This window comes from Gossypium raimondii, chromosome 5, assembly GCF_025698545.1.
Source record: "Gossypium raimondii isolate GPD5lz chromosome 5, ASM2569854v1, whole genome shotgun sequence".
NCBI classification, from domain to species: Eukaryota; Viridiplantae; Streptophyta; class Magnoliopsida; order Malvales; family Malvaceae; genus Gossypium; species Gossypium raimondii.
This window is the reverse complement of record NC_068569.1, coordinates 1,950,299-2,085,939: the sequence shown is the minus strand read 5'-3', so window position 1 is coordinate 2,085,939 and position 135,641 is coordinate 1,950,299. Positions and strand designations below refer to the sequence as shown.

General features: G+C 33.2%; 21 protein-coding genes and 1 pseudogene across 33 annotated transcripts in view; 15 read left to right on the top strand and 7 right to left on the bottom strand.

Annotated features, from left to right (window-relative positions):
* LOC105769378 (ninja-family protein mc410) overlaps positions 1 to 380 on the top strand; it is a 3,236-nt gene extending 2,856 nt beyond the window's left edge. Inside the window, exon 4 of the mRNA XM_052631333.1 lies at positions 1 to 380. This exon is cut by the window's left edge and continues 498 nt beyond it. Coding sequence (XP_052487293.1) covers positions 1 to 2 — 2 coding nt within the window. The 3' untranslated portion in view covers positions 3 to 380.
* Positions 381 to 1,758: 1,378 nt separating this feature from the next.
* Positions 1,759 to 5,514, top strand: LOC105770749 (probable lactoylglutathione lyase, chloroplastic). The gene is made up of 9 exons (XM_012592080.2): positions 1,759 to 2,064; positions 2,356 to 2,560; positions 2,695 to 2,819; positions 2,987 to 3,051; positions 3,172 to 3,384; positions 3,537 to 3,584; positions 4,228 to 4,335; positions 4,491 to 4,631; positions 5,107 to 5,514. Exons 1-9 carry the CDS (start codon positions 1,914 to 1,916, stop codon positions 5,146 to 5,148), a joined length of 1,098 nt encoding a protein of 365 aa, XP_012447534.1. The 5' UTR covers positions 1,759 to 1,913; the 3' UTR covers positions 5,149 to 5,514.
* Positions 5,515 to 6,891: 1,377 nt separating this feature from the next.
* On the bottom strand, positions 6,892 to 8,729 carry LOC105767499 (protein SPEAR3). Of its 4 annotated transcripts, none has more exons than XM_052631737.1 (6): positions 8,612 to 8,729; positions 8,269 to 8,545; positions 8,074 to 8,175; positions 7,616 to 7,686; positions 7,344 to 7,449; positions 6,892 to 7,232 (listed from the first exon to the last, which is right to left on the bottom strand). In XM_052631737.1, the coding sequence occupies exons 2-6, from the start codon at positions 8,509 to 8,511 to the stop codon at positions 7,122 to 7,124; spliced, it is 633 nt and encodes a 210-aa protein (XP_052487697.1). In that variant the 5' UTR covers positions 8,512 to 8,545; positions 8,612 to 8,729; the 3' UTR covers positions 6,892 to 7,121. The 4 variants fall into 4 exon arrangements, with proteins under 4 accessions (XP_052487697.1, XP_012442506.1, XP_012442505.1 ...); XM_012587052.2 differs by having other exon boundaries at positions 8,269 to 8,527; positions 8,612 to 8,723; XM_012587051.2 differs by having other exon boundaries at positions 8,269 to 8,712.
* Positions 8,730 to 15,099: 6,370 nt separating this feature from the next.
* Positions 15,100 to 17,370, bottom strand: LOC105770098 (auxin-responsive protein IAA27). Of its 2 annotated transcripts, none has more exons than XM_012591151.2 (5): positions 16,747 to 17,370; positions 16,136 to 16,374; positions 15,791 to 15,932; positions 15,641 to 15,702; positions 15,100 to 15,533 (listed from the first exon to the last, which is right to left on the bottom strand). In XM_012591151.2, exons 1-5 carry the CDS (start codon positions 17,196 to 17,198, stop codon positions 15,502 to 15,504), a joined length of 927 nt encoding a protein of 308 aa, XP_012446605.1. In that variant the 5' UTR covers positions 17,199 to 17,370; the 3' UTR covers positions 15,100 to 15,501. The 2 variants fall into 2 exon arrangements, with proteins under 2 accessions (XP_012446605.1, XP_012446604.1); XM_012591150.2 differs by having other exon boundaries at positions 15,100 to 15,479; positions 16,747 to 17,368.
* Positions 17,371 to 37,099: 19,729 nt separating this feature from the next.
* On the top strand, positions 37,100 to 39,912 carry LOC105770611 (transcription factor bHLH68). The gene is made up of 7 exons (XM_012591887.2): positions 37,100 to 37,630; positions 37,736 to 38,042; positions 38,272 to 38,346; positions 38,427 to 38,492; positions 38,752 to 38,817; positions 38,948 to 39,007; positions 39,313 to 39,912. The coding sequence occupies exons 1-7, from the start codon at positions 37,353 to 37,355 to the stop codon at positions 39,457 to 39,459; spliced, it is 999 nt and encodes a 332-aa protein (XP_012447341.1). The 5' UTR covers positions 37,100 to 37,352; the 3' UTR covers positions 39,460 to 39,912.
* A 2,769-nt stretch (positions 39,913 to 42,681) lies between these two features.
* LOC105769623 (putative E3 ubiquitin-protein ligase LIN) lies at positions 42,682 to 49,293 on the top strand. The gene is made up of 15 exons (XM_012590381.2): positions 42,682 to 43,843; positions 44,621 to 44,845; positions 44,954 to 45,039; positions 45,125 to 46,297; positions 46,375 to 46,519; positions 46,607 to 46,864; positions 46,967 to 47,273; positions 47,359 to 47,483; positions 47,581 to 47,697; positions 47,784 to 47,915; positions 47,993 to 48,115; positions 48,206 to 48,316; positions 48,398 to 48,544; positions 48,645 to 48,890; positions 48,990 to 49,293. The coding sequence occupies exons 1-15, from the start codon at positions 43,040 to 43,042 to the stop codon at positions 49,005 to 49,007; spliced, it is 4,017 nt and encodes a 1,338-aa protein (XP_012445835.1). The 5' UTR covers positions 42,682 to 43,039; the 3' UTR covers positions 49,008 to 49,293.
* Positions 49,294 to 49,418: 125 nt separating this feature from the next.
* LOC105769624 (uncharacterized) lies at positions 49,419 to 51,259 on the top strand. The gene is made up of 3 exons (XM_012590382.2): positions 49,419 to 49,617; positions 49,735 to 50,205; positions 50,443 to 51,259. Exons 1-3 carry the CDS (start codon positions 49,528 to 49,530, stop codon positions 51,109 to 51,111), a joined length of 1,230 nt encoding a protein of 409 aa, XP_012445836.1. The 5' UTR covers positions 49,419 to 49,527; the 3' UTR covers positions 51,112 to 51,259.
* A 1,418-nt stretch (positions 51,260 to 52,677) lies between these two features.
* On the top strand, positions 52,678 to 55,136 carry LOC105769625 (peroxiredoxin-2). Its single transcript, XM_012590383.2, has 3 exons — positions 52,678 to 53,061; positions 53,316 to 53,395; positions 54,717 to 55,136. The coding sequence occupies exons 1-3, from the start codon at positions 52,907 to 52,909 to the stop codon at positions 54,971 to 54,973; spliced, it is 492 nt and encodes a 163-aa protein (XP_012445837.1). The 5' UTR covers positions 52,678 to 52,906; the 3' UTR covers positions 54,974 to 55,136.
* Positions 55,137 to 57,468: 2,332 nt separating this feature from the next.
* On the top strand, positions 57,469 to 59,511 carry LOC105771177 (rac-like GTP-binding protein ARAC7). Its single transcript, XM_012592590.2, has 8 exons — positions 57,469 to 57,751; positions 57,873 to 57,960; positions 58,130 to 58,239; positions 58,463 to 58,526; positions 58,637 to 58,701; positions 58,800 to 58,865; positions 58,951 to 59,057; positions 59,278 to 59,511. Exons 1-8 carry the CDS (start codon positions 57,653 to 57,655, stop codon positions 59,306 to 59,308), a joined length of 630 nt encoding a protein of 209 aa, XP_012448044.1. The 5' UTR covers positions 57,469 to 57,652; the 3' UTR covers positions 59,309 to 59,511.
* Positions 59,512 to 60,399: 888 nt separating this feature from the next.
* On the top strand, positions 60,400 to 63,381 carry LOC105769774 (cyclin-dependent kinase F-1-like; annotated as a pseudogene).
* Positions 63,382 to 63,595: 214 nt separating this feature from the next.
* On the bottom strand, positions 63,596 to 69,529 carry LOC105769772 (probable plastidic glucose transporter 2). 2 transcript variants are annotated; one of them, XM_052631596.1, is made up of 15 exons: positions 69,238 to 69,529; positions 68,426 to 68,585; positions 67,924 to 68,035; positions 67,712 to 67,779; positions 67,500 to 67,632; positions 66,894 to 66,993; positions 66,670 to 66,782; positions 66,501 to 66,594; positions 66,020 to 66,173; positions 65,745 to 65,888; positions 65,581 to 65,654; positions 65,054 to 65,142; positions 64,547 to 64,661; positions 64,177 to 64,364; positions 63,596 to 64,001 (listed from the first exon to the last, which is right to left on the bottom strand). In XM_052631596.1, the coding sequence occupies exons 2-14, from the start codon at positions 68,517 to 68,519 to the stop codon at positions 64,182 to 64,184; spliced, it is 1,473 nt and encodes a 490-aa protein (XP_052487556.1). In that variant the 5' UTR covers positions 68,520 to 68,585; positions 69,238 to 69,529; the 3' UTR covers positions 63,596 to 64,001; positions 64,177 to 64,181. The 2 variants fall into 2 exon arrangements, with proteins under 2 accessions (XP_052487556.1, XP_012446086.1); XM_012590632.2 differs by lacking the exons at positions 63,596 to 64,001; positions 69,238 to 69,529 and having other exon boundaries at positions 64,008 to 64,364; positions 67,924 to 68,024; positions 68,426 to 68,566.
* A 2,185-nt stretch (positions 69,530 to 71,714) lies between these two features.
* LOC105769119 (protein tesmin/TSO1-like CXC 5) lies at positions 71,715 to 79,783 on the top strand. Of its 4 annotated transcripts, XR_008196078.1 has the most exons (10): positions 71,715 to 72,305; positions 72,972 to 73,076; positions 73,794 to 73,971; positions 74,428 to 74,784; positions 75,022 to 75,119; positions 75,196 to 75,290; positions 75,879 to 76,256; positions 76,814 to 77,079; positions 77,936 to 77,992; positions 79,296 to 79,783. XR_008196078.1 is itself a non-coding variant. In XM_052631103.1 (9 exons), the coding sequence occupies exons 1-8, from the start codon at positions 72,166 to 72,168 to the stop codon at positions 77,056 to 77,058; spliced, it is 1,596 nt and encodes a 531-aa protein (XP_052487063.1). In that variant the 5' UTR covers positions 71,715 to 72,165; the 3' UTR covers positions 77,059 to 77,079; positions 77,936 to 78,433. The 4 variants fall into 4 exon arrangements, 3 of the variants coding, with proteins under 3 accessions (XP_052487063.1, XP_052487062.1, XP_012445008.1); XM_052631103.1 differs by lacking the exon at positions 79,296 to 79,783 and having other exon boundaries at positions 77,936 to 78,433; XM_052631102.1 differs by lacking the exons at positions 77,936 to 77,992; positions 79,296 to 79,783 and having other exon boundaries at positions 76,814 to 77,559.
* Positions 79,637 to 81,557, top strand: LOC105769122 (probable protein ABIL5). The gene is made up of 8 exons (XM_012589561.2): positions 79,637 to 79,786; positions 79,891 to 79,973; positions 80,231 to 80,378; positions 80,478 to 80,577; positions 80,685 to 80,724; positions 80,813 to 80,973; positions 81,086 to 81,147; positions 81,269 to 81,557. Exons 1-8 carry the CDS (start codon positions 79,703 to 79,705, stop codon positions 81,368 to 81,370), a joined length of 780 nt encoding a protein of 259 aa, XP_012445015.1. The 5' UTR covers positions 79,637 to 79,702; the 3' UTR covers positions 81,371 to 81,557.
* Positions 81,558 to 82,847: 1,290 nt separating this feature from the next.
* On the top strand, positions 82,848 to 87,032 carry LOC105769120 (protein CONTINUOUS VASCULAR RING 1). The gene is made up of 7 exons (XM_012589558.2): positions 82,848 to 83,096; positions 83,706 to 83,758; positions 85,467 to 85,576; positions 85,897 to 86,064; positions 86,153 to 86,250; positions 86,397 to 86,523; positions 86,770 to 87,032. Exons 1-7 carry the CDS (start codon positions 82,962 to 82,964, stop codon positions 86,865 to 86,867), a joined length of 789 nt encoding a protein of 262 aa, XP_012445012.1. The 5' UTR covers positions 82,848 to 82,961; the 3' UTR covers positions 86,868 to 87,032.
* Positions 87,033 to 88,263: 1,231 nt separating this feature from the next.
* LOC105769399 (uncharacterized) lies at positions 88,264 to 89,967 on the top strand. The gene is made up of 3 exons (XM_012590008.2): positions 88,264 to 88,889; positions 89,108 to 89,293; positions 89,390 to 89,967. The coding sequence occupies exons 1-3, from the start codon at positions 88,440 to 88,442 to the stop codon at positions 89,666 to 89,668; spliced, it is 915 nt and encodes a 304-aa protein (XP_012445462.1). The 5' UTR covers positions 88,264 to 88,439; the 3' UTR covers positions 89,669 to 89,967.
* Positions 89,968 to 90,121: 154 nt separating this feature from the next.
* Positions 90,122 to 92,617, bottom strand: LOC105769398 (chloroplast processing peptidase). The gene is made up of 5 exons (XM_012590007.2): positions 91,922 to 92,617; positions 91,351 to 91,488; positions 90,794 to 90,880; positions 90,611 to 90,678; positions 90,122 to 90,499 (listed from the first exon to the last, which is right to left on the bottom strand). The coding sequence occupies exons 1-5, from the start codon at positions 92,501 to 92,503 to the stop codon at positions 90,364 to 90,366; spliced, it is 1,011 nt and encodes a 336-aa protein (XP_012445461.1). The 5' UTR covers positions 92,504 to 92,617; the 3' UTR covers positions 90,122 to 90,363.
* A 1,652-nt stretch (positions 92,618 to 94,269) lies between these two features.
* LOC105770388 (protein SYM1) lies at positions 94,270 to 96,520 on the top strand. The gene is made up of 3 exons (XM_012591566.2): positions 94,270 to 94,676; positions 95,582 to 95,673; positions 95,957 to 96,520. Exons 1-3 carry the CDS (start codon positions 94,527 to 94,529, stop codon positions 96,366 to 96,368), a joined length of 654 nt encoding a protein of 217 aa, XP_012447020.1. The 5' UTR covers positions 94,270 to 94,526; the 3' UTR covers positions 96,369 to 96,520.
* LOC105770387 (uncharacterized) lies at positions 96,436 to 100,348 on the bottom strand. 4 transcript variants are annotated; one of them, XM_012591563.2, is made up of 11 exons: positions 100,036 to 100,348; positions 99,648 to 99,842; positions 99,489 to 99,573; positions 99,244 to 99,319; positions 98,817 to 98,993; positions 98,592 to 98,694; positions 98,240 to 98,349; positions 98,051 to 98,140; positions 97,885 to 97,965; positions 96,936 to 97,757; positions 96,436 to 96,791 (listed from the first exon to the last, which is right to left on the bottom strand). In XM_012591563.2, exons 1-11 carry the CDS (start codon positions 100,289 to 100,291, stop codon positions 96,699 to 96,701), a joined length of 2,088 nt encoding a protein of 695 aa, XP_012447017.1. In that variant the 5' UTR covers positions 100,292 to 100,348; the 3' UTR covers positions 96,436 to 96,698. The 4 variants fall into 4 exon arrangements, with proteins under 4 accessions (XP_012447017.1, XP_052487710.1, XP_052487711.1 ...); XM_052631750.1 differs by lacking the exon at positions 98,051 to 98,140; XM_052631751.1 differs by lacking the exon at positions 100,036 to 100,348 and having other exon boundaries at positions 99,489 to 99,566; positions 99,648 to 99,785.
* A 961-nt stretch (positions 100,349 to 101,309) lies between these two features.
* LOC105768164 (subtilisin-like protease SBT6.1) lies at positions 101,310 to 106,683 on the top strand. 2 transcript variants are annotated; one of them, XM_012587935.2, is made up of 10 exons: positions 101,310 to 102,160; positions 102,261 to 102,389; positions 102,518 to 102,670; positions 102,962 to 103,078; positions 103,480 to 103,664; positions 104,059 to 104,322; positions 104,480 to 105,551; positions 105,650 to 106,147; positions 106,234 to 106,294; positions 106,371 to 106,683. In XM_012587935.2, the coding sequence occupies exons 1-10, from the start codon at positions 101,612 to 101,614 to the stop codon at positions 106,457 to 106,459; spliced, it is 3,117 nt and encodes a 1,038-aa protein (XP_012443389.1). In that variant the 5' UTR covers positions 101,310 to 101,611; the 3' UTR covers positions 106,460 to 106,683. The 2 variants fall into 2 exon arrangements, with proteins under 2 accessions (XP_012443389.1, XP_052487842.1); XM_052631882.1 differs by lacking the exons at positions 101,310 to 102,160; positions 102,261 to 102,389 and having other exon boundaries at positions 102,655 to 102,670; positions 102,952 to 103,078.
* Positions 106,684 to 108,365: 1,682 nt separating this feature from the next.
* LOC105768165 (proline-rich receptor-like protein kinase PERK1) lies at positions 108,366 to 111,600 on the bottom strand. Its single transcript, XM_012587938.2, has 8 exons — positions 110,853 to 111,600; positions 110,024 to 110,575; positions 109,850 to 109,936; positions 109,690 to 109,760; positions 109,504 to 109,580; positions 109,266 to 109,407; positions 109,010 to 109,168; positions 108,366 to 108,922 (listed from the first exon to the last, which is right to left on the bottom strand). The coding sequence occupies exons 1-8, from the start codon at positions 111,370 to 111,372 to the stop codon at positions 108,608 to 108,610; spliced, it is 1,923 nt and encodes a 640-aa protein (XP_012443392.1). The 5' UTR covers positions 111,373 to 111,600; the 3' UTR covers positions 108,366 to 108,607.
* Positions 111,601 to 116,079: 4,479 nt separating this feature from the next.
* LOC105768166 (probable chlorophyll(ide) b reductase NYC1, chloroplastic) lies at positions 116,080 to 119,719 on the bottom strand. The gene is made up of 10 exons (XM_012587939.2): positions 119,174 to 119,719; positions 118,983 to 119,061; positions 118,777 to 118,912; positions 118,581 to 118,655; positions 118,278 to 118,470; positions 117,832 to 117,900; positions 117,368 to 117,507; positions 117,109 to 117,231; positions 116,752 to 116,944; positions 116,080 to 116,618 (listed from the first exon to the last, which is right to left on the bottom strand). Exons 1-10 carry the CDS (start codon positions 119,531 to 119,533, stop codon positions 116,433 to 116,435), a joined length of 1,554 nt encoding a protein of 517 aa, XP_012443393.1. The 5' UTR covers positions 119,534 to 119,719; the 3' UTR covers positions 116,080 to 116,432.
* Positions 119,720 to 124,030: 4,311 nt separating this feature from the next.
* LOC105771232 (transcription repressor OFP8) lies at positions 124,031 to 125,190 on the top strand. Its single transcript, XM_012592642.2, has one exon. It carries the CDS (start codon positions 124,083 to 124,085, stop codon positions 124,977 to 124,979), a length of 897 nt encoding a protein of 298 aa, XP_012448096.1. The 5' UTR covers positions 124,031 to 124,082; the 3' UTR covers positions 124,980 to 125,190.
* Positions 125,191 to 135,641: the final 10,451 nt, after the last annotated feature.

The following is a 135,641-nucleotide window of genomic DNA, read 5'->3' as shown; positions in this document are numbered from 1 at the left end:
GAAATGACATACATTTACTTCCAATCAAGTATGACATTGGTATGGCCTTGAGAATACACTGATGAGGGGCCTTGCTTTTCTTGCGGAGTTTAGCTCTCTGTACCCTTTTCCGGTTGTATTAGCTCCCGGAGTTGAATACTTCATTTGTATGTAAGAATTTCTAGCATCCTTTTCTTGTCAAATAGTAATGTTAAGCATTTTATTTCTGTAGTAACAGTTAAGAGAATCATTTTCCTTTTGTTGTATTTTATTTTCCAGCCTTTTAAGCTTCAGATTCTGTTAGTATCTGCAGTTTTGTGAACCACTTTGGTATACAATGATTGTTCTTAGGTCTTTATGATACTACTTTGGAATGCGATACTCGTATTCTTTGTGGTTTTGATTTTCGGATTGGTTATGTTCAAGCAGGTCTACAATCTGCTTAGCTTCAACATTCATCAATTGCATCATATCATTTCCGACTTAATCTTTGTGTAGTCATTATATGTTAACAAGCAGTGAATGAAAATTTGATGAATTAGGATTTTGAAAGTTCTCACATAGCGACCAAGTTTATAGCATGATTTGTTTGTGTGACAATTTAATAGCAGCATACAGCCTTTATGGTTGGAGCCTACTTCCTCCATTCTTAAGCTTGCGATGAGACGAGATTTTATGAAATTTTGGACCTTTATCTCTGCGAGATAGGACTCTGTAAAAACAGTTCAACATGATAGCTTAAACTGTTTCATGGAAGTTCACAGTTGGAGAAGCAGATGATTTCTTGGAGGTTTCCTCACAGCTGTTATGGGTCTAGCACACTGATTCAATGTCGGAGAATAGCATTGAACCGGTTAGACTAGGAATCGGTATGGATGGGTTGAATTGAAATTTCTTTTAATATTTTTTAATCAAATTAGCCGAACCAGTGATTTAATTGGCTTAATCATCAATTGGACTTTTAAAATACTGATATTTTATATTTTAAATTATATTATTAGTATACAATTGAAAATTCCTAGATCCGGAAGATGGTATTTGAATTTTTTTTTAAAGAAAGCAACTATTTGACCTTTTGTTGGTTGATTAACAAATTTATGTATTTTATAGGAGTTTACTATTCTATGGTTGATATGTTAATCGAGGACTTGATTTACTCGATTGATACAAGCAATAAATTTATATGTTTTCTTTTAGAATATTATATGTATTAGATTATGACGGAGTGGGTAAAATATTTATTAAAAGTGTATATATGAATCAAATAATTTTTATTAAAATATTTTATTATAAATTAATTGAAAGTTAAAATTGAAGATTTAAAAATTATAATACCTGTTCATTGAGTCTTAGCTCGATTAGTATGGGATGTTGTCAATGCATGAGGACGTGAGTTCAAATATGTTGAAGCGTATACTATACTCTTATTTATACCTTGAGAGGATTATGTCTAATTTTATATAATATTAAAAATAAAATATTCATATAAATAACTTAATTAAAAGTGATATATTTATATTTATATTTAAAAATAATATTATAAAAATTTTATGTGAGGACTTAATGAATAAGATGCTTACCATATAGGTTGATTTAAGTTTAAATTATATTTGTTATTGGAGTTTTGTCAAGATATTATGATAATTCTTTTTCTAGAAGGAAAATTATATAATTGCCTCTTAATAGATATATATATTATTATTATTATTATTTGAGATTAGATATTTATTATTAAATATACATATAAATGCGAATATTTGAAAAAATTAAAAAGTCTGATAACATCGGACTGAAGAAAAGATGGAACATTTGTTACAGAGAGAGGGATCTCTTCTCGTAAAGGACGTCCGATAATACGGCAATTTGGAATCAAAAGTTTTAAAAATGAATAAAATAATTACCATTTAAATATATAGAGTCAAAAGTGCACCGAGATGGTGAGGAGGATAATTCCCATGGCGTCATCAATACGACCTTCGATCTCGTCGTTTATCTTCTCCGATGGTGTTGCTACGACGCGTTCTGGTCTATCTTTTCCTCCGCTTCACCTTCCTCGACGCCTCCTTTTCTCTCAGCTCGGCAGTGGTAAGCACTGTTCCCTTTATTATTACCATTTTAAAAATCAATTTTATACTGTGCTAGCATTTTTCAGTTAATTAGGAATTTAATTACTGATTGAAGAATTAGATGGAATCGACATTGTGGTTGAACTTCTAAAGTCCATTTTAGAGTGTTAAGGAATTTACTCATTTAGCGGCATCAGATTATAATGCAGTTATGTTACAAGGTTGAAAGAACCAGTAATTTGTTAAAAGAATGCATTTTAGTAACAGTATCTAGAGATTCTGCTGAATTTTTATGGTAAATTTTATCCAGCTATTCCACAATTGCGATTCTTCGGTTTTAAAGCTTCCGAGCTGTTGAATGCTGAAAGAAGCAGGGTAGGGATGCCTCTTATAAGAAATGGGGTACAGGCAAGAACGGTTGCCGCACAGGAAACTGCCGTAGAGTTTGTTAAAAAGGATAAAAGAAGAATGCTCCATGTTGTTTATCGAGTTGGGGATTTAGAGCGGACCATCAAGTATGTCATATATTGTTGTTTTTGTTTCCTTTGTTAAACTCATGCCTGATTGTGTATACATCTATTCTTTTTAGCCAATCTTGTGGCTGGAATCTTTTAACTGAACTGGAATTCATTATTCATGGTGGTTGTAGATTTTATACTGGATGCTTGGGAATGAAGCTGTTGAGGAAACGAGACATACCAGAGGAGAGATACACAAATGCCTTTCTTGGATATGGGCCTGAAGATTCTCACTTTGTTGTTGAACTTACTTACAGTAAGCTTTTAGACTTCTCTTATGCTTTTCTAAACTATGATAAATCTGTATAATCTTATTTAATTGGATATTGATGAAACATTTCTTTCCCATGCGTGAATATTAGAGTAGTCACTGTACATGAACTCAGTTGTGGATATTTCATTTTTCTTGAATGGCATTACCAGATTACGGAGTTGACAAGTATGACATTGGAACTGCATTTGGTCATTTTGGGATAGGTGTTGAGGATGTAAGCTTGAACATTGGCCTCCATGAATTGTGTTAGGTTTTCCATTTTTAACAAAATGATTGTTCTTGTATTTTGGAAGTGCTGGGTAAATCTGAATGCTTATTTATTTTCGCTGATTAGGTTGCCAAGACTGTGGAACTTATAAAGATCAAGGGTGGAAAAGTAACCAGGGAACCTGGTCCAGTGAAAGGAGGTACTACTGTAATTGCATTTGTTGAGGATCCTGACGGTTACAAGTTTGAACTAATTGAAAGGTGGCCTGCTCCTGAACCTTTGTGCAAAGTAATGCTCCATGTTGATGATCTTGATCGTTCCATAAAATTTTATGAGAAGGTGAGAGTTGCTGCAGAACATTGGCAAATGATATATGACGCTATTTACAGGCTTTTACATGAACATGCCATTTTCTTTTGTGGGGGTGGGTGTGGAGGTGCTATGTTTTATGTCATGCTCTAGGTCTTAGTCTCCATCTCCTTTTCTTGCAGGCCTTTGGCATGGAGCTTCTTCACACACAAGATAATCCAGAGTACAAGGTAAATACTATCGTCTTGATACAGAACCCTAATAAGCTAATTGAGGGACTGGCTTACTTAAGATTTATTTTATTACTCTTGCTATATTTATGGTTCATTATTTTAGTTTTCTTTTCTCCCTCATTCTTCTCTCAAAAGTTTTCCCTTAAAGTCCTACATAGGATAAGAATTCTAGCTTTTTTAAGGATTAAAGTTGGTACTTGCTAGTAGGCTAGTAGCATATAGAAATAACAATGTACTCTTTCTGCTAAAATGCAGATTATGATTAAATGATTATGAGAAATTTTTAGTGTTATTGCTATCAGATTGCCTGATGCAATCAACCTTGGGTTGGCAAATAGAACCAGTTAAAATTTGCATTCTGGGGAGAGAAGTGAAAAGAGAGAAACAAAATGTAGAAGCAGAACAAAGAAAGAGAGAAAGGGGTTGGTGGGAGCTATTAAAGGGTTGAAAAGAAGGATTCACTTGTATATACTGTGTGTTTATATGCAGGGATTTCTTGTGTGTCCTGAATTGTTGTCTTCATGGTTATGTGTTTCTCCTTCTTGCTGAGTTTGATTGATAAAAGTATTCATGTCAACCTTTTTAGTAATTGGCATGTTAGATGTATGCGCTGACATATGTTTATGAATTTTCCTTTTAGTATACAATAGCCATGATGGGCTATGGGCCTGAAGAAAAAAATGCTGTGCTTGAGTTAGCATACAACTACGGGGTCACCAACTACAAGAAAGGAAATGGCTATGCTCAGGTAGATATATTTCTGCTTTTGTTTCACTTTAATGTGTAAAAGATGTTCTTCTTTTGTTTGCTAAATGTAACTGCTTGTGGTATGCATCATGATTCTGCTTTGTTATTTTGGAACTATAAAGTTCTTACATATGGGAACAACTTGCATCTCTGCAGATTGCAATCGGCACAGATGATGTTTACAACACTGCAGAGGCTGTTAGACTTTTTGGTGGAATAGTTACTCAGGAACCTGGACCTTTACCTGGTATTAACACCAAGATCACTGCATGCTTAGATCCTGATGGTTGGAAGACGGTATGCCTTTCAAAGCTTTTATACACAGCTTATTTTAAGTTGTTTATCATTCAACTATATCGCCAATATATCAAATAGAAAAACAAATATATATCAAGAATGTTTTCTCATTCTTGTGCATTTCACCAACACTAAGTTTTATTAGCTTTACAGAGTGAACTTTCTTTTTCTTTTTCTTTTTTTTTTAATTAATGCATGATGGAAATGAACAAGCAACTCAGACAGAGGTCTGAATGTCAGATACGGGTATGTATCCAACACAAGTATGTTCCATTTTATTCCAAGATTTCATGTATTTGGTAGTCTTTGGAGGATTATATTTCCATAGCAATATCCATATATACACTGCATACACGTGTCAGATGTGGATACTTCAAAAGATATGAAGAGTAGAGCATCATGGATTAGATAACAAAATTGTGTTGCTCTTTTTTCTTTTTTCATAATTGACTCATTTTACTGTTTAAATTTGCAGGTTTTTGTTGATAATATTGATTTCCTCAAGGAAATGGAGTGAGTTTTAGGTACATTTCTCACACTTTTCCTTTTTGAAATCCAACTCCGAGCTGAAAGGATTTGCGGCAGAAATTAAATTCGCCTTGAGCACACGGCCAATTTGGTTTTGTAGATAAATCTTCTCCAGTGAAAAAATTTCGAGATGCCAGTTTTTTTTTTTTTTTTTGAGAAGCACAGTTAATTTTAGCGGTACCTTTTTGAGAAAAAATTGTTGCTATTTTTTTAGAGGGGTTAAAAAGTTCGTAGATACTTTCGGTGAAGTTAGAGACTAAAGAAAAATTAACGGTATTTAATTATTTATAAGCTTCGCTGAGTGTTAAAAAAACGAATCTATTTAACTTCTTTGGAAAAAATCTATTTTGGTGCAGTGACTCTCTCCTGGTTGTATATTATTATTATTATAACCAAATCAACTGTGCACATTGCCATCTCAAATGCCTTGTGCGTGTAGATTGTCAATAGTCCCAAACCCTTTTGAAGGTTATTGGAATGCTTCTGTCTTTTAGGGTGGGTTTGGATGGGCGATTAGGTGCGGTGCGGTGCGTTTAGTTTACTTTTTTGTCTCACACTACAATATTGCTACAATGTTTAATCTCACCGTCACTGCTGTTTTTATATTAACCGCAGGTAAACGCATCGTCCATCCAAACTCACCCTTAATTTAAGGTAAATTCAGCGGACAATTTTTTTTCCTTTAGAAATAGATCATAATTTTAGGAATTAAAAAAACATGAATTGTAAAGTATTGGGATTCAAATTTCAATCCAATTAAATGCCACTTACAATTTTTTTTAATCTAAATTCTCAAATGTCACTTAGACTAAATCTGAAGTTTATTTATAAGAAGAAATTTTTTAAATCATTTGTATCTCAATAATATGTGTTTAATCGTTTTAGCAATAAATGATTATTGGATTTAAAAAACATCACACCCCCATATATGATCAAGTGAAAAAGACTAGTGAAACAGAAAAAAAATCATCATAAAATTGAAAAAAAAATAGTTGAGGATTTGTTTGTAGATATATTGGCTTTGAAAATGAAATCAGGTCCTTCTTTGGTTCACTTTGAGGGGACACAAATTCCTATTTACAACTTCCTGTTTGGGAAGGTTTCCAGTAAACAAGATGTACTGTGCTCTTGTAAGGGAAATGTTTCATTTAGCATTAACCTATCGTGTTTCCTTTGAAGTAAAGAAGTGTAATTGGCTTGATAAAGTCGTCATTTTATGTGTAGCATATGTAAGCAATAAGATTTTGTATGTTTGGAAGTTATATTTTACTCATAATTGAGTCAAAAGGTAATTTCTCTCAACATTATTATAAAAAATTAAATTTCTTATCATTCAACCTATTAATTATTTTTCTTCATATATGTGAAAAATTTATTATTTTCAGAGCAGTTGCTCCTGTAAGTGCTGATTGATTACATATGAATACATAGAAACACATTTTCTATCATCCAAAAAGATTAGGGTTTATAAATGACCAAGTATAGCACATGAAACATATATACAAAAAAGCATCTAAACTTTGCAACTTTTAAGACTAGATACCTATTTATACTAGTGCTTAATTAAATTGCCCAAATTAACAATCGAATCTTAACCAAAAACTGGGAAATCTAACTGGGTTTTGATGCTTGCTTGATCTCAATATGTCTATCTAACTAAAAATAAGGAGCAAATAGATAATTGAAAATTTTGAGAATTAATTATGACTTTAATCCTAATTTCTTTGAAAAATTTATGAACAAAGAGAAGATCAAATTTTCATTATATCTCATGCAATAAGTCAATCTACCTCTCATTACACAAGAAAGATTCCTTTCAAATCAAATTTAAAGCAAATCATCAACATGCTCAACCTGTATAAGTGAACTGCAAGTCCAAGTACTGCTTAATTATCTTCAACTTGCAATGCTAAAAGTGGGAACCATAATACTCAGTCTCCAAGCATTTATAATATATATTGATTACAATGACAGTCTGAGCTCCAAATCAAGCTCTTGTGTGGATTCACAATTCTGACTGCTGGATCCCAATGAATTGCTCCCTTGTTTCTTGCTCTTTTTTGGTGGTGAATCCTATAAAATACATAGAGGCCGGGTGAAAAAACAGAAGAAATAAAGTATATATACATATATATATATATATATAAGCTACATAGAGGCATTCATTAATTTCAAAAATTTTACATGATAAGGATGTGAATTGTCAACCTCCACATGATGTAAGTTTAGAAGTTGTCTGGTCAGGTTTGGTTGTGCAAAATGTTGAGTGCTGCCATTGTCGGGGTTCCAACTGTTCCAAATGACCCCAAACATTAATTATAAAGCCAAAAAAAAAAGGCCTAAAAAACAAACTTCTAATAGGAAACAATGATAATAGATGTGCTTCAAAAGGACATTCTTTAAAGGGGAAAAGAAAACAGAAAAAGAGACAGACTGGAAAGTTAAATATGATGTACCTTGTTGTCGTACAAGATTGGAAATCACCATATCTGGTGTTCGGTCTTTTATCATATTCCCCAAGCCCCTTCTGTAAACATATATAACTCTATAAGGTAAATTTTACTATATGATAAATAGCGGTAGTTCATATGCAATCAAATTTGGTTTACTTTCTTCTTGCCCTCATTAGTATTATGATGAAATATAGGAATGAAAATTTTGTATCTAGGGTTAGCAATATCAAAACTTGGATGCTGTGATGTTCATGACGACGACGACGTGGAGAACATATAATATGTATTCCAATATATCCACCAAAATTCTTCTGCCATGTCTGTTATACCTCATCATTTATTAGGGATACAGCAAGTTGTGAATGGGTGACACACAAAATCATGTCAAATATGCACTCAATTAAGCCATCCATTAAAAGGAATTGTATGGTATCTCTAAGAGGGCACAGGGTTTCACCTACCATCATGGTGGGGTGGAAACCATAAGAAGCTGAGGTAGTTGATGACGATGAGGAAGGTGATGACGCCATTGATGAATAAAGTGTCTGCACTCTCATGTCTTCCTGCATGTAAAATCAAACAATTCTTTTGATCAGGTTCCTCCCACAAACTCAAATAATTAATTTAAAAAAACCCAGAAAAAGGGTTTGGGTTACCTGGTTGAAATTTGAAGGGAAAGGTCGACCATGAAGAGAAGGATGGTGGTGGTAAGTACAACCCACTGGACCTTGTAATCTGATCTTCTCCAGCTGAGCAACACCAAGCCCTCTTTGGGGTTGCTTTGGCTTCTCTGAATTACTACCCTTCTTCCCTTTTCTTGAAGAAGAAGACGAGGATGACGAAGACGACGCTCCCCTTTCGTTTCCCACGTTTGGTTCTCCAAAATAGCTGCTACCCATCTTCCCTTGTAATTTACTGATGATGATGATGATGCTAAAAACTATATATTAGGTCAAATAAAAAGATGAAAAAAAACAACAAAGAGATTAAAAGCTATACAGTTTAGTTTAGGTTTGCAAATCCCAATAGCTGCAAACTTTCTGGCAATAGAGAGAGAAGTGTTGAGGAATCAAAGATCTTCTTCACTGCCCCCTTTTTAAGCTGATTGCACCTTTTGTAATTATTGCATCGCTGGATCAGATTTATATGTATCTTTTTTATATATACATAGATTTTATATTCCTTTTTTTCTTTCCACTACATACTTCTCTATTCTTTTATTACTACAAATATTAGAAAAATATCTATTAACTATTATTCACTTTAATTACTCTTAAACCTACTTTCAAGTTATCTTTTATTTTTAGATAAATGAAAAACACAATTGGCATATAAAAATAAAATTTTGTTTCTAATAACAAATACACATTCAATCAATTTGATTTAAAAAATATTTTGTGTTTATATAACGTAAATCAAAATTAATTCATTTACGATGTTCTCAATTATTAAAAACCATTTTTAGTAGATACATAAATGAAAACAATTATTTACTATTTTCTAATTATATATCTTTTTAATTTTAGTTGACAAAAGATATTTTTAAGAGTTTTTGCTAAGCACACGTCTTCTGAAATCAAATACTTGATAACTTCAACAGCTTCAGTACTATACGTATGTGCTACAAAAGTGCTTGTCACGCTCCTTAGTAAATATTATGAAAAGAAATTGATACCATTTTCGATTAATTTAAAAGGTATGATTATACATCACAGGATTAGGTGAGATGGTAAAGATTTTTTTAATTTTAATTAATGATCAAGGGTTCGATTCTTGTCTTAGTTATGAAGCCACTTTAAAATTTGGAAGTAGCATTTACTTCTTAATAAACCTATAAAACTTGAAATATTAGTTATTGAACTCTCTTGTGAGAAATTTAAAAAAATTATATGTTTATTGTTAAGGTGAGAAATTTTGTTTTGATTTTTTCTAAAATTCAAATTAATTTCCCCAAGGATAGTTTTTCCTTGTTGAAAAAGAGGAATTTATATAAGTGGGATAATATGTGGCAGGGAATTGTAATTATAGTCTATTGTAATAATTAGTTAATTTAAGTTTTTCAACCTTGGATTAAATGATATTCCCGTCAAAGGGTAATTCAATTAAAACCCCATTGATCCATTCCCCTTACAAAAATTATGGAGGAGTAATTTGTGGGTGATGTATTTTTATATTGTGAGGTGTGCGTGGTGTCATAAATCCCGCCCGAAGACTATCTATGACACTTGTTACGTATGTGGATAAGTATATACATATAAATTATTGAACTCAAGGTTGAGGTGTCGATTTCTAGAATGATTAAAAAATGGAGCGTCTCTCCAATCAATTAATTTCATAAGATATGTTTCAAAGATGTGAGCATTTAGAGGTTACCATCCTAAAAAAATTGCCCCCAAAACAAACATGTAACCCCAAATTCCAACACTTGGGTTTTATTTGAATTTGTTATTATGGTGGCCTAGGCACATATTGTTTTCGTAATGAGGGAGGGGCTTAATATTGTAAACCACGTTGCAATAATAATGATAAAAAAAAAAGGGACAAAGACAAAGTTTAGTGGAGATGGGGAGATATTGTAGAGAGGGAGTTGGGGGGCACATGTAAGAGCCTTACAGGTTGCATGCAATATTAGTTAGAGAGGATTCGCCAACCAAATGCAATCCCTAGGAATTTGTTATGTCTAATTAAAGATGATGCCTTTTAAGCCTAATGAAGGAGACCATATATATCTCCCACCAACCAAATTGCTGGGTTTTTTTCTGTAATTATCATGTCTATTTTTTTTTTTTTTTCAAATTTAGGGTTCATAAGGTAAAGAAATGTGAGAGCTGATATGCATAATCTTTAGTATCTCAGCTTTTAGGGTATAAAATTATGCAGAAAATAAAATGCTAAGATTTTTGTAATACATAAACTTGAAGTCTGTTTTTTCCAAAGAACAAAAAAAGGAAAGAAAGTATAATACTACATGTTGATGTGTTTTGAATAGTGATGCAAAGGTGGAAGGTAACATGCAAAAAAGGAGTAGGAAATGTGATAGAGGTACAGAGAATCTGATTTCTAGGGCATGCTCCAATGGTATAAATTTAAGAAAATTTCAAAGACAATGAATATTAAAAAAAATATCTTGTGTATATCATCTCTTGTTTCCATTACTGGCTAATTATGAGCAATTCTAATGGAACTATTTCATAAATATTCCTTTTGTCATTATAAATTTGAGAAGAAGACGTGATTTTGAACTTTGATTTTTGGAGTTAATTCAACTTGTCTATAAGTTGGATGACTTGTACAGTTTGAAAAAGTTGAGCATGAAAATCGGGTCATATTCCCTTTCAAAATACCCCATCAATGAATTTGACGACTGAATCATAGAAAATAGCAGCCATGGGGATGAGCATAAATAAAAAACCAGCATCCCCATTGCTGTTATGATCTATTTTGGATATGGTATTCTGATGCTGTGTATGATTTTAGAAATCCACGAATGATTACCCAAATCTTTTGTTTTATTATTCCCAAAAATATCGTCAGTAAATTCAATAATCAGAAAAAAGACATGTAAGTGAGTATATTATACTTGAAGCCATAGCCTTTGTTCTAATTAATCACATTTTGAAGTCAATAAAAGGCATGTTCCATTTCGCACGTCAAGATCTAAATCCAGATTATGTAGGGAATCAGATTTTAATTATGACTTTTTACTTATTTAATTAATTACAAAGCCTTAGTAAGAAACATTATTTTTTTTAAAATTTTAATAAAGTTGATATTTCTTTTGAGAATATTTTAGAGAATGATTAAATAAAATAAGAATGTCCGGTGATTAATTAATTAAAGTTGTTGCCTTTGTGTCGTGTCAACTGTATCATTATGGCTTAGATTGAAAGCTAATTACAATTAATCTTCTTTTGCTTGCCCCTGTTTCTGCTATGAAGTTGCAAAGCTAGTGTCTGTTGTTTTACGAAAGAGGAGGAGGGGGTTGATTTTAGATTACTCCCGTTCCAGATTTATCGTGTGTTCTTTTTTTGTTTTGTTTTAATTATCACGTATGCGTTTGATCTGTTGGTGTATCGATATTATGCGTGGGCCTAGTTTAGTGGGTGGATTTCGTCCCCATTTTTTTTTTTTTTTTTGGTTTATTTCTGTATTGTAATCAAGGTAATCATTATCTCAGTATTAATATATATTGATATCAAATATGTTTTAGTGTATTGTTTCGAGTTTATTAATATTTTTAAATATTTTTTAAATGTATATACTCATTTTTAGTTCTTTATAAATTATATATCCATTTAAATTTTTTTCATATTTGTATATATTTATAGTTTTTTATTTCTCAATAAATTATATATTATTTTTTATAAGGAAACGATATTGACCAAAACAAGCTGAAACAATTGAAATAGACAAAACACATATAAATTTTGATAAGGAATATAGACTACTTATTGCTAGTTTAGGACCGAAACGGTACGTACCAACCGACACGATCAATATCGGTACCATACCAACTATCATGGTTGTAATGGTTTGATTTTACTTTATAAGTGTTCGAATATGTATTTGTATTTTTTATTTTGCAATTATATCATACTTGTAAACTCTAAAAATATTTGTGTTAGATACTATGCAAAATGTATGAACAAAAGATAAACTACAGAGTAATTCTTTAATCAATATTCCTTATCTTTTGAGTGAATATATTGACGATGTTTATATATACTCATATGAGAGTAACTGTTCCTAACCAACTTCATATCAAACTAATTACAGATTTGATAATGAGACTAACAATCTTAACAATCCATATACTAATATTTAACAATCTGAAATTTATAAATACATAAATAAATAATTAAAAGTCTAGACATAATATCAAATTCAATCCTCAATATTTACATATTTTGTTAATTCGGTTATCCTATTTTTAAGATAAATTTGATCATTATCCTTTTAAAATAGTCAACTTATTTTTTAACGAAAATGTTGACTAAAACATTAATTTTAACAATGTTGGTGTGGCATACATATGTACTTCATGCTAACATAATAGTTATTTGTTTAATATGCCTCATCAACAAATAAATTAAAAATTATAAAATATTCAAAATAGAAATTAAAAATTTAATAAAATTCATGTTAAAAAAATACAATAATTTGACTTTGCTTGAAAGGTCGATGGTAAAATTCAACTTGTTTTTAAAAGGTTAAGGATCAAATTTAACTAAAAGAAAATAAGGAACAAATTTGATAAAAATAAAAACATTGAGGACTAAAGTTTTAATTAATGTCCCTGTTGTTTTCAATATATTAATGGGATCCATTATTATAAGAGGATGGATTCTTAATAAAATTAAACGTGGTAGTGGTAGTCTTAAGAAATGTCAAAACAGTATTGTTGGTATTATTCATACCAGCAGACACTATTTTATTTTAAAATATTCATTAAAAAAATCATGAAGACAATCTGATTTTATGCATAAATAAATTCAACATCAAAACAAAACAAAGTTTAAAAAAACAATTACCACCAATCTCTTCGCTTAATGATAACAAAGCAAAGTATGTGAAACTCAATTATAGGCCCAATTCAGTCTCTCATAAAAACGAACATTTTTGGGTTTTGTCTAAGCCATGCGTTGTAATCTCTAACCTGTACTTAAACTTGATATTTTTTCTTAATTTGATACTTAAATTTAATATATTTTTTTAAATTAGTACTTAAATTTTTTGGGTCTAATTTGGTACTTAAAATTGACTCTTTTTCCTAATTTGGTACCTAATCTTTTTTTTGTTTGATTTGATACTTGTCAAACGTTTATAAATTACTCCGATATATTAACAATGTTTATTTTTTATGAAGTAGCAAAAATAATCAATGTATGACCAGATATGTGATAGATGATATGATATATATATTTTTTTATATGTTCAATTATTTTTTTATTTTTATTTTATTAATTGAAAATAATGAATTTATTTTAATTTGGAGTTTTAAAAAATATCTTTTTCTTATTTAATATTAATTCATTAAGCATAGCTCAATAACTATTTTTTTAACATGAATTCCTCTAATATTAGCAATATTTTTATAGCATAACAAAAAAAACTAACACTGTTAGTGTTTTGTGTAATTTGTATAACATTTATAAATTTAGATACCAAAATGAACCTAAAAAAAAGGTTAGGTACTAAATTAGGAAAAAATGCCAAGTTGACGTACAAAATTGGGCCAAAAAAATGGTTTAGGTGCCAAATTAGAAAAAAGTGTCAAGTTCAAGTACCAAATTGGGCTAAAAAAAGTTTAGATACCAAATTAGGAAAAAGTGTCAAGTTCAGGTAGAAAATGTTATATTAAGCCTAATATTTATATTATTATTTAAATTTTTAATTAAGTTGGATTAGTAAAACCTTAAATCTACCACTAAACTAAAGTTTTATTTTAATGTGTTTTACACATCTTTATTTTAATATGCACAATTAATTATCTTCATCAATTGTATATATTAATCTTGTATTATTATTAATTAGTTTCAAGTTATACATTTCATTATTTATTGTATGTTTTTTACATACACATTTTTGTTCTATATTTGTGGTTTCCACTTTCCACACACATATAAGATTTCTAATATAGTATATACACATTTTATCATCGGTGAAAAATAATATAGCACTTCATCATTAAATAAAGGGATAAATATAAAATTTATACATAAATTTTTTCTAATATGAGATTTGATATATCAACTTTAATTTGGTGTTTTAATTATACACGTGAAACATGAATTATGGTTTATCTGTATACATAAAACTTTGGATTTAATTCAGATATACACATTTAAATAAATGAATACACACGTTTATTTTCAAATTGGATTAATATAATTGTTAGGATATACAATATATCAATATAAAATAGTGTCAATTTAATCATGTTATTACTAATTTGTGAAAATTGAATTGAATCGAAATTGCATATATTTTATATTTATCTCTTAAATAAATTTATAAATACATGTTAGTAACATTATTTAAATATAATTTAATATTAATTATTATTATAATTTTTACATCTTAAATTCTCTAACCTAACGTTTAAGAAACGTAACTTCAAACCCTTAAATAATTATATTTAGCGATTCAACCTTAATTCAACTTAATGTTTAAGAAATATGACTTTAAAACTTTAAATAATTATTTTGCCGATTCAACCTTAATTCAATACAACAATTAAGAGGATATTTGTCGATTTAACCTTAATTCAATTGATATGGTTATTATTACAAAAATTAAGAGGATATAAATAATACATATTCTTTCGATTTAAAGATTAGAACGGATGGTAATAAAAATAGTAGTATAAAAAAAATATTGTTGCGTCTAAGGAAGTCCCACGTGCACCTCCATCTTTTCAATCTTGCTAAACCAATTATCATATTTCATGCGATCTTTAGCTTGAATATATAATATGAAAGGAAGAATTATCATAAAAATGCCCTTTATTTTATTGAAAGATGGAGATTATAGACAGTTAGCAAACCATTTAGCCTTAAGCAGAGAGATAATAAAACACATAACCATACAACAACAAATCTATATAAACCTGGAAATTAATGTCTTAAAATACTTTTCTTTTTTTTTTATCTTGCCCTACTAACAATAGCAAAGCCTTCAGTGCTTAGAAACATACTTTAGAAGCAAATAGAAGACCCCGATTTTGATAAATAGTCAAAGGCTTTTGACATTCACATATATATATATAAATATATATAGTAGCAAACTTCCATCTTCTGCTTTCAGTAGTTACAGTGACATTGAATCGTCTAGGTACGGTTTTTGCACTTCTCCATAGCCCTCGGAGCTGAAAAAACATGTCTCAGTGATTACTTGTTCGGAAGTAAACACTGTCGTGTAACTAAAGGAACAGGGTTTTCGAACATGTCACAAAGATGACCATTTTGCATTCGTAATGAACAGGCAGTCAAAAACTAACAAGAAATGAAAATTCCTACTATAGCATACCTAGGCCGATAGCCTCTGTACTCTTCATGATCCTCAATCTCTTACACGAGTCGGTAAACATCCTGCGAACGGAACCAGGCGCTTAAACAAGTGCTAACTAAAGAATAATGATGTTGAAAATCAACCCAATAATGTTGAAAATTAACTTACTCCCAAGGAACATCGCCCACCAGCATCCAGTCACCGTCCTTATCTTCATAGGTGAGTACATACTCAGAACCGTGCAGGAGATCGACTAACCGGCTCTCAGTCAATCCATCACCGCTAGAAACTCCATGAGAACCACACTGACCTGAACCAGTCAATTACAAAACCACAAATAAATCCTTTTCAAAGGCTATTCTGGCTAGTATGCACACATACCACTTCATTTTAATGCATAGATCATTAACATCACAGGCAGATCCTTTCGGTTTACACATGTAACTAAGACAAAATTGTTCATTCTATGTGATCTGCTACTGAAAAACACATCAGATTTTCGAGTAAAATTACCGATTGTGAAGCAACTGAACATCTTTTCGAGTGCCGAGGAGAGTTCTTTGTAGCTGCCATAGATTTTGAGATCAACTTTCCTCAGGTATGGAGCACCATCCATACTAACTTTGACATACAGGCATCCTGATCCTAACTTGGCCTCTGCATTACCATCACCGTCATCATTCTTCGGAGGGTGAGCAGCCATCGTATTCTTTCGGAAAGACCGAATTGGTGGCCATCCAACTACCTGTGCCCTGTTAAAAACATCAACCAGAAGATAAAAGACTATATTTCTTGCATTGAAAGCCAAAGAGTAAATAATTTTGTAATTATGAGACCAAAACCAAAGACAACATGGTAGCTACAGAGAAGACAAGTTTAAACACTAACCAACCTGAACAAGTTCAATTTGCACTATCAAAAGTTTCACACTTGTTATAAACATGTAGATCATGGAAGAACAAATTCATCAGAATTTACGTAATTTTTGTGCCTAATTCCACTGCTTATAGCCATAGAAAATGTTGTTATCAAACTTTTTTTTTTATTAAATAAACTGAATTAAAGGGTGAAAAAAGGTAAAAAATTTAAAAAGAACAAATAAAGGAAATGAAGCAATAATTTACTTTGAAGCTGGAGCAATATTCCCATTTCCATGGCTACTGGTAGCAGCTACCTGAAGCTTCTTCTCTTGAACCACCGATGGCTTCTGAGCTGCTCCATCTTTCAAAACCGAACCCGAATCCGACCCAGAAAGATCTTTTCCTCCATTATTTTTACCGCCACGTCTAGGAGAAAACAACCCTTCAGTTCCTCCACCACTGCCGCCGGAGAAAACCCAATTACCGCCACCGTCGAGTGCGTCAGAAAAACCTCTTTTTGCCCCTGACACAAAACTCTTCAGTGAAAGCACGTTTTGGTCATGATCCTCCCTCTCCGGTGACTCGGACCCGGGCAAACCGAGTCTCAACTCAGTATCTTTCAAGTGTAAACCATCCTTTTTATCAGAGCTTTTCTCCATTGAAGGGAGCTGCTGCTCTGATAAACCTATGTAATCATGCTCTATGGGCTTAGACATGAAAATGAGAACATGAAGAAGCAAAAGAAGAGATCAACCACCAAACAAAAGCAAAGCAAAAAAAAAGAAAAAAAAGTGTTCTTTCTTTTTAAGAACCAAACTGAGAAAAATATTGCAACTTTGATGATGAACTAAAGAGAGAAGCTCTTTTAAGCTTTCGACGTTGGGGTATACTCTCTTTTGTTTCTATATTTTCTGGTTTTATCCACAACCGAATTTAGTGACTAATTACTCCGTACTCATTAAAAAGTAAATACTGATTGCGAGTTTTAAATTACTACTCTCTTTTGTTTCTATTCAACAGAAATCTCTATTAACTCTCAACACTGTAATAATAATTAATATGATAATAATAATTCAACTTAATTGTACTTTTAAAACAGAAAAGACTTTCATTTTTCTTGTTTTTTTTTTTAAGTAAAGTTTTTTTATATATATATAAAACTATTTTGTGGGGAACCACTTCCGACGAAGTCACATAAAGTCGTTTTCCCGGCAAACTTTCCGATTAATCTTTTTTTTTTTTAAATGCAAAAGTTAATAAAAATACGTCGGGTGCACTAACCTACACCGTCTTTCATCTGACGTGTCAATGGATTTAACTAAACTGCGCCTTATTCCAGACAGTGTTTGGACGACACGAGGGAAAACGAAAGAGAAAAAAAAATGCAGGGAATCTCAAAGAAAAGGAAAGGACGAGAGATGTTTGCTTTTGTTGCCTTTTTACTCTTTAAACGGCCAAAACTGCTCACATTTTAAGTTATTATATAAAATAAATATTAAAAACTGGGTTTCGTTTTACATAAATTTTGGCTGATTTCTTGTTTGGATTGCAGGAAAAAGGAAAAAAGGCTGGTAAGTGAAAGGGAAAAACGGCAGTTTGAGGGGGGGGTGGGGTGGGGTAGTGAAAGAGAAATGACTCTGTTCAATAATATTTTGTGTTTGTTATGTTCTGTTTTTTGTTTGATTGTCCGTAACTCTTAATTTGGATATAAATTTAAAATTTACAAAAAAATGCAGAAACAAAAAGTTTTATTCTCTAAACATATGTAAAATTGTTTAAATTAAATAATAATTGCAAGTTTCAAATGATTGATTCGTTGCAATTAAATTAGTCGATAGTTGAATAGTTTATTCGTATAGTGTAGACTGTAGTCCATTGTCGTCTCTTTTTTCTTTCTACAGCAAAAGCCCATTCTTTTCTTCTTTTCTTCTCGTATTGAATTATTATTCTCCAAAGCACTAAGGTGGTATATTGTATTTGTTTTAATTATGTGCTAACCACCATGGATTAACTAAACATTGTTTAAGTGATTAATAAGGCCGTCGGGAGTTAATTGCCTTAATGGACACGAACAAGCACACAGCCAACCGTGAAATCAATTTTTAATTTCTTTTTTAGTCGAAAAATGGAACTAAATTAGATTGATAACATGAAAAAGAAGTAAGGGTTAAGCTCAATACATAGTACACTTTTGCTTATCAGTTAGCAAACTAGGAAACATGAAAACATCTTCCTGAACTGAGTTAAGGCATCCGTACATTGATTCCTTTCATTAAAAGTGTGATTTAAAAAATTAAAAGTTAATGACTGGCCTGGCAAAGCATCCTGCACTTATCAGTTAAAGGCGTAAGAATGAGGTTTAAATCATTGACATTAGATACAATGGTAATATCAACTTTAATCTCAAAATTAACATGTTTAGCAAGTTCTAAATCATCTCTATCGATAGGAATGTTATGCTTTATCTGGGTCTCCCAAGAAAATCCATCTGTATTGAGTTTGTAAAAATCTGCAGGTGGGTTCCAGGAGACTGAGGTAAAAGAGGGTAAAAGGGCAATGAATGCCCATGCTTCGGATTCATTAGTTTTGAAGGTAAATACACCTAACATCATACGCTTAGCATAATTAATATACGTTAAAATTCTAATAGATCTAATATTCATACTAATGACAATTTTCGAAAAGTACAGATTGTTTTATGTTATGGACTCTCTCTGATATTTTACCTTACTCACTCTTTTTTTATTGTTATTTGTATATTGGGTTGTAATTTCTTGAAATTCACCCAATGTCTCAGAATTCGTCAACATCTTAGAACTTGAATTACTCAGACAGCCAAAGATTTTATGACAGTTGAGAAAGATCTTTTGAAAAATAAAATAAAATTTGCCTACTTCGAATCTAGATTTATATTTTGGTACTGTCTTCGAATCTGTACATGTCTGATTTTTTTATATGTTCATTTTAAGACAAAGTTTAAAAAAAAAACCAAAAAAGAGAGAAAACTACCAATAATTTTTTTAACAAATCTGAAGATGTCATGTCCGAAAGCAATGCAGACCAGAAACACAATAAAGACAAAATTACTTTAGAGCTGTTCAGCAATATCAAACATCAAACGCTTAAAGATGTCTACCTTCACTGTCTAACACTTAACTACATCGTCTAATTAACTATAACTTTATTAAGTAATTAATTAATTACGGAAATGGTAAAAAAGTACAGCTTTGTTACCATTAGAGTAAAAAATTCGATTTAGGATAATGAAATTTTGATAATAATTCGTGTGTTTCCGACCAAAAAATAATAATCATAATAACAAAACTAAAAATTGTTTTTCACTTACTAACATATGTTTATGGTACGGTTTGAAAATATTCTATAATTATTCAAACTTATCTTACCATAACGACGACAAGGAAGAGATAAAAAGATCAAACAGAATCTCTCAACACCAACATCAACATGCCCCACTCGTGTCAGAGAAAAAAAAAAAAAAGAGCTCCCATGCCAAAATTCTCTATTTCTTTAGGAATATACCTCAAAATTAAAATATGATACAATTCAGAAAAAATATATGATATAAAAGAAAAGCTTTATCTGGCCAAGAAAAAAACAGGATCCAATTGTGTATATAAGGATTAGTAGTATCAGTATAGTCCTCAGTCCTTGGCTTGCACTATTTTCTGTTACACGTGGTTAACAAGATAATAATCTTCCCAACTAAATTACATTGATTTGTAAGAATATTACCAAGAGAAAAGCATCAACTTCTAATATAGTGATGACAGTCGTAGTCGAGATCATGACCTTACTGCGACCCTACTCTACTCTAGCCCTGCTAAATTTAGGAATAGGTTATTTTATACATCTTTTAACTCAACCATCGTAGTTCTGTGTTGTGTGTGTGCTTTTTTCTTATTTGTTATTAAAATAGATATAATAATATTTTTAATTTTTAAAAGAATCAAACTTAATAAGTAACTATTTAAAAGTGGTCGAATTATTATTTAATATTGATTTAAATGTACTTTGAATTTTAATTTTTAATATTTTATAAAATTTTAATTATTTATTTACATGTTATATAAAATAAATATCATCACGCCTGAATAAAGTATATATTAATTGTCATATTAAAATTATTAATAATTAATGTTTTAGTTAATGTTTTTGTTAGAGTTGTGTGACCCTAATTCTAAGAGATTACTTGCAAGTCAAGTTAAACAAAAATATATTTTTTTCTAAAAGATTTAGTATTAATTAGTATAATATATTTAGCATTTATTAGTATAGTTTATTTGACCTACTAATTTAGCCTATAAATAAGCTCTTTTACAATCTTAGAAATAATACCAATTAGATTAGAACTCATAACACATTAAGAGAATTTTATGTTTACATTTTGAGGGTTCTTTGTTTTTCAGGTTTTCGGGTTTAGTTTTTATCTTCATCTTTTGTACTCTTCATTCTTTTGCCATTATAGTAAAATTATCTTTGCCCGTGATTTTTTATCCTCTTTGGAGGAGTTTTTCCACGTTAAATTTGTGTGTTCATCTTCTCAATTTCTTCTGCAATTTTTACTTGTTTGTTGCTTAATCGATCCTAACAAGTGGTATCAGAGCTAGTTCAATTTTCATAGATCAACCCGTTCAGATATGGCAGCAACAAGGTTTGAAATTGAGAAGTTCGATGGTGAGACAAGTTTCAATTTGTGGCAAGTTCGGATGATGGCAATTCTAGTTCAAAACGGCTTGAAAAAGGTTGTTACATGGAAAAAGCCTGAGAATCTAAATCAAACAGAATGGGAAAAGCTTGATGAAAAGGTCTTGTCTGCAATCTAGTTGTGCCTCGCGAATACAGTATTGCAGGACGTATTGATGGAGAAGACCTCCTTCGCATTGTGGAAAAGGTTAGAAACTCTTTATGCGACTAAGTCTCTGGCTAACCGTTTAGTGTTGAAACAACGTCTATTTACGTTTCGCATGAACGAATGTGAGCTTCTTAAAGATCACATCAGTCAATTTATTACTCTTTTAAATGATTTAAAGAACGTTGAGGTTCATATTGACGATGAAGATCAAGTTATGCTATTATTGTGCTCTTTACCCTCTTCATACAAGTATTTCAGGGAGAAGAGACAAACTCGACAATGAGTTTGGTTTGAATAGCAAGGCAGATAGGTAAGCTTCCGTTTTGGTAGCATCAAAGAAACGAGACAAAATGTGTCGCTATTGTAAAAAGTTAGGTCACGTCAAAGCAGATTGTTTTAAACTGCAAAATAAAAGAGCTGCTGAGAGTAACGAGGAAGATGTAGTTGGTGCTAATTTGGTCGATGAAGGTGGTGATGATTTCTTGTTAGTGTCAACGAGCGACAACTCCTAGCTTAAGTCTGAGTGGATCCTAGATTCAGGATGTTCTTTCTACATGTGTCCCAATAGAGAATGGTTCTCCACATACAGTTCAGTTGAAGGTGGAGTTGTGCACATGGGAAACGATTCATCTAGTAAGATAATCGGTATTGGTACTGTTAAAATTAGGATACACAATGGGACGATTTTGACACTATCAGATGTAAGGTATGTACCTGATTTACGAAAGAATCTCATCTCCTTAAGTATTTTAGACTTGAAAGGATGCAGAATCAACATCGAGTCGAGTGACATTAAAGTATCTCGTGGAGCTCTCGTTTTGTTAAAAGGTAAAAGAACTGGCAGTCTTTATATTCTGGAATGTTCTACAGTGACCGGTAAAATCGGACGTCCCTCGTCCGTTACGGAGTCAAAGTCAACTCGTTTGGAGCAAAGGCAACTTGGTCATAGGAGGGAAAAAGGTATGACTGTTTCGTTGAAGAGAGGTTCTCTTTTGGATGCAAGTTTTAAAAAGTTAGGGCACTGTGTTCGTAAAAATCAGACCCGGGTTAGTTTTGATTTGACAGTGCATAAGTCGAAGGCTAGAAGTCTTCCAGCTTCTAAGCATAGATTTGACTCAGTTAATTTACTGCATAGTTCAAGATAGGCCAGTGGCGGGTTTTGGCAAAGATAGCATTGAAAGAATTTGTGTTAAGGTGGAGATTGTTAGAGTTGTGTGACCCAAATTCTATGAGATTGCTTGCAAGTCAAGTTAAACAAAAATATATTTTCTTTCTAGAAGATTTAATATTTATTAGTATAATATATTTAGCATTTATTAGTATAGTTTATTTGACTTACTAATTTAGCCTATAAACAGGCTCTTTTTCAATCTTAGAAATAACACCCATTAGATTAGAGCTCATAACACATTCAGAAAATTTTGTGTTTACGTTTTGAAGGTTCTTTATTTTTCGGGTTTTCGGGTTTAGTTTTTTTATCTTCATCTTTTGTACTCTTCATTCTTTTGCCATTATAGTAAAATTATCTTTACCCATGGTTTTTTATCCTCTTTGGAGAGTTTTTTCCACGTTAAATTTGTGTGTTCACATTCTCAATTTCTTCTGCTATTTTTACTTGTTTGTTACTTAATCGGGACGATCCTAACAGTTTTTGTTTAAAAATATAATTTGATTTAAAAAAAAAGAAATGGTGATAAATTTTAATAAAAAATAAATTAACAAAAAATAAAAGCCTACAACAAAGACTTATGATCTATTAATAATGTTTATTTAACATATTTAAATATATCGTATCAAATTAAAAAAGCTTTAGTCGGCGTTTTAGTATATTTTCCAAATGGCATGATAGAGGGTTGGAGTCGAAGACCCTACACCTGCACCTACATCTACATGGACTCATCTGTCCGTTAATCTCGCATTATGAATATCGTTAATTTTTTATTAGGACTGAAGTTAAAATATCTCAAGTTTTATTAGCATTGCACGTGTGATCTGTTTCCAATAAGCTTAGTCTTGAAAAAAGTGGATTAATTTTGGATTTTTTTTTTCTTCATGTTTTCTACATGTGTTCTGTATCTGATTACAAGATTTGACTTCTTTTTCACCATATGTTATTTCTTAATCAACTTTTTAATTTCTAGAACCTCAAGTACGTAGTTTACATTCGAGCAATTAATTACTCCCTTCAAAGTCATTCACTTTCTCTGATTCAAAATTAAAATCCAGTACAAACAAGGATTTTGACAGCGAACAAGAGCAGCGCTAATTAATTAAGGTGATCGGTCCGGTACATTTCTGTCGAATGTCTGTCTCATTACTGCAGAACCGACACCTCCAGTTAAGATCCTGATCAAGCTATCAATAAAAATAAGGATAAAAATATTGCGAAAGATTTTATTTTATATTAAAAATTAAATTATTTTTATTTTATATTAAAAAGTAAGTAAATTATTTGGTGTATTTTTAAATTAAAGAATAATTTTTAAATTTTTTATTCATTTATATTTTTAAAAATTGACGTATTTAATGAAATAATTAGACAAATATAAATAAATTTTAATAATAAAAATTGATGAAATTTTTAATTAAAAAATTATTTTATTTTTTAACAAAAAGAGTAAAATATGATTTTATTCCTAATATAAATTCCTCTTTTACAAATTTCTAACTTAATCTAGTCTAGTAAATTACACTAACAATGCAAAGTGACAAGACTATAAAACCAATGTCCCAAGAAAAAAAGGAAAATGGATGTCGTGATCGGACCATAGACTTTCTGGTAAGGGATAGGGGACAAGATGAATCTTAAAAACAGAAGCTTTGGACCCCATGCAGGATTTGATTAAACATAAGGGATGGAATCGCAAAACTCTTTTTCTTTTTTTTCTTAGTCTCGGATAAACCATCATACGGCTGCACAAATCCGACACTTCAGCTTTTACATCAACTGCAAATTAAGGCCATGAACCATGGAAAAATGCAACCCCACCACCCCACACACAAGCGCGCGCGCACACACATATATGTATTTACAGCTACATCACTATATGCACCCCCAAAGATTCTCCATGTAATATAAGAAACAAGCTGTTTATCACCACAAGAATCACATCCCCATTTACAGAATAGTTAGGCCAACTTTCATTACCCCAACAAAATAATAAATGAAACCAAACTGCACAACCCTCTGTTAAAATATTTGTCACGTTTCAATGGCATCTTAGAAGTAGGATATGAAACAAAAGCCTGAATCCTTTATTTATTTATTTATTTGTTGTACGTCCCATTAGCTTTTTTATCAAAGGGGTCCCCCATATGGCATCATGTGAATTATTGAGAGCGAGAGAGGAGGGACTTGAAACCCTACCTCATCTTAATTACCAACAAATCAGTACATAAAATTGATTAAGGTTTTTTTTTTTTTTGGCTATATGGCTGAAATCTCATATACAGTAATCAAAGCATCACCATTGGTCAGTTTGCAGCTTTCATGGAGAAATCATGAAACAATAATTGGTGGCCACGGGTGATAGACTTTGAGAGTAGGATCGTATTGGCTATATGACAAAAAAAAGGCAGTAAGAAATTCAGCATATATATAAAATGGAATTCAGGGTTTGATGTATTTGTTACATTTAATGCATAATAAATGTGTTGAGGGTACAGACAGGAAAATCTATAATGATCATATTTATTTAATTATAAAAAAAATGAATGAAAAACTGGGTTGACATTTGAACTGCAAAATAAATGCATTATATGAGATGACTCACCAACCATATACTATATTAATGTCAATTTCAGAATCAATAGGATATTGGGAGGTCTAATATATGCATGAAAGTATCATCCATTTAGCATTGTCTTGTAGGTATTGTTAACTTGTGAGGTCAATTTGGTTTGAGAACTTAAACCAAAAGAATAAAGAAAATGGGACTAAATTTAAAGAAAACCCATTTGGGAGTGAACTATATATGCTTTAGCTAAAAAGGGAAAAATGGGTTTGAAATTGGAAGTTCTTAGGCTTTGGTAAATTGTAATAATATTCTTTCTTTTTTAGTGGAAGTTATAGTTGGAATCATTTTTATTTTTATTTTTATTGGTGTGATGAGTGACAGGGTGATGTGGTAGCAAGTGGGCTTAGGGTTCTGGAATTTTAATCGTCTCAATTCTCATGATAAGATGCACAATAGTGTACATGTAGAAGTCTTGCATATATTGGAGGACTTTGAGTGACCTATTCACTATGGAGATGGTAGCCTTTTGGCCAGTGGAATTTACATCCAAAAACATCGGTGGGATTTGACTTCCTTGGCAATTTTTTTTTCTTTTTTGATTCAAGGATAAAGGAAGGGATTTCAACTCCAAATGTAATGTTAAGAAGAGCTTAAGAAGAATCTATATTTGCCCAGAAAGGCAATATTTACTTTGAAACCAGATTAGGAAAGGAACTAAGTGAGGAAGGAGAGATGCATCTTATTAAGAACAGAAGTTGATAAAGAGTATTCTCGGATTTATAACCTTATGAGTGGAGGCTATGATTAAAATCACATTAAGACGTGAGATTTAGTGCACTTAAATAATATTTGGAGAGTATTTAGTTTATTTTTATTAAATCGATTTAATCTGTCATAAATCAATCTAACTGAATTAGATTTCAAAAGCTGACATAATCAAATCAATTTTAGATCAGTTGGTTTGATCGACTAATCGACTTGAGTTATTGGGCTTCTATAATATATGTTTATTTTATATTATAAATTATAGATACATTTTAAATAATTAAAAATATATTAAATTAAGTCTACTTTTTCGACCGGGTCGATTTGAAAATTCAAAAACCGATAACCAATAAAACTAAACCATAAACGAAAAATAGTTCAAACCAAAACCAATTGAATCGTTTGGTATTGATTTTCTCGATTTTAATTGAAAATTGCTCTTCCCTACAAATAACTACTTAAATCTAAATATTAAATTGTTTGATGATATGAATTATTAGGGTTGTCAAAATTCTAAGATGTGGTTTAAACCATGCATTAGTTTTTTCATTCTTATAGAGATGATCAAACATGGCATTTGTTTGCAAAACTGGAAACCTATAACAAATCCATATTACTTTTGTTCTTTGCCCGGAAACCTTCCTTTAAGGTCATATCACATAATGAAATCTCTGCTGATCCATGAAAATAATAGGTGAAATTTTCACCAGTAAAGTTCATGGTCCATTAATTTTGGATTGGATGTTGGATGGTCCAATAAAACACCACCTCAAATAGACCAATGGGCCACTCTTCATTAATCTGGACTCCAAAAGTCTCAACCCCAGCAACTAGCAGAGAAATTTAAGACTTGAATTCATATATTGAGTCAACAAATTGTTTGAGAAAGTTCCTTCTATAGGAACAAAATTCCTCTGCCTTCAATTGGACTAATATAATTATACATTAACTGAGTTTTGATTCATTACCCTGGGACTTTCAATAGCTGGTGAAGGATTTGGAAAAAGAAAGTCGATTCCCCAAGGAGTAAATAACCAAACTCAGTTAATGTATAATTATATTAGTCTATGTGTCAATAATTTGTTGGAGGGACGTCCAAATATGGGGCAGAGGAATTTTATTCGTAGGGAATGTAGCTATTTTTGTGTTGAAAATTTTAAAGATTTAAAAAATAAACATTGTTTTCTTATTTCTTTAATTTAAAATAAATATATATAATCAGTTTTTGTAGCAACTTAGATTGCATATATATAGCATAATTCTCAATTTTTATATTTTTTTTATCTTTTAGCTAAATTCAAATCACTTTTTTTTTTAACAAAAATATTAGTTTTTTAACGATGTTGGCATGACAACCCGTATGGCAGTTCACGTGTACTAAATGTTGACACTATTTATCTTATATGCCACATCAACAAATAATTTAATAATCTAAAAATATTCAAAAAAATATCGTAAAATTTTGCATACAATGCACATGGATTGTAATGCAGACGACCATGTTTAAGAATTTAATATTTTAGTCAATATTTCCGTTAAAAAACCAATAATTTAACTCTTTTCAAAAGGTTAATTGTCAAATTCAACTCTGTTTTTTTTTAATTGAGGATTAAATTTAACTTTGAAAAAATAAGGGTAATAAAATATGTAAATATCAAAAACTAAATTTATTATTATGTAATATTTTGGATGGTTAAAAATGACTTAACTTGGTAGATTTAGGTGCATGGTAAACTTATAATACAAAAATTATGAAAAAAAAATAGAGCAGAATAGAAGCTTCAAGCATAATTACCATATTATTGAAAAAGATAATACAAATGAAAACAGAGTTTGGATATCTGGCTAATCCCATTTTGTGTTTTTATGCCAATTTAGCGGACAACTCCATCCAATTGAACTCTGACATTTTATTCCCCATTTTTTGAACATGCACCTCTTTTTATATTAAGTCAATACATGAATCTGTGTTGACTTATTTTTAAGCGGTCAAAAACAAATTGCAAGATTAGTGGATTTTAGCACATGGAGAATCCAACCTTTTTTTTTTACTTTATAAAAACACAAATCTAGGCATATTTATTAAACAATATTTATTTATTTTACTTCATGAATCTAATTTTTCTTATCCTGTAATTTGAGTTCAAATATTCTAATTAATATTTTCATTATTACTAAAACCTAATTAAGGTATCCAGAAAATTTTCCACTTTTTACATCACATTTTATTTTTAAAGAAATAATAACGTTAACTTTAACTTTAACTAGGAAAAAAATATCATTATTTTTTAATTTGAAAATATTATTTATTTTCAGAAAATTTTCTAATAAAATACATATCGATTTACATTACTTGATTTTTTTTTTGGTCTTTAAAAAGGTTACATGCTTGGTTCAGTAGTTCACACGTGTGGCAGGATGTGGGCCAGTGACCCATTGGTGTTAATGGGCCATCAGTCACGTGATCTGGCATGTGAGGTCAATAAGTTTCGCTTTTTTGCCTTTCGTACTTCGCTCGGGCACTAATTTGCTTAAACTTCAGCGATCGTCCACCGTTGGATCTAATGATGGTATTTTGAATTGTGAATTGATTTTGACCCAACACTCGGCTAAACCCATCATTATCCCATGTTTAAAGAACACACGGGTGATGGGGCCTTTTTACTGAAATATCCTTCCTTCCCCGTCAATTTACTGCCACCACCATATTCTTAAATTTATGTAAAACCATATATTCATTAAATGCTAATCCAAGTTGAATTAGTATTTAAAATATTATATTCTAAATTTGATTCGAATTTATAAGTAAATTTAATAATATTAATTTGTATTGTTATAGTAATTATCTCATTCAAGTCCCGTCAAATCGATCAATTAAATCACTAAGTAAAATTTTGATAATAAGAAAATATAAAAGTTTTTATTTAAGTTTTAGCACACATGGAGTCCGGGACAAATCCTATTAAATGATAAAATTATATTAAAATGCATTTTAACCCTTAAATATATATATATATACTTATTCATTCAAATTATAATTAATATATTATAAAATCATAATTTAATGTCCCAAACATTTATTATTTAATTCCAGCTCAAAAAAATGTTTGGGATTATCCTAATCTTAATAACACTATACCAAAATCCTTTGTAAGTTTTTCCAAACTCTCTAGAATCAATATTGAGGTGACATGTATGAATAATATATATTGTAATGGGACAAATTTTGTGAGACTAGAATTTATAGTTTTATTTAATTACCAACACAATGTGGAAGCAATGATTAAAGCTCTCACACTTTAAAAAAACCCTCCCCTATTCTTATCCCAAAGTTTAGGATTTAAATTCTAACATTATTATCCCCTCCTTATTATACAAAAATAATATTTTTTATTTAGTCTTGAAAAATTAAAATCCAACTACCACAACCACCCACTTTCTTCCTGTCCTGTCCTTTCCTTTCCTTTTCTTAACGAAGGTGCTTCAATCTAAAAGCTAAAATCGTCATCAAAGAAATAATGATTAGATTTTAAGCATTATTCACATATAGAAACCAACATTAATGAGCATTGTTATCATCTATAAACATACAAAATCATGTATAACTTCCATTTTTAAATTTAATTTGCGTTTCAGTTTTAACACATGATTTATATATGCACATTAAAAGCAATTTAATTACAAGTAGATTCATTCATTTTAAATTTTGTAAAAAAAGCATGCACATATGATATTAACAACTCATTATCTTAAATTTTTTTAAAATAAGATGGAGCATCTTATGTGATCAAATAACTTTTTTTTTAATAATGAATTTTAGAATTTAGTGTGCAAAATCTAAAAGCTTTTTCTAAAGTTTAGGAAAATGACTCTAAAAAAACACTTGTCTCATAACTAATAAAGTTGGATGCAATTATTTCTCTCTATTTATTTGCCTTTGCCCTTTGACTTATTCTATGTTAGCGGACTAACTTTCCAACACATGAAAGCTATGTGAAAAAGATAGTGCAAAATTAATGAACCACAAATTCATTATTCTTATATAGAATTAAAAAACAATATAACTGATTGAGTGGAAGAAAAACAACAAAGTGGAAATTATAATTTTTATATATATATAAGAAGACAAAAAAAAACAAGGATTAAAATAAATAAATAAAAAGGAAAAGAAAAGGTTGGTGTGAGAGCGTATTGGGATCAGTATTTTAGTTGGATATATAAGAAAAAGAAAGGAGAAATCTGATTAATTATTCATATTGAGAGCGATTGATTTTCCTCCTCCTCCTTTTTAATTTCTTTACTCACATTTGCTTATTTTAATATTGTCGGTCATTATTTTTAACACTTTCTGTTGCATACGAAACCCTAACTTAGTTGATTAATCGTGATACTAGTTCATAATGACTCAAAAAAATTTAAATTATACTTTTAAGGGTATTTATCTTTTATGGATATATCCCATCAAAATAAAAATAAAAATGGAAATCTTTAATCCGATCTTAATTAGAAAAGTTACAAGTTTAATAATATATGTGGTTTAAATTATCTCTCGGACGTCGAATTTAAAAAAAGTTATCATATGATTACTAATATCGTTGATTTGTTATGTTATAATTACTTAACTATTAACTACTATTGACAGTGTGATGATAACCTTTTTTTCCTTCTTCTTCTCCTAACTCCAAAAGGCATCGTTTGAATCTCCCTCCTCCATGTTATATTAAGCACTTCCCCGCCAACATCTTTCTTTATCTCACTTTGGTTGCGGAGAATCTTTGATGGATGAAAATCCTTAGGTTATTTTAGAATTAGTAAATGTTTTTTTTTTTTGTGAATTATAAGAGAAAAGTAAAACCTTAACAGCAACGCAATTAACGTGACTAGAATCTAGACCACATGTGGGGCAATGAACGCCCTGATCATCATCCCAACACGGGTTTAGAATTAGTAAAGTTAGTTAAGAATGAAAAGCATCATTGCAAGCGTAATGCATTGGTTGCGATTTTTGGACTCCTAGTGCACCCGTTGGAGGGCGTTCTTGCATTTATGGTTGTTCCTCTGTTGCTGAATCTTGTGAACGATTCGGAAAGGAAGGATCTTGTTACTGATTCTCTAGCAATTTTAGCTACTCTAACAAAGAAAATTGATGGCACACTCAATTTTACATTGTGGACGGGGACAAAGGCAAAAAAAAAAAAAAAAAAACGGGAACATATTTGAAGTATACATTCTTTGAAAGCCAAAAGAGAATTTTATAATTTTATCTTGTAACTTTTATAAATTTTCAAAGGACCTTGGAAAATCTTTTACCAGTTTCAGGATGCAACTGGCTTTGCTTGTATTAAGAGATTAAGTGCTTCCTGTAGTTTTAATTCCACCTGCTCCATGGCTGGCATTTCCTATTTCATCCCTGTGCACGACAAAGTTAGCTTATGTCCAAAGGTCCCAACATTAAATTTCTGGTCTGCAATTTTTAAAAAACGATGATGAAAATGTATTTAAACCATACCTAAGAAATTCAATTTGTATTTTGGCCGATGAAAAAAAATTTGTATATATAAGATTGATTGGATTCTTTGAAGTGCGTGCAATTCAAGCCAACAAAGCTGAAAGATGTTTAATATAAACGTATCTTACAATTACTTTCAACCTAAATAATGCAACTTCAACCTTATTTAGACACCTAAACAAAAATCTCAGTTGTGGTGTATGCGTGTTAAAATCACGAATTTAAAATATAGATGAGTATTTAAAAAAAATTTAATAAATAATAAAACATATAATTTGAAACTAATTAATTATATTAACACATGAAATATGTATGATATTGAAATAAAATAATTAGATTAAATTATGAGTAAAACAAAACTAAACACATCAAGTAAACAATACCAAATGCATTGCAATTATTTATATTGATTTTGTCATCAATTATGAGTTAGTGTCGAGTTGACTTGTGACACCAATTCAATTAACATTATTAATATATACAATAGTGGAAATAATAAATTGTGCATGTTAAGATAAAAATTTGATGTATAAATACATCAAAATAAAACTTTAATTGAGTAGTAAATTTAATATTTTACTAATTTAATGGGTGTGAGTTCAAATCTTGCCATGTGCCTATTTTTATTTGTTTTTGTTAAAATGAAAAGACTAAAATATTCTCGAAATAGTATAACTTATTTTGATTGCGGTCGAGTTGGTGATCCGATTGAGAATGACATCAATACTAATAAAACACGGCATAGATTAGCGACAAAATTAGTTTAATCTTTTTTATTTTCTATTCGTTTGTTGACATTTAGTTAAAAGAAGGTATGCAAATTCGTGATTAATGCTTTAAAATATTATTATTCATCTATATCAATAATAGGAGTGATATAATTTAGTTGTGTATAAAATTAAAATTACGATTTTAGTCTAAAACTGTTTTAACCTTTAATTATAATTAGGTGAAAATTTCACCTACTAATTATAGATTTCCCCTCCTTTTGTTTGGTTTAGGATGGAAGCGAGGGTTTTAGGGTAGGCAGGCAGGCATTTATTATAAAGATATATAGAAGCGGTCTTGGGATCACAAAGAAGAATAATTATGGCTTTAATTAATCGTAATTGCTAAATTTATTAGTACAAAAGCATGTGATTAGAGGAATCCAATGCTCAAAGCACGAACCAGTATGGAACCCCAAAAAAGGGGAAGAAAAAAGAAAACCTTTGATGGGGTAATATTATTGGAGTTCAAACAAAACTACAACATGGCCAATGCCGATTTGAGGTTTGAAACATCACATCAACTGTTTATTTCGATATGAATATTTTAATTTAACATATATACGAGGGGTGGGGTGAAGTTAAAAAAAAGTATTTTAGAGAGTATAATTTTATCGTTATATTAATTTAAAATTTATAAATTTATTTTTATTCGTAAAGGATGAGGTTCTGTAAGACAAGTCTCGAGAGAGGGGATGGTGGAAACAAAAGGGTGGATTCATTTAAAAACCGATGGAGTTGTTGAGATCAACATAAGATGCGATGCTGCAAGAGGAGTTTTGAGAGATTACAATGCGAGCTGGATCCTTGGGTTTAATCGTAGATTGGGAAAATGTTAGGTTTTTGAAACTGAATTGCAGGGCATTGTTTATGGTGTGACATTGGTGCAAAGAAGACAACATGACAAGATATTGGTACAAACAAATAACATGGAAGTTATTGGAGTTATCAAGGAAGCGTTGTCAAAGCGGTCAAATTCAACAATAATCAAACGCATATATAACTCAACTTTTGCAAGGTGTAGAGAATTGGTCAATTGAACATGTCCTTAGAGAAGATAACGCCGAAGCTGACCACATTGCCAAGTTGGCTTTTGACAGAGGGGAAGGCTTTCAGTTATATATAGTTTCTCCTTTAGACTCTTTCTAATTTTTTGTAAAGTGTTTTATTTTATTCACACGCGAAAAAAGACATATTTGCTGTTAGGGGTTAAGGGCACGGCCATTGCTTGCCGCCTTAACTATGTCCGTGCTTTCATATCTTTTATGGTCTATAAAAACTAATTAATTTCGAGTTCATAGTTGTTCCTTTTAATAATGTCATATTCAAGGGTCGAATTTGAGTTTTACACTTGAAAGTGTAATGTGCATTACCATTATACTTAAATACAAATAATAGTATGTACCGAAATAATTATCATCAAAATTAACTAATCTCAAATACAATAAAAAATAATTGAAAAATATCCAAACTTACTCATAAATGATATAGTATTTAAATAAAACTCAACTTTTAAAAGAAAAATTGAACCCCTACCCCAATAAACCAAAAATCCCATTAATATTTATTAATTTACAACTTGCCTTAATTAAACAACAAGGTGCAGCAAGTGATTCATATGCCAATTGAAAGACGTCAAGATCAGTTTTTCTAAATTTGTGCCATAAAATTAAATAATTCATTTAACATTATAATTTGAAAATGATTTTAATTGGTTTAAATTAATAAAATTTAAATCCACATTATTCATTTTTAGTGTTGCTATCAAACAAGCAAAGGAGAGAATACAAAAGAAAGAAGCAGAAGACAAGAGAGGTGTTTGTTCCATTCTTTGTTGTTTGGTGGTTAAGTAGATTGTCAGATTAGCTCGGGATTTAAGGGGTTTTTTTAATGCTTGTTTGTTTGCAGCGTTGAAATGCGTATCTAAGGGAATGTTTGTCATGGAATAATCTCATTAATTCCAAGAGGATATCTTGTTTTTTTTTTATTACAATACCATTTTAATTAACACTAATTATTATCGCTCAAACATATTATTTCAAAATTATTGACTTGATGGTTAAGAGTATTTATCTTTTCAAGTTTAGTCTAAATTGAGTTACATTAATTCGATTGTTGTTTGAGCTTTACTCTGTTATTGCAATTCATAAAAATCCTTTTTTATATCAATATTTGTTTAAGAATATATCAATTATTCGAATCACTTAGTATATATAATAAAACCAAACTGACTATCCACCCACCCTCCCCCAGAGAAACAAACAAACATTTATTCCTAAAAATAGAAGTGTGAAATAAAATAAAGAAAATCAATTGCATACGAGTATAAATAAAATAATTTGGGTTTTTATTCCCTATATATGAAATAAAAAGATTAATTAATAAAATAAATGGAGTTGTACATTAATTAGTGAAATAGTTGAAGCCGGCACCTCTAGGTGAAGCCTTCTATACATGTTTTTCGAGCTCAAATGAAAATGGGAAAATATCATAAATAGTCCCCACATATTATCAAACTTTCATAATAGCTAATTTTAGTTAGTTTCAATTGTTTTTCTTTTAAGCTACAATGCAATATTAATAGTTTTCAAGCCAAGAATTTGGTGAGAACTACAAGTAAATATGAGATTTATTTCATTAATTATTTTTTAAGAATTCATCTTGAAAATGTGATAAAATCACGAGGACCATTTGTGATATTATTTAACTTTTAGTCCAAAACATAGAAACAAGCTATTCTTACTCTTAATTAAAAGAAAGGAATAATATCACAAATGGTCCCTTATAATTTTATTACAGTTTCAAGATAAATTGAAGTTGGGTGCCCCAGGTGCCGAGTTCAACTATTTCACTAATTAATCTACAATTCCATCTATTTTACTAATTAATTTTTATTTCATATATATGAAAAAAAAGCCTAATAATTTGACCAGAAAATGAAAAAAATGTTATAATACCATCAAGTAAACAAGCCTATTTTTTTTTTATATTTCTTTAAAAAAATGGGGGGAAAAAATATTCATGTTGGAAATTGCAGTCATTCTGTTGAAGGCCCTGAGGGGCGAGAGCTTGGCATAGGGGTATCTATCTAAGCCCTAGACATTGACCTCTTGAAAAGTGTGGCGTGTTGGTCCTCTCACGGTCACGGGCAGCTCACATTTTTTCATTCATTTATCCCACGTTTAGCGGTTTACTATTATATTATTCCAAACCCACCCTCCCCTCTATTTTCCTTCAGTTTGTTCACAATAATAATAATAATAATAATAATAATAATAATAATAATAATAATAATAATAATAATAATTTCCTTCCTTTCCATCATCATGACGTCATTTACTACCGCTACATTACTCTACTCCTAAACATTATACGTATAAATATTTTAAAATATATAAATAATTTTTTGTATATAACCATAAGCTTCTCATCTATTTCTACGTTTGAGTTTAATCCGTATTTAAATAGTATATATACATATAAGAATTTTAAAAAGCGTAAATATTTTACTTTTGATATTAATATTATGTTGCAAAGTTAATTGTCATTAATTATTAACCTTAATTTCATTTTGATATTTTATAAAAATAAAAATAAAAAATGTTATAAATCTTTATATTATTTTAAAATTTTAAAATTAATTTTGTATATTTTATTTTCAAGAACGTAGTTTTTCTAGTTATTAAATTTTAAAATTAGGCCAAATTATTAACATTGTTAATTTTTATTAAATTCAGTTAATTATAATGTCATTTTTAATTGCCGCTAACAAGTAAGTTTTTTTAATTTCAAAATATAAGTTTTTTTTAATTTCAAAATATAACATTAAAAATTTAACAGTGTTAAGAGTTTATCTTAAATTTTAAAATTGAAAAAGTAAAGGGACTAAATTCTAAAATCTTGAAAAATATAAAATTTAGATATTACCTATTTAATTGACCCAGCTTTAATTATTAAAATATGAAATATTGTTTCACGTGTAAAAAATATAATGATGTATGATTATAGATTATTAAGTATAGGAAATTGTTATTTAAAATTTATTGTTTTCATTAAGGACACAGATAATGAATGCAATAATTACATGTTTGTTTATGAAATGTTGTTTTAATTAATACGATAGTTAGCATTTGGATTTTCCAAAATGTCTGCCCTCATTAAGCAACATTGTAGCTTCAAAACCAAAACACAGACAGCAGGAAAGTGGATGTAGTAACCAAATGGATAATGTTTGTAAGCCCATAATTAAGGAAACCACTATATTAAGACAAGACAAATCAAATCTTAATTTCAACTTAGAAATCATACTTGCCCATACCCACACCATGGATTGTGATGTAGAGCAACCTATCTAGCTACCCCTCTCTATTGCCGTATATATTTCTTTTATGTAAGCCATGATTTTGTGTATTAATTAAACTATATTTTATTTATTTATTAAAAAATTGAATGTTTAATTTTATTATAAATAGGTGTAAAGGACAATTGTTTGTACACTAGGTTAAGAGGTTGTTAGTATTGCATGTTCAAATTTAAACATATTAAAACATAATTAAAATTGTAATAATATTTAAATTTGATAAAAATACAAAAATTGATTTGTTTTTAAAATTTATTCATAACATATACAGGTGAATAAAAACTTAAGAAGTCTGCCTTGCCCAATAATACGAATGTTTATGTTGTTATGTGTAGTAATCAGTAGCAAATTAGGTATGGGTAGACATGATGAAAAAGGGTGTCCCAAAAGTTGTATTAGCTATGTAGGTTAATTCTTTTAAATACGATTTGAGGTTGTTTTAAATAATTAGAAATTGGGAATGGCTTCTACCTTTTTCTTTTCTGACCCACTTTGAGATAAAGCAAAAGCAGGGCCAAAAAAAAAAAGAAAAGCAATGAGAGTAAAGAAACACATAAAATAAAAGGAGAAAGAAAAAGGCAATGCAATAAAGAAATCAAAGAAAGAAAAAAACAAAGTTTTCCCAAAAACCTCCATTGATTCAAATTCCTTCAAGTAAATACACCTTTAAAAAATAAATAAATAAATAAAGAGTGGGAAGAAGAGCTCTCAAAGTTTCTACAAACACTTGTTTTGGGAGAGTTGTAGTTTCATAAAAGGGAAAGTGAAAGGAAAACCAGGAGGAAAAGAGAAAGTTTTCTAGTGATCATCATCATCATCTTCTTCTTCTTCTTCTTCTTTAGATAAGATTCATAAGGCCATGAACCGAGGTGTGTTGCAGAGCTCACCGGTGCAGCAACTGATGGCCGGAAACCCTAACTGGTGGAACATCAACACCATGCGCCCACCAACTCATCATCACCAACAAGCGGCGGCAGTGGCGGCAGCACCTTCTCCTTTCTTGCATCCTCCTCCCACTACTTTCTTCTCTCACACACCCACTTCTTCTTCTTCGTCTTCTTCATCTTCTTCACTTCCCGTTCCTTCTTGGCATGATAATAACCAGGAGCTTCCTGAGTCATGGAGTCAACTTCTCTTGTAACTCTCTCTCTCTCTTAAGAAAGCTTTGTATTATACATATGTACCATGCATGTTACCGGGTTCGATCTTTAATTAATTTACTGACGAGTGTTTGCTTTTTAGGGGTGGATTGGTAGGAGAAGAAGAAAAGGGGGGTGATATAGGACAGTTTCAAGCGTTACACCAAGTCTCAAATGCTAATTCTGTTGTGGATGTGAAACAAGAAAACTCTGCAAGCAGCTATGTGTATGGACATGCAAGTGAAGATTTTCATCATCACCAGGCGAATAAACCAGCTTGGTTTCACCAGATATCGTCAGCTGCTTCATCACCTAAGTCCAGTGTCACAAGTTTCAGCAGTAACATGTTGGATTTTTCAGGCAACAAAGCTGAACATGGGAGGCAGCCACAGCCAGATCGGTCTTCTGAGGTAAGAGAGAGGGAGGAATAAAAAAAACAAACAAACAAAATCGAATAAATAACATTTTTCTGCTGATATATATTTGAAGTTTATATCAAAATTCATAGTCTATTGTTGTAGTTTGGTAAAGTACAAAGTACAAACCGGTGGTTGATATGAATAGTATTTTTAAAAAAAACAAGGTTAGTTGCAGATTGCTGTAAAATCAAAAGTCTCATCTTTTCCTTCTTCTATGTAGTGTAACAGCACTGCAACAGGGGGGCCATTGAAGAAGCCTAGGGTTCAACCTTCTGCAACCCAATCTACCTTAAAGGTAATGCTCAATAAATACATATTCTTTTATCGATCGGAGCAACATATTTTAGTGACCAAAAATAATTTATTCATCAACAGGTGAGGAAGGAAAAATTAGGAGACAGGATTACATCACTTCACCAGCTAGTTTCTCCATTCGGGAAGGTATAATATAAGGTGTAATCAATGAAGAGTCAAAAGTTTAGTTTTTTTTTTTTTTTTTGCAGATTGATTGAAATTAATGGAATCAAAACATTTATATTCTTTATGCAGAAAACCCATAAAGAAGCTCTTTTTTTTCTTTCTTTACTTCAAGCACACACAGCGAAACATAAACAGAAAGAAAGCCATTAAATATGACTTTGAAGGTTTAAAATGGTGTGTGTGGTATAATATATGCTTTTTTATTTTCTCCCTTTTGCAGACTGACACAGCGTCTGTATTGTCAGAAGCTATTGGGTACATCAGATTCCTTCAGAGTCAAATTGAGGTGATGTTTTTCTTTTCTTAATTTTTTGCAAACAACCATGAACCAGCAGTGACAGTGATAGCACACACACTGTTTAAAGTTTCATTCAGCCTCTCACAATTAATTTAATTCCTTCTCTCCTTGAAAATAGGCTCTCAGCTTACCTTACTTGGGCAGTGGATCAGCTAACATGAGGCACCAACAACAATCTGTAAGAGAAAAAACTACATCGTCCTTCCCAATAAAAATAAAATCTCTCTCTGCGTATGTGGAGAAATAAGATAGTATTTATTGCTTAATGATTACTGTAAAATGTTTTGGTCAGGTAATAATTAAGCTTTATTGGATCCATTACCTCAAAATGAAACTTGGGGGGAGGGAATTTTGAAAGAGAAAAGCTTTATAACCAATAAAGATTAAAAGACGTTCTCAGCTTTATAGATTACTTTCTTCTTTACTATGCATGATTAAAAAAGTTCATTTATTTATTTATTGTTTTGTTTGGCCATTTTGAAGGATTGTAAAGAAGAAGCAAAGAAAGACCTGAGGAGTAGAGGGCTGTGCTTGGTTCCAGTATCATGCACGCTTGAAGTATGGAGTGGTGACAATGGAGCTGATTACTGGGCACCTCCACCTGCTCTGGGTGCTGGATTTTTCCGATAGGAGAATTACTAGGCTTTATTTAGAACTATTAGAAGATGAAAAAAAATAAAAAGAAAAAAGATTAAAAACACAAGAGATCTCATCATTGATGAAAAATGATATAACATCATGAGCAGTCACTCTTCGAATTTTTTTTAATTAAAAAAAAAAAGTTGCAAGGCTGATTGCTCATGATGCTATACAAGATCTTTCTTTCTTTGGAGTATTTCGTCGATCATGTTGGTATTTCGTCGATCATGTTGTGTGCTTAGCTCAAGCCTTGTGATTTGTAAGAACTATCTCTCTCTTTCTAATTTACTACTAATTAAGATATAAGCTTAGCTGCTAAACTATTTGCGTTTACTTATGTATGTATATCCACTAGTATGAATTTGACTGAAATTACCAGATGTAATATTGAACGTCAATTCATCGAATATTATATTAAAATATATTGCCCTTTTTCTATCTTAATATATTTACCTATTTGATTCAGCAAATATATATATTTTTATATCGTGTGCATTGTGATACTTTAAATTTGGATATGGTTAAATTTACCATGCACATATTTTTATTTTATAAAATTTTGTCAATGAGGCATTGGTTCTGTTAACAAAACAAAAGGTGGAGACCTTAAACTTTAAAGATTCAATTCAAGTTTTATTATTAACAATTTCTACTTACGAGTCTAATCCCAATTTTAAGTTTTATCCATTGTCGGATACATGTTTATACTTGTAAAACTTATAAAATAAATTTATATGATAAATAATTCGGATGTAAGAGCAAGATGGATTAATTATTTTTATTGAATTATGCTTTAGACTTTCATAATAAAAGAATTAGGGTTTAGATATTAGTATTGTTTACGTTATTCTTACGATTTGATTAGTTTATCCAGTGGCCTTAATTTCTTGGAAAATGATACAAATATAGAGATAGTGACAAGAATTCAGATGACTAGGTATGTAATTTTGACATGAAAGAAGAAAAATTTGAATATATTATCATAGATGGAACATAATCAGTTCAACGACGCAAATCATTAGTATTAGTCTTTTCTTTTTCCACATGAATTGTCAAGACGCGCAACACGTGTCATGCGTGAATGATTCTGTCCCATGTGGCGCATGCATGATATCATGTCAACATGATGGAATGTTACATGTTGGCATGGCGTGGTAACTTGCAATGTGCCAATGTCCACCGCCAATCCCACTCCCTACTATATATTTTCTTTTGCCCAATCAAAATTTCCTTTTTAATTTTCCTAAAATTAATGTGATAGATGGAAATTGAATGGTTAAAATTTGCTTCAATTCCCCATACTCTCCAACAATTTAAAATTTAATCCCTCTACTTTTGTTTCAAAGAATTTAATCATTCAACTTTTTAGATTTAAAAATGTAAGTTTGATTGTTAATTCTTTTATTAAATTTAAGTTTATTATAACATCATTTTCTTGGTACATGGCTTCCAAGGTGAGTATTTGTTTATTTCAAACTATCATACCAATAAATTTAACAGAAGAAGTTTAATAAGATTAATCATTGGACTATAATTTTGAAATCTAAAAGGTAAAAGGACTAAATTCCAAATCTATAAAAAAGTACAAGGACTTTTAGCATATTTTAACCAAAATTAATGCATCATACACGTCTAGGAACGTGTCCCTTTATCACCTTCTATTAAGCTCTTGGGCAATTTTAAAGCCCATGCTAGATAGGCCCAAAATAAATAAAAGATGTAGCGATACATGCGGCTTTCTTGATCCAACCCACCTCTCCGAGACCCATTTTGATTCTGCTGCATTGAAATACTAGTATGGTTTACTCCACGAGCCGGGTTTGACTTTTTTAAATCAAAATTGACTTGTAATTTAAAATAGTATTAGCCAGAAATTAAGCAATTGATGTTCCATTCCAGATTCCTGAAGAAGCCCTACCCTAGCACTTAATTAATTAGCTTCTGATCTGTCAGTTCCATCATCTAACAATCGAGGGAATCTTACTTGGTGTTTGACTTTATTATCACATTCCAAGAACCTCTTACTTAACATGTAAATGAGATTTCCGTGTTTGCAAAATAAGTAATTATCGAGAGGTCTTTGAGTTGTCGATTCACTTGAATTTAAGTTTTTTAATATTTGATTCTTGTGAGTTGAATAGAATTTTTTATTTTTAATATACTTTTATATATTTACAATAGTTTAAATATAAACAACCTTAATAAACCTTGAATTAAAGTTTAATTACAAAAAAAATGATAAATGAGATTAATCGAGTTTAATCTTAAATAGCCCGATTAAGTCTCGAATGAAACTTAAACTTATAAATTGGTATTCAATCGAGTTGGAGTAAAGTATACATACATTTATTTTCTCCATTGTTATGGGCACATCAAACTTTACCCATTGTTACCTGACAATGTGAAGCATGTAGTAGAGTTTTCAGATTAATTTGTAAATAGATCTGGTAGAAGAATTACTTGGGTTTTCTGGGGCCTACCCAAATTCAATTGGAATTGCAAATAAGCAATAATAAAAAGAAAATAAGAACACAACTTTTATGTAAAAACTCATTCGAGAAGAGAAGAAATTCATTAATATTGAAAAACAAATGATACAATGAGAGTTTTGACTATATCTATTTAAGGGTTGAAAAATCCTATTTTAATTAAAGTCAAATAGTTTGAAGTGTAATTTTATACGGATTCAACTTGTGCAGTATAATTCGCAAGGGCTCCACCCCACAACCCAACCCTATACAAATTTCCTTATTTTGTCGCTATATTTATTTCTTCAAAAAGTGACAAGATTCGAATAACACAAACTCTAACAATTAACTTGAACTAAAATAGTAAAAGATATTATAAATTCTCTACTTCCCATTTTGGATGGCAGGCAAGGCAATATATTATAAATATATGGACAAATGTAATCGGGTAAAGGCTGTGGGTAAGCAGTGAAGACGACAAGTTGAATTCATCAGCTCAATCAAAAACTGCAGCAACTTGCTACACTAATAATTTATCATTAACTTTCTGTATGACCCAATCTTTAATCCTGCATTATTTGATTGATCTTTAACCAATAATACTAATTAATTGAGAACTAATGCAACGTAGGCAATCGGCTGAGGTGCTGAGTCATGAAATATATGCGAGAAAATTCCAAGCCCGACGAATGAATCTTTAATCCATTTTTTTTATAGCCCATATCTAACATTCCGAGTCTCGTGCTTTGATCATTGACACAAATGGAAGAACCTGCTTCAACGCCCGAGATTGGAAGCAGTCTCCGTACGCTAGAACCGCGTTGCGGTGAGGCCGGCCTGGGCGGCAAAGAGGGGGGCTCTTCTTCTTTGTCTTTTATTTTGTATTGCATAATTAATCTTTATTTTTAAGCACTAAAGTTTAAATGACAAAGGACTAATCGGTCATTTTCACATGGCGTTCCGTTGTCTTCGCGCCAGCACAAAGATTTTGGTATTTCGGTTAATATCATCATCATCATCACCCCTTGTATCTAAAACCTCACTTTGAGCGTTTTACTCAAAACATAACCGTTACGGTCAAGCAATATCACCACCGCACCGTCATGGGAACCACCGCCACTACGTCAACCCAAATCCTGCATCACACTACCTCCTTCACCTTCGAAATCCTATCCCAGTCCGACCTCCGCCGTCAAATTTTCTCTACCTTACGTTGCAAGCTTTTGCCCTCCGATCAAATCACACTCAAACCCTTAAAGCTCGCCGCCGAAACTCTAGAAAACGCCATTTCCACATCTAACACCGCCATCCAATCCTCCTCTCTCCGCCTTGCTGAAAAGCTCCTCGTTTCCTACCCCGAAACGACCTTCTCTTCTTTCCTCCTATCTCTCATTTACGCTTTGTCAAACCAACCCATCAATTCCTCCATTAGTCTCCTACAAGTTTTCTATTTAGACCCTTCAGTAGCTCGATCAGAACTAGCACCCACCCTTTTCGAAGACCTCTTTCTCGTTCATTTCCTACCCGTTCTTCAACGGTTCAACGAACAAAGATCGACCATTTTGTCATCCTTATCGCAAAATGCGAATCACGATACAGACGATTATTCCATATGTGATGTTTCGGTGGTCGTTCCATGCTCTAAATTGCTATCGAAAATGAGTGGTGATCAAGCTTTGGAGTTGAAAGAACTGGAAAGAAATTACGAAGAGGTTCTCGACGAGAATTGCAGGGTTTTCGTTAAGTATTTCAAAGAGGTTCTAGCAAATAATGATGAAAACAGATCCATTAATCCGCCGGATTTGGTGTTTAAGCAATCAGAGAAAAGTGAAGAAGTAGACTATCGTGAAGAAGATGATGACAACGTCAAAGCCAAGGAACTTGGATTGAAAAACGGACGGTATAATGTAATATATTTTGCTGTAGCTTTTAATTAATCAACACCTAGATTTTATTTAATGTTCATGACCTGTTCATATTTAGCTATAGTTATAAACTATAGACTTGAATGGTAACCCTAAATTTGCTCATTTTTGGTCAAAACTGGTGAATTTGCTTTGACACATTCAAGTCCATGTTTCATTTATTTATTTCATAAGTGTATCCTGACCGCGTTTTTCTGTTGCAGCGTGTGTGTTTTGACAGTTTGGCTTATTATATTATCTTTGAATCAGTCAAGCAAATACAGTATGCTTGTGCAAAAAGAAAAACAAGACTTGCTTAATAGTTTATATTATATTACTGTTTTTAAATCCACTTTTCAATGTAAGCTTTTGTTCGACCGCAATGCCTGGAGGATTATTATTGTACTGGTGTGGCATAATAATACGCTAACACCATTGATAGTGGACCCCTTGAAAGCTTCTTTAATCTGGAAATATTATGGCTGAACCTTGGATTTCTAATTACCCCCATTTTTTAAAATGTTTTAATTTATTATATTGATTGGATTATTCCAATTGACTGCTACTTCCAGCTTGCAGGAAAAGAAAGTGATTTCCATTTCTTGTTTCAAAAATTAAAAATTATACGATCTGAAAATGGGTTAATAATTCTTTGCCATTTTGGGTTAATGGATGGATAATAAGTCTTAACTTTTCAGTGTGAAAAGCGTAGTTTAATGTCTGAAATATGAATTCAATTTGACAAATCTTAGCTTAGTCCTGTTTGTTGCTGTCATGCAGCCAATATGGGCTGAAGGAGAAAGATCAGTTGAATTTTCTCGCAGTAGCAGCAAATCCAAGTCTCCACCGTTTTATCCTCAAAGAGTGTCTGTAAATGTCCTTAAAAGACAAAATTCTAGGACACTGATAACATCGCCAACTTCAATTTCTGATTCTGAAATGGAGTCTCTTTCCGAAGACAATTCACCCAACTCTTGTTCCTCGGAATCTGATGCCGATATCGAGGTAATCTACTCGTTACAAACAAGAAAAACAAATCCCCACCCTTGGACTGAAATAACAAGGCTATTTATTTTATAGTTTTGTAAAATATTATGTTTGTCTTCTTTGTAGGAAAATGACAAAGAAAGTGCATTGTTGGAACATGGAAATAGTCCGACACGGAAACAAAAGCAGCCTGTCTTTGCTGATTCCAGTCGGTAAGTAATATTGGAAAAAAAGAAAATATTGATTAGCAATCGTCTTTTACATATTGTCTACTTGACTTTCTGGCATCTCCATCAGGTCTCCTCATTATCTAATGGCGGATAATGGTAACCCTCCTGGCAGTGGAAAACATACACCTCCCAAGGATTTTGTTTGCCCCATCACAAGTCATTTGTTTGATGACCCAGTCACCCTAGAAACAGGCCAGACTTATGAGCGTCGAGCAATCCGGGAATGGTTGGATCGGGGAAACTCGACGTGCCCCATCACCCGTCAGAGTCTACATAGTACTCAGTTGCCTAAAACGAATTACGTACTCAAGAGGCTCATAGCGAGCTGGCAAGAAAAGAATCCGGGTGCAACCCCCCCGCATCAGTCCCAGAATCTGCAAGTTGTAGAAACTGATCATCATGAGCCAATGGTGAAGCCAGTGGTTCCTCCTTCAACTTCTCCTAATAGTGTCATAAGCCAAGCCAACATGGATAGAACCATCAATGAGTTACGCCAAGCGATTACCAGTCTTTGTATGTCTGAAATTCTCAAGGAATCGGAGAGGGCTGTTCTTCAAATAGAGAGGTTTTGGCAAGACATGAGTATAGAGCCTGATATTCTAACTATGCTCTCAAAACCAGCAGTGATCAATGGATTTGTGGAGATCCTCTTCAATTCAGTGGACCTCCAGGTGCTGAAAGCCACCTTTTTTCTCCTGTGTGAACTGGGTTTAAGAGATGAAACTGTGATCCATACATTAACTCGAGTCGACTCCGATGTCCAACGTATTGTTGGTTTGTTTAAGCAAGGTTTGGAAGAGGCAATTGTGCTTATATATCTTTTAAGGCCTTCAATCAATGGCCTCGTGGAGATGGATGTAGTAGAATCCCTCCTATCAGTTATAAAAGGGAGAGCTGATGATTTGCTTAAAATGTGTTTGAAGCCAAAAACAGCTTCAATTCTATTATTGAGACAAATTCTACAGAGCAATGAAGAGAACGTTGTAGCTTCCATTATCAGCACAATTGTTTCTTCAAAAGTGATTGAAAGAATTGTTGGTAGCTTGGAAGCTGAATGGGCAGTTGAGAGGATTGCTGCAGTTGGTATCTTGAGAAGATGCATACAACAAGACGGTAAATGTAGAAACACCGTAGCTGATAATGCTCAGTTGGCACCAGTTCTGGAAAACTTCATGGCCACAAGCGATGAAGAACGATTTGAGATAGTTTACTTTCTTTCCGAGTTAGTCAAATTAAACAGGTACATTCACATTCCTTGCTGTGAATAATTGAATCAATACTTGCATGAATGGAATCTGATTATAAAGTTTTCTCCAGGAGGACATTCAATGAGCAAATTCTCAACATTATCAGGGATGAAGGTTCTTTTAGTACAATGCATGCTCTCCTAGTTTATTTACAGACAACACTTCAAGACCAGAGTCCTATTGTGGCTGGTCTTCTACTCCAACTTGATCTCCTGGTTTGGATCTGTCTCTAAAAGCTTTCTAGGCTTTCACAATAGCTTATATTGTTACATTTCAGTAATAAGTACTATTTTGCTCTGCAGGTTGAGCCAAGAAAGATGAGTATTTACCGTGAAGAGGCGATAGATACTCTCATTTCATGCCTCAGAAATTCAGAATTCCCAGCTTCTCAGATTGCAGCTGCAGAGACAATTGTATCACTGCAGGGAAGATTCACTACCTCGGGGAAGCCCCTCGCACGGCCTTTTCTTCTAAAGCGTGCCGGACTTGAGAAAAATTATAGAAAGCTCATGCGGATGGAGCAGCTACACAACAATCCTGGAGACTTTGAAGATATATCTGTGAGTTTTATTTTTCTAGTTTCGCATATTGCACCTATTACTTGCTTTTCATTCTTTCTTTTTTTTTCCTTTTTGTCACTTTGATTGAAATGGTATGGACAGGAAGAAGAGAAGGCAGCTGATGCTTGGGAAAGAAAAACAGCATTTGTTTTAGTAAGTCATGAATTTGGTTTGGTTTTTGAAGCTTTAGCAGAAGGGCTGAAGAGCAAATCAGCAAAGCTATGTTCCACTTGCTTTGTGGCAGCAACATGGCTAGTATACATGCTTGGCGTTATTCCAGACACCGGAATAAGAGGAGCTGCCCGAGTCTGCCTACTCAAGCACTTTATATCAACATTCAAGTCTTCAAAGGACATTGAAGACAGAACTCTTTCCTTGTTGGCTCTCAAAAGCTTCATTCATGACCCTGGTAGGTTCTAATTTTTGCAGTAAAAAAGATCGATTCATACATGCTTTAAATGCTAGCTAACTATGCAAGATTATCTGAATTTCAGAGGGACTGCGCGATATGTCTTCCTATATGAAGCACATTTTGAAAGGTCTAAGAGAACTCAGAAAATCTTCCTCACTGGCACTTGAAATCATGAAACTTCTCTCTGACGGGCAAGATTCCAGTGCTGTAAGTTTGTTAAACTTCCAAATCAATAGTTCCATTAAAAAGAAGGGTGAAACTTGAAAGTATCGAAGCAAACTTATCGATTTCTGTTGTGCTACAGGAATTATGGAATCATAAAGAACTAGCTCAAGTAGACTCTGCTGAAAATGGAGAAGTGTTGTCAATTGTTAGTTTCAAAGACAAATTCTTTTCAGGCCATTCTGATGGAACTATAAAGGTAACCCTAAGCTCTGCTATTAAGTTTCTTAATTCCAGTGACAGGAGGTTATCAAACTTGAGTTCTTACTGTTCTAATTTTTAAAGGTCTGGGCTGGTAGAGGCAGCATTCTTCATCTTGTCCAAGAAATTAGAGAACATACCAAGGCTATTACAAGCTTGTATGTTCTACAATCTGGGGAAAGATTATATAGTGGTTCACTTGATAAAACTACAAGGGTATGTATGATCTTATGTTGCTTCTAGATTACATCCAATGAAGGGCTAGACTGATGCATTCTATTTGTAATGTGCAGGTCTGGTCCATTGGCAATGAACAAATACATTGTGTACAAGTACATGATATGAAGGATCAGATTCATAACTTAGTTGTTGCCAACAGCATTTCATGCTTCATTCCCCAAGGAGCTGGGGTCAAGGTAATAGGATCATTTCATACTTCATTCTCTTACCTTTCGGCATCTGAAGGGGAAAAATGGAGTTTAAGCCTTTTTCCTTACCCCTTTCAGGTTCATGCATGGAATGGACAATCAAAAGTATTGAATCAAAATAAATACATCAAGTGCTTGGCTCTTGACCATGGAAGATTATATTGTGGATGCCATGATAACAGTATCCAGGTAAAAAGCATCCAGCTTTTCTGGACACCCTTTTTCTCAGTCATTTTTGGTAACTTAATGAAAAGAAATCTTATTTTTCAGGAACTTGATTTAGCATCTGGAACACTCAGCACCATTCAAAGTGGTTCTAGAAAATTACTAAGCAAAGCACATCCGATCCATGCACTCCAGGTTCACAATGGACTGGTATATTCAGCCAGTACTGCCTTGGATGGAGTAGCTGTGAAGGTACCTTTTCTCTTTTCTGCTATCCCTTCCCTTCCATCTTCATTTTGATGACAAGCAATGACTTTTTAACCTTCTATTAATTTTTTTTGTTCCTGCAAAGATTTGGAGCACTACAAATTATAACATGGTGGGATCATTGCCAACTACTTCAGAAGTGAGGTCTATGGTAATAAGCTCAGAGCTGATATACTTGGGATGCAAAGGAGGAATTGTGGAAGTTTGGGACCTCAAAAAACAAACTAGAATTGAAATACTGCAAACAGGAACTAATGGTAAAGTTCTTTGCATGAGTCTTGATCCCAATGAGGAAGTTTTAGTTACCGGAACTTCCGAAGGCCGAATTCAGGTAAAAAAGAAAAGAAATAAGCTCCTCTTCTTCAAACTTCAAACATTCATTGAAGTTGAATCCTTTGGATTAATTGCCAAACCTTTATTTGCTCTGCAGGCATGGGGATGGAGTTAAAAAGCTGGAAAAAAGAGAGGAAAAAAGCTTGTAAAGTATGGAGAACACATTGATTATAGAACAATAGAAGCAGAATAATTCCACTGGAAATGTTTATACCCTTTGAAATCCCTTGGGAAAAGAAAAGTTCTTGTAATTTGCATGCAAGTTGTGATTCGTTCTATGATTTGAGTCTTGCCTTGCATCAAGTTGAATTGTAAGTTTTGGTCAAAATTTGTAATTCTTTAGCATTGTACTGCTTACATACATAAATTCTTATATATGGATACTGTAAATTTGTCCGGAACCTTTGCATTATTGGATGAAAATTCCAAAATTTCTTGAAATGGCAATTTAATATTTGATGAGATATTGAAGTGATTATAATTTTGACCAAAATAAAGTGATTATAATAATAAATAAAACTAACCCACCATCGATAAAAGCCCACGAACAAATCTTGCCGCTCCCGCTTTTCAAATAGAACAATTTTGTTCATAATTAGAAAAGGGAAAAACCCCACGAAAGGAGCTAGCAGAAAATGGATTCTATAGCTTTAGCAGTGCAGAAACTAAAAGGGTTCGCTGAAGGCTTGGTTACAGGTCGTGAATCTTCATCTCGCCGCAATCCTGTATGATAAGTCCCCCCCCCCCTCCCTTTTTTTTTTACTCTTTCTTTTTTCTTTTCCTCTGTTTTCTTCTACTGATTTTAGCCTATCTTGTTCTGTTTTTTTTTTGTTGGTTTAAAGATTGAAATCTTGAAGCGGCTACAAAGAGAATCATTTTCAGACTTGATGAAACTCCGAGACAGACAAGACAAAGTGGAACGTTTATTTTCATTTTACAAATCATCCAAGGGGAACCCATTCCAAGAATCAAGTACCGTTTTGAGAGGGGAAGTTGATTTTCTCGGAGCTGTATTGCTTATGTCCAGGGTTGATGAGGAACACTGGGGTGGGATTGGTCGGGCAGGAATTAGAACTGGGGTTGATTCCAGGTTTAGATTTGAAACAGCTGTTGGGGATAAAGGTTCTGTTGGGATTGAATTCGTGGCTAATCAGAAAAGGGTTGCGAGTAATGATGGTGATGTACTTGAAACTCCACTTTCCCTATCTAAGCTGTTTTATAAAGCAAATGCTGCTAATGGGTTTTCCGCCATTGCAATTCCAATTGGAGCTCAGGTTAAAGATCTAGATGTCGCCTCGGACTATTCCCTTCAGGTACAATTTACTAGACCTCCCATTATACCCAGGTGTTTCAAGTTTTAGCCATTGCAATTTGAATTGAATTTTGCAAACCATGCGTTGTTCATTCCATTTTATAGAGTTGCACTTGTTCATGTGAATTTTGCTTTAATTACTGATCAGACTCCATAATTGATATAAACTTTTTAGGTTTTTGTTGTTTTCTTGAACTCTTTTTTTCTGTATTAACCTGTTTCTTTTTGTGTTGTTTAGGAGGAAAAGGGCCTCACTGATGTATCATTGGGGCCACCCATGTTGCATCAACAAACTGGAGGTGCAATTGGGGTGACTGTGAGAATGTCCAATGTCATCGCTTCGCTAGCTCAATCAATAGCTGGAATTAGAAATGGACATTGCTTGAGTACTTTTGGACAAGTTGTTTGTCTACTTCCATTAGGATTGAAGCTTTCACTTTTAGGCCTTCACCGAGGGCCTAAATTAGCAGGTCATAACATCCATCTCGGAGCCTTTTCTATTCCAGTTGGATTTTCTAGGCCTTCTGGAGATGCTGGTTCAAGGGTTGAAGCATCTGCTCCACCTTTGACACCAAACATTCCAGAATTTGGATCTATTGCCCTGAAGCTGGATTCAGAATTTGATGAATACAAAAGACTTTCTGGTTGGATTGAGATGAAACAAGCAAATCCAGAACATTTAGAATGGGCTGTTAATTTCTCTGATTCTTCTGAAGATGGGTATGGTTGGGGTACAAGTCTAGGTGGAATTCTTGAAGGTCCAGGAAACTGGGGCCACTTTCAGGTTGAATCCTATGTAAAATTTAACCCAAGTAAAAGATTTAGCTTGAAACCAGGAGTTGCATATGTAGTAGATGGAAATACCCAAACCCTGGCCCTTGTGCTTCGGTCTAACTGGTCTATATGATTGTATGTTTAGGAGGTTCTAGTTTTTCTGGAAGGCCATATGTTTTGGAGAAGTTCAATTTTCTCTTCAGGTATATATAGCTTGCAATATCCACCATGTTTTAGATAAATTGATTGATAAGTATAGTTTTGCCAACTTGTTGGAGCCATTTCCTCGTCATTTTGGATAAGAACATGCTTTTCTGGATATACTCCATCTTGATGTCAAGATGTCTAAACAATCTAACATGAATTTACAGTTTGATTTGTTATGCTAATGAGACATTTGAGAAGGTTGCAGCCTTGAGCATTTAAGCACAATGATCTTGCACCTAGTGAATAATGAAAAAAAGTTCAGTTCCGTAGGTGCAAACTTGTTATCCTTTTGATTTGAAAATTTTTGCCTGCTCCAAGGACTTTCTTGTTGGTTCATACTTGATTGAGTTCATGCAACTTCACTAGGATCAGTCATAAAGCTAATTGTTAAAGTTCCTTCGTTGATTACTATTTAGTAGAACAAAAAGAGATTGACAATATGCATGAGAACAATCAAAGAAAATTAGCATATGTGAACTGGTAATACTTTACCAGGAAATATAGGTTTGATTGAAAATTACAAAGCTTTATCATGGAGCTTATATTCCAGGTACTGAGTTTTCACTCCTAGCTTGTTGCTTGAGGAATTTTAGTTCAGGTATTAGTCACAGATATTATGAAATGTTACACATCACATATATGATCTTGTTTGTGGTTGAAACTTTAATAGCAATAGAAATTACTGATAGGATATTGTAATTGCACCAGCCGAGCTGGTGCTTTTATGTTATTCTGGAGGCACTAGGCCATGTTGCTTGACCATGTCCTAATCATTTTGGAAACCTGAACAATCGAGTGGATCTTCGATAGCTGCTTCAACTGGTATTATACTTTGGGTGGAATTGCAATAAAAATTTTATTGCTGCTGTAGTAGTTTGTATTGATGATCTTTTTCCAGTTTCCTGTTGTCCCTGAACTCTTCTTAAGTCATAGTAGCGGCAGGGAGGACCAATCACCTAACCTTGTCACCGAGAAGGTGGCAAACATAAGATTCTGATGGATAGGACGACCCAAAATGTTAAAATGAACTGAATGCAGCAACGGAGAATCCAAGGCATAGACAGTCATTGATGATATTCTAATGAAATGTCATCTATGACCTGGTAGTCCAAGACCTTTTTGTTTTTGTCTGGTTTCATCGTTGTGGGCATAACAATTGTGGCTTCAGGCCTTGCAAAATTTGAGATTTCAGGCCTATCTAAATCATGTATGATTGATTTTAATACTAACTGTTGATATAATTGATTGTAATGGTTGAATGCTTAGAATCATGAAACTTTTACCTAGTCAAAGTTGATTCAGGGTTGTTTTGTTATGTTTTAAATTGGGGTATCTTTTATTAGATTTTTTCAGGTTTCATTTTCAATTTTCAATTTTCAATTTTCTCCAAATCAGGTTTGGATTTGATATCAAATATTTTGCGTGATTATTAGTTGACCCATTCAAAATAATGAGATATGCAACCTTAATATTTTGCGCGGGCAGTTCGTGCTAAGGGCTGAACTGAGAAACTGTCAATGGTCAACAGTTTTAACAAAGTCAACCACACCCAAAGGATATTTCAGTACACTTCTAAAGCTTCTTATTACGTGGCTTAGACGATTTGATAGCGCCATCAAAGGACTAAGACCCTATAAATATTTTCCTCCGAGCCTTCATTTATCACTTTCCGACAACTGCCGTAGCACCCGACTTACATCACCACCTTAAATTTTTATCCAATGGCTCCGATTGCTGTCGGCGACTCACTCCCGGACGGTAGTCTCTCCTACTTCGACGCAGAGGATAAGCTCCAGCAGGTCTCCATCCACTCCCTCGCTGCCGGTAAACAGGTTATCCTTTTTGGCGTTCCCGGTGCCTTTACCCCTACTTGCAGGTAAGTAATTCTCTATTTTGTATTCGCAGAGATCCGCCTGAATGTTTAAAATCTATTTTGTTGCTGGAAGCGTCAGGCTCCATCTTGGACCGTGACTTATTTTGATTTCATCTAATGCATGCACCTTTTTCTGACCAAAAGAATAACTCTTCTTATCGTGTTTTAACTGTCTTTTTCCGATCAACGGATCCGATTTTTAAAAATTTCTTCTAGCGGATACTTTTATGGAGAGTTTTGAGTTGGTGTAAATGCAGCTTGAAACATGTGCCTGGATTCATCGAGAAAGCTGCAGAGTTCAAATCCAAGGGTATTAATGAGATTATCTGCATCAGCGGTAATTTTTTGTTGCTTAATATTGTTTTCTAATTTTATACGGTTTTGTTTTGATTGAATATTTAATTAGCATCAAATGATTCTTTTAACCTTCTATAAATAATCACATTTGGGGAAAGAAATATTTAGTAATCTATAAGTATTACCTTGACCAGTAAAGTATTATTTAAATGGAAATGTTAATCAGTTCTCGTCATTGATTTGGTGATACTTTTAGATCATTTAAATAATGAAAACTTTAATTAATGCATTAAATTAAATAGTATTTAAATGTAATTAATTCGACTAATTGAATTAAATCTTCTTTAATTATTAGCTTGGGTTTTCTTAAAAATGGAAAGGGAACTGATTTACAAAAACTGAACTTTAAATTTTATTCTAATTAACTTGAAACCCACATAGTTTTTTTAAACTTGCTCTTAATACATTGGGAATTTGAGAAATTTTGAAAATTAATGACTCAATTACACGTTTCTTTCTGTAAACACCATCTTAACTGGATATTTTAATGTGGTTAGTTAGCATGAATTGAGTTAATTAATTAATTTAATACTTACAATGATTAATTTTAATTGAAATTGGTTACCTTACTAAGATTCAGTAGCAAAAGGTCCTTAGTAGTGGCTTTGCACCGTATGATATCAATTGTAATTCCTTTAGTTATAAAGTATCTTAATTTAAGTTTTTAAAATATTTTTTTACCTTTGACCCCTAAATTGCTATAATTTTGTTTTAGGCCATTTATACCAAATTCATAATTTCGTCCTTAGTTTTTAGGAACTTATATTTATACAATTTCTAGGTTACTCATGGCTTCCTCAATCCTCTATTTCCTAGGAGGATATTACCTGTTACAACAATAATAGTATCCATAAAGGTGCTTAGCAGGCAATTCCTTAAGAAATATGAATCGGTAGCTTTAAGGTTATTTTCAAGGAAAGAAAATTGCAATTAAACACGCTTCCTCTTGAATTTAACAAAAATAGTGCTCTAATGTAAAAGCGTTTTGTAAAATACTAGTAAATAAATAATCTCTATCTAGTCCCTAAAAAGTTCTCTAACTGGTGTTATCCGCCAAATCCTTGAATAATTAAAATATATCACTAGATAACATTCTCTTTGAAAAGTACCTAGTAATAGTAAAATTTATAGTTTATTTGGTAAAAAAAAAAATCAAGCTTCCTATACTGATTACAAGATTTGGCTTTAGACTTTTCAATAGAAATTCAATTATTTGAAAGGTATGGAGACTTGGGTAAGGTTTTGATGGTTTACAGCATTTGTAAAATCCAGTAATGTGAATTGGGTCTTGAATTTTGCAGTGAATGATCCCTTCGTGATGAAGGCATGGGCCAAAACTTACCCGGAGAACAAGGATGTTAAGTTCCTGGCGGATGGTTCGGCAACATACACCCATACTCTGGGCCTTCAACTTGACCTAAGCGAGAAAGGGCTGGGCACTCGTTCCAAGAGGTTCGCTCTCTTGGTTGACAACCTCAAGGTGAAAGCTGCGAATATTGAACAAGGAGGAGAATTTACCGTCTCTAGTGCCGATGACATCCTTAAAGCAATGCTTTAGAATTGCTTTTATCTACGGAGGTCATCTTGTTTTAACCTCGGAATTGCCGGCCATCTTCGTAAACTCTCCTTTTGGTCTTTAATCTTTGTAGTTTATACAATATGGATTTGTTTTATGTAGTAGCACTTGATGGTTATGGCAATAACAGGTACCTTTTCATGCATAGGGTTTTCGCTTTTCTCAATGCCATCAGTTTTCAGTTTTCGATTTTTGGCTTGATCGGTTCAATTTATTTGACCATTGATTCAACCGGTTCATAGAATAAAAACTCTGATAAAAAAAAAACTCTCATCTCTCATTTCGTTTTCCACTTTCTATTTACTCTAATAATAACATTCTTTTACCGTAAAAAAAAAAAAAAAACCTGAAGAGAACAATTTCACTTTGTATTCTCATAATACAACCTGACAGATTGGCTCGAATTGTGACGTTTAGCATTTTACAAAACATTTGGTTGGGGACCCTTTCTTTATCTTTTAGTTCCTGCATTTTATTTCGAAATCACAAATTTAAAAAATAACCATGAATATTAATATTATTTCATAGGTATTTTTATCATATAATTTATGTTAAATTTAAATTTCGAAGTTTTTTTTCCCCTAAATTCAAGTTACCAAACATATACTTCGGTGGGGGTGGATAACCCCAAATCCAGGAAGACTTTTTGTTGATGGGGTGAATTTGGACATTACTTTTAGCAACGATTTGTCAACCTCCACTGTAAGTTTGGTTTAAGGCAGCTCCATCCTTGGGTCATATAAGGAACAGTTATATCCTTACATTAATTCTTTCTTTGTAATAGAAAACATCATTTTTAAGTTCCGCCAACGTTCAAAAGTAGGTTAAAAAGAACATGAAAAACTGAACCCTGCACAGTCCAATCAACGAACATTACCTTTACACTTAAATGCATCAAAACACAAATTCGCACGACCCCCAAACCAAAACTAATGATTATTTCAAATCAAATTGATTATAATTTATTTGTTACAAAAACATGAAAAAAGAGAGCAGGGAAAGAACCTCTTGTCGTTTGCAATAGTTTGTACGTTTATGTTGAATATGAACAAAAGAGACAAGACGACACATTACTTATGTTGGTGTAATAAATTGAATGAATTATCTAACGTCTCATTTATTTCAAGAAATTTGTTTTTAAAATTGGGGGATTTGCAAAACAAACCATTTCTTTTAACTGTTACTCACCGTGTTTTGTTTTTTTAACTATGGAGCAAAGACATTTGATGCTGGTTTCTTTGCACCAATGTTTTGGGGTTCAGGCCTTTAGATAATTATGTTGCTCTGCCCCTATAATAAATCTTTAGGTTCTTTCAAATTAAGGGGCTAGTTTTTAATTAGGGTTTTAATGTTTAGGTTAAATAAAAAAATAGAAGGGATTTAAAAAAACAAAATAAATAGAGGATTAGGAGCATGTATCATTGGTTACTTTACATATATAGGATGGATTATCATATATAACATAAAATTTTTCTACTAATTTTTTCTAGTCGAATCTCTTGGTTTGTCATTATACTCGTAAGGAGTAGAAAGAATTACAACCCTCATTTCACCTAAAGTTCTAAAATTTATTGATTAAATTAGTTCTATGCGCCATTTTCTATTCTTTCTATGTTGTAAGATTAAAATAAAAAATATTTGTTGCATTCTCAATGTTCCTTTACCTTGTCATCAACAAAATCTTCTCATACAAGCATTTTACTAACGTTTTCAATTATGTTGATAGACCTTATTCGAATTGTTCCTTTTCTATTTATATTTGTATTCTATATAGAGATTATTATGTCGGCAATAGTGTCCTTACTCATGGTAAATTAAAACTTATTGTTGCTCTCGAATTTTGATATAACCAACGTCGTGTGATGTTTGGACAATTTATAGAATAAAAGCTAAAGATACCACAGTTAATCGAGTCAAATTTTATTTTTATTTAATTTATAATTAATTTTATTTTGTTATAAAATAAAAAAATAGGTTTAAGAAATAAAAATAACTTCTTCTACTGCTTTAGAACTCTGGAGATTTATAAATTAAGAGTATTTTTAGATGAACGATACATCTATTTTCGATAAAATTAAAAATAACAGTAACGAATTACCGTAATTATAAAATAAAAAATTTCACCATATCACAACCACCGTGAGTGAGTAATTCAACTGTGGTTTTGTTGCTTGACTCGGAGACCGATGGATCTAAAACTTATCATTTAAAAACAAAATAGAAATCTGTTCCATTGTTATCAAAATACTACAACTGCTTCTGCGTTTTAGTAATAAAATAATAAATGCCAAAAAAAAAACAACAACCAAAGCTGGAAACCAACATTGAGAAAAAAAAGGATCAACCGAAGGAACTACCCGTTTGAGAGAGGGCCCCATTTAATTTTTTTTTCCTGCATTTCAAAAAATTTAGCTGTTTGCATATTTGAAATCTATCGATATAGACGATAAAGTGCTGCAACTCCATTGACTACAGATGATACTTCCTTCATAAGCCAATCTTCTTTTTCTATTTTTAATTACTTTTTTTTTCCCTTGAAATTACAACAGCTATACATTTAAAAAGAACCCTTTCTTGCTCCTTGTTTAACTTTGCCTCAACTTTTTATATATATTGCTGCTCTAGTGTTCAAGTTGGGGAAGGTTTTTAGGGAACAGCAGCATGAGTGCTTCAAAGTTCATTAAATGTGTTACAGTTGGGGATGGAGCTGTTGGCAAAACCTGTATGCTCATTTGCTACACTAGCAACAAGTTCCCAACTGTGAGTTCTTTTTTATGCCATTTATGTGCTTTGGAGTTGCTTTACTACTAGGGTTTTTTTGAAACTCGGAAAGGGTCCTCTCATGAATTTAGAGTAATAGAGTTGTTTTTTTCTTTGTCAGGATTATATACCAACAGTGTTTGACAATTTCAGTGCTAATGTGGCTGTGGATGGGAGCATTGTTAATTTGGGTTTATGGGATACTGCAGGTATTCTGGGCTTTCTTGTATTAAAAAAAGTTGAGGTTTTTTTTTGGGAAGAAGAAAAAAAAAAGTCGAGGTCTTGTTTGCTGCTTGTTGGGTTCTTTTTCTAATTGAAGATTTGATGGGGTTTATTTGATGTTCCATTTCTGATTGATTTTCTATTCTTCATTTAAAGGTCAAGAGGATTATTGCAGGCTAAGACCACTGAGTTACCGAGGTGCAGACATATTTGTGTTGGCTTTCTCATTAATTAGCAGAGCAAGCTATGAAAATGTTCTCAAGAAGGTAACTTTCTTCAAATGCCAATCAATAGTTTCTCCTTTTCGCTCTTCAAATAAAACAGTCGTGTGGATTGAACCACAAATGGAGTGACAAGCGACTTATTGTCAAGTCTTAGAATAAAACATTCTCAAAGGAGTCTGATGAATCAAATAGCATTCGGTCACGAAGATCTGTTTTAGTTTGTTTTATCCAATATAATCTTAACATCTATTTCATTTGTCCACAGTGGATGCCGGAATTGCGTAGATTTGCCCCGAACGTTCCGATTGTTCTGGTTGGAACAAAGCTAGGTAGACAGCTATTTTGAAACTTTGATCATAATGAGGCTCTGCAGTTAAGTACGTTTGAATAGACGAATTTCATGAATAACATCGAATAATTTTCGTTCCTTCAATATCAGATCTTCGGGACGATAGAGCTTATCTTGCCGATCAAATGGGGTCTAATATCATAACGTCTGCTCAGGTATGTATGTATTTCTTAGCTTTGTTTGAAATTCGTTTGCGGATACTATTCGCCTTTTGGCACGAATCGAAGTGGCTCATTCGGACCTTGCTACATAGGGAGAGGAACTGAGAAAACAAATTGGTGCAGCAGCTTATATAGAATGCAGTTCCAAGACTCAGCAGGTGAATTCAATGTCATTATATGAAAGGTTTGCACCGTATTACTTCATCTCAACGAACATAACTTGATCTTTGTCGACTGTTTCAGAACGTGAAAGCCGTTTTTGATACTGCGATCAAGGTTGTTCTTCAACCACCAAGGAGGAAAGAGGTAGCGAGGAAGAAAAGACGCCGAAGGTCCGGCTGTTCAATCATGTAAGTAGCTCATTTCTCTTCTTATCCAGTGGCCATTGAACCCATAATTCAGTTCACTCTACGCTATTACACTCATCTAAGGCATCCCCTATTGTCAAAGTAACCATTGGTGAAGGGAGTCAACCCGAATAAGGTCATTACGATCTTTTCAACGTAACCGATGTGGAATCGGGCACCACTTAGCCAATGCTTCACTATACTTATCCGTTGGCTATTGCAGGAGTTTGGTTTGTGGAGGATGTGATGCATGATCAGGGAGATGGCAGTTGAGGATTGCTAATCCTCAACAGGGAATTTAATGGGAGTGCATGACAGAGGGAATTGTTCATTCTCTCATGAATTATGATTAGTGTATTGCTTTCTGTCTTCTTTTGTAGTTTCTGTTGAAATATGTTTGTTTAATGTAATTTTTTTACCTTTGGTTAAGTTATATTCAATCTCCTTTTTGTTACAATCTTAATTAAGGATAGGTTTGGATGAGCGGTGCGTTTATTTGTAGTTAGTGTAAAAATAGCAATGGCAGTGAGATTAGATACTGTAGCGTGAGACAAAAAGTAAGCAAAACGCACCGCACTGCACCCAATCGCCCATCCAAACCCACCCTAAATCTAAAGAAAATCAAGAAGCAAACATGAATCAGGTTTATAAGACTCGATTAAAATGGTTCAATTGTCTCCCTATTAGGCAATAAACAACCATACAATGGGATTTTGAGGACGAGGACTGAATACTTGGGGAAGTAGATGGGTTCATAATTATATTTTACCCAACATTTCACTCCACATTTTTCGGAAAAAAAAATTATAAAACCACGCAAAACTATAGATATTATTTGAATTCAGATTTGATTATGTTTCATTTTTCCTGTAATTTTTTATTAACTTTTTAATATTAAGGAAACTGAAGGTTATTTAGAGATCGGATTAACTCTTTGTTTCTTTTTAATTATATTTCTAGATATTCAAATATTAGTAAATTTCTTTTTAGTTACTCAACTATAAAAATTAAAAATAATCATTTAACTATTCAATTTTATTTTTTTTGTTACTTGGCTAATGGTGAAAGCTTTTAAAATTAGCGAAATAATAATTTTAACCTCAATAAATCATGTCAATTAGTCTTTCGACATTGAGGGTTAATTTTAAATAAAAATAAAAAAACGATGAAAATTATTATCTTGCGTGTTTTCACTTTTGTATATTTTCAATCAAATTAAGTTAGTAAATTTATTTTTTAACTTTTAGGTGAAAATATCACAAAAAAATGCATAATACATAAATGTTGATGGTTAGAGTTTTTATAATTAAGATTAAATTGATATAATGAGCAAATATTGAGGATTAAAGCTGTTATTATGCCAATTTTAAAAGATTCTGGCTGAAAAGAAAAAATTAAAAAATTAAGTGATATTTTGTAACTTTTTAAATTTAAATAACAAAATATAAATTTACTAATAAATAATTAGTAAAAATTTGTTTACTAACAATTAACTTACTACTAATGTAGTTTCCTTGTTTTTTCAAATGGGCATTTAATGGCCCGTAGCTAGAGGGCGGGTGAATTAAATGGTAGCTGATGGAACTTTTTTCTTAACGGCGTCGTTTCTTTAAACTACTCAATCAGTCCTCGCTTTTCTCCTCTGTGATCGGTAATTTCTTGAGAACACAAACATCAACAGAAACAAAGAACCTTAAAAAGAATATGCAGAGCTCGGAAGAATCATCGGACGAAGAAAGAAAAATGGAGCATCCATTACCGAAGAGCTGGAGCATTCACACGCGACCCGAGATTATAGCCAAGTACGTGATCATGGAGCGCGTCGGTTCAGGCACGTATGCCGACGTCTACAGGGCGCGTCGACTCTCCGACAACCTCATTGTCGCCCTCAAGGAAGCCCACGAATATCAATCGGGTTTCCGAAAAATCGAGGCCTTACAATTACTCCAGAACTGTCCCAACATCGTTGTCATGCACGAGTACTTTTGGCGGGAAGACGAGGATGCCGTGCTCGTATTAGAGTTCTTGAGAACCAATTTAGCGGCTGTTATTGAAGAAGCCAAGAAGAAGGAAAGTGGGGTCCCATTCGGAGAAGTTAAAAGATTGATGCTTCAGATTCTACGTGGGATTGACGCTTGTCATCGGAATATGATCGTTCATCGGGATTTGAAGCCTGGGAATTTGTTTGTTTCTGATGATGGGGTTCTTAAGTTAGCTGATTTTGGCCAGGTAAATTTCATTGTTTGATTTTTGGTTCTTGATCATTTAATTGGTTTTCCTGGTGGAACCTACGACTCTATGAGTCGAGATGTATTTAGATTGTAGGATGATCTTGGATTAAGGGGTTTTTTTTTCTCTATTGCAAAGCTTGCCTTATTTTAATGGCCACCGTCGCAGGTGTATGAACTATGAACGCGAATTTTCAGCAAGCTTACAAACCCGCTCATGAAGCTTTTGAACTCCACTGCCACTATCAATGTTTAGAATGCTTGTCTAATTTTCTCAAACTATGTCTCTTCTTTAATTCTTTTAGCCGATGCTTGAAATCATGAGCTCAAATTGATTTGATAGCAAAGTTAGAAGGAAGAAAATGTAGATTCTTTAGGTGGGATTCGTCCAATTACTGCATTCTGGGTGTTCCTTTGAATCAAAATGCTGCATTTTTAATGTTAGGTTAGTTGATGGCATTTGCATCACTGAGAGGTGTTGATGCTAAATTCTAATAAACCATTTATTTAGTTCCGATTTGAGTTACGATAGTATATCATTTGGGGGTCCCGGGAAAGCTGGACAAATAGGCCCCATGCATTATCAGAAAATGAACTTCTTCAATTTTGGAGTCAATAAACAGTTTGTACGAACACAGGCTGTAAAGATTTTGCATCAATGTCTTTGTTTTGATTGTGAATAGCAGCATCCTGTAATTTCATTTCTGTGAAATTTGCCCTGGTCCCCATTGTGCGCATAGTTCACGTTCTTACTTTTCGGACCATGTACATTCAAAAGAACGATAAACCCAATGAAATAAAAGAGTTGAGATTTGTCCCCATCAGCTTATCAATGGTTAATTCCAATTGCTGATTTCGAATTGTCAGTCGTGTTTGCATGTGGTTAGCATGCTTCTTTTTGCCAATTATGGTCTACAAAAGAACTGTTCAAAATTTGTTCTGCTTGTCATCTTCCATGTGTCATATATCTTTGTGGTTCTATTTTCAGGCAAGGATACTGATGAATATGGAGCCTGGATTTGTTGCTGACAATGATAACCAACAATGGCTTGGGCAGTACACAGGATACCCGGAAAACATCTCTCCATCATTAGATGCTGCCCAGGAAGCAGACGATTTACCTAATCAAGGATATAATAAGCGAGTGGAGGAAGATATGAATAAAGAAGAAGTTTTTAGACAGTTAGTTAAGCTCAAGGCTAAACAACACGCCGTGGACGAAACTGACAAAGCATCGAATATTAATGATCCTTTCAAGAGTTCTTACTCGTATGAGGCTGAAGATGGGGATGACAGAAAAGGTTCTCTCACATCTTGTGTTGGCACTCGCTGGTTTAGAGCCCCCGAACTACTCTATGGATCGACGGGTTATGGCGTGGAGGTGGATTTGTGGTCATTGGGTTGCATTTTTTCAGAGCTTCTAACCCTTAAGCCCCTTTTCCCTGGGGTTTCTGACATTGATCAGCTCAGCAAAATCATCGATATTGTGGGAACTTGACTGAAAAAGTCTGGCCGAGCTGTTCGAAACTTCCCAATAACAAAACAGTCTCTTTCACCAAGATAGAGAACCCAACTGGTTTAGAAGCCTGCTTACCCAACCCGGTCACTGGATGCAATCTCTCTTGTCAAAAGACTAGTTTGTTATGACCCAGCTAATAGAGCTACTGAATGGAACTTCTCAATGACAAGTACTTCAATGAACAACTTCTTCCTCTTCCAATTTGTGAGCTGAATGTTCCTTTTGCAAGGAATGGCCATGATGAAGATCCACCTGATGGGAAATCATTATGATGGTATGGGTTCCGACTTGGATGGTTCTGTTAATGTCTAGAACACCAGCAGTGGTTTTTCCATACAATTCCCTTGAGCCTGGTCTGTATTCAGGTATTGTGAATGCCTTTTTTTTTCGTTGTTTTTCCATTTTGTTTAAAGGCATAGCTAGCTAAAACCAGCAACTAGGAAGATGAGAAATCGTGAATCTGTCAGACTTGCTTGGCTCTGTATCAAACCAACTTGTGTACACTTCAATCATTGTAAAAACCTGGATTTTGTAGTTGTGAAATTTTCATGTTCTTTTTTATTAAGGTTATTTGATAACAGCCATAGTTCTCATTCCATTTTCTAAAAATTCTATCTTTCTAGTTAATGCTGCCATGGTAAATAGCCAATTGGTAATGTACCAAAAAGACAATACAGGCAACTGGTCATTAACCAATACATTTTTTTTTGCCAAACAGCAACCAAAACTTGGCAATTGTTAAAGGAGTATGGGTAAAAAGATTAGGGATAAAATTACACATAAACATGGTGATATGATAACTTTAATTTACTTTGTGATATCATTTTATGTATATTAATTGCATATAAATAGTCATATTTTGCTAAACATAAAAATAGTAAAATTTATTGTTATTTTTTTGTAAAGTAAAATATATATTGCTATGATTTCAACTTCTAGGCTGAAAAGTCGAGGCAAAAATGGTGAACCGTGGTGCTACCTTAAGTCAAATAACTAGAACTATAAAGATTCAAAACTAATGACCCGTAGCCCGAATTAGGAAATAGAGAGCCCATCTAATATATCATTTCATATTAGCCCGAATGAATTAAGGACCAAATATGGATATACAACAAACTTCATGCATGTCAAACACTCACATGTATACCTAAAGTTGGTTGCATGAGATCAAAATATCTGCTCTTCAAATTTATGTTTGATCTGCATATATAAATTCATTTGATCAAGTCAGAAGGAATTATCTACACTCACATGTACTGACATCGTCACACTCACATGTACTGACACGTCTGGTGGTTATTGGTTATTATTCTTAGCTCTATAAAAGTAAGATAAAAAATTGAATTGCAAAAAATAAATTTGGGAGATAATGTACCAACTCTATTCTGGTGGGAGAAGAGCAATCTCTATTTCTTGAAGTGATTTTCCTTTGGTCTCCATTACGTTCTTTTTAACAAAGATCACAGCCATCATGCAAACGCTGGCGAAAATCGAGTATAAGAGCTGTGGACCGAGTTGCTCCAGCAAGCGCAGGAAGAGCAAACCAACGAAGAAATTGATTACCTGAAGAGCAATGTAAAAGCAACCAAGAAAAAGAACATCAGAAGATAGCAATAAGATTCTCTATTTCTATTTTGTTTCCTAATAATTTCATATCCTAGCTTGCGGAGCTGCGAAAGCTGTCACAATCTCTTCGGACAAATGATATGGAAGAGAAAGAGAAAAAGAAAAAAGGAGAAAATTACCCAGTGCACTGACATACAGAACGCCATAGCTTTTGCCCGGATTCGATTAGGGAAAATTTCAGGTAGGAGGAGACCTGGAACAGGACCAGCTCCCAGTGCAAATGTTAAGACGAACCTGCATGTTGTAATCCATATCCAGAAATCAAATCTCTATTGCCTTCCAGCAATCAATGCTGACATTTGTCATAGGCAATTTATAGTTTTCCACAATGAATAGCATGATCAATAAAGTTCCGCCTCAGTGGTTGATGGTGAATTGATATAAAAAAGACTAATATTAGATATATTGGTAATCTTTTCATCATTTTCAAGCCATCAATTCCACTTCTAGGTTGCTGCTTATTCCAATGGTCAGGATCTCAGGTTCGAGAACCCAAACACAAAGAACTTACAACCAAGATTTCCAACTTATACAAAATTTGAATACTTTTTCCATCCATATAAATCCTAGGTGTTCAGAGATTTTTACAAAAAAAAAAAAAGCATATAAATTACAGCAATACTTACATTAGCATGCCACCAACTGATAGGTATAAAGATCCAGAGCCTGACACGTAAGAATTTGCCGCAGCAACTTGAAGGACCATTGACATAGTCTGAGTAAATTAAATTAAAAAAAATAAAGTCAGAATTTATAAATAAATTTTCATTCTTCCATTCAAGAAAATAAAATAAATATTTGTTTTTAGCTGAACCATGCATAAAATGGTAATAGCAGTGGAATTTAAAACCATAGTTCCCAAATCCTTGCTATGATCAATATACTAGCTTCTTTAACAAAACAGAAATAAATTTCGTTCCATCTCAAACAAGAGATGACATGGAATAATTTAACCCAGGGGTGCTCTGGGCACAAAAGAAAAAAGATTGACCCATTGTAAAGCATTACGGGATGTAAATTCTAATTTACGTCAGGAAGCAATATGCCTTTCTTTTCTTCATTTTTGTCGATACAAGTCACATGTAGCTCTCCTTGAATACTACTAATAAATGAAAGTGCTTTCGATGAGAAAATCAGTGACACTGTAAATTACCATGCCAAAGAAGCTCCACAAAAGAAGCAGCTTCCTTCCAAGTTTATCCATTAAAAGCATGGCAACAATAGATCCTATTATGAAGGAAAAATCATGCATCAAGAGACGGACCAAAATGCCATAATAGAACGTGGTCAAGAAAGCCATCAAAGGACAAAGTATACCTGTTAAATTTGCTACTCCTATCAATGCATTTGCAACATCCGATGGTACTCCAGCACTTTTAAATACCGACGAAGAGAAATAAAACACGGCATTTATACCAGATAGCTGTTGTAAAGCAAATAGGGTTGACCCAATATAAACAACTGCAAAAGGAGAACGTGAATAACTTTAAAACCCAAAAGGAAAGAAGCAAAGCAGAACAGGAAGCAACAGCTGTAGACCCCAAAAATACTCGGCATTTTTTAAAGCATAGCAAGAAATGGTAAATATCTACCTCTAAAATGGCGGCCACGGAACAACTCTGACAGTTTCACGGTATCTGCTTCATCCCCCCTGTCCAATTTGGATAATTCTAACATGGCATATTTGACATGTGATCCACCTAAAAGCCTCTCAAACTCTGCTTCAGCTTCAGCACTTCTACCTTTCTGATGACACAACCAGGATAGCATAATAATTTTACCTCAGCATGAGCTTTAATAAACTAAATATCTGTTTCTATCGCATGTGATTACATGTTAGAGGTGATGGGCACATCTTCAAAAATTTTCCATAGAAGAATGAGTACAGTATATGGAAAAGTTGAAAGAATAAAAATAGCATGACAGAAAGGGTCCAATGAAAGTTGGTAGCGATTCTAACCAATAAATTGCATCTATAAAAGTGAGAAGCAACACACATACAGGAAGACATTAAAAACTATATATTCAGACATAAAATCAGATATTACAATACATGCAAACCAGAGAGCAAACCTTGTATAACCAATGTGGACTTTCAGCACAAAATATCATAGCAAATGCAAGTATCCCAGCAGGAACTGTTGAGACCCAAAAACAAATGCGCCACCTGAGCAAATTATGCAAAATAAGTCTGACAAGAAACATATAACAGATACTGTGATACCTAGAGCATGATTCGTACCAGCCAGCAATTTCTCTGACGGGGATACCAATAAACAGAGCCCCCATAAGTCCCAGACAAGTTGCAATCTGGATGAAGCTTCCATAAGTTCCCCTTAAAGAAGCAGGGGAAACCTAAATTGAGTACATAAAATCAGATGACAAAGAACAATTTACATTCATGCAAGAATTAAGTATGCTATATATTCAATGATTGGTGTAACATAAAATTAACAGCATGAATACCTCTGCCAAATAAAGAGAAGCAACAGGTGGACCAATTCCCATTCCAGTCCCAACTAAGAACCTTCCAATGAGCATACCCGCCAAAGTTCTTGTTGTTGCACTAAAACGAATTTTGTTTGTCAGAGTCCTATCTTATAAATTCAAATTTATGAAGTGAAACAGAAGAACAGAATTGTATGGAGAACACAGCACGTAAACAAAAGATTATAAAGACAATAAAAGGTTCTCCAATCAACACATATATTAACTAGTTTAAAACATGATCTCTCCACAAACAAGGCTTTAGAAGAAATAACTATAGCGGGTCAAAAAAGAAGAAAAGGTCTACCAATCAAGGTCCTAGGCTACTAGCTATTCTTACTTTATCAAGACGGTAAATTTGTTGTCAAACATAATTTTGTCTCAAGGGTAAAATTTTATATCTAATCCATCTTCTTTGAGAATAAAAAAGTAACTAATGTCACCATAACAAAGTAAAACGAATAGTCCATAAAAAAGTGGGTGTCAAATTTAAACCAAAATCTATTGTTGCAGTATTAGGATATAAAATACAGGGCATAGCTTGAAAATGATTCATTTAAGCATTTCATTGGCAATGTATATCACCTTGTAGCAGCACCAATAATCATAGGAAGAGCACACAACTGAAATGCCCTACGGCGCCCGGCACTATCAGCAATCCAACCACTGAACAAAGATCCAATAAAGGCACCACCCAAACAAGTACTCACCACCAGACCTAAATTTAACATGTCGTAATAAGTCTAGGCTCCAGATGCAGAAGTGAGGAAAAAAATGGAAAGGGAAAAAAATGTCACCTTCAGCCAGAGTATTGCCCCTGAAACCTAAATCTATAGAGATACTTTCAAGCGGTTCATTAACCACCCTGTATAAAATGGCCAACATGCAAACCATAAACATCTAATATTGTTGTGAGAACAATAATAATAATAATAATAATAATAATAATAATAATAATAAAGCAAAATAAGGAAGATATGAAGATGACAGTTTAAGATAGCACACAAACCCAAGATGGTAGCCAAATAGGAGTGAAGATATGGTCGCAACTACTACATGCGGAAAGGAAAGCAACCATGAAGGATTTGTAGTTTCCACGTCCATGCTGTTCTGTAAGAGAGCTAAACAAACACAAAAATTAAGCATAAAAGTATCTTAAAGTTACTTGAAAGCTGATAATAATCTAAAATAAGTTATTAAAGCAACAAATATCCAGGAATTATTTCGGTATAGTTAAATATCTGCAATCTTTTAATCTGTTTTTCCAATTGCGGATAACTGAATGCAAATTTATGAAGAGTAAATTGAAAAAGAAGAACAAAAAAATTCCAAAATCTTTCCATTGGTTAACATTTTTCCGTACACAAATTTCGAAAGGACCTATCTCAAGGGAACAATACCGTCAAGCACTTCGGGCAATTAGAATCGAACTCAAGTTGGTTCTGGGTCTAACAACTCCACAAACATGGCTATGCAGAGACCCTCAGCTTGTCTATCATAAATAACTTTACCTGAATTCTCTTCTACATCATCAACTAGAGTTGAATGATCTCTTGATGGCATCCTCTTGTACATTGAGAATGCTTCACGGTGACGACCCCACATCCCAAACTAGAGCAGCCAGCTCCGGCCTTCTATCGCTCAAACTTGCGTATATTTGTAAAGATCGTACTGGCACATTGCAAGTTGCGATAAGTTAGCATTTTAACATGAAAAATTAATTTCCTTCATCATCATAGAACATTAACATAAAAATCTCTGTTTATTTTCCCCTATAGAACTCTCATCTAAAAGAAAAACAGATTCAAGCTCAACATCTTGTAATTTATTTTCAACACTCAAACAAATTCAACAAAATCATCAACCAAATTGATCAACACGTTTAGATTGCACTTGCATATAGCGTAAATAAAAAGCAAACAATTCTTTGTTGGCATCATAATAATAACAAAAAAATATCTTACTCCGATTTCAATTAATTCGACACCAGAAATTTAAATTGGCACCAAAAACCTGAAAATTAGGCTAACTTCCACCATTACGTTAAAACGCTCACTTCATTTTTCTCTTTCCTTTGAATTTTTCTAAACAATCACACGGAAGGAAAAGGAAAAACAGAGGATCTCTAAATTAGATAAAACTAAAACTATTAAATTAAAATAAATCACCTTCAAATCAATACAAATACAATCAACATTCATTAAAAGAAAATTCAAATTACAGCAGAAACCGCACAAAGAAATGCTAGTCGTAAAAAAGGAATCAAACGAAGATGAGCGCTAAACAAGCTAATATTCGATCAAAAAGCTAAAAATTAATCCACCTTGCTTAAGATGATTTGATAGATCTGCCGTATGTAATCGTCCAAGAATTTTGATGACACTTTTACTGTAAGGTACAGAAATTTCGCGAAAAAAGAGACAGAGCTTCCAGTTATTTATAAATAAATAAAAACGTAAAGAAGAAAAAAGAAGGTACGTCTACGAGCTATCGTGCGCCGGGGAAGGAGGTTTGGATTGTGATGAGTGGGGACTGAGGGGAAGGAAGAAGGTTTCTCTTAATTAAAGAAACAGAGCAGAGGCAATAGTTTTTCTCTTTTTCTAGAAAAAATGAACTGAATTAGAGCACAACAAAGAGACAAACATACTAATACGATACTTAATTAAAGCTATTTTTTGGTTTAATTAAAATTAAAAAGTTAATCAACTTAATTATTAGCCGCTAAAAAACAAATTAAAGTTTCGAAATACACGTGATTCCAGAAAAAGCGGGTTGGGGGAGTTTGATTCGGTGACGACACCTGTCCTAAAATGGAAAGTGACAGGTTGCCGGAAGAAGATGAAGATTGGGGTAACTTGGACATTTCGTGTATGGGAATTTCTAGTTTTTCACGGTCATTGGAGAAGAAAGGTGGCGATAGTATAGACATTTTGAATTATTATTCCAGCAATAAAGAAGACCGTGGGTAAAACGTCGTTTCTTAAGGAATGGTGGTTTAATATTTTTGTCCTTTATATATCAAATACCTGTCACGTGATCTGAGGGGGAAAAAGAACTGTCACATGAGGGTCGGTGCTTGAGACAATATTTTTCTTGTTGGATTGTTTATAATTTTAACTTTTTTCTTTTGTCAAACTGCAACATTCATTCATTTATTTTTTTTAAAAAAACTGCCATATTCATTGCAGGACCCAACAATTACACAGCAAGCATTATTGCAAGCTCATGTGAGGGAGAAAAAACCGGTCACAGAATACCCAATTTTAGCTTGTTTAACAATTCAATTTGCAATTGTATTACCGTTTCAACCAATTAATGGAAGCAAATCAAGAACATGATTGGCATAATATCCTATTTGATAACAAACGCATTCCAAGAGGTAGATGGTAAAGATGAATTAAGTTAATTTATAATATTATCGTAATTCAATTCAAAATAAGATCAATCTTTACTTTTAGTTGATATGTAAATCATTTGAATATCAAAGGATTTTGTGATGTTAATGAATGTTACATCAAATCGCTTAATTCATACGTTTTAATTTTAAAACATTTTATTAAATCTAAATTTTTCCGAACACAGACCAAATAATACATTATAATTGTTATTATCGAAGAAAATTAAAAGAGCGCCCATCCAATAACCAAAGGGATGAAACAATTGCTATGTCAGAAATGTAATCAAAGATAAAAAGATTACGTGCTTTTCAAAGATGCTAGCAAAAGGGTAAAAGAAAAGTGAATTCTCAATTGACTCCACAATTTTGCCACACCTATGATAGTTACAATTAACTTTTTAAAATATTTTTCAAAGGTTTTTAAAAGCTACAACATTATAATAAGCCTTTGAAAGAAAGTACTTCGTCTAAAGGATGACTCAAAAGTTCTTTCAACTTTCAATAATGAGTCATTTCCAATAGAAGAAAGTCTAAATCTAAATATTCAAATGGTTTATTTGATTATTATTTAAATTAAATTATTAAAGTTTAAAATTTTAATAGTTACCTAAATCGAATATTTTCTAAAACAATTAACTAAAAATTTTATTTTTATTCAAAAAATTTAAAATATGATAGTGTTTATTATTTGTAGGAAAAAAACAAATAACACAATAATAATATTAAATTAAAAACATAATATACTTTTTCTAATTGTTATATCTTTTGGTACGGCAATAATAATTCCAACCTTAACTGTTTTTGAAAATTAAGATTTAGATATTCTATTAAAATAATTGTTATATTTTAATAATTGACCGATAACTAAACTAATTAATACCAGCGAATTATGCATGCAACAAAACTAGGTGCGTGCGGTGCCAAAGAAAAAAGATGAAAGTCGCTAATACGGCGACTTGAAAGTATAGGTCACATTCCATTATCTGTCGATCTTTGACACGAAGATCTTTGCTAGAGCAGTGGCTATGTTTTAAAAATAATTGAAATTAAAATTTGACTTGGGTTGACTCAAAGTCCTCAAAACAAAAAAAGGCTATTGCCATTATATCTGTCTGTCTTTTGCACGACGATCTTTTCGTTATGGTTTTTTCAACCATAACTCCCACGATAATCCTCCAAGTGTCAAAACATGAGTGGTCCCTACTCTCATTCCTTAATCATTTATCTCACTTAACCCACAGCTCTTTAGTGGAAACCTTGCGTTTAGCTGGATCCAACGGTCACTAACTCACCATACTCACTACTGTGAATTTCATCCATCAGATTAATACTTTCAATATAAGCCGTCGGATCGAGAATCCACGCGAATCCCACGTTCAATAAACAATAAAGAAAAAGATATTCAAAACTTGACAAGCGAGTGGGAGGAGAACCGAAGGGGAAAAGGAGAAAGAAAGAACACACCACCAACAATTAAAAATCGCCTTTGTATTTTTTGGAACGTCTCGGTGGAAATAGTGAGCTCGGGAAATCACGGATATTTTTGCATTTTGAGGCTTTCGAGATTGTAGATTGGAATTTGCATATGAAAGTGGGTGAATTTGAGGTGATTCAAGGCAATTTGTGATATTATTTGGTGATTTTGAGCTGTGGCTGTGTAGGATCATTGGGAACATATTGGAACTTGAAGGGGGAAGGAAAAGGAGACCAATTCCCGCCAAAAAAAAAGTACAATCTGATTCGGCGGATTTTCCGGAGAAGAAGCTAGCAAGGCAGCTCGATTTTACGGCCGCTTTTGGCGGGATTTCTGCCGTTGCTGTAGTTTTCCCAGAAAACCTGCAATCCAAACAAGGGATGGATGTCGCTTCGTGGTCGCCTGCAGCAGCTTCAGTTAATCAGCAACAGCAGCCACAGATAAAGCAACAGGTAGCGGCGACTATTTCTGTGGCTGCCGGGCAATCTCATCCTCTAACTACAGCATCTTCGAGTATTGTGTGAGTTTTTGCTATCAAAACTTTTGATTGTTTTTTTTCCTTTTTATCGTGTTATTCTGTAGATTAATCTTTTGTTTGATAAAAGCTCCCTTTCCCCCCTTTCCGGGAGTGTACATAGTAAGGAAGCTTGGGTTACGGTCCTCCGTGTCCTGATTGACATTATGTTTTTAAATAATTCAAAATTAACATTTTAGTATCAACTTTCAGTTATGTTTGAATCAAATTCTGGTGAATTTTGTATTTCATTTTACGAAATTTTTGACTATTTTCTCCGTCTGATCACAGAACAGAATAGCTGGTTTCTTTTGGAACTGATCTCTTGAAGTTCAATTGTTTTTTTTTTTCATCATTTTCTCTTTCAAATTGAACATTGTTTTGGAGTAAAGGAATTTATCCGTTGCTTTATCAGCTTCGGGTTTTTTTTTTCTGTCAATTTGTGTGCGAAAGAATAGTTCTTTCTATTATTCGTGACTTATTTATTGTAATGGTCATATTTCTTACCGCTCAACCGAGGATGTATTCAGCATTGCTGTTCCTGATTAATGATGTCTATTAATCTTAAAGCGCAGATGAAATGCTTCTTGTGATTATTAATGCTGATTTTCTCAAATATTTGTTGCATTTATTGAAGAATGTATTATTTTTCTTATCTCTTGCTCTCTTCAGAAAACCAGAATCCCTAAAAGCTAAAACAAGACCAAATGAACTAAATGATGAGGCTCCAAAGAAGCAGAAGCACTCTAACTGTAAACATTCTCGGTGTCTAAAACTGTAAGTACAATGAGTTAGTTAACAATAGTTCTTAGAGATATTTCTCACAATATCCATTTCTGTATCACTAGCCCCTAGCTGAATCTAGTATCACCTTTTATCAGCCTGATAAGTGGTACTTCCTAACTTTTAAGTTTGTTCTGCATCACCTTTCTAAACCTTTTCCACAATTATATGGGTCTGGCTTGAGCAGCTTCAGAGTGCAAGTAGTACAAGGTTTTGGAATATTTCCGTCTTTACCAATTGCAGAAGAAGATGAACTCTACAAATGACAGAAACAGGAGGAAAATGCCTTCAATTCCAAAAATGCACTTTCTCCGTCCAAATGGCCCAGACCCTTGGCATGCTTCGATAAGAGATGCTTCTGTTAAAATATTTCCTTAAGCTAACATTTCCTTCTATTTATTTCTAACCCATTCAACTTATGGTATACGAAAGATGTAAAAGTGTGTTCCAACACACTAACTAGACTTGTAGTTGTATGTTCGATCTGTCGAGAAGTGTGCGTGAGAGGGAAAAGATGGGGATAGGTTATGACTTCTATTAGTAGCATCTAGTCAGCTTACCTGGTCATTTGGATGGTAGTATCTTTAGACTGTCTTGTTTATGATTTGTCTGTTTATATAATATGATTGAGCCATTTTTTGCATTTGAAATGTAGTCAACATGACTGATCGTATAAGATATAGGAAGTTAATATTGCAATGCCTTGGTCAGGTACTGTGAATGCTTTTCATCTGGCATGTATTGTGATGAGTGCAATTGTGTTAATTGTTATAACAATGTTGAGTATGAAGCTGTGAGACGAGATTCTGTTGGAGCAACTTTGAAGAGCAATCTAAATGCTTTCAGGCCAAAAATTAATAGCAGTTCACATGGTGCAAAAGATAACAAGGTACGCAGGTCAAACTCGTTTTTTTTCTCTTCACATTATCAAGTACAAAGTTACCTCATAGATTTTACAGTATTCATTCAACAAAAAGCTGTATGTTCTTTTAGTTGGTTCTTTTATTATTGGGGATGCTATTCTTCATGAGGCTCAGTTAACACGTTTAGCAAGGTCATAACTTTGTTGCCTTTAATCATTGACGGTCCAACAGTAATATACAGAATCATTTAAAATGATATCCTTCTGTTGAAATGTATGACAATGCATTTGATTTTATCACATATTTGATATCCTCTTCTCTAAATTCTGTATGGTTACACTCTTGGAAAATGGGCCTGAGCTGAGCTTTTTTTTTTTTAATAGCAAAACATAAAATTTAAAGTATAACATGAATGCCTTTTTTATTTGATAAATCTTGCTGCAATTGGCATTCTCATATGAACTAATTTGGATCATCTTTAGGAGGCTGGGGAAGTTTTGATGCTGGGAAAGCACAGCAAAGGATGCCATTGTAAAAGATCTGGGTGTCTTAGAAAGTACTGTGAGTGTTTCCAAGCCAACATTCTTTGCTACGAAAGCTGCAAATGCATGGGCTGCAAAAAATTTAAGGGGAGCGAAGAGAGACAGGCTCTATTTCATGGTGACTATGCCAACAATATGGCATACATCCAGCAGGCAGCAAATGCTACCACAACTGGAGCAATTGGGTCATCTGGTTATGCATCTGCCCCAGTGTCTAAGAAGAGAAAAAGTCAGGAATTCCTTTTGGGGTCAACTGCCAAGGATCCATCTGTTCACAGTCTTGGACATTTGCAACAGGTAAATAGGTGTATGCATAATTATGGGCATTTCGCTTTGGATAAACTTTCCAAATCTTATTTGAATAATCTTACAATAGTACTTCTGTTTTGATAGAAAAGAATGTGTGCTCAGCTAGTGAATTTAGTTTTCCCGTTCTCATTCTCCTGCCACTGTCAGTGTAAAAGCTTTCTCATCATTGCTTTTAGTTTATGCTTCTAAAACTTATGGATGCTGCTTACTTTATATGTTAATCAGACAAATCTTGTCAGAGCTTCTATTCCCTCCTCTTCCTTGTCTTCTATGTCAGTTTCTTGTGCTGGTACTGCAGTAGGCCCATCAAAATTATCATATAGGTAAATGAAGAGTCTTGACGGAAAGATATTTATAGTCTGCTTGTTATAGAAACTAATTTATGCATTTTGGTGGAAGGTCTCTGTTAGCGGACATTATTCAAAAGCAGGACTTGAAGGAGCTTTGCTCTGTTTTGGTAGTTCTATCCAGAGAAGCTGCAAAGATACTTGCAGGTATATGGAGTGCTTGTAAAACAATTCAATTCTATGGTCTAATTTGAAGTGTCTAGTTCCTGATATGCTTCAGTGCTTAATTCACGTTTTTACATGAGTAGGCAGAAGATCATTTGTGCTTATTTATCCAAGAACACAGTGAAAGTTGTCATGTATGATCATCAACTTATACTTGCTTTGCTATATTCATCTCTAGCTACATTTGTCTACTGATGTATTTCTCTCTTATAGAAAAAGATTTGCATAATGCTGTTTATTTGAATCATCCAAAGAGATTAATGGTACAATTTTTTTTCTTTGTGATGAATAAATTACTCGTACAACTTTTGTTTTACTTGAAGATGTAATGTCAGCTTTTAAAGTTAAGAGTCTTCCTTTGAATTAAAAATGTTATGAAAATTGTTATTGATGTTGTTTCTGTAAATATTTTCTCTACTTCAGTTTAGACCATATTTGTTCTAGCAAGTATTTTTAAGAAATACTAGTTGGATTATGTTTTTAGCAATTATTTTTGAATCTGTCAGAAGAAGTTGATGAATTGCAACTTTTCATCTAATGGATCTTACTTTAATTTCTGTATACATTCAGACCAGAGAAGTTTGATTGAAGGGGCAGAAGATCACTCAGAAATTTCCTTTGCATCATCTACTCAAGACAGGCTGGAAAGCCAGAAGGATTTTATTGCTGAAAAAACCAGGGCTGACAATTGTTCGAGTGCGAACCAGGCTGTTAAATCTGGCCCTGAGAATTCTTGCACAGATGTTGCTGATATGCCAGAGGGAAGCCTTATGTCTCCAGGAACTTTGGCATTGATGTGTGATGAACAAGACACAACGTTCACAGCAGCTGTTTCACAATTGCCTTGTGGAAAGGGCATGATAGAGATTGATGCAGAGCATGAAAGAGTTGTTTTGACAAAGTTCCGAGATTGTCTTAATAGGCTTATCACTTTTGGAGAAATAAAGGGCAAGTTTCCCACTCCCTTTTCTGAAAATTCGATTCATAATGAATTATATTCCATGCAGCAAAAAGGAAGAAATTTCAAATGGTGAAACCATCCTTGCAAACAATGAAAAACTTCCTCATTAACTAGGAAAGAACCAGTTTATCAAAAATTCCAAATGACACCAATTAATAGTCAGTTTATATATGTCTAAACGAAGGAGATACCAGAAAAATAAAGTTGATATGTTTGAATTTAGGAGGTAGATTATTTTGTTTCACAGGTATTTGAAATAGGTTCCTTAACTTTGGATGCTTGTTGTATGATGGCCTATGTAAAACATGGTTCATGATTGATGGGTTCTCTAGAATGAGAGTTTGCTTCAGCACAATCAGCTTTGCTGCTGTACTTTTCAAGGCTAGGTGCAATCTCTCTGATCCTAGTGTGCTGAAGTAAATTGCTATCTGTGAAGTGGCAAAGAGTGTACTTGTTCAATTTGTATATGTTATCCATCTTATGGTGTATTATGTTTGCTATCTTAAAAGTGGTAATTTGACAATGCTGCTCCTTTCAATCACAGGAATGTGTTGTTCAACATTAGCTAGAATGGAGATAGGTAGTCAAAGATGCCCACTCAGCCATAGAGCTGAGACTGGGAATCAACAAGGATTCGTTAACTATGGAGTTCCGAAAACTTTCTTTTCACCTACAGTGAGAACATCTAAGACGGCTGCTGTGGTAGCAACTGCTGATAATGATCTCCCTACAGTTCCACCCTTTCCTGGAAATGGGGATGCTAAATCTAAACCAGCCAAACAGATGTAAAGACCCCACAGTTGGCCTGAGGTATGAACTCTCAGTTCACTGCACTATTCCACTGTTCACTCCACCTTTAGTTTTGATGCAATATCAAGGTGATCGTGGGCATCATCTGTAGGACTAGTGCTCAGACGAATTTCTGCCATTATTGATTGTATATTTATCTTTTCTGCTTTTGCCTCAACAATAGCTAGAGCTTATACCATAGTAAATCACATAGTAACTTAATAGCCTACATGCCAATGACCATCATTAGCTTCTGTTCTTAGATGCTACGAGTTTCATTAATAGCAATTTCATGTTTCTTCATGGAGTATGTGGCTTATAGAAGAGATGACTAGTGCTTATTTGGTGATTCATGATCGGAAACACCTGCGGGGTGGACCTTAATCCATTTTTTAGGGTTTTTTTTTTTTTATATAACATGGGGTTGTCTCAGCCATTAATGTTATCATTGTTTATATGTATATTCTTCTTCTTAAGTGAAACATTTCAGGCTCTTTGTTATCTGCTATGGCCTACTATCTTTTTCCGGCTCTCATTTTATTCGAAATATCTATGTTAGATTCCTATATATCCGAAGCATATCTAGACATAAATATGGGAATATTACATTTTAAGGTTCGTTTAAGTACATGAAATTTTTCATAGAAGAATTGGACATGATATACCCGTATCTAATACTCATGCCTAAAATGGCCCTCTAGTTATGTTAATAGATTATCCATCTTTGCGAAGACATCAGTTGATCCATAGTCGCAATATATATGATATATATATAATATATCTGTTAAAATGTCGTCTAGCTTAGCAATCTTTTGTCGGTGAATCACATGCGAAATCAGATAATTAGCTAATGAATTTAATTAACCACTCATCTCAGGTGGGATGTATGCTGGCAGGCACACCATGAATTCTGTTAATGAAAATATAATAAGAGGTAACATTTTGTTTTTTCTTGGAATAGTTTGCATAGTATATCAATTCATCTTGTCTTCTTCCTCCAATGTTAGACAAGGTCGGTAATGACCAATGTGTCTCGGTTTGGTCGCCTTTTTTTTCTCTCCTTAACATGGATTTACTCTTTCTTTCACCAATAATAATAAACTAATGATCATAGAATTTATTGAAAAGTTCTCCATGACTAAGCATAAAGAAAGTCCAAAATTGGACTAGCTCTCGCCATGTCTTCGATGGCTAGGTGCTTGTCACTTAAACCTCGAGGTTCGAGACCCGATAAGCAAATCAAAGAAAGAAAAAAATGGATTCGCCAACAAATGAATCCTGCAAGGAGTAAATGGAGAGAAGCACAAGAATCTCGGTTTATCATAATTGGTTTTATATAATATTAGTGAAATATTACGGATTTAAGTTTAGTTTAGTTGTGATTATTTTAACAATAAAAAAATGAATTTAAATGTGTTTAAATATATATTTTAATTTAAAAGTTTGAGATATCCATGAAAAATGTCATTTGATTAGCAAAATTGATGCCCAATTTTAGTGTCTGCAATTTTTTCTTATTTTAATGTTATATTTCTATACCAAACTAACGTATTTGAGAAGGAAGAACCTTGTGTATATGCGCACACATATTTAACATTATATTGTAAAAGTACAATGGGTGCGCATATTTAACACTATATTGTAAAAGTATAATGGAGTTTATGATATTAAGGGTTGAATTTCATTTTAGTTTTTTAATTAGAGATGATAAAAAAAACTCGAAATTGACGGGTTTTGAGTTAATCTGACTTAATAGAGTAAGTTTTTTTTTTTAGAAACAGGTTTCAAGTCCTGTCGGGATCGTGTCTAGCACGCTTCGTCCCAAGATATTTACAAAATTATCTTTTTAATATTAATTAGGTTAAAAATTTACACTTTTATCACTATTAATATTATTTTATCACCTTTACTCTCATTTCAATTTCTTTCTCTCGAGGTTGGGGTATGGCCATAGAATATCGGGTTGGGGTGAGGGTGGGCAAAAATCCACCTTGCTCTACCTTGTTGCCATCATTATTCTCTAGAGAGAAAATAGATAAATTAGATTTTGTATATAAGATCAATGAATAAATTGATTCTAAATTTTATCTATTTTTACTATTAAAATTTTTAATAGCAAAAATGAATAAAATTTTTAATATATATGACCTATTTACTTTTTTTATAATAAGTACAAAAAAATTTTAATAGAAGAGTCAAAATGTAATCTTGATAAATGAGGTGTGTGGCAATGGCAGGAGCTAGTTTTGTCAGTAAGTAACCGGCCTTTTTCCAGAAAAAGGTAAGAAACACAAGATCACGGGGCTGCAATGCAATTTTGTCATCTTCCTTTCGTACGTCCCCTTCGTGCCATTGAGATATCGCCTTAAAGAGAATCTCTCTTTAATGACTATATGTTTCTTTTGGGACTATTTCAATCAACACACCCCAAACCTCTGTATCTATTTTCTCTCACTTTCAAACTTCTAATCAGGAGAAATTCAAAATTGTTGAATATCGACAAGAGGATTTTTAAAAGAACAAAATGGTTCCTTTCCTTCATTATCTTCACTAGCTTTTAAATTTAGCTCAGCTATCCTATCCTTACTGGTGACCATCATCATCAGTTAGCTCTACTTTTGGAACACAAGAAACTAAGAGAAGAATGCATATTACTGAAATGTTTTCTTCTCCGAAGAAAGAAGATGATGATTCAGGCCAAGGCTTTCGTTTTGACAAGTCTCTCCAGGTTTCTTTCTTCTTCTATTTTTTAGGTTGGGGGGTGGTTTTCATTGAACAAAAATTCCATATTAATGCTTCTTTCTCTTCTTTCTTCCTTTTTTATGGTTATAGGAACTGAGAGATTTGCGGTCTCAGCTTCATTACGCTGCGGATTACTGTGAAACAACATTTTTAAACTCTGAAGAGAAGAAAACGTAAGTTTTCCTTCATTTCTAACCACTCAAGCCAACCTCTTTCATGGTTGAGTTACTGGCTCAGCTTCTCTTTAGTTTTCCTTCAGGTACTAGCCATTTTTGAGCCAAGCTTGAACTATCAAGCGAATTGAATTCTAGCATCTTAATGCTCAATTCCAGTAGCTCTAGATTTAATCCATTTTTTTTAGCTGGTGTTGAAGAAAGTCCCAGACTATTAATTAAAATTATTAAATAAATAAATGTTTGGTAATTTGCAGTGTGGTGGAAAACACAAAAGAATACCTATGCAAGGCAGTTGTCACTTTCGTTGATCATCTGGGAAACGTCTCTGCTAATCTAAATCACTCCATTTCCCAGACTAATTCATTTTCCGAGGCTGAGCTCCGCATCAATTGCCTCCATCAAGTCAGTATACATAAATACACAGATATATATATAACTTTGATTTATGGAGTATTGACATTTACATTTTATTTACATACGACTTGTTTGATGTTCTACCAGAGACTTCTCTCATGCCAACAATTTGCTCACAATCTTGCTCTAACCAGAGTCAAATGGAACCCCATTTTGTCAAGACATAACCGGCGTTATTTATCTGCACGTAGGTTTCCTAATCGCCTCTATCATTCATGTTTGCTTTACAATTCTAATTCTTTATGTTAATCATTTGTTTTGTTTTGTTTTTCTCTCTTTTCAAAATCCTGATAGCAACATTAGCAGCTGTAGAGAAATCAAATGAAAACTCAAGGTACCATCAGCTCAAATTCAATCTTCATATTACCTTAAAGAAACATATATTTATAGACATTGACTTTATGGGTTTTAACCATTTCCAGGGCTACCATTTCTGCAATTCCTGGAAAGCTCGTAAACAAGCATGAACTTGACACGGAAGGAGTCCCACTTTTTTTCTTCACTTGTACCGACAAGCCTTCACTATCTAAGAGTCCATCTCTCAAATCAAATTGTGACGAAAGTAACTCTGATTCAACATTGGGTAAAAAAATAAAAACAAAAAACAAAAAACAAAAACAAAAGAAAGGGCACATTTTTGTTAATCAAAAGTGTTTATATATATTTTTTCTCTAATGGGTAATTTCTTTTCCCAGTGCCTGTCCGTGATGGGTTCTCGATGCTATCAAAGGGTTCAAATCCTACATTCCATTTCCAGGTGATTTTTAGCTTTAAACTACATAATAACGAATTACGATTAGATAAATAATGAAACACTTACCATAGCCGTATTTGCATCAAATTAGTTTGATTTAGCTTTGGTCTTGTATGTTATGCAGCAAGGAAATAAAAAACATGGACGCAAAAGCTTGTATAGAAAATCATTGCCGAGTGCTGATATCTTATCTTTCATTCGACGGGCAAGAAGATCAGCTGCTTGATAAAAAACCTGAAAGGGAAAATCTATGTCTTAGCTTCCGCACCGCATGTTTTTAGTTTTAGTTCATCATTTGGTGTGTTAAATAACTGGTATGGCTTGTTTTAGGGTCGAGATCATGCTGAATATTACTCGATGTAAAGGTCTATTATTGAAGATATCTTGTAATATATTAATGTGTTTTCACTATAGTTAGTAATATAAATCTCAATGGATATAGAAACAAAATATTACCTTGAAATGTGTCAGCCAATATTGGTAAAAGGGTAAATGTAGTTTGAGAGGTCCCTCTATTATAGGGATCTTCTCAAATTAGTCCCCAATTATTAAATGGATCAGTTTAGTCCATGTATTATTAAAACAATCAAATCAGGTTGAATTGGAATAGTAAATAGAGTTAACATTTACTATTTTAAAATACCATTTAGTGTTTAGCAGAGTTAACATCTTTAAAGTTTTATGGTTCTACAAATGAAATTTTTGTTTGGAATTGAGCTACAATTAAATAATAATTTTCAAGTCTTTTTATAGAGTAAATGTTATCTCTATTACCATTTGGACTCATTTAATTATTTTTAATAGTATATGGACTAAATTGAACCATTTAATAATATAAGGACTATTTTGATCTAATTCCTATAATACAAGGACCTTTGAGGCAATTTAACCTTCGTAAAAGTTACAGGGAAATTTGTGCTTGTTACCTTACAAGTTCAATACGTGTCTAAGCACACATGGTTTAGCTTCCAACAATGGTGGCATTTAATAGAGGTATTTATGGACCGCATCGAGTTCAAATATATTTGCTTAAGTTAGATTTGATTTGAATATAGATCTAAAGTTTTACTTAAATCCATCCATATTTATAAATGGATAATTTGAACAATTTTAGACTCACTATATTATTATTAAACTTTTTTTAAATATATATAGACATACAATTCTTTACATTATAATATTATATATTAGTATTACTATGAGATTAATTTTCTGTTATAAATTACATAATATATAAAAAAATATAATATATTGAAAGTTTTAAAACAAATCAAGTGAGGTTTGAGCCTTGAACGTTTAAATCCGAACTCAACTTATATTTTAAATGAGTCAAAAGTTTTTACTCAAATTAATTTTTGAATCTAATATTTTATCCAAACATTTCTAAAAAATCAATTAATAATGGCGACATATATGGTGTAAGATCATTGATTTCGTATTGGTATATCAATATATCTAATTCTAATTCTCGCCAACTTTGCAGGAGATTTAAATTTTAACCATCCTTTATTCACATACATATAATTAATTTCAAAATATTAATAATTTATGCCAAAACTACATTTATTCATATCTTAATTTCATAATTAACATTTTTTCGTGATAATTTTACTTAATGATCAAAGACTATGTTGTTAAATAAAAATATATAATATATAGTATTATACTTTTTCTGAATAATTGATGTGGCCTTTGATGGTGAATCGGAGGTACCCAACAAAATTCTTGTTCTCGTATTATTATTATGTTTTGCACCGAATCAGTTTTTTTTTGGTTATTCCTGAGAAGGAGAGTAGCAGCGGAGGGATTTTCCGGCGATGGGAGATGATAAATCGACGATCGTGATGGGGAGTAGAGATCTAGAGCTTCTAATTCCGGTCGCTGATTCCGTCCACGATGATTCCTCCAAACATTCTCCTTCTTTCGCTCCTTCGCATCATTCCGGCCGCGAGGTTTCTCTTGTTCTCCCCCATTTCCTTTAGAAGAGCTTTTTGGTTGTTAATTGAGCTACATTTATGATAGAATTCGATTTAACCTGGTTGAGAGTTGTATTTGTTTGGATGATTTGGTCGTTAGTAGAGAGAAATTGGACGTTTCAAAGTGATATTTAATTTAAGAAATTATTCACTTTAGAATAAGTATGACATTGAATTCTTTGTTGTGTAATAGGATTGCAAATTCATTTACTGCAACTGTTTAAAATGAGGAAAATGTTTTCCCTTTTAAATCTCTACTCCTTTTAATTATCAATAATAAAAGTGTTACCACAAGATAATATTCGTGAAAATGATTCCCCTTTCTCTTAGAAGCTTCGAATGTACGGCGTTGCTCTTCTTTTTTTTCTTTTTTTTTTAATAGCGTTATAACAGAGTGTATATATATTTTGAATCCGAGAGAGTTTATGATTATTGGTTTATTTGTTGTATTCAATCTTTGTGTAAATTTCCTAGTGAAACCGTTGAAAACATATGTTCTCAGCATGTATAGGAACTGTGTGGCTATGCTTGTTGATGAAGTCATGTTATTTTCTAAACTTGCCTGACAAGCTTTGTTTTATCCAGACCTTTTACAAAGTTTTCCAGAGCTGGGCTTCAAAAAAGTTCATGACCGGATGGTGAGCAACATTCCATTTCTCAATGCTTTAATGATTTGCATATCATAATTCATCTTTACAGAAACATGATCAACACGTGCTTATAGTAAGCTTAAGAACTTACTTAGCTATTAAATCTTGGAATAAGAGATAAGTGTAAATGCATATAAATAATTGATGCGATCGTTGAAAGCACTAAAAATATCCTATCCCTAATAAATAATGAAAAAGAATAGTAAAATGGAAGTAGGGTCAAATCCTCAGGGACTGGACTTACAAAATATCTTGTTCTGTGAAATCCCAGGGGAGTCTTGCCCAAGACAACCTACATTCGTGGAAAAAAAATAAAAATAATAACAGAATTAAAGGGTTGGATCTGAAAACGAGAAAGAAAATTCTTATAGGAGATTCTAGCCTCCAGTTGTCTCGTTCCGCCTTGGGTTCAATCCTCGACTTTTAGATGATCCTTCCCAAATCGAATAAGCCAGTTATAGTGGAAGAGGACGCATACGACCACCAGCTCCAAGGATTTAGACTTATAATTTAGTGGAACCTGACTCTAGCCAGCAATCGCTTCTGTGGGATAGTCTTATTCTAGATCAACACTTCTCAATGGCAAATCCCACGCCATTTTGTCTCTTGGGCTCACCAACCTCTAACGTAGTAAACTAACGAACCGACTGTGCAACCTTCCCAAAACATACAAAGCAGCCACCTTTGCATACGTTGAAAAACTTACTTCTTAAGGGACTTGGACGGAAGCGTCAGCCCCGTAGTGCGAAGAAACGATGAATACTCAGCGAGGAGGCTAAGTACGAATTCTAAGCCTCATGAACCCTTTTGGGGATTTTTGCCAACCTTCGGCTAGATGGGTTTAGTGGCTCATGGTTGTGGTAGAAAAGAAAATAAATAAAATAAAAATAAAGATTTTATTGAAAGGATATATGAAAAGAACAAAAGCCTAAACTTTTGGGGATAGAGTGTTTACAGAAGAAGAAAAGATGGGATCCCCTTTTGAGTCACTTCACCCCCTATTTATAGTGCTAGGGGAGATATTCTAATCCTACTTAAATTCTTAAAAGATAAATACATTTAATTGAAAATAAATAAAGATAAAATAAAATCTTAAAAATAATCCTTAATAATTATCTCAATATTAATTATCCTAATATAATTAAAATAGAGTTTAATAGAATAAAATCTCTTCTTTTTGCATTTCAACCCTTGTGTCGCACATTGGTCCATTTTATCTCTAAATTCACGCTTTTGGCCCTTAATTTCACTTTTGCCTCAAATTTAGTCCCTATGAGATAAAAGATCATAAATAACTCAAATTAGCAAGATCATACTCAGAATAAATACATAATTAATACATAAAAATACGTTATTCTAGAGTGTTATCAATAATTTCCAAATAATACATTTAAGAAGTGAAATGTAAGTTACAGATTAACCTGATACCGTCATTTAGTTTTTCCTTGTTTCCTCCATATCTCTTCTTATAAAATTGATTGGTCGTCTTGAAATTAATCTACTACTTATCTATCATCTTACAAAATGATACTTCTTGCCATCATGAATTTGTGCTAACCTTTTATTTGATGAACTCGGAAACTTAGTAGATTTGGTTTCTGTTACTGAATATATGCTCATGGCATTTTATCTTATCGCGTCTATTTGTCATTCACGATTCTGTTATAGCAGTTGCTGATTTGTAGTTGTTTTCCAGTGCCATTCTATTTCCTATAGCAATCACTTTCTACGTAACATGGTGGTTTATTCACTTTGTTGATGGCTTTTTCTCTCCAATTTTTCTTCAACTCGGCATTAATGTATTTGGTGAGCGTTTCACTTAGCAGCTAAAAACCTTTTACTCTTTTCCCCTTTAATTGGATCTTGGAGTTTGTAAACTTATGTTATCTTTCCTTAAGGCTTCTGAATGACAATGATTTTTTAATGTGAGATCTTGCCAAATATGGTATGTACAGCAAGAAAAATAAATTTTTCACAAGGTTGCCTTTTTTTTAAATGATCTACCCCTATATTATCTAAATATTGTTCTTTGTCATTTCTGCTAATAATGTCTGTTAACTTTAAGAGTATGTAGCATATGATTTGCTGGTCTCTTTATGTTTTCTCCTCCTTTTACTTCTTGGTAGGTCTTGGATTTGTAACTTCTATAACATTCATCTTCGTGATTGGGGTATTCATGTCCTCGTGGTTGGGAGCATCTGTGCTTGGCCTTGGTGAGTGGTTTATCAAGCGGATGCCATTCGTTCGTCATATCTACAATGCCTCCAAGCAAATTAGTTCTGCTATATCACCAGGTGTGTGTTCTTCTTGTTTTTTGGTTTAGGTAGCGACAATCCATATGCTACATCACTTTTATGTTTTTACGTCTTTATTGCGTTTCAGATCAGAGCTCACAGGCCTTCAAGGAAGTAGCCATCATTAAACATCCTCGTATTGGTGAATATGCTTTTGGGTTCATCACTTCATCTGTTACTCTGCAGGTGCGCAAGTGAACTTTATATTCCAAAACTATCATTTTAGCATTACTTTCTTTGTTTTAATCATTTTCCTGATTCCATAAGCATCATACATGGCATGATCTTATTGGCGTGCTACATGCATTACATTTTCTTTCCACAAAATGCAGAAGTTCTCTGGGGAAGAGGAGCTATGTTGCGTCTATGTTCCCACAAATCATCTTTACATTGGCGATATATTCCTCATTAATACCCAGGATGTTATCAGACCGAATCTATCAGTTCGTGAAGGAATTGGTAAGGGTTCCTCCTCTTTTGTTGTCGGTACTATTTACAAACATTTTCCTTGCTATTTCCGTGTAGTCTGTCGAGTTATAAGCCTACTAACTCTTACTACATACTGTTCGACGTAATTGGTTTGAAACTACCACTTAAGATGATGGTTTCTCTATTCTGAAGTAGTAATGGTTTGTATGAAAAAAGAAAGAAACCTTTTCCTGCTTCAAAATTTAAGCTTACATCTCATTCATTCTTCCATTACAGAAATCGTAGTCTCAGGAGGGATGTCGATGCCGCAAATGCTGACAACGATAGACACACAGTTGCCGCCGCTGGAAAGAAGTAGATCTGACATAACCTAAGGTTTAAGGTGACAATTGTAGGAGTTCCTTATTTATTTTACTTTCTGATGATTTCAAATTGAAGTCATCAGTGTGCCTTCGCAATCGATGTATATAGGTAATGCAGGATTCGGGATGAGATTATAAGTTTTGTATGAACCTGATGCATTACTGAGTTGATTTATTCAACCGATTTATGATTTTTTTTAAATTATAATTTTATTGATACGTGTGGCATTTACAAGGTTGTTTGTTTACGATAGTAAAAGTCACACTGTTTGCTTTCGAATATAGTTTCCGTTAAAATTATGGGGCAGGTGCCAGCGAGGTAGTAAAGATTCTATTTTAATTCTTTTAAAATTTTAAAATTTAAATTTAAATTTAGTATAAAAGTCTTGACTTCGAAATAAATTTACGATTTATGAACCAACCAACTATATGTATTTCAAACTTCGGAAATTATCTTACCTTAACATTACTTAGGTTTTCATTTTTTCTTTTTTTGGCCATTTTCATATTTCAAAAGCGGATTTAAAATGACGCAAACATCTTTAAGATGTATTAAATATATATGGAATTTTTTAATTCATCATTTGGTAAATATCGACAAATCCATAAACTTTAAAAATTATTAAAAAAATTATGCACACGTTATTACATAATTTACATTAATTTTAAAATCTAAATTCTTAAAATATAAAAATAAAATTTGTAATGCTACCAAAAAATGTTACCAAAGAAAATTGTAATTTCTTCAAAAAAAATTTTGTAATATAAAACTCATTTATAAACTCCTCCAAACTTTAACATAAAATTTGGAATTAATTATATTAGACATCCTCAAACTATGATTTCTATTTTAAATTAGTCTTCAAACTTTAAAATATTTTAACTACATTATTAAACCATCGATGTTATATCATTCATTAAATGATATGTCAAATTTTATGTGATATAATTTAAAATTATAACAAAAAAACTAAAATTATAACTTTTAAAAGTTAAAACTAACAATAAAGTATAAAAAAAAAGAGTAAGTGAAGTATAAAACTTTTTAAAAGTTGAAAATTTCAAAATTAAAATTTTTATAATGTCCATTTTTTTAATTTTACATTTTAAATTATATCACATAAAATTCAACATCTTATTTAACGATTAAATTAATTATTTTAGTAACGAAAAAATCTCATTAATATAATTTCATGTAATTAAAATATTTTAAAATTTAGAAATTAATTTAAAATGAAAGTTATAGTTTGGAGATTACTGTGGAATTAACTTTAAAAACGTTGTTAGTGATGGTTTATATCACTCTTCATGTTCCGTCAAGATGACGTTAACGTTAGTCCAACAAAACAAACAGATTAACGGAATCACTGCCGACACTCGTTCCCGAACCTCCAGCTTCACAAATCCCCCACCTCAGCTCCGAACCTAACATTGGTAATAGTTCGTACATTTCTTCCCTCACTTGTCCGTCTCCCCTTGGTCCTTCCCTTCTTCCTCACTGTAAAAACAGCAAACTGCCCCTTTCACAGCTGATCTTCACTCGTCTTTCAAAACAACAACAACAATTGAGTTGAGAATATCAAGATGCACACGAAATCCGATTCCGATGTAACAAGCTCAGTCGACCCATCATCTCCGAGATCCCCTAAACGTCAACTTTACTACGTCCAAAGCCCTTCCAGGGATTCTCACGATGGTGATAAGTCGACTTCCATGCAGGCAACGCCTGCTTACAGTAGCCCCATGGAATCTCCTTCTCACCCTTCTTACAGCCGTCACTCAAGGGCATCTTCCGCTAGTCGTTTCTCGGGAACTCTCAAGAAAGGAAGGAAGAGAAACGAAAAGGGTTGGACTGAGTGTAATGTTATTGAAGAAGAAGGGGATTATGGGGAGTATTTTTATGGGAATGATGAAGGGTTTACCAGGAGATGCCAGATTTTGATGGGTGTGTTTGGGTTTATAGCGGTTTTCAGTTTGTTTTGTTTGATCATCTGGGGTGCTAGCCGCCCTTACAAAGCTCAAATTGCTGTTAAGGTTTGCCATTCTTTTTCCTAATAAATACAATGTTCTTGTCGTTATGTAAGATAATATTATTTAATTACCCTTTGATTCCTTTAAACGTAAGATACTCGAAAAAAGTAATATTAAAAAAAATAATTTTTTGGGTTTGTCAGAAACTTCAGATAGTACTGTTCTTTCTTAATTTCTGTTATACAAACTGACTAGTCTTAAAAAAAATTCTTGTTTTGCAGAGCTTGACCGTGCATAATTTCTATTTTGGAGAAGGAGCCGACATGACAGGAGTTCCAAGCAAGATGCTTACAATGAACTGTTCATTAAGGATGACAGTATACAATCCTGCAACTTTCTTTGGTATTCATGTTAGCTCCAATCTAGTCAACCTTATGTACTCCGAAATTGCAGTTGCTACTGGTCAGGTAAACATTTTCTCAGACCTTTCTTTACACAAGAATCACTCCAAAAAAAAAAAAAAAAACTTGGTATTTTGATCTTTATTTTTGTGTGTGTTGCAGTTGAAGAAGTATTATCAACCAAGAAAGAGTCATCGAACTGTAGCCGTGACTCTCCATGGAGACAAGGTTCCTTTGTATGGGGCTGGGGCAAGCTTAGCAATTTCAGATGATGGTGGCGGAGTTCCAATGACATTGATCTTTGACGTTCGGTCCAGAGGAAATGTGGTCGGAAAGTTGGTGAAGTCAAGGCATAGGAAACGTATCTCTTGCTCATTGGTTATTGATACCCATAGTAACAAGCCTCTCAAGCTTAAAAATAGTTCATGCCAATACGATTGAGTCGAGGACTGCAGCATTTCTTCACACGGAAATGGTGGGTTTTGGGTGTTTTAAAGTAATTTGCAAAGCTTGTAGTGATTGGTAAGTGTGAAAGTAATAAATTCGTTAGAAAAACAATATAATCATTTAGATCAGTTTGTCAGTTTGGAGTGAAATTGAAAAAGTATTGATGTAGGTTATAATCATATCTCGTTGATAGGATATCAAGTAGTGCTTCCATTTACGGCTGTAGTACGTGTGGAGAAACTCCATGAATGATTTCTATGATATTTGGTAGAGCAAGATTTGATTCACATATATATATGTTGTTGATATGCATTACAAAAGTGGCCCTTTGAAAAGCAAATTTTTTAGGGTTTATCTCCTAAATCAAGATTTTCAAGTCATATATTAGTATTATTGAATTGTAATTATATAAACCAAGTTGCAGTCAACCAGAAATGGAACCACAGAAAACAGAAAATTAGTTGCATTAATCATTAGAAGGGTCAGATCTACATATATGACAGGGCAAAAGGACCTGTTTACAAGAATAGCCTTTCTACGCAAAAAATGATTGTATTGCAGAAATTTTGGGAAATACAAAAGAAGAATTAGAAGTTCACATTAAGCAAAGATAACAGAGATATTATCACGGAAAATGGCGTCAACAGAGAAAATAAAGCTTTTCATAAAATCAGTAAGGCTGGATACATCTATTCAGGTGCTTTGACACTCTCCTCCTGCTTGTCAACGGCACAGCCACGCTCAAGTACTGTGCCACCTATCCTCTTTGGGGGCCAATATCGAAGTACTGATCTTCCTATGATATTCTTGGCAGGGAGGGGACCCCTAAACAAAACAGAACTCATAAAAGTCAACCAAGAGAGGAGGAAATATTCTGATTTGAAGGTTCAAATCAAGGTCGCAACATTGTCAACCTGTTAGAACAAAATATCTTACCAAACGTGGGAATCATAGCTATTATTACGATTGTCACCCATCACAAAGACGGAATTCTCAGGTACTTTCTGCAATATGAATAAGCAAGTATACAATCAGAAAGATATTGGCACAAACTCATTTGGGCTTTGGCCAATGGAATTAAAAAGTAAAGTATTTAAAATTTTAGATACAAATCCTTACAATTGGTGCCATTTCATAAGAAGGAGCTTCATTGATGAACTCTTCATTTCGTCCAACCCCATTAACGAAAAGCTTTCCATTATGAACCTGCATCAGAACAACTTTTAATATTTCATTCTAATGAAACCAAATTACAGATGGTAATACATCAAAACAAAAAAGTAAAACAGATAGGGAATTGTAAAGGAATGGCCTATATTAATCTGACACAGGTGTGAGTGTCACACATGATAGGTTCAAAATTTCCATGTATTTGGAGGTTCTTCGAGAATCATATTTCCATACCCAGGTCCGAATATGCATCAGACACTTGTACTAAAATAAAAATGGAGTTTTAGAGCCACATAGGGAGTGGCATCTTACATGTGGGATGCCAAGAGAAACAACATGGATAATTTGCAAAACTATCCATTTACCCTAACATCTTCCTTGTTCTTGTGATTCGACATCACAGCATGCAACATTAATACGCAGTACTAATTTTCTCAATACAGTAAGAAACAGATACAATCAGAAGGTGAAATATAGATGCTAAGAAATGGTCAGAGTATCCTCACCTCAACAGTATCACCTTCCTTAGCTACTATTCGTTTAATGAAGACATCTTCATCAGTGTATCCTACTTCCTGAAGAACTGGTGGGCTTTTGAAGATGACAATATCATTAGCACATGGCTTCCTAAAGTAGTATGAAACCTGACAATTTCAATTTTAAAAAAACTGTCATGATATACGTATGGATTAAACAACTTGTTCAGTTACCGATGCATGTTTTAAACAAAATAAGATTAGGCCTTAAGCAATATATGTTTTCTACTAGTTACCAATTTTAAGTATCAATAAATGCAAGTTAAAACCTCCGATGACAGTACATATGCTTTGATCCAGCCTCTCAATCAGTCTTTAGTCATACTTAAATTAAACTTCATTTCTTTACCTTCATAAAGTTAAGAATGTATATAAACCTTGACACTGATGTTTCACACAATTTAACCTAAGATGAAAACCTTTACCCTAAAGCTTTAAAAAATAAACACAAACATCAAACAATGAAATAGTATGTAATCAATATTTCCACTAGAAACCTTGTGCCAATTAACTATCTATCAACCAAACAAACAATAACTACCTTCTCAGCAACAATTCGATCCCCAACATCAAACGTAGGATACATCGACAGCGAAGGAATGTACCTCGGCTCAGCCACGAATGACCGGAAAGCAAGCGATATTGCCACGGCAGCAATAACCGTTTTTGCATCATCGGGAGTAACATTCATCCATTCTGGCAATGACCCACTTTTCTTCTCTATCTCTCCATCGTCTCCATCTCTGCCGCCATCACCACCACCTCCACCACCGCCCCCACCAGAGTCCACCACTACTTTGTTACTCTCACCGGAGTCCTTAACTCCATAGCAGTTAAGTCTTAGAAATTGGTTTCTGGGGCCTAAAGTTTTCGCATTTTCTATCTTAAACCCCCAAAAGTTTGGAGTTTTAGAGAGAACTGTGGAATGGTTAAGGGTTAAGGGGTGGGGTTTTGAAGATCGTTGGAGATTGAAGATTGTGGAATTAGGGGTTTTGAGAGACTTGAAGAAGGGAATTGAGGTGAAATTAAGGATTTTGATGGGTTTGGAGAACTGGGTTGAATTGGGATTAGGGTTTTGAAAGGAAAGAAACGGAGGCAGAGAAGAGTGTAGAGATATCACCATCTCTACTCAAACAAGTCAGGAATATAATTTTGTGAGGGAAAGAAATCTAAGCTTATAAATATCGTGGAAGGCCGGAAAGGGAAAATGAGAAATCCTGTGCATTTAATATTAATGAAATAACCATGGTTGTCAATACAATAAGATGATGATAAAGATGGGGATTCGGGCTTATTAAACCCCACATTATCATGGGGGAAAGGGGTTATGTATTATATTAAAAGTAGTATTATAATCAAAATTTATAATGAGATTATTTAATAATAATAATAATGGTAAACTATTGTTTATGTTAGTGATATTATTCTTTTGTCACATTAATTTTTCTAGGTTAATTTAGACATATAAATTAAGATGATTGTTTGAATTAATCATTACCTTTAAAATTCTATTAATACACAAATTGTTGATGTGACAAATTAGTTAATTGAATGATGACACATGATATTTTTTTACTTTTGACTGAAGTTTAAGAACTTCTCTATTATTGTTGAGAGGTCGTACTTTAATTTTGTAATTCTATCTTTTTGTTATAATGTTCGACTGTCTCCTGTAACAATTAATTGATTTTAGTGAATGAATTCTTACCAGGTTGAAAGAAGGAAAACAACTAAGTAGAGTTATTGAGCATCCTGCTTTGCAAGCCGATCCACTAATTGCCATTCATCAACACTTACAAAGCTCACATCCTGTTTTGGACGAGAAACCGAAGAAAAAGATGAACAAAATTGGTGGGAGGAAGAAAGAAAGTAAAAATCTTAGAGACAGAAGAGACTGCAGTCAAATGTCTCATTGGTATAGGTTTGACTACTATTTTTTTCTCTAATTTAGGAAAGGGATAAGAATTTTAGTTAACAAGTCTAGTATCTTACCACTTATGAGTGTCAAGTTCTATCTTTTCAATTTAAAGTCTGGATATGAAAGTCAACTCTCGTTGATATCTAGCAAGGCTAGGGGAGAGGAGCATGTACTGGATTGGCCCTCTAAAATGGAAATCCACTGTTTTAAACCCTTAGAAATGTTAGAATTTTGATTTAGTCTTTTTAAAAATCATAAAAATATAAGTCAATACAAGAACAAAATTGCATTTGGATCATTATAAAAATATATAACTTAATCTCAGCCTCCTAAATTTTTTTTTAGTTTACCCTTGATATCAAATTTAATTTAATATCTATTTTCATTTTCTTGTTTATTTTATTTTCTTTCTTTCTCTCTCTACAATTTTGACAATAAGCTCTTTTATGATGCATCTGGCGTTCAAAAATTTTAAAAATTGGCGAGAGATTGATTTTATTGGTAGATGAAAGCAAGAACATGTAAAATGATTAAAATGTGATGTGAGATGATTAAAATTTTCAAGATTGAAAAATTAATTTAAATGAAAACATTTCATTCGTTTGATGTTGGAAAATAACAGTCTAAAATGCTACACGGGACCAATTTTGAATCCATTCATTGATTCTCATATTTTCTTTTTCCATTTCTTCTTTCTTCAATTTTATAATGGAAAAATAACTATTTATTGGGTTAAGAGAATTTCATAAATAAATTTGATGAGTTTTCTAAAATTTGAAAATTAATAAGTAAAAAATCAGAAAATAGTAAGATTAAGAAAGAAAAAAGGGATTAAAATTAATAGGACTGAAAATAACAATTCAAAGAGTAGAAAAATCAAATAAAAGTAAAAGGACTATTGTTAGAATTTAACCTATTAAATGGATCCAAATGCCCAAATGTTTGAATGATTGTAATATAGGAAAGGAAAGCCTTTGAACAATACTTTCTTTATGGAGAGATTTTCTCGCTAACCGTCTTTCTTCTGCTCAACATTGTCCCATGTAGCGGTGACAAAACCATGAATGAATGAACGAATACGAGAAAATTTTACTCTTGTTTTAGTTTCTCTTTCCTTTTTCTTAGCTTTATCTATCCCTTTCCTCTCTTTTTCTACCCCCCCCCTTTTATTCATCTTGTTCTTCTTCAACTTGTCTGTTCTTTTTCTTCTTTTTTTCCATCTCGTAAAATGTCAAGGATATGGAAATGGTACAAGAGTTGCTTATCTCTTCATCCTGTCAAAACACAAGTTGTCAGCTCAGGTTTCCTTTGGGGCATTGGGGATGTTGGGGCTCAATACATCACCCATTTCACCACAAACACACGCCTTCAATATAAAGTAAGCAACTTTTTTTGCATTCTCTCGTGGGTTCTTGCAATCCTCAATGATAGTTTTTGAGTTTTGGATTATTGTCCCTAAATATCATTTCTTTCTTCTATATTCCTGCTCGATTTGATTCAATTTTATTGGTTGGTAATGTTAAAGAAACAATTTAAAAGGTTTCATTTTTCGAGGTGGTAATCTAGATTGAATCTGGTAATGGTAATGTTCCATTAGAGATTTGTTGACAACATATAGCATTACTAGAATAGCTGGCAAAGTTTCATATTTGCCTCTTTTGGTACCCATAGTTTACGGTCTCTCATGACACCACAGTATGTTTTTTTGTTGTGGCCCTCAATTTGAACGTCTATTCTCTCGATTCTGATACTAATGCCTGTAACAAAATCTTAAAAGACTTGTATGGTTCAGATCAGATAACTTGTTCCTAAAGTAATTGTTTGTAAAGTTGATTGATCTTTCATCTTTCCTCAAGTTTCACAGATGAATTGTTTCATAATTGTCTTCCAAAGATAATGTTGGTTAAGCAGTTTGTGTTTTTTAGAGTTTGCTTTTGGTTGGTCTCATGCTTTCTGGTCCTTTGGCTCTCTATTTAGCATGTGTGAAACAGGTGAATCACATAGAAGGCAATACAAGTATACTATTCAGTCCAGGTTTAGTTTATTTACTTACTTTTTACATTTCGACTGAACGATTTCGTCTGTACAATGGTGTCGTGACATTATTCATATTGACGAACTAACTACTTGAAGTGATTGGAGATTATATTTCGTTCTTGTACCCATTGCACAAGTTGGTTAGACATTTCTTATTAATCAGTTTGAATGTTTTCTGAAGTTGGATTCTCAATAATCCGGCTCCTCACGCACTAATAAGACGATAATCGGCGTTTAATTTGGCAGGATTCAGAGCAAGAATTTATAATCGATTGGAAAAGAGTGGCTATCACCAGTATGTTTGGATTTGGCTTTGTTGGACCGGCTGGACACTACTGGTTCGTTTTCGTTTCCCTTTGTTCCCCCCTGTGGTTTATTTAGTCTGATTTTTGCTCATCTGTTCATGTACTCTGATGATACCAAGTTTGTCCCAAAATGTGTGTAACTATGACTTTACATAGAATCCAAGAAATTCAAGGTTTATATTGAGGTTAAGTTGCTAATAATTTTCAACTGAAACTAAATAAACAGACAATGGTAAGTTTCTGTTCAACTGGTTATGGTGGGTGCAGGTCGTAATGTACGCTAGCAACTGCTTACCTCTCTTTTTTCTCTATTTAGGTATGAAGGCTTGGACAGATTTATAAAGTTGAGGCTTCAACTACGACCAAAGTCGGTGAAATTTGTTGCTGCTAAAGTCGCTATGGATGGCCTTATCTTTGGCCCCTTTGACTTGTTCGTGTTTTTCTCGTATATGGGGCTTTCCACTGGTAAAAGTGTTCCGGAAGTGAAGGCTGATGTGAAGAGAGATTTTATCCCAGCCTTGATTTTGGAGGGTGGTATATGGCCGATTGTTCAGATTGCGAATTTCCGATATGTTCCAGTGAGATATCAGCTCCTTTATGTTAATATCTTCTGCTTGTTAGACAGTGCATTTCTGTCATGGATTGAACAACAGAAGGATGCTCCATGGAAAAGGAGGTTCACTTCTTTTATCTCAATGAGGGAAAAGGGAGGTCAAGGTAGATTGTGATATTTCTGCCCCCATTTTTGTGTTTCCATTAATTTTCTCTTTACTCAATCATATATTTTGTCAAGTGTACAACTGAATGAATACTCATGTACTTCTGAAAGAATTAAATGAAACAACCCTAAAATGCCAACTGGGGTTTTAGATGTTAAAAACTTTCTACAATCAAAATTGAATGATGCTAACTTAAAACACAATAGAATGTATGTGTAAAAGTGTCGAAATCTATATAATATGAACTCTTCCCAGCCTTTTTAGAGTGAAAATGGCATTCCTCCAAGTACCCCAGGCATATTGAAATTTACAGACCTGGTGAAACTTAAATTACCATGACTACAGAAAGGAACCGTGTCCTCCTCCAAGTGGTACCCTTGGCTTGAATACAGCAGAAGCCTTCATGCAAGGGCAATGTTTAAAGCCAATACTCTGAAAGAACACGAATAAAAAAGAATAATTAGGTAGAAGAAGGATTCTGCATGAAATGATTGTCAATAGGCTTAAAAGAGAATTTAAAAGGAAACTGGAAAGAAATTGCATAAGATATCATATCAAAGGAAGTGTTTAACATACCGGGATGCTTAGTAGCCGTCCAAGATCATCAACCAGTACAGGGATGCTTTTTCTTGCTGCAACTGGGATGGATTTCAGTGATTTAAGAGCTACTTTTGCTGACAACCTTGAATAATCCGAGCATGTTATCTTACCAGTTAATGGAAGTCTTGTCGCTTCAAAATTATCTGAATGTGGCAACTTTGTCAACTTGGCTAGATAGAGCCAATCAGCATCAATCATGGTACGTACCTTGGCTACCATTTCATCCTCATTTACACAGCAGCAATGACCGTCCCCTTCCAAATATGAAAGAGAAAGAGGTTCCCCACGAAACCAATTGCTACTGATTTCCTTGCTTAGTTTCCATGAGATAATGAATCGGTTCATAAAGTAGCATGTTTGCCCTGGGAGGAGTGGTTCACTCAGAAATGCAGCAATATGTTCAGTTCCCTGCTTTGACTCACACCCAGATGCAACTTCATCAGTTTTAGACTTAAAATGACTGACTTCCTCCCTTTGGAATGAGATAATGTTTCTATGAGTTGATTCACTGATAACATCTAATCTCCGGGCTTCATCTAGTACTGATTGAGATCTCATGTCCAAAAACTGCGCTTGGGATGAATTGGTGACCAGGTTATTATTAGAATATGATTTCCCATTCGCTATAATTTGTTCCAGCTCATCTGAAAAGCAATGCTTCTCTTCTACATTAGAAAATGTGTGAAATGATTCTGCATTTGAAGGCAGAGGACAATCAACAGAGCAGCAGACGAGAGCTTTGAAGCCCTTAGATCCAGGAGCCGGACAAATGTAGCAACCAGCAGCAGTCAGGGAAGTCTAAAAATTATTAAGAAAAGAAAAGAAAAAGAATAACAATCAAGAAATTTGCACTTGCAAAAGAGAAAAAGAAAAACTAAATAATTGCACGAGAAGCGCAACTACAAGTTTAGTGAAAGTGTTCTACCTTGCATGGGATGGTACGTATGTATTGCAACAGCAATTTTGAAGTACTGCCTCTGATTGGCCTCTGCCTTTGTGAAACAAACTGACAAGTTACAAGAAGATGGAATTAATTGAAACACTGAAAGATTCCCTCATAAAAATTAGAGATATCGTAAATGGTTTAGTACCTGTAAAACCAATGAAATAAATTTAGACAGACATATATCCTCAATTTTTGATGGATTAAGTGTCTTTAAATTGATAACTGCAAAACCTTGCTGCAAAAGTTATCATCATAATAAATTTGCTTGTATTATTATACTAAAGTTAAATTTAATGTAAGAACAAGAAACTTCCAAACATCAAAGAGTGCTTACATCCATTACGGTAATGGACTGCTTTATTAAACTGTTACACATTTGATCAACATAGATGCGTGTTCTTCGACAGACAGAAATAACTGCTTGTAGCTCAGAATTAAAGGTACCTGGAAAAGAGTCGTTATTCCAAAATATGAAGTCTAAATTATTATTGCTCTCAAGGAAGAGTGTGAATGCAAAGTACTAATACAAAGGGTTTGACAATGTAGATCTTATACGAACTCAAACTTTGGCAACTTAGCAGCAAGATCAGTATGAAGAACCATTGTATATAACAGCAAGTTAAAAGTTAAAGCAACAAGACTGTTATGAATGATACATCGAAACTGTCCCATCTATCGGTACTCACCTGATAACAAATTTCCTAACGATGCCCTAATCCTATTCCGAGCAAATAATGGACTTCGATTTGTTGGATCTTCAACCCAATCCTGGTTACTCCCTTGACATATCTATTAAAAAGAAAAAAGGACTCACTTAGAGCTCATAAGAATACTAGTAAAGGGAGCATATAACTGAAAACTGGGCAAAGGCATGAATAGATCACTTTTATTGCTATATCCTTTGCACTAACCTTGTACATGTCTTCTTTTGAAAAATCAAGCAGAGGCCGCACTAGAAGAACACTATGATTTTTCCAATCATTGTTACAAAAATTTGTATGAGAGGAAAACACTTGAGATGTGAATGCCATGCCAGCAAGTCCAAGGACCCCACTATCACGAGATGATCTAAGAATGAATAACTCAGCCTGCATTGTGGAACGAAAATTAGTACATCTAGTGTCCTGTTTGTTCGTTCATGTTTCAATCAATTCAGTGAGGAACTTCACAAAAAATAGTTAATTGATTCTTATAAGTAAATAAATTGAATATGCAGCTTTTATACTTTAATAAACACGCACACACACACATATATATATCTAAGGCTTAATACAAGTTTTTGTATCTTCCAAGCATGCATATGGAAAGTTGGTGAAGCAAAAAAGTATTGGTAAGAACCTGGTCATCTGCATGATGTGCAACAAGTAAAACACTGATCTGGTTTTGCATACAAACATCTTGAAATATTTTATACCTGAAATTCGAGGACAATAATAGAAAGAGAATGAGACTCTAATCAAATGGTTATCCTTACCAAGCCCAACCGTAACTATAAACTATAAAGCATCCTTGCTCGAAAATGAAAGCACTATTAGCAGAGTAGCAAGCATTTCAAACAAACTTCAAAAAGAGAAACAAACAACCTCATGTCTCGAGCAGATTCTTGCAAGTGACCTTGTTTAGGCTTCCCATTCAACCAATCACAACGGACAATCTTGCATCTGATTCCTACATAAAACTCATGTTAGCCATCCAAATATAAGTCAAAAACTCGAAATTTCACTGATAAATTAAAAATATACCCATTTCTGAAACCCGATTTCCCACTAGACTTGCTTCATCTTTGCTTTCTGAACGTAGCCCATGATCAACAATTATTGCGAAAAGACCATCAATGAATTTGCCACTGTTGTCAAATCCATATAGGCCTTCAGTTTTCCAACTAGCAGCTAGAACACACAAAGCCATGCTATCCGGTCCCCCGGATACACCTAGAGCTAAAAACACAAACCCAGAACTAAAATCAATGACTTACTAATTTGCACGACCAAATTTTCTTCTTCTTTTTTTCCATCTTAAAAACCAAGATGAGAAATAGAATTATCTTTCGTAAAAGGCCATTGATTTCTTGTATCTTTTCTCGAGAAACAAACAGAAACCCAACAAAGAGAACAGCAAAAAGAAGCTAACCAATACGGTTGTGGTGTTTGATTCCAGCCATGGCCATTCGCCTGGAGAAAGCTTCATTGTACTTAGCCATATCTACTAAGTTTAGCGTTTGGGAGCTAACGCAATGACAAAAGACGCGCGCTGAAGGTATATTTTGGGGTCCATAACAGGGGTGATGGTGGCAGTGGGGCTTGAACCATAATTTGGGATACGGGAGGAAAAAGGAAAGCTTGGCGATGGTTCTGGTTTGTGAACAGAGGACAAGTCCTCGCGCCATCTGAAGGATTGAAGCACTGCGGCGTGCACTGCCGGTGTTCGACCTTGTGAAACCAAGTCCTCTTCGGTATGTTATATTAGGGTAAATTACACCCAAAGTCACTAAACTATTTGATAACTTACAAAATTATCACTGAACTTTTCGAATGTTTCATTTAAGTCACTCAAATAAAAACTTTCACATAGTATAAAGACCATTTTATAAAATTTTAAAGTTGAGTGATCAAAAGATAAATTTACTAATAAATTAATGACCTTTAATATATTTTACCCTTATACTTACTCAATTCAAGCTAAATTTTGTAATTTGCTTAACTTTGCTATTTATTTTTTTAATATTATCCTCGAAACTTAACTACTTCAACTATGTTAACATGTTTGTGGGACTTTGAGTTTTGATCTTGTCATGTTTCACATTATGCCATTTCAATTTTTTCAAAGTAACTTTTCCTAATTTTATATATATATATATATGCAATGATTACGTTATATAATTTCATAAACGTATACATAATTACACTTTAAAATATTAAGATAAATTGAGAAAGATTAAAAAAGTAAATATTTAAATGATTAACTCGACACTGATTCAAGATTAATAACATCACAATGATAAATAATTAAATTTATTTTTTAATTTTAATATTGTATATATTTTATTTATAATTATTATTAATTAATTTTAAGTCATACATTTTATTATTTATAATATATTGCTTTTAAATACATATTTATATTTTTTATACGCCAATAAAATTTTTAATATATTCTATTTACACTTATCACCCCTTGTCTATTAAATATTTTTTGTTTAAAATAATCATGATATTTTATTTCAGCTTGAACCGTCCTTCGAAGCTATTAGAAATACTAAAACTGGATAAACATGTGACCGTACCTTTTAATACGATGCTTGACTCCGGCCCAAATTCGGCCCGGACTAGCAGCCACATATACGGTCAAGTTTAAGGTCGGGCCTTTAGTGACATCCGTCTCCTCCTCCACTCTGCTTCCCTCGGCTCAGAAAAGATATTGGACTTTTAGGCTTTCTGTGGCTTGAAAGCTTTCATTAGTTTCTTTTGCTTAATGTCCTTGTTTCTACTTTCTTGAAATGTAGAAAAGAAGAAAAAAAATTTAAGGTCACGTGGCAAATCACTCTGATGGCTGATTAACTATTTAGTTGTTGATAGGGAAGTTAGCTTTAGATTGACGAGGTTGTCGGAAGCTGAAGATGCAACAACTCCCTCTCAAGCTTTAACCGAAGAAGGCAGAGAGTTACCTCTTCCTCTTCTCTCTATCTGATGAGGGCATTTTCCAGCCAATGCAATCCCGCCACACCATGCTCTCTGCTCAATCTTCGTTTCCTCTCAAATCCTCCCTTTTCATTCTTCTTCTCTCCCTTTCCCTTTTCCATTTCAAGCTCTCTTTCCGTTCGTCCCCTAACCTAACCCTAACCCCTGATCGAACCCAACCCCAAGCCTCCCGTGCCAACTACATCGTTCGGTTCATCGATTACAAACCGGCTTCCGAACACCGTTCGTACTTAGAATCCAGCCTCCGATCCGAAGGTTGGGAGTGGATCCAGAGAAATAACCCCGCTGCTAAGTTCCCCACGGATTTTGGGTTGCTTTCGATCAGGGATTCGGTAAAAGAATCCGTCATTGAGGAGATTGAAAGGCTGGGGTTTGTTAAAGATGTCAACGTTGATTTGAGCTATAGTAGGGGTATCCTTAGTGGTGCTTTTGAGAATGGGCGAAAACGACCCGGGAAGATTTTTACTTCGATGTCGTTTAGTGAAAAAGAGAAACATTTCCACCATTCGGTTTTAAGTAATTCCTCACTTAATTGGAGTCGCCATCTTTTGATGCAGGTAAACATTTTAATTCTATTAACTAAATTTCCCAAAGCCAAATTTATGAGAATTTAAACGAGGGAGAAAAGTTATGGAATTTCTTATTTTGATATCGCAGAGGTCTCAAGTTACTTCCTTGTTCGGAGCGGATGCTCTTTGGAGAAAAGGGTATACCGGTGCTAAAGTCAAAATGGCTATTTTCGACACTGGAATACGTGCTGATCATCCTCACTTCCGAAACATTAAGGTACATCATTAGTGGGAAAATGAAGTTAGTTGAACTTTTGTTGGTGTGAAATTATTTTCTTATTGAAAATAACTTGTTGGTCTTCAATAGGGAGTTCTGATAATCACTCTTGCGAGTAAATTTTTCAGGAACGAACTAATTGGACCAATGAGGATACTTTGAATGATAATCTTGGACATGGGACCTTTGTGGCTGGTGTTATTGCTGGTGAGGACGCAGAATGTCTTGGCTTTGCACCAGATACTGAAATTTATGCTTTCCGTGTTTTTACTGATGCACAGGTAACACAAGTTGGTGTTGGATATTTTGTTTGTTTTTGTATTTTGATTGGATGTTGCACCAGGCCTTTGCAAATCTCACCCTTTTTGTTGTTGGTTTCCTTTATATTTGATACATTTGAAAATTCCTAGCATGCACTACAGAAATTGGAAGCTCTTTTGAACTGTTCATTACTATAATTAGAAGATATATATCATACAGTATATCCATCAACCTAAGGACTTTCCCTTTAACATTTGTTATTCTATAAAATTTGGCTGGATTATGAGAATTTTGCTCTCAGCTTATTGCAGGTATCATATACATCTTGGTTCCTTGATGCTTTCAACTATGCTATTGCAATCAACATGGATGTGCTAAACTTGAGCATAGGTGGACCTGATTACTTGGATCTCCCATTTGTAGAGAAGGTATGATTCCCATGGCCTGTGGTTTATTGGTGTTCATTTGTCAAGCATCATTAATAATTTTGTTTCAAAACTGCAAAATTGTCTAAGTTTGTTGTAGTGGCATGTGGAAATGCTTCAATCATAATGCATTCACTTGCTTCCCACAGGTTTCTTGGCCTCTCTTAAATCCCATGAACCATGCTATGATCATTCAAATTCATGAGTTGACTTCCTCTTTCAATATTTTGCATTTTGAAGAAGTTTGCTTGTTTTCTTTGGACATTCATTTCCAAATATGGAAGGATTAGCCAGTGAAGTTACCCACTCTGCTGTTGAAACTTCCACATTCAGTTTTGCATGCTTATCCTTACATACAATGGAGAACGTTTTTGGTTAATGCTTGCTGCTTTATGGTTCTCCAGGTTTGGGAAATAACAGCCAATAATATTATTATGGTATCAGCCATTGGAAATGATGGGCCATTGTATGGCACTTTAAACAACCCAGCAGACCAAAGTGATGTTATTGGTGTTGGTGGAATCGATTATAGTGATCACATAGCCTCATTTTCATCACGTGGCATGAGTACTTGGGAGATTCCTCATGGGTAGTGTATTGCTCTATTCTACGATATTAACTGTTCTTCACTTTGTTCAAAACATACTCTTCTAGCCCATAATCATTTTCATTTTAAGAAAAAAAAAAGGCTAGGACGCCTCTCCTGGAAAGTTTATTTTGGTTGGGGGTGTAATGGTGACAGTGAAACTTAAAATATATTTAATTTTGGAGTAGTCACTTATTAATTTAACTACTGTACTATACTTTTTCTCTAAAGGTATTGAGGTCTTGTTATCGGCCCCTTCTTTTTAGTGTTGATCGTATGAAGGCTTTAAATTATTTTCAATTTCATGTACTTTATGATATTCCATGTGTAACTCCCTTATTAAGCAAGCTTTATTGTCCTGATCATGAATATTAAACTTGTTTGATTATCTTTGCAGTTATGGTCGTGTCAAACCAGATGTTGTGGCATATGGGCGGGAAATTATGGGATCCAAGATCAGTACTGGTTGTAAACAATTATCAGGCACTAGTGTGGCAAGTCCTGTGGTTGCGGGTGTTGTATGCCTGCTTGTTAGTATCATTCCTGAGAACAGAAGAAAGGAGATTCTAAATCCTGCAAGCATGAAACAAGCTTTGGTTGAGGGTGCTGCTAAGCTTGTTGGTCCTAACATGTATGAGCAGGGTGCAGGGAGAGTAGATCTGTAAGTTCACCCAATAACAGTTCTTCTCCTTTTAACATTCAGAATTATTTCTTTTAGATCTACATATTTTGTAAGTTATTAGTCTGTCCGATATTTTTATTCTATTTACATTTCCATTTTCAGTAGAAGCAGCTATGATTATTTCTTATTTTGTCAGATTAGAATCATTTGAAATTTTGAAGAGCTATCAACCTCGTGCAAGCATCTTCCCTAGCATTCTTGATTACACAAATTGTCCATATACCTGGCCCTTTTGTCGTCAAGCACTCTATTCTGGGGCTATGCCTGTGATATTTAATGCTACTATTCTGAATGGGATGGGTGTCATTGGATATGTTCAGAGTCCACCAACATGGCATCCTTCAACTGAGGAAGGGAATCTTCTACGCATTCACTTTACTTATTCAGAAGTTATCTGGCCTTGGACTGGTTACTTAGCACTGCACATGCAAATTAAGGAAGAAGGTGCACATTTTTCTGGTGTGATTGAGGGCAATGTAACTGTTAGAATTTTCAGTCCTCCTGCCCAAGGGGAGAAAACTGCTCGAACTAGTACTTGTGTGCTTCAGTTGAAATTGAATGTGATTCCAACCCCACCGCGATCAAAACGTATTTTGTGGGATCAGTTTCACAGTATTAAATATCCTCCTGGATATATTCCAAGAGACTCATTGGATGTGCGTAATGACATTCTTGATTGGCATGGGGATCACCTGCATACAAATTTTCACATTATGTTCAACATGTTACGAGATGCTGGCTATTATGTTGAGACGCTCGGTTCTCCTTTTACATGCTTTGATGCTAGCCACTATGGGACACTTTTGCTGGTTGATCTTGAGGATGAGTACTTTCAAGAAGAGATTGAAAAGCTCAGGGACGATGTTATTAATACTGGGTTGGGGTTGGCTGTGTTTGCTGAGTGGTATAATGTGGACACAATGGTTAAAATGAGATTTTTTGATGACAACACAAGGAGCTGGTGGACACCGGTAACCGGAGGTGCAAATATTCCTGCACTAAATGATCTTTTGGAACCATTTGGGATTGCTTTTGGGGATAAGATTCTGAATGGTGACTTTTCTATTGATGGTGAGCATAGTCGATATGCATCTGGAACAGATATAGTGAGGTTTCCAAGAGATGGGTATATTCACAGCTTTCCTTTTTTGGATAGCTCAGAAAGTGGGGCCACTCAGAATGTGCTACTGAATTCGGGCATGAACAAGGTGATTAGACATAGATGTTCCTTTTTTGGAGGATTCATGGACCTTATTTCAGCACAATGAAATTTTTATCTTTTTAATCATCTATTTGGCATATGCAGGCAGACTCCCCTATCCTTGGCCTGTTAGATGCTGGTGAAGGTCACATAGCTGTATATGGAGACTCGAACTGCCTGGACAGCAGCCATATGGTTACTAACTGCTATTGGCTTCTAAGAAAAATATTGGATTTCACTGGTTCAAATATTAAAGATCCAGTGCTTTTCTCAGAGTCTGCAAAGCAAGATGTGCCGTTGTATGAAGATGACAACCGTCTACCATCTCGAAGAACTGATGTAAATTACACTCTGTATTCTGCTGTCACAGGGAAGGATTTAATCTGTCGAAGTGATTCTAGATTTGAAGTGTGGGGAACTAAAGGATACAATTTACACGTTAGGGGAAGAAACAAAATAATGCCAGGTCATCATGTTATTGACTTGGGGAGAGGCTTAAATTCCACTTTCGGTTCTTCCAGATCAAGGCGTCCCAAGTTCACAAAGAAAAGGAAAGGTGATTCTCTTGGAAACAGGTACTTTAGTCTCCTGTACAGAGATGAGGTAAGAAGCAGACAACTCGGTTTTAACTCGTTAGTTCTCTTCATTCGTTAAACTTTAACACTGAAGAAGATACCTCATGTTTTCAGCTGGATGTGCCTGAACTAGTTGCAAGTCATTGGGTTGTACCAGCGATAGTAGCAGTTACAGGTTTGTGAATGTCATATGTGTATATAAGCATTTTTGTTATAGTGTCCTTGATCAATGTCCCCTACTGTTTCCTCAGGCTTTGTACTTATTTTGAGCATTTGGCGGATTCATCATAAACGGCGGAGGCGAAGGCGATCTGCCTCGGGTCGGTTGGCCAACATATAGTGTTAATGAGGATGGAATTTTTGAAGCAAAATTTTTTTTTTAACTTTTCACAATTTTTACTGCTGTACTGTTATAGATTTGAAAGTTTTGACAGCGGCAGAACAAGAGTTAATTTTGAATTCATATATGTAGATCAGTAGCTATAATATTGGTTAGCAAGTAGGAAAACCATACTTCTATATAGTGCTAATTCGTCTTCATATTATTAATATCCAGTTTTAGGATGAGTGAAGTTTTAGACTTTAACAAGATAACCCTTTTTATTCCCGAAATTTTATTAATTAAAAGAACAAGTTTAAAAGAAAAAATATTTATTCATATTAATATTAATTTTTTATTTTGTTTTCTTCTACTTTGCAAAAACTTTGAGTAAATTACACCAATAGTCACCCACTTATTAATAAAATGCCTTTTGGTCATCCAACTAACTGGTCATTCTATTTGATTTTTTTATTTTATCATTGGTCATTAAATTATTATCAGAAAGATAATTTAATAAATTTTAAAAATATTTATAATAATACTATACATTGTATCAATTTAATTTTAAATTTAAAAAAGTCAACACTCAATTTTATTTACTTTTTATTAAATTTATCAAAGGATTAGACAGATGAGCCTGATTCATATAAGTTTTATGGTTAATTCCAGCTTAAATTACTAATTAATAATAAAATAAGCAAATCAAATTCAAACTTGAATGGCACATGGGTGCACCTCTGGCAATGCCAATCAAACGGTTGTAACAACCAACAGCCAGGTTTTTAATTAGTAATAAAGTGACTTTTGTTGATAAGCCCTTTAAATTGTCATTTTTAATTTCTCTGTGTTTTCCCTGTGTCATCAAAATCCAAGTATTCCATGCTGCTGCAACTTGCTAGCTTTTTAAGGTTGGCAATGAATTGGAATTGGATCACCTTCACCTTATACCTCTCACAGAAAAAAAAAGATATTTGACCTAAATTTTATTCACTTAAATTTTGCTATTAGTCTTTATATTTTATAAAAATTATGAATTTAATTCATATTATTTAGTCATTTTTAATCTTTGTACTTTTCAAATTATTAAATTCATTAAGTTCATTGTTTCCAAAATTTGTTGTGGTAAACATATTATCATATGTAAAGCCATGTCACTTGTTATTTCTACATATTATTCACTAAAAACTAGTTAATAGATTAATCTTTATCATTTGTGTCAAGATTAAAACTTCAAAATTTGAGAAGCATAGAATTTTGAATAATCTAATTGGAGAATATGGACTAAATCTACAGTTGTATGCATAGTACAAGACTAGTAGTTGAATTTAACCGCATCAATACTAAAATTTTGAAAGTGTAAAATTTTAAAAACTAAAATTGACCAATTCAAAAAACATAATGATTAAAATTGATCAAATTAAAATACCAAGGACTAAATGCAAGACATTCACAAAATACAAAAACTAAAAGTAGAATTTTACCATTTTATTATATCTCTTGGGTCTTGGCAACTCAGCTTCTTCACCGGTGAGGTTAGTTGGTGGTAGGCGCAGCCACCCAGCAGTCTGAACCCAAAGAAGAGAGAGGACGACACCCCACAATGAGCTGTTTAATGTTCCCACATTTTTTGTCATTTTCGATGATTACGTTTTGTATTGCGGTTGACCGTTATCTCGTTTTCTAATGCTTATAAAAAGGCAGCCAGCTCTGCATGTGACAGAATCAAGAAAAGCCCCCCACCCTCAGCTAAGCTTTTCAATTTTTTTCAAAGATGCAAGAATGTTCCCACGTGCTGGCCACCGTCACCCATTATCTTTAGTCTTAAGCTTTCCTTCACCTCACGTTCAAAAAGCACACGCTTGAGCTGGACAACGACGTGACACCATCAACTGAATCTAACCCATTTCTACATGTTCTAATAAAATGAAAAATCAATCTCAATGTATGTGTCCATTATTTACTATGTGGATTAATAAATAAATACAAATTGAGCAAACAATAAAAAAAAACCCCGTAATTTCAAAGATTAGAGGGATAATAAAAGAATGTGCTATCTCACGAAAAAATAGCCCTTGCCCGTTTTTGGAATCAAAGTCTTAATAGTATGAAAATGGAGGACTAGGGATGGGATCTTTACAAAAGGGAATGAACAAGGCCAATTTGTCGTTAAGAGGTTGAATTTCCGCTGAATCCATAGCTATTCCTCTTCATCTTTCCCATCTCCATTTCGCGGGTGGTTTGGCCTTCATTGCTCGAGCCGGAAGGGTATAAACCGAATTCACTGGTTGGTTCACTGTACTCGCTACTAGCACCGAATTCTTGAGTACCCAATGCCATCTTCCTGAACTTTTTCATATCTTCATTGTATTGGCTCGTGTCATAGTCTGAGCTTCCGTAAGAGCTGTAGACACCGCTCTGTCCGGGTTTCATTCCTTCGTTAAGATCAGACAATGATGCATCTCCTTCTAAAGCACGGACTATCTGCTCGGTTATAATTTGTGGGGTCAGAGTCTAATAAATAAAGAATGTAACAGAGATGGATGAGCGTTGGAATTTGAAAAGAATTACCTGGCTCATCCGCGGTCTACGTCTTGCTGAATGTCGTACACAAGCTGCAGCACAAGCAACCATACGAGTCATCTCGTTGTGGTTATATTCTTTTTGTAACTTTGGATCAACCAGACCATCAAAGTTTCCATCCAAAGCTTTTGTGAGCAAAGGCCTAGCCTGCAATGCCGAACCAGATTTACTTTTAACTAAATATTCTAAGAAATTTAAATCTATGTAAAGTAAACCATCATATGGACCAAAGTAATAAACTTACCCAATCCACCAAACTGTCATCCATAAAAGAAGAGCCAACCGGTCTGTGTCCAGTAATCAACTCCAAAAGCATGACTCCGAAGGAGAAAACATCTGATTTATCAGTGAGCTTTCCACTTGAAGCATACTCAGGGGCTAAATACCTGGAGATAATGCGAATTGTAAGGAAAAACAACTAAAAAAATTTAATCACATATAAGCAACGTGCCAAGTAACAAGAATGCAGGATGCCTTCTTACCCGAAAGTACCCATCACCCTGGTGGAGACGTGCGTGTTGACATCGGAAGCAATTTTCGCTAGTCCAAAATCAGCAACCTGAAAACAAAATTACCATCCATTATCCCAATATGTTGAGGCCACAAAATTACAGCAAAAAATTCACATTCAAAACTACGACATAGGAGTGTTCAAATGAAATCAGTACCTTTGCTTCAAACTTGAAATCCAACAGAATATTAGCGGCCTTAATATCACGGTGAATGATCTTAGGATGACCTGAAAAGCATTAATAATCGTTACCACAAAGTAAAAGATTAAAATTCTCTCTAAAGAGAGAGCACATAAGTGAGAGTCGGAGAACACACAATCTTCATGAAGATATGCCAGTCCTTTTGCAGATCCTAAAGCAATTTTCATCCTTGTCGGCCAATCCATGGTCAGTCGCCCCTTCCCTGAAATTAGCATTCTCCGTCATATCACTTAAACAGATGAATCAACAACATTGAATACCAATAACTATAGTTCAACGACAAACTTACCATGCAAGTGAAACTCCAAGGTGTTGTTTGGAACAAACTCATAAACAAGCATTCTTATTGTCCCAGAAATACAGTATCCGACCAATGAGACCAGATGTTTGTGATGGACACGGCTAATGATCTCAACTTCAGCCTGAAATTCTCTCTCGCCTTGCCCACTTCCAGCCTTGAGTTGCTTAACTGCTACTTCCTTCCCATTAGGGAGAACTCCTTTGTGTACATACCCAAAACCTCCTTGTCCAAGAAGGTTAACTTCCGAGAAGCCATCCGTTGCTCTCGCTAATTCTTCATAGCTAAAAGTGCTTTTCGAGAAACCTAAGGAAATACCAGGTGACGGAGGCGGAAGCGGGTTTTCAGAACCTGAATAATTAGAGCCAGAACCTCCACTGCTGCTAATGAAAGGTGGAGGAGGTGTAGAAGATTGTCCTGGAGATGGAGGTCGCCATGCTGTAACTGGTGGAGGAGTCGGCTTTGGAGCCACAGCACCAAATTGCTCCACACGCGGAGGAGGATTTTGTTGCCACCGGTACTGCTGGCCACCATGCGGATCATCTGGAATTCAAGTAAGAAATCGAAAAGGTTCAATTAGTCAAAGAATTGATCATATGAAAGCCAAATACAAAGTTCTCTGTATTGAAAGCCACAAAACGTGTGCTTTTTACAAGTAAAATCATTCAAAAAGATTTCAAATTTCCATCCTTCTAATGCACAATGAAAAGGAAGTAAACAAACCCAATTTTCTTGTTTAAAAACAATAACAGATTCAATAAAAAGAATACCCCAACACTAAATTAGCACTGTTATTCAAAATACGGGAAAAAGATCTGACCTTTGGGTCCAGGAGGTGGAGGAGGCATGTAGTAACTTTCCTCATCTCTTCTTCTTCTCTTCTTCTTACAACATAAAAACAACAAACCCAAAACCAACAATATCGCCACTCCCCCTATTGCTACCCCCACTATGAGCCCCGTCGGCGTCTCATTACTGGAATCAGACGGAGGCGGAGGAGGAGATGGAGTCCCGGAATTCCTCGGAGGCGGTGGTGGAGATGCAGTACCGGGACTCCTCGGTGGCGGCGGCGGAGATGGTGTTGATGAGGAAGGCGGCGGAGGGGAAGGATTTGAGGATGATGGGGGTGGAGATTCAGTGGCCGGAGGAGGTGGAGAGGCAGAGGATGAAGGCGGAGGTGATGAAGTGGAAGGAGGAGGAGCTGATGGGGTAACGGGTGGTGGGGAAGGAGTAGTAGTAGGCGGCGGAGTCGCGGCAGCTGGTGGAGGCGGGGATGTAGTATTGGTTGCTGGCGGTGGTGATGTTGGGGCTGGAGTAGCCCCCGGCGGTGCCGATGACATTGTTCTCTCTAAAACAAGGACAAACAAAAATAAAAACTTTATTGGGTTTTTGGTTAAAGAAAAAGTGTGAATGTTTAAGCAAGGATTTAAGAGAGAAACGGATCAAAAGAAAAAGAAAAAAAAAAGGAAATTAATTGAGGTGGTGAGAATTGAAGAAAACGATTTGGTGTAGTAAGGTTACAAAGTTTGAACGCAGTAGAATAAGAAGTAGCAGTAGTTGTTTAGCACATGCAGGTGGCCCCGCCCCGCCCCGCCCCGCCGTTCTCGCTGGGCTTGGAATTGGATTGGGAACCTTTTACAATATAAAATGAAAACCAAAATACTCGTGCTTTTTGTCTTCGCTATGCTATGCTGTCCAGTTTAGGACAAAGAGCTGTTTAGTGGGTCCCCCCTTTAAGTTTTACGGGACTGACCCGCGGTTTATCTTCCTTTCAATACTCCTTCATTTAGATTTCTTTTGGGTAAACTTCACGCTTAGCCATTCAACTATTATTTAATTTCTTTTTTAGTCATTTAATTATAAAAAAATTACAAAATAGTCACCTATCTATTCAATTTTTTTTATCACTGACTGTTAAATGACCAACACAAAATAAATTTAACTCTCAACATTTATATGTTGTACCAATTTAGTCTTGATTTTAAAGAATTGAACCCTCAATATTTACAAATTGTGTAATTTGATTTTTTTTGCATTTTTTTTTTGTAATCCTTTTCCGACATTGTCCCTACATTTGATTCCATGGAAAAACAGCAACAAGAATAAGAAATAAAATGACCCAAATTTTGAAAAGTAGTCAATTCAATTGCTTGAAAACAAAAAATATTCACTTTGTGAATTCAATCCAATTATAAGTCTAGCTGCTTTTTTTTTTTTGATTTATTTTATCAAAGGCGATTAACTCAAGCTAACAAAAAAAAATTAATTATCATCGAGAGGTATCAAATTCTTAGTCATTTGAATTATAATAAAATCAATGCATTTGAGGATTGTCTAGCTTAATAATAAATGAACTTTTAAAAAATCGTTTTAACATATTATTTACTAAATTATATTTTTCATGTGAAAAATAGGATAAAATTAGGTAATGTATAACCAATAAGGCCTCAAATTGTAAAAAAATAAGATTTAATAGCAGGTGGCTAAAAAAGAAAGAAATCAAATAGTTAGTAACCATTTTGTAACTTTCCATAATTAAGCGATAAAAAAGAATTTTACTGATAGTTGGGTTTCTGGCAGTGTAATTTTCCCATTTCTTTTTTCTTTTTGGAAGTTTCTAACTAAGATTTTTTTTTTTACGCACTTTCAGATTTTTCGTTGATTGGGACCTTATTTTACCGATTCTTCCATAATGGTGTTTTTTTTTTTTAAGTTATTAATTCAACGTTCAATTTAGGTTGGTAGGGCTTTTGTATGAATAGTTCACAATAAATCCGAATCCACCTTCACTAAATTTCAGATTGAAGGAAAACTCAAAAACATTTTGTTTCTGCAAAAATTGGTCTAATTGAGTGAATTCAAATGATTTCTCTTTTGAACGAAAAGAACGTAGTATTCCAATGATTTACTAGCTTTTTTTGTAAACGATTTATCATTTTAAAATTCATCTCACACCAATAGAAAAGAGTGCAAATATGGTCTACATCTGAAATTTCGCATCGTGACTTAAAAATTGAAATACTATTTATATAAATAATTATTGTATAGAGGATCACCATTCAAAGTTTAATTGACGTGAAAAACTGGTTGGTTAACAACTAAATTGAATAACCCAAGTTTTGCCTGACAGTAAATATTTTAAATAAGATAATATTTTTTTATTCTTAACTTGATTTTGGTATTTTTATATATTTTTCACTTTGTCACACGATAAAGTTTATTTTCATTATTAAATTTAAAAATATAAAAATTTGATAATGAGGCCCTCCTTGAAAACTAAATTTTATATAATCACATTCGTGTTTTAATAATCAATTTGGTGGTTCAACTGCTAAATCAATAATAATTAAATAAATAAAATTTATAAAATCTAAAAGAAAAGTTAAAAACAAATTATTTTTATTAAATCGGTTCAACTGTTTTTTTATTTTTACTAAGAAGGAACCAAAATGAAAAAACATCCAATTATTAAGATCAACTTAATTTTATCAACCAAATTTGGCAGCGTTGATGGTTCCAAAGAAGAAAGGACAAAGGGGTGCAACACAACGTTTTAGAGACGGATTCTAAAGCAACCAATTGGCAGAACCATTGCATGCAACCTTTACATGATGAGAGACAATAAAAAAATTTCAAAGTTATTTATTTTCATTTTAAAACCGAGATAACAGTTACAGTTCATTAATAGATTATAGACAAATGGACCACAATTTTATTTTTGTGAATTGATTATAAACACTGCACTTAAAATTAAAATTCATTGTAAATGATATACGTGTTAACAAATTTTAAAGTAAATTGAGTGATTGTGTGCTACAAAATAAAAAATTTTGTATTACTAGTAAATTTCATTTGTTAATTTATTATTTAATAGTATCCATTTTTTAGGTTATACTTAAGTTAAAAAAAACTTTAAAAGAATAGAAAAAAGATCATTAAAATGTGATAAATTTCTTTTTACTGTTTTTTGAATCTCATCGTAAGATATGTACGGAGTATCTATAAAATGTGGGAGTACGCATCACTAAACATCAATGAGAGCTAAGTGGTGATGATGATGTGATTCGATATGTAATATTGCATGCATGAAACATCACTGGCAGCAAGTTATTTCATTATTTTTTGTCCAAATATTGTTTTCTTTTTTCATACTTATATTGTTATTAGAGAAATAGAAAGGAAAATTATAAGGGAGATTATTGTACTAAGCGTCGGATTACATCTAGCATCTTCTACTTAAAAGATGGGCAAATTAATCTGTTAGAATAAGATATACGTGGCATACCGTTTGTAATTTTTTAGTTATTCTGTTGATCATGTCGGTTTCGAATAGAAAAAACGAATGAAATTTTTAACCGAAATGACTAATTTACTCCTTAATCTAACTAATAAAAATTGTTTTTATTTACTTTTTATAAAAGAGTAAAATATAATTTAACTCATAATATATGAACCATATAAAGTTTTAATTGCATTTTCTTGACGAAAAAGTAAATGAGATGTTTGACCTTTTTGAAGCCAGAAAAAGAAAAGAGGTATTATACTTGGACGTAATGAAATATTATGATACCATAATAGTTAAATAAGAGAGGACAAAAAGGGTAAGACGAATATTATCATTAAATTTGATTAGAAAATTGCAATATCATTTTGAAGATTGATAGATAAAATTATGAAGAGTAAGTCAAGAGTTAGGTAAAACCAAACTAAGTATATAAATCTACTACCATTACTACTATATTTGTTTGAGTTCACATTTGAAACGTATTTGAAGTGATAGCTGTGACTCCAAGTAAAAGGCAAAACCAGCTGGAAACCAACAGCTAATTTAATTAATTTCAACATTTCGGGATGGGGACATGTTTCCTAATAATCATAATAATTAATCAAATAATTTTCGTAATCTAATTTCAGCATTACTTACCAAATATATTATTTCCTCCGCTTCCTTTTTTTTCCCAATACAGTTTTTACACCTAATATTGGGAATTCTCAGATAAATTCACCCCTAATTTATCCGTAGCATTGCAAAAGCTGCCGGCAATTAGTAGGTGTGGCGATGGGGGGGATGTATTCAGTGTTCAACGGCAATTAGTAGGTGTGGAGAAGCTGCAAGGCTTGAGCTTGATTGGAGGGACTCCACGAATGTTTGACTTGACTATATCTATCTTTTTTAAATCTAGAATGCTTGCTGAGTGCCAGCCCTGTTATATTAATTCAACGATAATGGAGAACACATCACAAAGGGGGAAAAGAAACACAATATACTCAAAAGACTCTTCAATTGCCAGACCCTAAAATACAAAATCCCAATTGATTATTGACTCATTATATTTTTCTTCTAATTGAAGGTCGTGCCCGGCGTGACGGCAATTAAGCATGATGCTGATATATTCTAAGGTCACATATTCTATGAAGGTAGGCATTATATAAACTAAATTGGGTTTTTAGATATTCTAAAAATTAAGTTTTGAAAAAATTATCATCACTTTTTTTTCGTAGTTTAAAGGGTCAATTGTTGGGGTCTGTGAATTCACTTCATCCTCCAAATTTGTGATGGAAAAGAACACGGGTAGTATTTGTAACCTCTTAAAGGGGTTAGAGAAGGGTAAAATTGGGAGATTATTATTCTTTTTCTTTTCATAATTAGTGGCATGACATTCGTTTCTCTTACTAATGTCTTTATGCTAAAGCAAATCTTTATGGATTCCCGTCCGTTACAAATTGCAACCGTTACCTGTTGGCATCACCACCAAGTCATTTTAGCTAATCAAGTTTAAATGGACTATAATATTCTGGAATGTTATACCAAGCCTATAACATTTAAAAATGGAAATAATGAAAATGTTCAACACGGATTTTAATTATTCAACTCTGATGATTCCTTTGGCTATATATGACTGCATTTCAGCCACAGTTGTCTTCTAAATAGTTTGCGTAAATGTCGTATTGATACAGCTAATAGGAAGAATGTTACCGCGTAGGTTGTTATGTTAACAATTCCAAGCATCATGGAGAAAAAATGGTCTTGGAGGGGATCATCGACATTTTTGGAAGGACCCAAATTTCATTACAGTATCAATCATTACATGAATACATGTTACAAGTCTACGAATAAAGAATGCTTCAATGAAAATCTTAAATGTCTGTCTATGTTGCTATTTTCAGAAGTATAAGATCTTGTCTCAGCCAGTACTTGTATATACATGGAGATAGACATATACAGGCTTACTTCTTTGATTACTGATATTTCCAATGACGAAAAAACGACCATAAAATGGCTGGTTTAGTCTTTAGAATCTTATCATATGTAACTTCAATCATACTTGCCCCCTTGACTGAGAGGAATGCTTATAATGTAGTCTTTGATGGTTTTGGATGATGTTCTGTGAAGTTGGCCTCAGGTGCCGGGCAACGTGCTGCTCGTGCTAGAAAGGATAATGAAGGCACAAACAACTGAAAGTGAGAACACAGATACCCAGGTATTTTCTGTGTACATTTCCATTGCATCCGTAAACGAGAACCGAGTGCGGTTTTCAGCCCAGTTTCGGATTCGGTCTGCCTCTGCCGCATATAATGCCCTTCCCTGCATAAACATATTCTCATATCATTAATGAAAGCAGGCTTTAGATGTAAGGTGGCATCTCTAAAGTTCGGATTCTCAGTTATAACAATCGCAACTTTGTAACAAATGTTTTCCCCAGAGAATCAAAGATTACCTGTTCATCGAACCAGCGACCTTGTCGCAACCAGGCAGTGATTAAAGCCAATAGTATCCGAGGTGGGGTCAAGTAGTTGATGGCCTTCCCTGCCCCCTTCACAACCCGCATTCGTGGAACTAGACTTCGAGCAACAGTCTCCGGAAGCTCACAAATGAGATTAAACATTTGTTTATTTTTCAAGGTTGACCCACTGCCAAAAGTGAAAAACAAATATTCAACAACGATAACAAATTTATTCGCCGTGTCATTCAAGTTTTGCATAGCCAAATGCTCAAATTTAACGTTCAAAATTCGTGAGCAAGCCGACACGCATGAAAGCGACTGCTTTACAAAAGTCAGGATTATCCAACATACCTTAAGAGAAGATCTGTAAGGACCATGCCTGGAGATGCCGTATGTATTCCTACTTTAGAACGTTTGCACTCCTTCAAAAGTGAAGCATGAAGCTGTCTGAGGCCACACTTTGTTGATCCGTATCTGTAAAAAAGAGTAATCATCAATATTAACTACTGAAAACTTCAAAACATTACGAAAATTTGAGATCCGTTGTTGATAAGTAGCAGCCCACCACAAGCAAAAGAACTAACTACAGTGTAAGGTAATGAAAACTTACACAGCAGTCAAAGGAGTGCTAGATCCCCCAGAGCCTGCACCATCCATGTTAAATATATGCCCTCCCTTTGGCTGGTTTTTCATGATGCGCATGGCTTCCCGAGTGCAGAGAATAGAACCAACAAGATTTGTTGAGACAATCTACCACATAATCAGCAAGTCAGGGACAAGGTACTGTCATCTTGTTAATCATATACTAAAAACCATTGCAACCACTAGCTATCGGAGTTAATGCATCTGAATTATATCGTGTTACATCAATGAATTACACTGAGAGAAATTCAATTACTAGTTGGCTATTGGCTCCTACTTAGCTTTGTTACAGACGCTAGTTACAGGCACAGGCAACCAAGACGATGATAAATGAAGGACCTGGTATAATCCAGTATCCTAAGAGGCTTGCATTATTGAAATGGTAAAACATGGAAATGCTCGAGTAATATATCTATAAAAAAAATTAAATACCTGCTTAATATCTTCATCACTGAACTGTAGTAATGGTCTAAAACCTTTGTTAGTGCCAGCATTATTTATCTGTAGGAGAAAAACAAATCAGAGTAACACATTAAGCACACGAGTAGACAGTTCTTTGTCCTACCCCAACAAACAGGAATTACACAACAATTGCAGTAGTCATCATAATCAATAGGAAATGACCATTTGCGAGGACCTCTTTGCTTGCAGGTCCAAGAATTAAGTTCAATAATATCACCATGCATGATTTTATCACATTTCTTAAGGCTAAGAGTCAATTCATAATAAACATAAGGTCGTTCAACTTCATCGAAAATTTTACCTAACATCATTCCCCTGAAAGCATCAACATGCTAATATGACACTACAGTGCATCTCCATGCAAGAGAGTGACAGGAGGAGGGAAAAATATACAAACACCACACCATATAACTCACCCAAATGTCGATAGAACCGAGTTCACTGACGGCAAAGTTGGCCAATTTTTCAACATCATTGGCTTCACAAACATCACATGCTATGCCAACCACTTTTGCTCGTTCCAGATTCTTGCTAGATAAGCCACCAGCAGTCATACCTTCCTTCAGGTTTTCCTCGAGTTCTTTGACAGTCATATCAACAGATTCGGGACTGTCTCGACAGGATCCAATAAGAAAAGGTCGATGTGAGAACTATAGTCATATAAAAAAATCGAATATAAAGCATCATAAACAATGGTTAATTTAGATTTCGTACTCCACCTGCGAGAAGCAACAACAACACGATCTCCTGAAAGAAGGTATTCCCGAGCAAGCGCTTTTCCCAAACCCCTTGTGCTATAAACCAGGCCAGTCAAAAACACAACCCAACAAAAAGGGTAAGTTCTCTGTATCATAGATCCATTAGCAACATGTATCTGTCTAAAACCGAACACCGAGTGCAGATTATATATTGTACCTTCCAGTTATAACAACATTTCTTGGACCAGCTCGACAATGTTCATCTAGAACCATATTAGCTCCAATCATGGTTCCAATGATAACCCCCCCAACCCAGCTATACCAAATCAATGTATTCATCTGACTATCTCCACCTATAAAAATCGTAGTTTTAGAGATGGATCATAAAAATCAATTCAAACATCTACAAGTAAATTGGCTAACCTGACAGCTGAAAGCCTGTCAAGAGAATCACTCCAGTGCTCATCATGGTCACAATATATCTTCCTATTTGCATAGCAATCTGGTTCAAAGATAGCTCATATCATTTAAACATGCATAAACTACTAATTATAGAGCATAATAAAGAACATGAATTATAAAGAACAAAGAGAAATTCAATCCATTAAACTCACCGAGGAGAAAACTTCTTCAACTTTAGCCACAGCTTTTTCGTATTCATCTTGAGATTGAGAACCAAATTTACTAACCCCAAAAACAGCTGATTTCAAACATTTCCAAAACCCATCTCCTTTTTCCGTCCAAATCCCGAGCTTTCTTTCACTTTCCATGTCTTTCTCTTCCACTTCCCCTCCATCTCCTCCCCTAAACGACCGACACTTTTGAACGTACGCCCCACGACGGTTTCTAGTTAGAACGGGTAACCCTACAAAACAACCACGTTTAACTTTAAACCAGCTCCGTTTCTGTTCCTTGAAACAAAAGTGTTGGTCTTTCTGGAAAGTACACAAGTGAAGCTTTGTCACTGCCGCCATTTCTGTAAGAGATTCGAACTAAATAAACTGAATGTTTTCAGTTTCCCAACTTTACTGGAAACCGAGAAATAGAAAATATCTTTTATTTCTCTCCTAATTATCCAATTTATTCTATTTTTTACATCAAATCGTTTTAGTTATATATACACGTAATAAATAATTTTAAAAAAAAATCGGAGAGAGAATTGAAGCGGATCTTACCTTAGGTGGAGGAATGTGATGACCACACGTTAAAGAAACGTAATCTGCTGCACTTTTGGCCAAAACGTGGCGTTGTGGGTCGGTATCTGCCTGTCGTTTTGCTACAATGTTAGGAAGCCATCGAAGGAGGGTGACGCTTCTACGCCTTGTATTTTAAGGCTTATTGGTTTTGGGTCTTAGCCTTTGGGCAGTTGGGTTTTGGGGGTACTTACGTAATCTAAACGGTAACCATTACCGACCCGTATCTATGAATAATAAGACCCTGGAACCCCCCTTAAAATTAAAAAACTTTTATTTCGACTTTTTAAAAGTTTTTAAAATTTTAAATTTGTAAAATATTTTGATCTTACTACAAATATAAAATTTTAATTTAATCTTTTAAAAATTATAAAGATGTAAACTATTAAAATGATAAAATTATATTTTTTATCATAAAAATTAGAATTTCATTTCCACCCCTAACAAATTCCATGGTTGAGGTTTTGAATGCTTAAACATATCTTATCATGGAAGAATATGTTTTAGACTGGTGAATATATGAAGCAGGAACATGGGACATTTTCTGTTTTGGATTAATAATGCTGGGTGGGGGCAATGCTTTATATCAAAGAAAACTGAAACTCATATTCAGTCCAAATCGAAATCTTGGGTTGGGAGACGCTAGGCTCATTTGGGATGGGCCAGTATCACCCGTCTCTATTTTATACAAGATACATCGACTAATTTTAGTGCTAAATCATTCTAAACTTCGTTTCTGGATTTTTGCACTAACCAATAAAAGGCTCTAATTCATACTTTTAACCTAAGCAACTCGTCTACTGTATAAGAGTTAAAAAGGTAATCAATTATAATCATCAATTCTTTTAAAATAATCATTTAAAAAATCTTCAATCGAATGCATTACAAAATTTTTTATCATTAAACTCATGTGAAAATCTAAATTCAATCTGTACTTAGCTTGATTTTTTATTATAAAATCTTCACTGATGAGCGTCTAACAATAAACTATTATCAATTAATAATCTAAATAATTTTGATCAAAATATGCCACTCAAATAAACTAAGTTATTCACTTTTCATTGTAGGTAAAGCTAACCCAACTTTGGCTTCAATGATTCGTAATTTTATTTGTGAAATCATGGTGTTGTTTTATTAACTTGTTACCAGAAACCAAATAAAAAAGACAAGAGCTTGGAACAAGACTGAAGCCAACCTAATTTCCCATGATTTTTCACTCAAATCGGAAATAGCTTTTGAAAAAAAATTCGAGACCAATAAGTTCAAGGGACACCTTTTTTTTTAAGAAAAAGAAACGATTATTTGTTCATGATATAATTTTGAAGGGTGCACTGATGAGAAAATTAAGCCATTTTTAGTATCTCATGAAAGACTTTGGCTTATATCTTTGTTCTTACGTTCCTGTCCTATAATGGATGATATATTATCCTATAAAAATAAAAAAAATTTAGTTAATGACGGATGACTGTTAAGAAAACTATTGTAATTTAAAAATTTAAGAAAAATAATAGGATTTATTTTCTTGAAAACTTTATGCGTCATGAATGTTGCATTAATTAAGCAGATATATATACATGTATCGATAATAAAATTATAAAGCAGCTATTTGATTAAAAATTAAATGTATTATTAAGAGACAATTGCACATGAAAATTTGGCGTAAACCCACAAAACAGTACTTATAATATAATGTTATAAAAGTCATAATCCCACATGGATATGCTGCCACCCTATGTTGGGATTTGGGATTTTTAAATAAAAAGAAACCCATTCGAAATGATCATCGAAGGTTATTTAATGTCATATTTATACCAAATCAAATGCAATTGTGAATATTTTAAGTGAAGATATTAGTAACTTTAAAGAGTATTTAGTGATAAAAAAAAAATTAAATTACTAAGAGCACACTCTATATAGTAATAATGTTTAGCTTCTGAAAATAATTACCAAAAATGTTATATTAACTAACCTTAAAAGAGCAGCCAAAAAACACTCAAATATAGGAGAAAAACAGTCAAAGTAAAAACTTGTAGGTGTGACTGAACTTGACCTCATACTCTAAATAAAAAAGCTGAAACTCAACCACTCGAAGACTGTCTGTTAGTTGTTGTTGTGGCATTTCCAACAATTGAAAGGGTAATAAGTAACCAAGTGAAGCTCTTTGATCCTATGTGTTTTTGTTGTTTGGAAGCTTCCCAGACAATGAGATACTCTTAATTTCACTGTCTTACTATTCACCATTTTCTCGGGGGGGGGGGGGAATAGAAATATATATAGACATAGATTTGATGTGAGAGTACTCCTTGTGTTTATTGATTTGTCCTGTTTACGTACAACTTTGAAACATAAGTATTAAAAATAAATAGATAAATAAGAATTATGAATCCATATTCATTATTTGTTGTTAGACAAGTAGAGATTTCGATCTAGATTCTTTGACCCTCATCCATCCTCTATAGCTAATAGGGTCATATCGAATTATAGGATATTTTCATATACAATAAAGTTTTGAAGCATATTCGTATAGGTGGTTAAGGGACAAGGGGAGGAATGGTCATAGAAAGGAATTTGTGTTGTTATACGGCAGCAACCCCAATTCATGTATGTGAAAAGAAAAGGCATGTCATTCTTCAATGTCCTATTAGAAGTCGGTGTCCCGTTTCCCACATTAACACTGTTCATCTTAATTACATATTTTATTATAAAATTAATCTTCAATGTACATTTTTTTAACTACTTTATTCAACATTCCAATTTTCGTTATATTTTAATTATTGGGTATTAGCAAAGAATTTTAACCATTATTATATTTTATATTGTTGAGTGTTTACAATATATATATATATATAATCAACTTTTTCTATAATAATTTTATTTATTTGTCAAAAGTTTAGATGTTATTTGATGGTGACTGTTGTACACTTATATAACGCTATATTTGAAATTCAAATTATTATTTTTTAATTTTCAAATTATAAAACTATAATATATTAATAATATTATTCTTGAGTAAAATTTAGACGGTATATTTAATGAAACTTGTAAAATGGAATTATATTTATTAAACATTGTATTCATTTTATAAAGTATGATTAATATATTTTGGGTAAACTATATCATTAGTTACTAAATTATGAGTAAGTTTCAGTTTTGGTCAGTTAACTAAAAATAGTTACAATTTGATCACTCAATTATTCAAAAATTTTCATTTAAGTCATTAGGTTGTTAAATCGGTGCTATATGGCCTTTTTTTTGTTTGCATTGCTTACACCAGTTGAAAGCTCGCCTTCCCTTTCTCTTCTACAATTCAATTTTTTCATTAAACAGCATTGGACATCACGAATTTACGAACCAAAATTCAAACAACTCCTTTTCTCTGATCTCCGACACTGATCATTAGGTTGACTTGTATTAAAGGTATGTTCTTTTACTTGTCAATTTGTATTGATCTACCATACCATTAGTTGAATTGTCGCTTGTAGCTCGCTAGCGGAACTTTAAAAAAATTAATAGCCCAATGACTTAAATAAAAAAACCTTTTGAATTCTTCAATTATTTAAATGAAAACTTTCAAATAATTTAATGACCAAATTGTAACTTATTTTAGTTAAGTGACCAAAATGAAAATCTACCCATAATTTGGTGATCAATGGTGTAATTTGCCCTATATTTTTATATAAAATTCAAACATTTATGGAGATAATATCTTAACTAAATTTTATTATTTTATTTTAATTAAAAATGAAACAAATTAAACTTACTACTATTATAGGAAGTCAGGGTGGACCATGGAGCCCAAATTCCTTACCAATTTCTTTTTTATCCTCCAATTCTTCCAAATATATCCTTCAATAAACAAAAATGGGTAGTTTGCATTAAATTTAACAATACCATACCTGGAATTAATTTCCCAAACTAGGTTTGGCCAGCCCAATTCATTACCCTTTTTTTTTTCTTTTAACCTGAAAAATTCTCCATTTTCAAAATGTGATTAAATTTTAAAACCGGTAATTAAATTTTGATTTGCAAACAATTTAAGCGCGCAAATTTAACAAAGAAAATTAAAGCAGGTAAGAAAAGTTGACTACCCGTGACTTTCATCCTTATTTTATATCACTAATTAATCCCAAAAAAATAAGTCGTCTTAATCCTTAACCCAAAGTTTAACACAATAAAGACAAATAAATAATATTTTAATAGTTTTCGGGATTTAAATTCCATTCCTCACATGTTTATATATAACTTCTCTTTCTGCATTGCTATATCACCACTCTCCTCTCAAAAAAAAAAAAAAAAAAAAAGAAGAAGAAACCTCTCTCGTTTGATCCGTATGGAAAATCGATTCAAGCTAAGAATCTCTCGCATGTTTCGATCCTCGTTTGCCTCTTGTCGGACCCGGAACATGTCGGACGTTATTGAGAAACCTGTTTTTTCACCTGAAAAGCACAACAGCTTCCATTTGGTCGAGCCATTTTCGTCGTCGCCACCACCCAAGTCTCGACCCTTCCCTTCCGTTTCTAAACCCAGAGACGCCATCAATGCTCCTAAAGAATCTCTTCCCAGACGTAAATCGTCAGCTCGTTATCCCTCTTATATAGTCTCCGCCGCCGATTTCGACGGCCGAAAGTGTCCGCCGCCTGCTTCTCCTATGATGCCTTTGAATCTCTTCTCCGACTGTAAGGACTTTGGTTTCTATGAGAAAAAGAAAAGCTTACCCAGAAACAAGAAAAAGAAGAACAACAAAAGGGTTCATATTAAAAGCAAGTATATGTCTTCCACCGCAGCATTTTTCAGTTCATCTGTTGCTTACAACAGTAATACTTATTACGGTGGGTGGTGGTTTAGCAGTGAAGATGAAACCGACACTCTTTTCTCTTCAAGGACTCGCTCGTCGGATTCATCCGAGTCTCTCCGACAGCATTCTAATTGCCGTAAAAGGTGCAAAGTTCGTCGTAGAAGAGGTAGAAGCTCCGACATGGGGATGGGAGTTTTACCCCTGGAAGGAGGAACCGATAAAGTCAAAGACAGCTTCGCCGTAGTGAAAAGTTCTAGCGATCCCTACAATGATTTCAGGACATCAATGGTGGAAATGATCGTTGAGAGACAGATATTCGCAACAAAAGATCTGGAACAACTGTTACAGTGTTTCCTGTCACTGAACTCTCATCACCACCATAGCATAATTGTTGAGGTTTTTACAGAGATTTGGGAGACTTTGTTCTCTTGAAATGCACAGTCCGAAGAGAAAGTTGAAAACTTTGCTCGTTTTCGCTTTTGTTTATTTCGCTACCAGTAGTTTTTAAATTAGAATTTAGAGTTCTAACTCCGAATTAACGTTGTTAATTAAAAGAGAAGTTGAAAACATTGCTGGTTTTCTTTGTTCTTTGCTTTGTCTTGTCTACAGCATGGATCAATGAATGTATATGACTTTTTTTTTTTGTTTTGTTTTTTTATGTAATCTTTAAAATTTTAAACAGTGAATTTGATTATTTCGATGAAATCCCAAAAGTGGAATTCTTTTTCCTTCAAAACAAGCAGAGATTGCGTTTGTTTGTTCTAGTGTTTGTTTGCCTTTCCATTGACATATTACTGCAGGGGAAGAACTGTTACTGAAAAGATAGGGCAGTGGCAAAAAGGAAAACGAAATGGAAAATTTTGTGGCAGCAAAAATCCTTTGATTTCAAATCCATTTTATATGGGTGAAAGTACCCCCCCACTACTACTCCTATTATCAATAATTCCTTCTATTCTACCAAAATTTCTTCTTTTTTTTTTTAAAATATATCATTTGTTAACATTTGTAATGGAAACAGATGACATGTCAGTAACAGTGCTGACATAATATATATTTAATTTTGACATGAAAATTTAATGTATATCATATTTAAATAATAATATTTTATAACTATCGTACCAATATTATGAGTGGCATGTCATCATTTATCGAAATGGTTTCCGTTAACAATTTTACTAATTTATTTACATTTTAAAATGCAAGATTTAATTGTTTCTTTTTAGTAGAGGTACTTGTTTGTTCCATTATTGATAAAACAGGGACTTTTGGGGTTATTTGACCATTTTATATGTTTTACACCAAAAAAAGAAAAAAGAAAAGGGAATGTAGTGAAAAGTTATTGATTTAAAAGATTATTTTCTTGTCTTTTTAAAAGCTCAGTAGGTCTAAGTTAAATCTTCATTAAGAAAGTAGAGCTAAAATTTAAACACTAACACATGCATATTGATGAAAAATGTTATATGCTCAGACGATGTATTAAGAAAGATTCCTTGAGTAAGGATAAAGCTAGTTTTTCATTAGTTATGTATTTATTTTCGGTACAAGCAATTGACTTGCAAATCATTAAATAAGAGATAAATTTTGAATTCTTGTTGGTATCTAAACAAACACTGCACATATTTATATCTAAAAGTGTATTAATAGGAGTGGGTAAAACATGTATGGCTTATACAGAAGGTTTGTTTTAAGTCTCTCATTTCTTCGTCAAGTAAATAAATTGTACTATGACAAGTCCCTGAGTTTAAATACGATATACCCATTTTTTTTATGAAAAAATTGCAACATAAAATTAAAGCATCTTATATCATTATTTAAAATGCTAATAAATTTGATTAATTTCAAGAAATGTTTTATTTTTATAATTGGTTATTAAATAAAAGTTTAATACATGTGGAGTTTATAATACCAATTTTATTGAATCATGTAGGTATAGCTCAACTTTTATAGGGTTGAATTTAATATATATATTGCTGAATCAGAAAAACGTTTAATTATACGAATATAATTAAGAAACCATTGTCTTTATTTGTCACAGGCTACACAAAAAGAAAAAAGATCGCTTACCTAATTTAAAAACGCCAATAAATTTTCATTAAAAAAAAATAAATAACACCATTTACCATACATAAATGGTCCAAAATTATGGTTGGCATCATCCCAGAAGACAATATTCAAAACGATGATTTGAAAATTATTGGTTTGTAAAAAGAAGACTTTTGTGGATAATGGAGGAGCCAATACAATTATTAGTAAGGTACAAGATTTTTTTTTTAGAAACTATGTCGTCCAGAAAAGATTATATGAAATAGAGATATTATTTATTTTTAATAATTTAATGTTACAGTAGAGTAATTTTGTGGCCTCAGTGTTTCATATAATCCTTTGTGACGTGGCTAGCTATTAATAGAGAGAATGTGAAAAGAGATGGTTTGGGATTCTATTATCTTCTCATCTCAAGTAATCCTTTATCTCATCTTTCTATTCTCTACGCAAACTTTTCCGACATTTAACACTTAAGATAACAACTTTGTTATAGAATTCATAGCAATAATAGTACTTTCACTAGAATACTCATTCTCTAAGGCCAAAGACAAACTTTTAGGACTAAAGTTATATAAGGTTACATCTCTCTCTCTCTCTATTATATTGACTAGTGTTGTGTTCTTAACAAATTACTTTATTTAATTTCTTTGATGCAAATTCATTTTTGTTTGTATTATCAGAAGACAAAGATTCAAGCAAAAAAAAAACACCACCACCCTAACATGAAACAAATAAAACAATTTGTTTCTATAGTATAATGCTTGCGGTTTCAAACCTAAAAAAGATAGGTGGTTTGTCCCTAGTTTAGAACCTCCGACAACATGATCAGTATAGTAGATCCAATCAACTATTAAGTCAATCACATTAATAATGATGTTTGGCTTATTTATATCCATAATACACATTTTAAAAGTTAAAAACACCCATGAGATCTTTGTTTTGCATTATCCGTGGGGTTGAGTTGAATGGAGAAATTAGTATTTATGAGCTAATCTAAACACATAAAAGAAACCCTTAACTACAACTACTAAAACACAGGAGAAAAATAAGGATAATTAAAATTTAAATGAGCAAAGGAAATGTCGGTTTCAAGTTTGAAAAAGATTGAAAAAACAGACAGAAAGGGTGGCGAGGAAAGGAAGAAAACATGTTGATGGTTAAAAAAAAAGACAAAATGTAGAGAATGTGAGCACTGCAGGCTATCTGGTTTTTCATTATGTAGGGGCCTATTGGATGTGCCTTTTTTTTTTTTTTTAATTGCAAAATCTGTACCTTAACTCTTTGAAAGCTATATTACGTTGCATGTATAAATGAAAAGGAGAAAGGGGGGGATTGGATTGGAAGGGTTGTTTTCTCTTTCTCTTTCTCCTAAATAAATGCCATTAATGAGCAACCTGGGTTCTTGTAAAACGATTATCTTATTGGAAGGATCATATCCCTTTCTCTTCCCACCCTCCTCCACACGGTGTTTTAAAATCTCGAAAATTTTCCCTAGTTTGTATATAAATCAAAAGAATGTCTGGTTTTGGCAGTGAGCATATATGTGTTGTGCTGGGCTTGCAAGTTGCAATGCCCTTTGCTTTATTGGGTTGGTTAACACTCTGGTTTTTGTCATTAATGCTCGCATGTTATGGGTTATTGTGCCTCTCAGCCAAACAAATACTCCATTATGTATTAACTCCTCTTTATCTCTCATTTGCCACCATGTGATGGTCTCTGATATTAGGTTTCGTTTTCAAATTTGAACTATCTATAGTCCTAGTCGTAGGGCGTCCTTGAATGGAACTACAAATTTGATCATATGAACTGGCAATCCATGCTTAGATAAAAGCTTTGAACTAGGCTTTTGATGACGGTTGCGACCCATGGACAAATTGGTGTTAGCCATTTAACCTTAGCTATAAGCCCATCCTACGTTTGTTTTAATCTCTACATCGGGTCCTTTCTGTGTACATGGAATAATCCAAAATTAGGTGAAATAGTACTCAAAACCTTTTTTTTCTTTCTTTTGAATGTTGGCATGTTGAGAGGCAGTAAGTACACTATGAATAGAATCATTTGTGAATGATTACTTTTTCATGTTTAGATTCTTGGAATTGATTGTGGTTTTCAAAGTTTATCCTTACCAAATTTAAAAGTTATTTTATCGATATTTGTTGAGTCAAATGATAAGAAGTTTAATATCTCTTAAATAAATTAATTTATGAATAAATAAATACTTAAATTATATTTTAAATTTAATCAAAATCTAAATTACCGATCCTACTACTAATAAGGTTAAGGTTCAACAGTTTGAAATTTGGAAGGAGGATGCTATTGCTAAAGGAATCCAAAGCTAGTCTTGAAATGTAAAGCAGGCTTGATTCTAAGTCTGAGGCTAGACTAGGCTAGGCTGCATCCAACTCTAAATTAAACTGTCTACATCTACTCCACATTTAGACCTCTACTTACCCTTTTTGTCTCTTCAACTGTCACTCTGTAAGTTAACTAATTTGCCAACCTTTTAGTTAGAATGCTTTCTTGTAAGAAATTTAATTTCTTTTTGTAATTTATTTTAAAGTATACAATGTTGTTTATTTAATTTTGGAAAGGTTATGTTTACATATGATTTTTTAGGTCAAGTGTTATTTATATTTAAATATGTGATTTTAATATATAAAATTATTTATTCATTTAAATTAAAATTTACAAATAATTTTGTATTGATTTGCTTAAAAGATATTTAAAAGTTATATTTTATTTATCACAGTTTAATTTTTTGGATATAAACTAAATTAACTTATTTTATGCCTCCAAGCATGGGGCGCCCTTCACTTCAATCCTCACAAAAGAGGAAACAAAAAGGACTTGTTTTATTTTTATAAGATTAAACTGAATATTTTAATATTTAATTCTTTTTTACATTTAAGCACTTAATATATAAGGGCAATTATTTAATACAAAAACACACTTTTGTTTTTACTGCACTTTAAAAACACTTTTTTTCACAAATAAAAGATATATAAATATTGTCCATAATCCATATACATATATTTCCACTGTGAGACCCATAGTTAAGTAAGAATATCATCTGGGCTTCCTTTTGACCCATAACATAACTACAAATGGTGATTGAGGTCCAGAACTAGGGGTTTTCTTTTGTATACTTTTCTATTTTCATAGCTGTTTCCTTTAGAACCTTTCCATAGTGCAATAATTTGCTAATTAAAACTTTAATTTTGATATACACTAATATCTTTCTGGACATTACCAAAAAAATATAAACTTATATATACGCGTATATTTTAAGGCGAAAATATTAATGATAGTATATTTATTAATATGTGTTGAATGTAATAGTAAGATATATTGTACTTTTAATGAAAAATATAAGTTCAAATCATAGAGCGGACATTGTTGAAAGGCTAACAATTAATCATGAACATAGACTGGACATTGTTGAAAGGCTAAAATTAATCATGAACATAAACTGCAAAAAAACATAAAAGTATTTTGATATAAATTAGTAAAACAATGAAAAGATAACCATATGCCCGGTAGATGATAAAATGATGTCTAATAACGACTTTTAATATTCAATAATTTTGTAGTTGTCCTTATTGGGAGTATTTTACTTTAATATTATTTTTTTATTTGGACAAGATTAATCTTAAATTGTAAAATGGATGATCGAATAAATTTATTATTTAATTGTAAAACTGTAAATATCAGTGTGAAAGAAAAAAAAAAACGAGCTGGTAAGATTTATAGGGAATCAGAGTTAATTTTAAAGAAATGATGAGTGGCTAGGGATTGCAAAAAAAAACCCTGGAACTGACGGATTATGACTCAATTTATTTTTCTTGAAATCGAGTTTGGGGAAAAAACAGTCAGGGTTGAGTTGGAATCAAGTTTTGCATAGACCCGTTCTGAAACATTTAAGAAAATACCCTATTTATAGTTTTAACCTAAAACGCCTCTTCTTCTTCATCTCCTACAGCCACAACCAAGAAATTTCTTCCCTTCTCTCTTTACTTTTTTTTTTTTGTCCCACTTATCTTGCTTTTGCTGACTTTAGATACTGCCCATGATTTGTGTTTCTAACTTTTAGACTCAATTGATTGAAGCAATTTGTTATGTTAAAATTGGTTAAGTATAAAATTCCTCCACTTAGTTTAAAAGCTTTGTTCTTAAGAAGGAAATGAATAATCAAATAAAAAAGATAAAATTCAGGTCGAATCATATCAATGTCCAATTTTCTATTAAATTTCAGAGTCGGAGTCAGGTCAAGTTTTTTATTAAAAGGTACAGTAACTAAGTTTCAGGTGAGGCTCGCTCTATTACCAGATTTGAACTAGGCAAAGCCTAGACTAGAGATTTCTACATATTTTCTATACCCAGGCTTGACAATTCACCTGATGTTTTGATCAAGTCTGACCCGACAGTGCAAACGAAATTTTTTTAATTTAGTTAAAAACTTTAATTAATTTCATAAAAATTCTACAATAACCAAAACAACTACATATTAGTTGTGAAATATAAATCCATTATTACATCTAATATAATATAAGGCCAAATTAAAACACCCAAAACGAGTCATAATAGTAACCAATAATAAACCCCAACAACCACAAACGAAGTTCCGAACATAAACTTATAAAAGTTAACACCACAAACTTGCATTGATAGCACCAAAATGGCACACACAGCAGCAACAAAATGACACCTATAACAGCACCAAAACAGCACCAAACCAGTAGCTATTACAACACCATGACAGCACCTATTACAACACCAAACAACACCCATAACAGCAGCATTTTCAATTTCCAATTGCAACACAAATTGAATTTGTAATATATTAATACATTCATAATTATGATATTATAATGCATAAGTAACTAAACTATCCTAGAATGCAACTGACAGCATCGTTATCCTCATCTTTGTTCTCATCGTTACTAGAGTTAGATACTTCGCATTTTATTATTAGTGTACCAAAAAAACAAATAATTAGGTAAACCAAAGTGATAATTACCTATTGAAATTTTTTTAACTCGCATCCAATTATCAAAACAAATGACAACTTGAACCGTTTTTTCATTCAAGTGAACTTTTTAAAGGGTTGATAACATTTTTCCCATACTAAAGGTTGGCTCAGAAGCCACAATTGATATGGAATTGTCAAAAGATCATGAGCAAGTAATGAAAGCTCGACATATCAAATTGAAGTCTTATTCCAATAATCCAATACATCCAATTGACTCTTCAACTCAAATGATTGTTCATTCAAGTAAAGGTCCAATTGCGATTATATTTTTGCCAAGTCCATTTTCTGGGTTTTATCTACTTGTCCAAACATTTCCATATTTCGGGTGGGCCTTTGAGCTTAAACAGATAATTCGGCCAGGACAACTTTAATACTTAGTAAAATTCATTGTTATTTTAATTAGAAAAAAATATAAACTGTTGTAAATTCCCAACCTTCAAAGAAAAACTAAACTAAAATTGGGAAATGGGGACCCTTTGAATAATGGAATATTCTGAAATATTAATTCTTTTTTATTTCAAATAGATTGCGCAAATATCTTTATTCATAATGTCGTATGTTAGTTTTTTTAAATATTTTAATGAGTAGTTCTCACTCGTGAGAGACAAAATTTCTATCGGTGAAAATATTGATTCATTAAAAGGTTTATTGGCTTTTGACTAACAAACTTTTGCTTATGAAATCGTCCTCTTCTCCACAAATATGAAATATTTTTTTAAAAAATTAAACAAATATATAATATTGAGATATCCATAAATAAGAGGCAACACCCTCATATCCGAGCTTAAGTCAAAAGTAGAGGCGGGCGGCGGCGAAATGGGCGGACGCCAAATGACAAGAAGCATCAATAGATATACAAAGAGTGACTGATACTTGAAAAAAGCCTACACATGGGTGGATGCCAAATGATACGAAGCATCAATACATATACAAAGAGTGACTGATACTTGACAAATAATTACACACTGATTCTGACATATTTCAATACTTCCGCTCTCTTTCTAATTAAAGTAGCAAGAACATTGAACCCTTCATGATTATAGTATTTATGTTGAAAATCATATCAAATATTAAATCCGGTTTGGTTTTTATGGGGTACCCCCCCCCAGCAGGAAAGGAAGATCATCATGCCAGGAGAGAATTTTAAAAGTAAAATAGATAAAAATGAAGAAAGGAAAGTGCAGCCTTCCACTTTTAGGAAACCCATAACACGTGGAGTGAGAGAGATCGTGGGTGGTCCCCTTATCGCAGATCAAAGGAGTTAACAATTAGATGTCAGAAAAAACACAGTGGTCATTAATCGTCCATCACAAAATTCGTATTAACATGTGATAAATTTTTATATTACACGCTTAAGTATATAAGTAAGCATGTTATTTTGAAAAACTACAATTTGATTAGTTTAAGACTTAGATTCTACAATATTAGTTAAAACATTTAGGGTAATTTACCTCTAAAATTATTAAACTATCAATAAATTTTCATTTTGATCGTTTCAAATATTTTTATTAAAGTTATTGAACTATTAAGTTTTCTTTTTAAAAATTTCGGGAGGTAAGTTTCAAGTGATAATTCGATAATCGGTATGGTGAAATAGTACCCGTTGACAAGTAGAAGAACATATATTATATTCAAGTTGATTTAATAGTCAGTGTCAGAGAAGAAAATTGTTTAGATTTTAGTTTGTAAATTGGTGATGTCCAAAGCTATTTCATGATAATTAATAATAAAAAAAACTAAATTGAAGAAGAGGAGAAGTTACCCTTTCGATAGGTACTGGAGGTGAGAATGGAGAAAGCCATATAACAGTTTTTTAACAACAAAGTGACTTCAATGAAAATTTTCTAATAATTTAGTAATCATTTTGAAACTCTTTTGAAGTTAAATAATCAAAACATAAACTTACTAATAATTCAGCGATACTGAATGTAGTTTACCAAAATCTTTATGAATAAACCCATATTTTAAAAGCAGAGTACTGAAAAACACTATTCTTTTGTTGTTGTTGCAAAAGACATGAAAGATCAATATTTTCTAAAATCAAAATTCAAAACCCTAACTTTTTTTCCGACTATATGTTTGAAGGAATTTCAAAGCGACAAGTTGTTAAAGAATAACCCTAAACCAATCAATCATCGTTGGTCATATTTTTCTTACCCTTAGATCGTTCGTTGCGATTGCTTTGTTAATAGGGTATGATTAAAGGTCTCATATATTTAACAAACATGGACACCTATATATAGCTTCCATGCCTAAAGTAAACTTTAAGAAGCTATATATGGCATATTCTTCAACATAATCTAAGTTTGAACCCTCCTTTCAAACTACATGTGAATGAGAATTTATCAATAAGAAGATTAAAATAAATAAATGTCAAGGGCACAGCAGCTTTGAGATTGTGCATTTAATCATAATAATGGGAAAATGGTCCAATAGGGTTGAAAATATAGAAATAAGGCGGTTTTCCATTGGTATAATAAATTATAGGACCACGAGCAATAAAAGTAGTAAATCCATCATTATAGTAATTAGTTTTAGATGGTCCAAATCCACGGGCCTGCAGCATGTGCACCATAAGTAACTTAGGCGCAGGAGAGTCGCACCCGGCTGCTACTTGTACACCCGCATGGCTATCACATGCCCTCTGGTCCATCCCCAACCGGCTGCTGCTGCCATCTTTCACTGTCTTGCCTTCATCATCCAACCCCAAACAGCTATCTAGATGCAATAATAGAAAAAAAATTCTCCAATTCCAGTCTAAGTTAAGCCTTGTAGTCTTCACTCTTCACCAATAGCGGATGATGATAGTGGGAGAAAGCCAGCCAAAAAAGCAAGAGAATTAGAAAAAAAAAAATGGCACCATCCAGGGCTTATTAATTAATAAAACAACAAAAAAGGAAAACACAGAAGAGTCGGCAGAGAAAAAAATGGGGTTAACAAGGAATTAATGGAGAGGGTTTAATTTTGCTTGGGCCAGGTAATAATTAGTAGACCATTGTTGCTGGTCCTAAGCTGGATTTTACAGGCAGAAGCCATTGATGATGATGCTCTCTTTTTTCTTTTGCTCTTTGAGTTACAATGTTCTTTTTTATTATTAGTATTAGTATTATTCTTATAAAGCCGATTTGCAAAATGGCCATCGAAGTCCATTCGGTCGGAATAAAACCTACCAACAACATATATCTTATAATTTTAAAACCCTAATAATAATACTTTCATGCTAACATTATGACCATGTCCATAATATCCACACACCGTTGTTAAAAAGCATTTTGAATTATCACATCTTCTAACACGTGTCATTCTTGTTCATGTGGGATTAAAATTATATGTTAATACTTTGTTTTTGAATATTTTATACTAATCGCTTAATTTTAGGGTTATATCCAAACCCTCCCCCACTCTGATCAGCTGAAAAAGACTAAAAATCAAACATACCTCTTTGTCTTACATCTCCGATTTTCAGGTATGACTACGACCGCCCTTCATTTTTTTATTTATTCTTATATTAAAAAAATAAATAAATGAATTGAAATTCAGCAGAGACCCCAGCCAAGTGTTTGACAGGGAGCAAGGTCTGGTGGAGATTGCTTGGACTGTGCTGCATAGATAATGTGGGCGTGGTCCTACTTTCTCATTGCATACCTAAACCTAACCATTAACAACATTAAATTTTAATTAATTAGCTGTAAAACTAATTAAAGTGTGTAATCATCCATCAGCTCATAGATTTACACCTGAATCTCCACTTCTTTTCTACATGGGACCTTTACATCATCTTAAATATATTGAAATTTTTTTGTTAGCTTTTAATTTCTTATTGCTTTCAGCTAAAGAACTGTTATATCTATATATATATATAGTGGTCCATTTTGTAGCTGAACGTTTTCAAGAATATAATCATTAAAAGCTGACTATTCGTTCTTTAGTACAAATCATTTATGTGGTACCCAAAGTTATGATAAATGTGGAATTATCAATATCTAATTTAATGTCACTCAAAGCTTTTAATGGAAAACTAT

Bases quoted from the DNA above. Each gene is read 5' to 3' on its own strand.
- LOC105770749 (XM_012592080.2), top strand. From the start codon at position 1,914: ATGGTGAGGAGGATAATTCCCATGGCGTCATCAATACGACCTTCGATC. The intron at 2,065-2,355 runs GTAAGCACTGTT...AATTTTATCCAG, and splicing joins TTTCTCTCAGCTCGGCAGTG to CTATTCCACAATTGCGATTC. The intron at 3,385-3,536 runs GTGAGAGTTGCT...CTTTTCTTGCAG, and splicing joins CCATAAAATTTTATGAGAAG to GCCTTTGGCATGGAGCTTCT.
- LOC105767499 (XM_052631737.1), bottom strand. From the start codon at position 8,511: ATGGGTAGCAGCTATTTTGGAGAACCAAACGTGGGAAACGAAAGGGGA. The intron at 7,450-7,615 runs GTACATCATATT...CATTTGGAACAG, and splicing joins CAATCTTGTACGACAACAAG to TTGGAACCCCGACAATGGCA. The intron at 7,233-7,343 runs GTAAAATTTTTG...TGTATTTTATAG, and splicing joins ACAATTCACATCCTTATCAT to GATTCACCACCAAAAAAGAG.
- LOC105770098 (XM_012591150.2), bottom strand. From the start codon at position 17,198: ATGTCTAAGCCCATAGAGCATGATTACATAGGTTTATCAGAGCAGCAG. The intron at 16,375-16,746 runs GTAAATTATTGC...TGTTTTTAACAG, and splicing joins AATATTGCTCCAGCTTCAAA to GGCACAGGTAGTTGGATGGC. The intron at 15,933-16,135 runs GTAATTTTACTC...TGACTGGTTCAG, and splicing joins GTTCAGTTGCTTCACAATCG to GTCAGTGTGGTTCTCATGGA.
- LOC105770611 (XM_012591887.2), top strand. From the start codon at position 37,353: ATGAACCGAGGTGTGTTGCAGAGCTCACCGGTGCAGCAACTGATGGCC. The intron at 38,043-38,271 runs GTAAGAGAGAGG...TCTTCTATGTAG, and splicing joins AGCCAGATCGGTCTTCTGAG to TGTAACAGCACTGCAACAGG. The intron at 39,008-39,312 runs GTAAGAGAAAAA...GCCATTTTGAAG, and splicing joins TGAGGCACCAACAACAATCT to GATTGTAAAGAAGAAGCAAA.
- LOC105769623 (XM_012590381.2), top strand. From the start codon at position 43,040: ATGGGAACCACCGCCACTACGTCAACCCAAATCCTGCATCACACTACC. The intron at 43,844-44,620 runs GTAATATATTTT...GCTGTCATGCAG, and splicing joins TGAAAAACGGACGGTATAAT to CCAATATGGGCTGAAGGAGA. The intron at 46,865-46,966 runs GTGAGTTTTATT...TGGTATGGACAG, and splicing joins GAGACTTTGAAGATATATCT to GAAGAAGAGAAGGCAGCTGA.
- LOC105769624 (XM_012590382.2), top strand. From the start codon at position 49,528: ATGGATTCTATAGCTTTAGCAGTGCAGAAACTAAAAGGGTTCGCTGAA. The intron at 49,618-49,734 runs GTATGATAAGTC...GTTGGTTTAAAG, and splicing joins CTTCATCTCGCCGCAATCCT to ATTGAAATCTTGAAGCGGCT. The intron at 50,206-50,442 runs GTACAATTTACT...TGTGTTGTTTAG, and splicing joins CCTCGGACTATTCCCTTCAG to GAGGAAAAGGGCCTCACTGA.
- LOC105769625 (XM_012590383.2), top strand. From the start codon at position 52,907: ATGGCTCCGATTGCTGTCGGCGACTCACTCCCGGACGGTAGTCTCTCC. The intron at 53,062-53,315 runs GTAAGTAATTCT...GTGTAAATGCAG, and splicing joins GCCTTTACCCCTACTTGCAG to CTTGAAACATGTGCCTGGAT. The intron at 53,396-54,716 runs GTAATTTTTTGT...TGAATTTTGCAG, and splicing joins TGAGATTATCTGCATCAGCG to TGAATGATCCCTTCGTGATG.
- LOC105771177 (XM_012592590.2), top strand. From the start codon at position 57,653: ATGAGTGCTTCAAAGTTCATTAAATGTGTTACAGTTGGGGATGGAGCT. The intron at 58,240-58,462 runs GTAACTTTCTTC...ATTTGTCCACAG, and splicing joins ATGAAAATGTTCTCAAGAAG to TGGATGCCGGAATTGCGTAG. The intron at 58,527-58,636 runs GTAGACAGCTAT...CTTCAATATCAG, and splicing joins TCTGGTTGGAACAAAGCTAG to ATCTTCGGGACGATAGAGCT.
- LOC105769772 (XM_052631596.1), bottom strand. From the start codon at position 68,519: ATGTGGGGTCGTCACCGTGAAGCATTCTCAATGTACAAGAGGATGCCA. The intron at 67,780-67,923 runs GTTTGTGTGCTA...CATTTTATACAG, and splicing joins CTATTTGGCTACCATCTTGG to GGTGGTTAATGAACCGCTTG. The intron at 64,365-64,546 runs GTAATTTTCTCC...ATTGCTCTTCAG, and splicing joins TCTGTATGTCAGTGCACTGG to GTAATCAATTTCTTCGTTGG.
- LOC105769119 (XM_052631103.1), top strand. From the start codon at position 72,166: ATGGATGTCGCTTCGTGGTCGCCTGCAGCAGCTTCAGTTAATCAGCAA. The intron at 74,785-75,021 runs GTAAATAGGTGT...TATGTTAATCAG, and splicing joins GTCTTGGACATTTGCAACAG to ACAAATCTTGTCAGAGCTTC. The intron at 76,257-76,813 runs GCAAGTTTCCCA...TTTCAATCACAG, and splicing joins CACTTTTGGAGAAATAAAGG to GAATGTGTTGTTCAACATTA.
- LOC105769122 (XM_012589561.2), top strand. From the start codon at position 79,703: ATGCATATTACTGAAATGTTTTCTTCTCCGAAGAAAGAAGATGATGAT. The intron at 79,787-79,890 runs GTTTCTTTCTTC...TTATGGTTATAG, and splicing joins GTTTTGACAAGTCTCTCCAG to GAACTGAGAGATTTGCGGTC. The intron at 80,379-80,477 runs GTCAGTATACAT...ATGTTCTACCAG, and splicing joins GCATCAATTGCCTCCATCAA to AGACTTCTCTCATGCCAACA.
- LOC105769120 (XM_012589558.2), top strand. From the start codon at position 82,962: ATGGGAGATGATAAATCGACGATCGTGATGGGGAGTAGAGATCTAGAG. The intron at 85,577-85,896 runs GTGAGCGTTTCA...ACTTCTTGGTAG, and splicing joins ACTCGGCATTAATGTATTTG to GTCTTGGATTTGTAACTTCT. The intron at 86,065-86,152 runs GTGTGTGTTCTT...ATTGCGTTTCAG, and splicing joins TAGTTCTGCTATATCACCAG to ATCAGAGCTCACAGGCCTTC.
- LOC105769399 (XM_012590008.2), top strand. From the start codon at position 88,440: ATGCACACGAAATCCGATTCCGATGTAACAAGCTCAGTCGACCCATCA. The intron at 88,890-89,107 runs GTTTGCCATTCT...CTTGTTTTGCAG, and splicing joins AAGCTCAAATTGCTGTTAAG to AGCTTGACCGTGCATAATTT. The intron at 89,294-89,389 runs GTAAACATTTTC...TGTGTGTTGCAG, and splicing joins TTGCAGTTGCTACTGGTCAG to TTGAAGAAGTATTATCAACC.
- LOC105769398 (XM_012590007.2), bottom strand. From the start codon at position 92,503: ATGGTGATATCTCTACACTCTTCTCTGCCTCCGTTTCTTTCCTTTCAA. The intron at 91,489-91,921 runs GTAGTTATTGTT...TGAAATTGTCAG, and splicing joins ATCGAATTGTTGCTGAGAAG to GTTTCATACTACTTTAGGAA. The intron at 90,679-90,793 runs GTAAGGATTTGT...TTCATATTGCAG, and splicing joins CTTATGAAATGGCACCAATT to AAAGTACCTGAGAATTCCGT.
- LOC105770388 (XM_012591566.2), top strand. From the start codon at position 94,527: ATGTCAAGGATATGGAAATGGTACAAGAGTTGCTTATCTCTTCATCCT. The intron at 94,677-95,581 runs GTAAGCAACTTT...TTAATTTGGCAG, and splicing joins ACACACGCCTTCAATATAAA to GATTCAGAGCAAGAATTTAT. The intron at 95,674-95,956 runs GTTCGTTTTCGT...TTCTCTATTTAG, and splicing joins GGACCGGCTGGACACTACTG to GTATGAAGGCTTGGACAGAT.
- LOC105770387 (XM_012591563.2), bottom strand. From the start codon at position 100,291: ATGGCGCGAGGACTTGTCCTCTGTTCACAAACCAGAACCATCGCCAAG. The intron at 98,994-99,243 runs GTTCTTACCAAT...TCCACAATGCAG, and splicing joins CACATCATGCAGATGACCAG to GCTGAGTTATTCATTCTTAG. The intron at 98,695-98,816 runs GTTAGTGCAAAG...TCTTTTTAATAG, and splicing joins CAAAAGAAGACATGTACAAG to ATATGTCAAGGGAGTAACCA.
- LOC105768164 (XM_012587935.2), top strand. From the start codon at position 101,612: ATGCAATCCCGCCACACCATGCTCTCTGCTCAATCTTCGTTTCCTCTC. The intron at 103,665-104,058 runs GTAGTGTATTGC...TTATCTTTGCAG, and splicing joins ACTTGGGAGATTCCTCATGG to TTATGGTCGTGTCAAACCAG. The intron at 106,148-106,233 runs GTAAGAAGCAGA...TCATGTTTTCAG, and splicing joins GTCTCCTGTACAGAGATGAG to CTGGATGTGCCTGAACTAGT.
- LOC105768165 (XM_012587938.2), bottom strand. From the start codon at position 111,372: ATGTCATCGGCACCGCCGGGGGCTACTCCAGCCCCAACATCACCACCG. The intron at 110,576-110,852 runs GTCAGATCTTTT...CTTGAATTCCAG, and splicing joins TCCACCTCCTGGACCCAAAG to ATGATCCGCATGGTGGCCAG. The intron at 109,408-109,503 runs GTAAGAAGGCAT...CATTATCTCCAG, and splicing joins AGGGTGATGGGTACTTTCGG to GTATTTAGCCCCTGAGTATG.
- LOC105768166 (XM_012587939.2), bottom strand. From the start codon at position 119,533: ATGGCGGCAGTGACAAAGCTTCACTTGTGTACTTTCCAGAAAGACCAA. The intron at 119,062-119,173 runs GTGAGTTTAATG...TCTTTGAACCAG, and splicing joins TTGAAGAAGTTTTCTCCTCG to ATTGCTATGCAAATAGGAAG. The intron at 117,901-118,277 runs GTGAGTTATATG...TTTCTCCTACAG, and splicing joins TCGGTTCTATCGACATTTGG to ATAAATAATGCTGGCACTAA.
- LOC105771232 (XM_012592642.2), top strand. From the start codon at position 124,083: ATGGAAAATCGATTCAAGCTAAGAATCTCTCGCATGTTTCGATCCTCG.